The 144,179-nt window shown below is 42.9% G+C and overlaps 1 protein-coding gene and 1 pseudogene across 5 annotated transcripts; one reads left to right on the top strand and one right to left on the bottom strand.

Moving 5' to 3' along the window:
- Positions 1-70,086: 70,086 nt before the first annotated feature.
- On the bottom strand, positions 70,087-74,480 carry LOC147448670 (uncharacterized; annotated as a pseudogene).
- A 698-nt stretch (positions 74,481-75,178) lies between these two features.
- LOC147448669 (uncharacterized) lies at positions 75,179-128,268 on the top strand. 5 transcript variants are annotated; one of them, XM_086521209.1, is made up of 5 exons: positions 75,179-75,414; positions 75,567-75,758; positions 127,117-127,244; positions 127,319-127,466; positions 127,564-128,268. In XM_086521209.1, exons 2-5 carry the CDS (start codon positions 75,572-75,574, stop codon positions 127,659-127,661), a joined length of 561 nt encoding a protein of 186 aa, XP_086377335.1. In that variant the 5' UTR covers positions 75,179-75,414; positions 75,567-75,571; the 3' UTR covers positions 127,662-128,268. The 5 variants fall into 5 exon arrangements, with proteins under 5 accessions (XP_086377335.1, XP_086377332.1, XP_086377331.1 ...); XM_086521206.1 differs by having other exon boundaries at positions 75,272-75,458; XM_086521205.1 differs by having other exon boundaries at positions 75,272-75,758; positions 127,564-127,695; positions 127,865-128,268.
- Positions 128,269-144,179: the final 15,911 nt, after the last annotated feature.

The following is a 144,179-nucleotide window of genomic DNA, read 5'->3' as shown; positions in this document are numbered from 1 at the left end:
TTTTTGGATCATGTACTCGAATTTGTAGGTTTCAAGCTTTTTGTTTGGTGGCTCTTGCTCTTTTACTTTCTATTTATGTTTTCTTCAGTATAGGGCTATATATATACATTCCCTAAGATTGGAAGATTGAGAGGTCGGGGAGAAAGGTTAAGAGGGGAGAAAATGAATGATGGATGTCAGCAAACACTCCCCCCTTTCTTAGGTGGATCATACCGTTTGGAACGATGTCGTCACCTTTTGAAACCAATTGTTCCAAGTTGTAATGGGTGAAGACTTTGACCAATAGTTTTTCACCACCCTATGCGTTTCATCTAGCAAGGGTGGTGAGGTACTCTCCCATGATTTTACTTGAAAAGTTTTTTTAGGTGATGAATTTATAATGGGAGGTGCTATTCTTTCCTTGTTTTTTTGTACAATTTTGGTGGTAGGTGGAAGTTGTGAAGGAGTTTGTGTTTCTGTAGAAGAACTACATGAAGAGCAAGAAGCTTCATTTGTTTTTTTAATGTTTGAGCCAAGCAATACAAGTCGTTCTCGCTTGGGTACCCAAACTAGCTCCGGATCAGGTGTATAGTATTTTGTGATCTTTCCCTTCCCACGGTCTTCAATCGGCTTTATCATTACAGGATTTGACTCACATGGGTCTATAGGTGACAGGTAAGAACACAATTTACGTTTAGGCACCCAGATTTGATCATTCCCTTTACAGTAGCCTTGGGCTTTGAATAGTCATTTAGGAATCCAATGCAATGTTTTCTTATAATTCTTGGAGCGAGTGGGGTGTCTCTTACGAGGCTTTTGTTTTTTAGCGTAAAAAATGGTCGCTAAAGAAGCTTTAGGGACCTATTTGTATGCTTTCTTTGTTATATTACGATGAGTCTTGTGTGTCTCATGCTTTGTTTTAGCTATAGAAGTTGAAGCTCTAGTGTGTGTGTGTGTGTGTGTGTGTGTGTGTGTTTGAAGAGAGAGAGAGAGAGAGAGAGAGAGAGAGAGAGAGAGAGAGAGAGAGAGAGTATACATGGTAGACTTGCACACTTTTGTAAATATAAGTAAATGGATCGAGAGGTAGTGGGGAGGAGTAGGTTGGGCTATAGTTACAGATGGTTCAACCTCTTAGACATGCAATGTTTTGGGTTGTATTTCTTCAAGAAGTGATATCTCAGCGCGACGAATTTGGTTGAGTGGCAGAGTTGGTTCTTGTGTTGTGACACTCCTAGTCCCCCAATCAATAGTGCATTTGGTCGCTAACATCCACTTGCATCCTAGGTTTATATTGCCTTCCATAGTTTCAACAGGCATGACCAAAAAGTCTTGAGCTACGACCCAGTTGCCATAACTGAGAGAAGTGTGCCAAGTTTTAAAAACAATAGTTTTTTTCTTTCGATATGCTTGACTTGGATCGTACTTCTAGATAGAGATGGATTTCTTAACTGACACCACACTCTATATGATAGCAAATTATATTTAGTTTATCTGTCCAATAAGGCATTATATAGCACTTTTCCATAGGTGCTATTTAACTCAATAGGGTATCGTAGAGGTGTATCAGAGTCCAACCAATCATCCTCTGTTTCAACTTGAAATGCATGTGTAACTTCAAGGTCGGCCTCTTGTTGGCGTCTAATATGTTGATGTCTCTCCTTAGCCTCAGCTTGAGCTTGTATCTTTTTCAATTCTGCTTGTGCCTTGGATACCTCTTTTTTATGGATGGCACGTAGCTCCTCTTGGCTTAAAGGATCATAGTATCTTTTAAATTTACTTCCATTGAGGAATCCGATGGTTTCAACTCCATCAAGAGTTTCCACATGAATGGTACCTTGTGGGGTGATTCTCCATATATGGTCCTTTTACATAAGGACTTTATCCCCAACCTTGATATCCTTGTTTTTTAAATAACGTCAAACCATTTCTTTCTCCTATCTTTCTCCACAAGTTCATTTTGTGCAGCCAATTGTCTTTCTTCATCTAACCTCTCAAGGATATATAAACACTCAACAAAAGTGTTACTATCCCAACCTTCTTGTGAAGCTACCCGCAAACTAGGAATTACAAACTCCCATGGCATAACTACTTCTTGTCCATATACCATCTTGAATAGTGTACAATTAATAGCCACTTTGTAATTCCAACAACAACAGTCGGTCCAAGGAGAAGGGAGTTTACAAAGGTCAAAACAAACTCTCTCCTGAAGAGCTTGAAGCTTTTCGCAAGGACCATAAATGTTTTAAGTGTGGGGAGCAAGGACATCGCTATCGTTCTTGCCCCAAGAGAAATGCTTACAATGAGACTCCTAGAGCTTCCACCATCAAAGCTCCAAAAGAGGATGCTCATTGCAAAGGATCACCTCTCTCCTATGCTTGGGGAAAGGTAAGGGAGCTTGATGCCTTCATCTTGTTTGACCCTAGCTCTACTCACAACTTCATATCACGGAGTTGGCCACCAAGTTGGGCATTCAAGCTTTTGAGATGGGAGATAGTGTAACGGCCAACACTGCTTTCAAGGGATAGCAAGCCTCCGATACTCCCTTGATTGGGAAGTTGAGGCTTTGTGTCATAAGCTATGTCGACAAAGAAGTTCATAGGCCATTTCCATTACATCATTTAATTGACGACTTGCAAAGCTAATGGGGTAGTCCAATTTATGTTCTCCTGGTTGAGCTAGAACACACCCAATAGAAAAGTTTGATGCATCAATATGCACATGAAAAATTACATTCCAATCGGACACTCGTAGGATGGGAGCACTTGTCAAGGCCTTTTTTAATAACTCATAAGCATGGTCTGTTAGGAAATAAGACGTAGCTAAATAGATAATTGAGTAGATTACTTAATGGAGAGAGACAGATTTATATACACGAGATTATAGAGTAGAGAGAGAGAGAGAGAGAGAGTACACACGATATACGTGGTTCACCCAATGTGGGCTACGTCCACGGGAAAGCAGCCACTCAATGGCTTTAGTACTTCAAAACATGAAGTAGTTTACAAAGGGATTATACCCTTAATGGAGCTCCCGCCTTGCTTCACTCTCACCACCTCACACTCACCTTGTTGCATCAACTTCACACTATGAAATGTGTGTAGAAATGGCCTCCTTTTATAGGCCAAAAGGGCTGTCCTCTCTTATGAGAGACAGCCATGTGTAGCCGCCCTTGTGCGAATAAGTCCAAATCGGACCCTCCAATCCGCCCATGTGTGGCCGCCCTCGAGAAGACAAGTCCGCTTTTGAATTCGGCCACCGGCCATTGACTTCCGACCATCGGCCACCGGCCATTGACTTCCGACCACCGGCCATCGGCCATTGACTACCGGCCACCAGCCAACCAACCGGTTGTTTTTCGACCACTTTTCGGCCGTCGGCCGACCATAATATTCCGGCGAAAAAGAATATTCCGGCGAAAAAAAAAGTCTCGGGGGTCGGGGGCCTCCGCCCCCGAGGCCTTCAAAGTTGCCCCTGATTCTTGTCTGTGAAATTTTTGGTTTCCGGTGAGTGATTTTCCTTCACGCACCATGGCTTCTCCTCATAATGGGGGCTTACAAATGTGCGCTTTTACCACAGAAAATTACAAGGGTAAATCAGGCTCCATACTTAACATGGTCACACTCCGCAGTCCAATGAAACTCAATAAGAAGCTTGTACAATGGGCAAGTTATCTTGGCAAAGTTTAAAATAACCATTGGTAATAACCAACATGGCCCATGAACCTTTGAACTCCTTTATAGTTTTTAGGTGGTGGCAAATTGGAAATGGCTTCAATTTTTCTCTCATCTATGGAAATCCCATTTTTGGACTTTATATGCCTCAAAATGACTCCATGTTTAGCCCAAAATTGGCATTTGAAAGGGTTTAATGAGATGCGATACTATCTGCACTTTTCAAACACTTTTCGTAAACATGATAGATGTTCTTTCCAAGAAGAATAAACACAAAAGGTCATCTAAGAAAGCTTCGCAAAACTCACTCAAATATTCCCTAAAAGCAGTGTTTATCAATCTTTAAAAGGTAGCAGGGACATTGGTTAAGCCAAAAGCCATAACATGAAATGCAAACACTCCAAATTTGGTTATAAAAGCAGTTTTAGCTTGGTCCTCTAGTGCAATTTTGATTTGATTGTAGCTAGAGTACCCAACTAAAAAGCTATAAGTTTCCTTCCTTGCAACACTTTCAAGCACATGTTTGAATATGGCAAGGGGTAATGGTCTCTCCTAGTGGCGGCATTGACCCTCGGGGGATTCACCATGGAAAACTTACCACACCACGCAAGTGTAGGGGAGGGGGGGTTTTTAATAAGTTACATAAGTGTATAAGTTAGCGGTAGGCCCCCCAATAATTTATCTCCCAAGATTAAAAATAAAGGAGGGGGGTATCATATTTATTGGGGGGGGGGGAGTGAGAAAAGGGAAAAACTAGAGGAAATTTTTATGTTTCAAAATCATGGCTTCCTAAAAGAGTCTACTCTCAAACTTGTGAGTCAACAGCTACAAAGATACATGCAAGAACTAACACTTCTTTGTATCAATTGCTTATTTTGTAATTATAGTTCATTTGTTGAGGGATGAAAGCTATAAAGAGTTTGTATAAATGCAAATTTACACGAAGAATCTACCAAAACTTTATAACCATGTTTTTGAGTAATTTAGATGGGTTAGAATTGGACGAGTAGCCAGAGTGCAGGCTGATCGGGCATATAGTTTGAAAGTCAAACTAAGACACATTGAGGGTACATCTAGTTATCAATAGAAGTGGTTCCTTAGTACGTTACCAGTCACTATGATACATACTCTTTGACTAGTTTTACTCAATTAGATCATGTGAAACCTAAATTTTATATGTAAGATAGGGGTATGATATTTTTTTCATTTATTGTCGTATAAGCATAGAAAGGGGGGTCATATTTCCTAATATGAATCGTATATAGGGGTTATATCAAAGTTGAGCGCTTGCAGGTGGCATCCCGTTTTATAGATAGAGTGAATCCCTCGGGCATTGACCTTCTTGAGATCCACACACACTTTGAGTTTTCCATTCTTTTTTGGCACAATAACTATTGGAGACACCCATTCTGAGTGCTCAATACGGTATATGAATCCGCATTTGACAAGCTTTTCAATCTCTTCTTGAACAATCTTTGCATACTTAGGATTCATTGGGTAGGGTCGTTGCTAGATTGGTTTACCCATGCTATTCATGAGAATTGTGTGTTGCACCACGGAAGGTGGAACACCTCTCATATCATGATATGTCCAAGAAAACATGTCCTTGAATTCCTTGAGAAGCTCCTTAAGTACAATTCCTCAGTCTCTGTCAGATCTTGGGCAATGAAAACAGGTTTGGACTCCTCACCTAGATTTGTTAACTCTATTTCCTTACCTATCACTCGACCATCATAGATTCCATTACTTCCATTGATAGGTGTTATTTGTGCCTTTGTATAGACAACCTTATGCTCCTCCGTGGTGTAGGATTTGAAATGCTCAAGTGCAGGATGTAAATGTGTGGGGTCTTGTTGTTCTATGGACTGTGATTTCTCTTCTTCTTCCTTTTTTTGTTGAGCTAGCTCTCGATTTTTTCGTCTCCTTACGGTACAGCTCAACTTTGGCTTCTCTGTAGCCTCTAATTGTAAAATTTCAATGGGTTGTGGGCTGCACCACATGATGCTTTGAAGGTATTCACACCAATTATTTACCAACTTTCTATGAGCATCACATGCCCCCATATAATTGAGACATTCTGTGGTAGATTTGTTTTTGTTTATCCTAGCACATACATTGGCTCGATATTGTCGCCTCTTATATTCCTTACTCCTCTTGACTAATTTTTTACTATGGCCGATCTCTACTGCAGGTTCTCTAAATAAATTGCTACTTGTGTCCTCTTCATGATAGATTGTCATCTAGGGTACCACTGGGCCTTGAATGGTTTGTCCCACATTTGCACCAATATTTAACTCAAAATTTTTTTGTCCTCAAAGTCAATTTCAAGTGATGATTCCAACTCCGAATTGTGTGGGCTATAGTGTTTTGAGACGCTACTGGTTCCAATGTCAGTCAAGCATTCATCAGGTAGGTCATCAGAAGCTATATGCATTGCTCCTATCAAATTTAAGGGTACAAGTTGTGGCATTTTATCCCCCTTAGGTGTTACCCAGGTCGTCCCCCTATTTCCCCAAGTTTTTATGGTTGCTGCTAGGTGGACCCAATCCACATTATCAGACTCAATCATCCCATGTAGAACGTCCTATAAGGGGAACCTTTCCCAACATTAATGTCCTTTTTACACGTGTAACAATACTTCAATGGGGCCGAGTGAATTGTGGTGTCAGATCTATCATCAAATATAAATCTGTTTCCTAGAGGATATGCTCAACTAGTTACAAGATCTCAAATGACAGAGTCTTGGAACTGCAAGTAGACATGGTTTTTAGACCAGTCATGTACCATTTTTGCTTCCTTCATGAAAGGATATCCTAAGATCATCTCAAATGACATAGTGTGCTTGGAAAAATCCATAACAATGAAGGTATGCCTTATTTTGTGTCCAAAGACCTTGATCTTGAGATCTTCTAGTATCCTAATAGGTTTAACAATAGTCCCATTGGCCATCTTGTTAACCTTCACGGCTCACAGACACCCTATTACCTACGACGGACGTTGTAACCTACGGTGGACATTGTATTATTTATTTGGTAGAGTCAGGTACCGGGCTTGTCGGTCCAATAGGAAAAGGGTAAGAGTGATCGCCGATGAGAGGCGCACTCTAACTGGAACATTCAAGGGATTAGTTGACTAAGCATGGGCGCCCAAGTGTGAATGGGGCGAGTGTGCGCTCCTTGCCGCACTGTCGAAGCAAGGGCCTTGCCTAACACTCCCATCTCACATGTGGTTTTAGGAGCACATACACCCATTATACCTGCTCAAATAGGATATTTGGCAGCATTTGCTCAAACTATCGGTCGCTCTATTGCAAAAAACATGCGTAGTGCACCTGATAGAGAGCCTAGGAGCAAGGCAGTTCAAGTAGCTAAGCTCACATAGAAATTCAGTGGAGACGGAGATGCTAGAAAGCATATGGAAGTCTTTGAACATGTGTGCGATTCCTTGGAAGAGCACAATGAGCTACATAAGTGTAAGGCTTTGAGTTTGACCCTAAGCGGAAAGGCTGGAGATTGGTATAGAACCTTAAGAGTAGAAGAGAAAACGATCTACTCTACTCTTAGGAGACTGTTCTTAAAAGAATACATACGAGAGGGAGTACTTTGGAGTGTAGCCTCTCAGCTCCAGAAAGCCCAACGAGAAGAAGGTGAATCCATGAGAGACTTCATTAGTCACCTAAAGAATTTGAATTCTCGATGCAATCCAAACGAGCGATTCAACAACAACCAATTGCTCGATAGATTCATTAGGGGACTATGACATGAAAGTATCTATAATGGCCTAGTCATTAGAGGTATCACTACTTGGGAAGCAGTCACCATGAATGCAATCCAATTGGAGGATAATTTAATGATTGCAGGAGAAAGAGTGTCTACCGAGCCGAAGTCTAGTAGCTCGCAAGCATCAGGGCATGAGCCAATGAAGATAAAGCCAATCGTGAAAGAGCAAACGATATCTGAGATGACTTTGGCAGATCTCACCAAGGCCATCCAAGAAAGCCTTAGGGGTAATCGTGCTCCACAAAACACTCATATGTATCCAAGAAGGGAGCAACAATGGTGCTCAATTTGCTTGGGCCCACATACTACGAGTGAATGCCCTACTTTCAGAGTAAAGTTTAACGGGACTTGTAACGCGTGTGGTAGGTATGGCCATCAAGCGAACGATTGCCTAATGCTTAAACGCATCATGGAAAATAGACCGCCTATAGCTTGGGAAGACTCACCTCGAGTTCCTGCATTGATGCCTACCCCACCCATGGAGCAACAATTGCCATTACAGCACATGGTCCCTAGAACCCAAAATGTGGTCCAAACCACACCGTTGCCATCTCCAGTGCTAGGACCGCAACCCCCTCATCCAAGAGTTACACCTATGAACCAAATAGGTTGCGAGTCATCTAGTACTTATGTAGATTGCGAAGAGGACATAGACTCTAGTATCACCTATGGAGTCGACATGCTTGAGGAGTGTCCCATGTACTATATGGAAGACCATTGGGGACAAATCAAACCGGTATATCAAGCTACTACGCTAGCAGCAAGAGGCCAAAACATTAATAGTTTTGCCAGGAGACCACCTCTTCAGTGCTACGAATGTGGTGGACCACATCGAGTAGCTGAGTGCCCCATTAGAATGCAAAAGAATGCTGCACTAATGCAAACAAGTCAAGGGAGTGCATTGGCAATGCCAATACTCATTTGTAATCGTTGTGGCATAGATCATTTGATCGCACAGTGTCCTAACAATCCAAACGCACCGAAAATCACACCATTGAACATAATAGAGATTGTTGATGGGACACCACCAACTATAAACATAGCACCAGTGAATGCACTTACACGATCAATGCTCCAAAAGCAAAATTACATCCTCGAAGAGAGAGATTGTTGAGCCAGCAGAGGATCACACCCACATTTTTGCTCACACTCATCATTTTGTAACCATTGATTGTAATAAATGTCTTTCCGACATTAATTTTGATTTGAGCCATTCATTAAGTAACGGGACTCAATTGAGTTTCCAGCTTGTAATCCCGAAGTAATTTCACTTGCTGATGTAATTAGTTAGAGATGTTCTCACCTCCAAGGCTGAGGTATATAAGCCAAAGTTTTTGTAACCTAAGGGGATTCAGATTATTAATCAAAGTGAGTTTTTGAGCGCCGTGACTGTGTCTGAGAGAGAGTGAGAGAGAGAGAGAGTCTTATCTACTTGCTACGCGAGCTACGGAGCTGCCATTGGAGAAGCGACACCGCCATTGTGTTAGCAACGGCGAGAGCTACGCACAGATACCAAGAGTGCGCGCTATCGGCTTCTATGTGTGGTAAGTTCCTACGAGCTTCGGCGTGAGTTTTCTTCCAACTCGTGTGTCGGAATGGAGTGTGCAGCATATCTATAGAACCACAACGAGTAGAGCTACACATTGGTACCATCGGGGTCAAGTTTTGATCACCTGTATTTTTCGGCCTGTCTTCATACGCGTTTGCCGCACGGAGTGGTTATAGGTTGATTTTGCAGTTCAAGTCTTTAGGGTGTTGTTCTTACCTAGTGTATAGACTTCACCTTGGAATGCCAGTCAGTGTGTGTTCCCTTCAGTCCACAGGTTACGATCAGGTGCGCCTCCTCCTGCGAAACAGTTATTTCTGTTTCTGGAAAAACGGTTTGTAAGTAAGGCTAAATAAATTGAGATCGTTGATCTCCCCTTTCAAGATTGAAGTAAATCAATGTCAGTTAATGGTGCCAAAACACTTCGCATAAGATCATGGAAGTGTATTAAATCAAAGGATGCTAGCTAAGCCATCTGCTATAAGAATAATTGGGAAAAGTTTGAACTGAGAGATTGGCTAAGAAGAAATAACTCGACTTAGTCTCATGCTTCTGCAATAGTACCTATTATGATCAGTAGACGCTTTACGCCCAATCATTCCGGATAACGCTTGCATCCCCTGTCTTACTTCTCTTGTATTGGCTTGACCGCTTGGGCGATGGTAGAGGAGATCCAGAATTGGCCTAAAGCCGACCCGGCTTAGCAGAATTCCTTCCAAAGGTACCGTCGATGCAACTGACAACGACTGCACGGAAACTCGTGCCTTAAATGAATAACTGCGAGCAGTAACGCCACAAAGGTTATGCAAGGGTCGCTGGGCTTCCCCCGCTAGGGTTCCCCTGGCTGAGCCAGCTGCCCTTTTCGAAGAGAGATACGTCCCCGCCCCTTACATACGAGAAGGTGGTTGGCAAGTCCATGAGTTTTTCAGAAGCTTTCCTAAGTGCTTCGTCCAAGACATTTGGTAAACAGTCTTGTTGTCTCTTTGCAAGCAAGCCCATTTAATTGTAACAATTTAACGGATAAGCGCTATATCTTTTATTAGTACAATGCATCTACATTCAACGTAATGGTAGGATTAACGAGGCGCTGGCATTCATAAGGGTCAGTTTGCTTGCTGTTTTAGAAACGAAAAAGTTTTCTTGTCGAAGCGGCGTTGGTCTGTCCGCTGATTTAGGCCCCTTTTCTTCTGCGACACTAACAGCACCCTATGCTTACATGGTTCTTGAAGCGAAAGGTAGGCAGGTATTACGAGTCCTCTGTCCCACACATCTATCTAGGAGCGTAATGGTAGAAGCCTGCCTGACTGTAACATAATACCGGGTGGAAGATACATGATTTACCCCCCAAGCCCCCTGTTACTTTGTCGCCTGTGCGCCTCAACTTTCTTGTATTGCAACTTTCTTACCGTCAAAGAACTAAATATGTTTCCAATACCTATACCTACTGTTGCGATGATTTCTTTTGCATTATTTAGATTCCTTGAGTTTAAGATCGATTCAATGATTCTAGATTCTGTTTCGTATAGCATTCGTTCGTAGTAAGGATTTCAGTCACTTGCGTATTTTAGAACTTAGATTTGATTTCCTTAGTAGTGATTGTCATTAGAAGGTAGAGTAGGTGATTTGACACCCACCTAGTTGTTTCCATGCGCTTGCGGGTCAAACTCCGTCCTCGTCTGACAAATTCTGTTGTTGGTTGAGTTCTCGCTATTTAGCTTCCGCTAGCGGCGTAACTGCCTTAACATTTGGTGCCGCTGCCGGGAACGAGAGCCCTAAGTAGGTGACCTTAGACTAATCCTACGAGGTGAGTCATATAAACTACTTTGTATACTTTAGTTAGAAAAGATCTAGGAGTGGTGGACTCCGAAGATCTCGAGAGATACTAGGAAGTGGGGTATTCCTGGGTCTTCCGTGTTGACAGTATTTTTAGTTTAGCTTAGATTTGTTTGTTGTTTTGTTGGTTTTGAGTAATTGTTGATAGAAGAAGAATTTGCTAGTCCGTGAGTGGCAGTGGATCTCTTTAAAATCACAATTACCAAACCCATTTTATGATAAGGAATAGCTTAGGTAGGACTTCATTTGATCTTGATCTGGAGCTAGTAATCATTGGAGTATTTGCTTGATATGGTTGATTGCATGTTAGATCACTAAACCGTCGAGTTAGTAGTGAAACTTGCAATAAACAAAAGTCAGAGAAATTTTCTGTGTATCTGGGAGTTGCTGAGCACTTGAGAAAGCTTTAGGAAGGATTTTGTGCCAAAAAACTGGAAATCTGCAACTTTAGACATCATACGCGTATGATGTCTAAATGACCAAACAGAGACCAAAACAGAAATTTTGACTTTACCAGAGTGTTCAAAAGGGGAGTTATACCCTAATTTCAACTTCAAACAAGAGCATTAACACTCAAAGAAACCCAAAAAGACAAGTTGGAGTCCAAGAAACGCAAAGAATAGGAAATTTTGGATTCAGATCTTGTTTTTACATTCAAACCTGACAAAAACACTTGAAACTCAATTATAAACATTGGAGAAGGCTTAAAACCAAGAATAGTTAAAATCTGGGACAAAAGACATCATATGCGTATAATGTCTTTTAGCACATCCACTACTTATTTTTGATATCTGACCTGACAAGATTGTTACAAACACTGTAGAAAGCAAAAATATCAAGTCTTGACCCAAATTGATGAAAAAGACATCATACGCGTATGATGTCTTTGACCTAATTTTAGACATATTTTGATACTTTGCCAACACAGATCCATTGTAATAGCTGTCTAGAGGTTATATTTCAAGTTTCATCCCATTTGGATCACAATTGACCCAAAACAAGTCAAAAGCGGAAAATTGCCAAGAAAAGCCTAAATTAGCCATAACTTGCTCAAACAGAGTTCAAACTGAATTTTGTGAGTGGACAGAGCATAAGGGGGCTACTGAGAGTGAGCATAACCAAAATAGTCCAAATCTGTGAAAAAAGACATCATACGCGTATAATGTCTTTTTCAGCATAACTGCAACAAAATTCTCACTTGATGAAACAAAAGTTGTCCAACTGACAAGATTAAACAATTGACCAAGTATCAATCAGTTTGGATCAATTCTGACCACAAAAACTTGGGAAAACAAATTGCCGAGACGGAGAAGTTAAAGTCCTTTAGGGGAATTGATGAATTTGAGATCAGGCAGGAATCTCCAGAATAACCAACCAAAACAAGGGGAACAAGCAAGTGTCATATCAACCGAGGGAAGTGTAAACCAAAGTTGGGTGCAACCATTAGAGCCGATCTTTGAAGGAAGTGTTTCTGATACTTCTTCGGAGAGATCTTACGAGATTTTCACCGAACACTTGAAACACTTGAACCTGAACAACAGAGAAAATATGGCAGCAGGATCATCAAACCCTTCCGCCACAATGAAGCTATTGTTCATAAAATACCAGTACGGCAATGAGCAAGGTGCCGAGATCTACAAAGATGGAATGGACCGCTATGGTATAAAGATAGAAGAGAGACCTAGTGAGTTCAAGGACTTAGTGCCTGTGAGCTATAGCGGAGATAGATATCTAGATGACGAGGGTACCATGTACTTGGTAGTCCTAAACCCTAACATTGTGGACAAGTGGGGATTGATGGGCACCAAAGCCAAAGTAGATGAAGAACTTGAGGAGAAAGCACCAATAATGAACTTACCTGATGCGAGGTTAAGAAGAGAGAATGAAACTACAAGGATCGACACTGATAACATCTATGTGGGGCTATACAAATATAATAATGGGGAGCAAGATCTCTATTATAGATGTGAAGAACCCTACACCGGAGAGTTGACAGACCAAAAAAGACTTTATGTCTTTACCTACACAGAGGGATCGGAAGTGAAAATTGCCGCTTACGACAAGTATGGGAGGCAATACTCAACAATGGGCAAGAAAGAATTAGAAGGATATACATACTTTGGGGGACCACTACATCAGTATTATGTTACTTCTAGCTCACAAAGACCAGCACCAACAAATGGAGTGCGAAACCCAATGACGACAGGAGGACAAAGAACTCAGGCTGCTGACTCTTTCAGTCAACCTCAGTACTCGAAGCCCGGACCAATGGGATCACTACATTCCAGAGAGTCAATGGATACGAATCGAGGTAGTGCAGTTCCAATCCCCACGTATACCACTCCAGGTCCAAGGTTCTAAGCGGAACCATCACAATTACCTCCTAGTAGTAGATTCAGAGCAGGGGAACCGACAAGGGTAACCCATGAAGTCCATGATGCTAGAGAAAGCTTTAGCCGGGACACAAGAGCAATGAGATTGGTAGCAGACCATAGACGTATGAGACCATCTCAAGTAGCCAAGTGTATGCCAAAGAAGTATGGTGGTTCAGGAGATCCTATGCACATGTGTCACTCTTTAAGCAAGTCTTAAGAGCTGAGGAGATAACCGATTTCCATACACAATACGAGGGATTTGGTCTTACTCTGGAAGGTACGGCATTGACATGGTTTCAACCACTGAACATTGGGGGATTCCATGACATTGACCATTTGCTAAGAGAGTTTGCTGAGGAATTCTCAAAACGAGGGATTAAGCACAATACGGTCTCACAAATAGATGCTTTTAAACAGAGAGAACACAAAAAAGTGAAGGAAGCTTCACTTCGATTCAAACAATACATTGAGAGATGTCCAGTACGTGAACGACCACAAGATGCAGACTATCTGTTCTCTTTATTGAGGGACTGAGAAACGACACTCTCAAGAAGGACTTGCACTTGAAATCTTGTACAAGTTTCGAGCAAGTAACGAGAGAAGCATTGTACTTAGTGGATAACTGTACGGTTTATGGAGAGGTGTCAGCGGATACAGATTTTGTATCCAGTAGCTCTTCCTCCGTAGTGAGCGAGACTACCACTAAAAAGAATGTTCAAACAACAACCATGCCAAATTTAGAGCAAATGATAGAAGAGGCTCTAAAAAGGATGGCACCATACCAAAAACCATTGCCAAAACCACTGAAATGGTGTGCTATTGAACAAAAATGGACAAACCATCCAACAGAGGAGTGCTATTACAACAAAGGGTATGTAAGGGAGCGTCAGTATGCACCTCCTGCTCAATTAGCACCACCTCAAGTACATCCAGTACCTCGATACCCAACGGGAAATGTACCAGGACCTATGGGGATAGAAAGGCCACAACCAGTATTGGGACAACAACAGTCAGAGAAACAAATGGAAAGCTAGAAAAGCACGCATGAAGTTGAGAAAAGAACGTGAAGACGCTATTCTAGCTGAGGAACTAAAGCGAACTAAAGATAGATTAGAAAAACTTGAGAGTCAAAACGAGAAACGAGAGATGAGCCCGGAAAGAATGAAACAAAAGAGTATTAAAGAAACAACGAGCTTAAGCTCAGGCGGATCAGTGCTAGTTGACAAAGTACACGAACCATTGGACGCACTGATGAGAGCTTACGAAGCTAGGTTAAAGAACAACCAAACACAAGAACAGAGATGGATGACATACCCAAACGCGGAACTGGAAAAGCAGAGACTTGAAATGTGCCAGAGAATGATCGAGACTACACAAGCCTTATTAGAACCACCAAGAGAAACAATGAATTGTGGAACGGAAAACCCAATTCAGCAAGAGACTATCATTTCACGGGTAGCTGAAAAGACTCCCAGTGCACAAAAGCCTGAAAATACACACAAGGATGACCGCATAGTATTGAACACAACCGATCAGGAGATAGAGAGTTTTCATCCAGTCATACAGAGGTCTTACGGAAGAGATGAGGATTACAATGAATTTTGGAAACAAGTGAGAGAGGCAAACTTTGCAAACGAGCTAAGTTGCCAAGCTAATCAGACAAATTGGGAAAAGGACATCAGGAATCCTCCCATAGTGGAATTTGAGGCAGGATCTCAAGTGGACTTGGATCTGCAATCTTACTGGGGAGATGGGGGCTCTGTTAGAACAATGGAGAGCAAACCTCACTCACTGAATACCTTACCTTCATACTTAGGAGAGTATGAATCAAAATCCGAGATTAGAGCACTTCCCTCACGAAGAATCTCATCAGAAAAAATCATGGACTCACAAGGATTGATAGAGATCTTGTCAACACCAGTGACATGCACTATCACTCTAGCTCAGCTTTTGAGGCTAAGACCACATATGTGGACCACTGTAGGAAAATGCTTGGAGAAATTTGGGATAAAAGACCCAACATCGAGACTGCAAGAGGGTATACAAGAGCTGAGCAAACCACAAAAGAACGCTAAGCCTGTACCCTTAAACAAGGTCGAAGAGTATTGCGAAGGTGAAGAGGGGAATACAACCTTACCAGTTGAATTCCAAGGAGTGAACACGATGGCAATACTAGACAGCGGAGCTGGGGTAGCCATTGCTACAAAAGAAATCTGGAAAAAATGGGGGAAACCAGCAATAAGGAAGACTAGGTTGAAACTCCAATTAGCAGATGGACACATGGAGAAACCTATGGGGTTATTAGAGAAAGTCTTAGTAACTTCTTGCGGCATTGAATACGAACATACTTTTGCTATTGTCGATTTTGGCAAGGAGAATAACTATGATATCATACTGGGAAGACCATTCATGAGACAGTTGAAAATGGTTCAGGATTGGGGCTACGATCACATATACCTGAGAAATATGGAAACCACTACACGTGTGAACCTGAAAGACCATAGCTACAAAGATGTGAACCGAACACCGATAGAGGAGTTTGATTCAGCTACTTTGGCGGGATCCGAATTTCCAGCTTGGTTAGGTAAGCCCAAGGAGTTATGGATGTGTGGAGCCTCGAAATGTGGAAGTTTGAGGCGAGAAGAATATGTTTTAGAAAGGGCTATCGAAGACGAAACTTATATAGGAGAACCCTTTCCAGAGGACACGCTTGAACCATTAGAATGGACACACATTCTAGCAACCCTAGATGTTTGTGCAATTCCGGATGGTCCCACAACGAAATTTTGCGACAAGGACGGGTATGACGTGGTTCCTTACTTTATGCTGAGAACTACACTCGAAAAAGAAACTGATAGAATAGATGACATGGAAAAGCTAGACGAGCTTCGCCTAAAAGCAGTAGCTTCTATCTACGCTCAAAAAAGGCGAAAAAATGAATTTTTTGATAAGCATGTGCGGACTAAAGAGTTTAAGGTTGGGGACTATGTCATAGTTTACACTTTGAAACAACATGCTAAGAAGATTAAAAAGCGAGGGATGGGACCTCTGGTGATTAAAGATCTATCACCAAGTGGAGCCGTCAAGCTTGCTACATTAGACGGAGAAGAAATGCCCAATTGGATTAGTGGATGCAGAGTGAAAAAGTATCTTTTGCCGCTAACCCAAGACATGCTTCTCAAAATACATCAAGAAAAGCTGCGTGTCCAAAAAAAGAAAAAGATTGTGGAGGAAGCGCAAGCCGAGGCGAAGGAAAGAATGGAGAAAAGAAGACTACTGCGTCAGAAACACCGCAATGAAGGAGCAATACGAATAAACGTAGTCAGTATAACAGAAATGGATAATGACAAAGAAGAACCCATCATTGAATGCAAAGTAGGAACCAACCAAATCAAAGCTAGAGCACTATTGGATTCAGGAGCTCAAACTAACCTACTTTCACTCAATTTGTATAGACAACTGACAAATGACACTAAATTACAAACTGCCAAGCAAGAGTTAAAGAGTTACTCTGAGAATTCAATCAAAACTGTCGGATGCACAGTTTTACATATACAGATCAACCAGTATGTGTATCCTCATATGTTTTACGTGGTTGAAGACCAAGCTACACAACATCCATAATTGCTAGGACAACCATGGCAGAAGCAATACAATGCAATGATTGACTCGAATTATAAATCAGTGCTTATCAAATACGAAGGTGAAAGTCAATCAGTTAAGTTCACCAAAGAAGCAGAGCCAACTCCAAAGGAAGAATCCAAGAACAAAGGTAAACAACAACCAGAGAAAAAGAAGAAGCAATGGCAACCAAAAGTTTCTATACAACTGGATTGCTCTTCGACGAGGAACTCTCAACATTGGATAAGGAAGACAAGCAATAATATAACACCTCAACCTTGGGAAAAAACGGAGTCAAAGTTGGTATGGAGACCAAAAAAGGTTGTGCCAGATAACACAAAGGTGGAAAACAGAGTCTTCAATACCAGACAACAGAGTGATTCCAGACAATCAAGGACAGTGAAACAGATCTGGATTCCAAAGAAGTTCATGACGGCACAAAGCTATAGCAAGCAAATTTGGATCCCAAGGATTTGTAAACAGGAACTCCCTTCAATACAATCCACGGAAACTCCTAGGTATTTCAAGGCGAGGAAATCAACACAAAGAACAAAGCAGGTTTGGATGGCAAAGAGTTTGTGGCAAGCACAAGCGAAGCAGAAGCAGATTTGGATTGTGCAAAAGAACAACGAGGTAAAGAAGAATCCATCTAATGATTCTACTACTGCAGTGCCAAAACCAACCCAAAACCCGACCACCAATCCTTCAATCAAACAAAGAGCAGCTTTATTGGAAAGACTGTTGTATCATCACTCTACAATTGCAGTGGGAACTTATGACCAAAACAACTACAATGCTTCGCCCATAGACAATTCATAGTTGTCCAGGAGGACTCAGACTAGGAGGGGGGGAGGTATACAGGTATACAGGAGCTACAAAGCAGCTATAAGCGACAAAAACAAAGAAAAACAAAAATTATATTACAAGGGCAGTGTTTTACATGATTTTGCAATTTTTATGTTTGATTGCAGATATTGATAATATTTATGCCCTTATATACCTTGTTTTGCAACAAGAAGAGATCAAATGATGAATTTGGGTCTCTAGACGTGTAAATATCACTAAATAAGAGTGTGTTTGGAGCTAAAAAGTGGAAAAAAGTGGTAATCCAAGTCCAAAAATCACAAATAAGTGTATATTCATATACACAGGGTTACCAGCTATTTATTGTGTATGTTTGGAATTTTCTGGCTTCAATTTGCTATTTTTCTTTTTTTTTATGATTTTCTTAATAAAAGTAAAAGAAAAATAAAAAAGCAGGTGAAACGAGATCAGAAAAAAGAAAAGAATAGATGGTGATGATCCTAATGACAAGGGCAACCCATGGTAAAAATTGAGTACAATTCGGGAAAAGTTGCGGGAAGCCCGAAATGACAGAATTTTGTCAAAGTGGACAGATTTCTCAGAAACAGGTCAAACGAAGTCCAAATTGAGAAATTTCAAATCCTAAAGTGCATTTCACGACGAGATAGGAGCACATGTCAAATTTGGTAAGAAGTGATCCGAGAAGTCCGAAGTTAAGTATTTTTCACATCACTTTCAAGCTCCTTTCCACTATTACCTTCTTGGAGAGAGCAAAGAGCACACAGGAGCATCCAACCTTCTACAGCCTTCTACGACTGCTACGAGAGCTCAGAGGACACCAGACATGAGAGGTAGACTCTTTGCCATAAGCTTTTGATGCTTATCGTTAACTTTTATCGCGAAAACTGACCAAAACCAAGAAACAAGAGCAGACGGGGAATGGGGAAGAATGCTAGGTAGTGGCACAACCGCCTAACCAAACCTTGCAAGAATTTATAGGTGGGTTACCCTAGTATAGAAGATGGGTTTCTAACACTCAAAGCTCGAGAAAGAACGACTGGAAAAACCCTAGGTCAACAGAGCCAGCAAGAGGCAGACAGGAAAAAATTATCGAAACGACACGAAACTTCACAGGAAGTTCAACCACATCAAGGACAATGCAACCATAGAGTATCTCCAGGTTTGGACCACCAAAAGTAGGTCGGAACAACCGATTCGGCTGCGGACACACAAAGCGTCGTTTTGGCATAACGGCTGAAATTGACGATCGAATGAAATGAAACTTCACAAGCAGCTTCAAATATACATGGATGACTTATATTTGCAAGCAAAACCCAAAAGAAAGCTGATTCACTTACCGATGGTGAAAAAGAAGCTTTCGGGCAACCAAATGGAGAAAGATGGAGAACGGGGAGCCAAAGTCAAGTTCAACCAAATAGATGGCTTCACAACATATCCAATGAGCTGGAAATGCAACTCTCGAGAAGAAAAGTTGAAGAAATTCAACCCCACGGCAAAGAGACGACTTCGGAGACTGAAATGCCTATAAGGGGGATTTTTAGCTAAACTGATGACTTTTTAAGTTGAAAACTAGTTAGCAGGGCTTAGGGCACTAGCACAAAGCATTCTTTGCACAAAAAGACCAACATTTCAAGAAAAGACATCATACGCGTATGATGTCTCACAGCATGAATTTCACATCCATTTCAACATTTGAGTGCATAGCCTCATTCCACATGTTAATCACATCCTATGAACCAAGTATCATGAGAATTGGAGTTAGAAAACCCAAGGAAAACCAAAAAGATGCAAATTAGGCCATAAAATTGGTTTTTGGTCCTAATTTTGTCAAAATAACTCCAAACTCAATGAAACTTTGTAGGATTGTTGATTAACACATCTACAAGCTATCTGGAACCAAAAAGCACCATTTTGACACAAAAGACATCATATGCGTATGATGTCTATTTGCATTTACAGAGCCAAAACTGTTCATTTGTCATCATACATCCATTATATATATCTAATACATGCTACATATGAAATTTGGAACCATTTGGTCAAGTGGATCACCCCATTAGCCCAATTGAGGGAAAATCCTTCACTTAAAGCCTATTTTTGGCCCAAATCCAACATACTCAAGTCCAAACCAAGATTTGAGTAGAAACAGCCCTTCACTAGTACATGGGGAGTCCACAGAAACAATCCCATGCAAAATTGATGAAAAAGACATCATACGCGTATGATGTCTCCAGAGCCATTCTTAGCCCAAAATCTATCCAAACTTCATAAATCCACTGAATAAGCCTATCTAAAGCCAAATCCAAGCTTATAGAGAAATTTGGTCCAAAAATACACTAAAAGACATCATACGCGTATGATGTCTCACTATGTGATTTTGGCACCTCAGGGCTTCAACCACCAAACATAAGTGATCTACATGCCATTTGAAAGTGAACCACCAAGTTTTATCCAAGTTGGATCATAAAATCCAAATCCCTTTCAAAATTTTGCCAAGAGCCAGAAATGGACTAAACTGGCCAAAACTTGACCAAATGGTATCCAAACTCAAATCCAAGCATATGATAATCATGTATACACTATCAGCTACAAGCACAACCAATATGAAGTCATTTTGACACAAAAGACATCATACGCGTATGATGTCTCCAGCATGATTTTGAGCCCATTTTGCATATTTTTTCACCTACCTTGCATCCTTAGGCCCTGGATAGCTCATGTTTCAATTTTCAAATCATTTGAATAGTTAAAAGCTTCATTTCGGCTTTTAGTACTAAAAAGACGCTAACTTCTGAAATTGGAGTTACAGGATCCATGGATTCCGCCAAGTCATCGGCAACGAAGAGAAAAAGACCGACAATCAAAGATGCTCTTGCAGAAGCGGAACCCTTTGACATTCCAGCAGAAACCCTCAAGCCAACCAAAACTTGGGTGGAGGAAGCAGTATTGGAGAAAGAGGGAATAAAGATCTACCAGGGGACTTTCAGAGATCCTCAAGGGCAAGCGGTGGATGTACCGATGATCCCACAGGAATTGGTAGATTATAGCAGGTCAAAAGACATCAGCAGGTACCTGGAAAGGGCAGACTTGCACAGTTTCTTCACCTCGAGACCATCAGGTGTGGATACAAGAAGAGTGTACGAGTTGGCAACATCCATTCAGAAGGATGGAAAAGCCACATTGACAGCCATGGATGGAGAGAAAGTAGAAGTACAAATCACTCCACAGCTCATTGCAGACGCATTGAAGCTGCACAACAAAGGGAGCTTGGTCAGGGAAAGAAGGGAGGCCATAGAGGTCTATGGGCCCAAGAAGCAAAATGCAACCTATGGAGATATGGCGGACCCAAGAGCGGCAACCCTTTGCCGACTGTACAACCAGTTTCTCCATGTTTGCAGTAAGAGACCGCAAAAGTATACGACACCACCCCATGCCATTGCGACCACCATCACATGGGCATTAAAGAGCAATATGCCAAAAGAGGTGAATTACGCTCAACACATCCACGAGCAAGTAATTGCCATGCACAACGAGAAGCCAAAGTACATAGGAGGAGCGGAAATTCTGACAAGAATAGCTTATGAAGCTATTGGAGCTAGAGATCAGTGGCCAAAGGTTCCCTCCCAGAATGAGTGGCTTAGAGAAGCCGACGAGGAGGAAGAACAGCCCGAAGTATCCAAGAGGGCATCCACAAGAGCACGCCAGAAACTAGAAGTAGTTTTAGAACCTGCAGAGGATGTGGACGAGCCGCTTAAGAAGAAAGTAAAGAAGAAGGTTGCTCCCAAGCAAACCAAAAGTCAGAAAGCGGCAAGAATGGAAAGACTAGTGGAGCAGTTTAGAGCAGAAAGAGCTCTAAAGGGTGACTTTGAAGAAAAGTGGGTGCTAGACCCCACTAAAGTCGGAACTAGCTCAGCCAGGCCACATATTGATCAATACGATCAATATATTAAAGCTTATGAGGAGTCAGAGGCTATTCTGGAGCAACAACCTGTCGAGCCATACACTGAAGAGGAGGTACAACAATTAAAAGCTGAGCTGAAAAAAGACGACAAGGGGAAAAGGAAAGTAGATGAGTCTACTAAGCCTCAAGAGATAGACGGGCAAGCCGACAAAGGGAAAGCCAAGGAAGCTGAAGACAGATATCCCTCTATGAATGATGTACCAAGCCCGAAGAAGACGGAAAAAATTATGGTGGAGACCACAGTAGAGGTGGACACAGAGGATTTGGAAAAGCCACAGGCCGAGACCAAAGAAAAGAAGATAGATCCAGTTCAGCAAAAGAGAAATGATTATGAGGATCTGGTAGCTATAGGTTACACTGAAGAAGAGGCCCTTGAGGCAGTTTATGGGATCACACTACAAAAACAAGATGAACGGAGAGGGACGGAGGAAAAGACAGAGAGTAAAAAAGAAAGTGAAGAGAAACTGGATGAATCGAACATACTAGAAGAGCCAAAACCAATGGAGGTGGTGGCAGAAAGAGCTTTAGAGTTGACAGATGAAGATGAAAAAGACATGCACATGGTGCATGAACTGCTCAGCAAGATAAAAGAAAGATCCAAGGCAAAGGAAGTAGAGATGGAGACAGCCAAACAAAGGGAAGCGGAGTTGCAGAGGAAATTAGAGAATGCTATGACTGAATCTGAAAGTCATAAAGCATCACTCTATGACGCGGAAAATGAGAGAGACGGCTTGATACTCCAGCTAGCCGAGGCTTCAAGAGTTGTAACAAGTGCACAGGAAGCAAGGGAGCGGATAGAGGATGACTTGGAGGCGGCTAAGGATGAGCTCATTGAGCTAAGGGAGAGAGTCGAGCTTCAAGAAAGAACAATCACTAGACTCAGGACTACCCCTAGAGCTAGTAGAGCAGGAACCGGACAAGAGGGAGTTATCATACCAGCTTTGGAAGACCAGGTCCGAAGCTTACCAAGAGAGCTGAGATTAGAGCAAGTGCAAAGGTTGCACATTGCGGAGGGATCATTGGCCGCAGAGGAGAGGCTCACATTAGAAAATCAAACACTACGGACAGAGAATGAGGCTCTCCGCAAACAGCTCCAAGATCTACAAGAGCAACAAAGAAGAGAGACAGAGACACCACACGAAGAATCAGGTGGAGCAGCCATAGAGCTACCAGAAACTGGAGAGGCAACCACAATTGAAGATCCAGCCCCAGCTCAAGAGGTGGTCTCGACTTCAGGAATCTCTGAAGAAGAAGAATAAAGGCTCCATGACCAAATAGAAAAGTCATCAGAGGAGAGTGCCAAGGCGGAAATGGAATGGGAGAGGAGACTCCTAATCTCCATTAGACTTCAGGGACTAGACACAAAAGTGCTCCATGAACAGTGGATGCAACCCAGCGTGCCTTTCCCTTTGATGAAATTTGAAGTGCGAAAGACGAAAAAGAGAATAGAGGAGGAGCAGTATGTCGCTCTTTATGAGGGCGACATCACAAAGGAGGAACAATCAAAGAAGATAGTAGATTCACAACCTAAATGGAGGAAAGGTTGGCTGAACAAATACCCAACCTACCTCATCTACTTGGTGGAGGCACCAAAGGAGATTCGGGAGGATGCAACCTTCTGCCCAGTGCCAAGAGTCAGACACTAGAAAGAGCATGGCAGGATTACAGAAAAGAAGCCAAATTGGCGTAATTACCCCAGGATGCCAGGACCAAAGACAGGAGAGAGAATAGGTAAAGCCTACATGGTGAAAACCCTAACGGGCACCATCAAGCTCTTTACTGGCTCTCCTGACCTTTCGTGTCAGATGCTGAAGAAAATCTGCAGGACTCTCTTAGCTTGCATTGAAGTGTTCGCGCCAGAAAAATCCACGACCTCGAGTCTGCTATCGACGGCCGACACAGTGACTGATATGATGTACGATCTTTCATTGCAGCCTTCTCCAAAAGTGTTACACCTCCTATACCAAAGGATTATGTTTTTGCCTAGCTTCCACATGCAAACATTCGAAGAAGCTTTCTACACCGGCTTTTTCACCCACGAAAGCAAAATATTCGGCCCAACCTTGACCATCGGCAACCTACAATACGAATCACATTTGCAGATGCTCAAGACGACAAGACTTTATTGACCAAGCATAAAAGTCATGTCAGGGACAACATGAACGCGGAGGGGGGGAGTGTTGAGCCAGCAGAGGATCACACCCACATTTTTGCTCACACTCATCATTTTGTAACCATTGATTGTAATAAATGTCTTTCCGACATTAATTTTGATTTGAGCCATTCATTAAGTAACGGGACTCAATTGAGTTTCCAGCTTGTAATCCCGAAGTAATTTCACTTGCTGATGTAATTAGTTAGAGATGTTCTCACCTCCAAGGCTGAGGTATATAAGCCAAAGTTTTTGTAACCTAAGGGGATTCAGATTATTAATCAAAGTGAGTTTTTGAGCGCCGTGACTGTGTCTGAGAGAGAGTGAGAGTGAGAGAGAGTCTTATCTACTTGCTACGCGAGCTACGGAGCCGCCATTGGAGAAGCGACACCGCCATTGTGTTAGCAACGGCGAGAGCTACGCACAGATACCAAGAGTGCGCGCTATCGGCTTCTATGTGTGGTATGTTCCTACGAGCTTCGGTGTGAGTTTTCTTCCAACTCGTGTGTCGGAATGGAGTGTGCAGCATATCTATAGAACCACAACGAGTAGAGCTACACATTGGTACCATCGGGGTCAAGTTTCGATCACCTGTATTTTTTGGCCTGTCTTCATACGCGTTTGCCGCACGGAGTGGTTATAGGTTGATTTTGCAGTTCAAGTCTTTAGGGTGTTGTTCTTACCTAGTGTATAGACTTCTCCTTGAGTTTGAGATCGATTCAATGATTCTAGATCCTGTTTCGTATAGCATTCGTTCGTAGTAAGGAATTCAGTCACTTGCGTATTTTAGAACTTAGATTTGATTTCCTTAGTAGTGATTGTCATTAGAAGGTCGAGTAGGTGATTTGACACCCACCTAGTTGTTTCCATGCGCCTGCGGGTCAAGCTCCGTCCTCGTCTGACAAATTCTGTTGTTGGTTGAGTTCTCGCTATATAGCTTCCGCTAGCGGCGTAACCGCCTTAACAGAGATGTTGCATCCATTGGCCAAGCGAGAAAGAAGAAAACACGAAGAAAGAAATGCCTTAATGCTTCTAGCTCAAAACCTAGTTCAAAGACTAACATAGGGACAGGAGAGGATCCTGTGTATATGAATGACCTTGAGGATGACTCAGATTCGATAGAGACCACGGAGACCAAAACTGTTACTACAAAGGAAAAAGCCAGTGAGGAGGATCACGAGAGGGAATAACGATGAACACCAAAAGAGTATTCAAAGTTAAACCACCCAGTTGCGAACCCCCAAGCTAAGCCACGAGAGACAAAAAATGAGGATTGCAAGAGAAAGATTGGAACCTATCCAAACCCAACAGTGGAAATTGAACGAGTCCAACAACTGAGGGGTTTGGTGGAAGAAACTTAACGAACTTTAGAACCTGAATCCAAACATATCCAGATGTCGGACATAGTGTTTCCCACACAAGTTCAACCTCACAAGAACTATAGGCCGTTAGCTATACCCAGTATCATTCGGGAAGAGAGTGAGGGTAGGACATTTGAAAGTGGACACACACCTTTCCTACTAGAGAGAATGTTTGGTGAGGGAATGCCCGACCCCCTTGAGGAAGTGGAGATTCCATCTTCACCATTCTCTTGTCAGGGTCCTACGTCCCACAAAATTCCATTAAATGTTGCCAAATTGATGGATTTCATGTCTTCAGAAGTTAGAACCACCATCATGTCCAAACTATATAAAGACCCCGAGCTAGTCTCAGCTCTTTGAGCCTTCCTCGATGGAGAATTACAGGCCGGATTACCACAGTTTGCACATATGAACAAACCTGACTCGGTAATGAATGATGAGGAACATTTAGCACCACCATCTGACCTAGCGGGACATGAATCTGTAATTGAAGTACCCGTTAACAAGTTGGGGCAATACTTTGAAGGTGATGAATCTAATGCTGCTCTACCAATCACTACTAAAGGATTAACTGTAAAGGGGGTCCCTGACGGTGGTGCGGGAGTCAGCATGGTGACAAAGAGTTGTTGGGAGTCTATGGGGCGACCTCACCTTGAAGCCACAAGCGTAGTGGTAAAAATGGCTAATGGATCTATTGTTACGCCTATTGGAATGCTAAAGGATCTCAGGATCAAGGTCTTGGGACACAAGGTAAGGCAGACTTTCATTGTTATGGATTTTTCCAAGCATCCTATGTCATTTGAGATGATCTTAGGGCGTCCATTCATGAGGGAAGCAAAAATGGTGCATGACTGGTCCAAAAACCACGTCTACTTACAGTTCCAAGACTCTGTCATTCGAGTTGATCTTTTAAGTGGTCGAACGCATCCTCTAGGAAATAACTTCATCATTGATAATCGATTAGACACAACAATTCACTCAGATCCATTACAATATTGTTACACGTGTAACGAAGACACGGATATTGGGGAGAACTTTCCTTATATGGATATCCTACCCGGAATGGCTGAGTCAGACAATGTCGATTGGGTACACCTAGCGGCAACTATAGATACATGGGGAGCTAGAGGAACAACCTGGGTAACACCAGATGGCGAAGAGATACCACACATTGCACCAGTAAACATGTTAGGTGTAGCGCATGTAACATCCGATGATAAGAAAGAGGCACACCTATCTGAGAGTGAAACCGATGATTCCTCAAAGGCTTCAGGCCAAGTATAGAAACTGAACACTCAAGGCCTAGTACGACCATCTATGGGAATTTATATGAGAGTGAAGAAGATACAAGCGAAGACCTATCAGGCGAGTCGAGTTCAAACATTTACCAAAATCAAAACCTTAACAAGAAACAAAGGTCATATAAGAGACGACGATATCGAGCAAATGTGAGAGCTAGGATAAACAAGGAAAGTTCTACTGCAGAATGGCTTAGCTATCTAGGGGCATGTGATGCTCATCGAAAGCTAGTAGACAATTGGGGTGAACATCTCCAGAGTGTCATGTGGTGCAGTCCGCGACCCATTGACCTCGCTCAATTGGAGGTTACAGAGCCGAAATTGAGTCGAACTATAAGAAGACGTCAAAACCGAGAGTTAGCTCAACAACAAAAGGAGGCAGAACTAAAAGAAAGGTCTCTGTCAGGACAAGAGCCTGCTGACTTACATACGGCTCCTGAACATTTTAAATCTTATACCACGGGGGAGCGAAAGGTTGTGTATTGCAAAGCCCAATGAATACCTACCAATGGAAGCAGTGGAGTCTATGATGGTCCAGCGGTAGTTAAAGAGATAGAATTAGCAGAACCAGGTGAGGAGTCTAAACCAGTCTTTATTGCTCAAGACCTTACCGAAATTGAAGAGGCTGTACTTAAGGAGCTCCTCAAGGAATACAAGGATATCTTTGCTTGGACATATCATGACATGAAGGGCGTTCCACCTTCTGTGGTGCAACATATAATTCCCATGATCAACACTGCTAAACCCGTCCAGTAACGACCCTATCCAATGAATCCTAAGTACGCCAAAATTGTACAAGAGGAGATTGAAAAACTTATCCAATGTGGATTCATATACCCTATTGAGCACTCAGAATGGGTTTCTCCAATAGTCATTGTGCCAAAAAAGAATGGGAAACTAAGAGTGTGCGTGGACCTCAAGAAAGTTAATGCAGCCACTAGGAGAGATCATTATCCCTTTCCATATTCAGAACATGTGCTTGAAAGAGTTGCGGGCAAGGAAGCTTATAGCTTTTTAGATGGGTACTCTGGTTACAATCAAATCACAATTGCATTAGAGGACCAAGCTAAAACTGCTTTTATCACAGAGTTTGGAGTGTTTGCATTTCGTGTTATGGCTTTTGGCTTAACAAATGCCCCTGCTACATTCCAACGATTAATAAACACTGCGTTTAAAGAATTTCTAAGGGAGTTTTGTGAAGCTTTCCTAGACGACCTTTGTGTTTATTCTTCTTGGGAGAAGCATTTGTTATATCTAGGAAAAATATTTGAAAGGTGCAGATTTTATCGCATCTCATTGAACCCTTTCAAATGCCAATTTTGGGTTAAGCATGGAGTCATTCTAGGGCATATAGTGTCCAAGAACGGGATATCCACAGATGAGAGTAAGATTAAAGCCATTGCCGATTTGCCACCACCTACGAACTATAAAGGAGTTCAAAGATTTATGGGCCATGTTGGTTATTATCAAAGGTTTATTTTAAACTTTACCGAGATAGCGCGTCCATTGTACAAGCTTCTTATCGAGTTTCACTGGACGAAAGAATGTCATCAATCTTATGAGTTATTAAAGAAGGCCCTAACAAGTGCTCCAATCCTGCGAACACCTAATTGGAATGTACCTTTTCATGTGCATATTGATGCATCAAATTTTGCTATTGGGTGTGTTCTAACTCAACCATGAGAACATAAATTGGACTACCCTATTAGCTTTGCAAGTCGCCAATTAAATGATGCCGAGATGAACTACACTACTACAGAGCGCGAATATATTTGGTGAACAAGCCATGTTCCACAGGTCGAATTACACGATGGTTGTTAATTCTTCTTGAGTTTGACTTCACCGTTGTTGTGAGGCCTGGGAGGAAACTTGTCATGGCGGATCATTTATCTCGTATCCCTAATGGCGAAGCTCCTACGGGGGTTGATGATGAATTTCCTGATACTCCTTTGTTCATTGTTGAGACAATGCCTGAATGGAGTGAAAAGATTGTTAACTTCTTAGTTAATGGTTTTCCACCCAAAGAACTGCGAAAAGATATAGCTCAAAAATAGTCAAGGAATGCAAACCCTATTGCTTACTGGCTGGAACTCTCTATAAGAGAGGAAAAGATGATGTTCTTAGACGCTGTGCCCGTGAGGATGAGTATTTATATATTCTACAAGAGGCACACATGGGCGTAGCTGGTGGTCACTTTTCAGGAAAGTTGACTGCCCGAAAGATCTTACAGTCAGGCTATTGGTGGCCCACTCTGTTTAAGGATGCATCACTTTTTGCAAAGGGATGTGATGAATGCCAATGCTTCAACAAGCCACAAAGAAGGGATAGGATGCCTCTACATCCCATCAAGGTAACCCAACCATTTGAAAAGTGGGGCTTATACTTTGTAGGACCGATTAGTCCGGCTGCACGTAACACGCAATCACGATATATCATTGTGGCTACCGACTATGTAACCAAATGGGCTGAAGCAAAAGCAACACGAAAGGCGGATGCAAAAACAACAGCTAAGTTCCTCTTTGAGAACATTATCACACGTTTTGGATGCCCCTTTGAACTTGTGAGTGACAATGGAACTCATTTTATTAATGAAGTAATAAAAGAACTCACATCAAACTTCATGATATCTCACCACAAGTCTACACCCTATTATCCCCAAGCAAATGGCCAAGCTGAGAGTACCAACAAAACTCTCATCTCCATTTTGACAAAGACAGTTGAGGCTAATCGCACTGATTGGGGCCTAAATCTTACATCAGCTTTATGGGCTTATCGTACTGCGTATAAAGTTGCTATTAATTGCACACCGTTTAAGATGGTGTATGGCCAAGAAGCAGTTATGCCATGGGAGTTTGTCATTCCTAGTCTTCGAGTAGCTTCTCAAGAAGGTTGAGATGGTAACCCCTTAGTTGAGCGATTATATATCCTGGAAAGGCTAGATGAAGAGAGGCAATTAGCTGTGCGAAATGCTCTAGTGGAGAAGGATAGGAGAAAGAAGTGGTTTGATAGCTATTTAAAGGATAAAGACATCAAGGTTGGTGATAAAGTTCTTATGTACGGGGTACGTAATGAAAAGAAGAAATTGAAATACGTTGGTAAGGGACAATATCGAGTGTGTGAAATTACCCCGCAAGGTACCATTCGAGTGGAGACTCTAGATGGAGTTGAAACCATTGGATTCCTTAATGGGAGTAAATTCAAAAGATATTATGATCCTCTAAGCCAGGAAGAGTTGCAAGCTATCCATCAAAAGAAGGCTGCCAAGGAACAAGCAGCGCTTAGAAAAATCCAAGCAAGAGTTGAGGCTCGAGAACGACAACAATGTCTTAGACGCCAACGAGAGGCTAATCTGGGAATCACGCAAGCATATTTCGAGGACATAGATGATGACTCATTAGAATCAGAGCCACCCCTACGATACCCAATTGAGCTAAATAGCCCCTATGGGAAAGTACTATACAATGCCTTATTAGATACGGGAGCTAAACACAATTTGTTATCCTATGGAGTTTGGTGTCAATTAGGGAAACCGACCCTATCCCCGAGTACGATGAAAGTCAAGGGCATTAATAAAAAGAAAACTGCTATTCTTGGAGTCCTTCAGCCCCTGTTGTCTATGACAATGGAAGCATAGTGAAGAGGTTTCTAGTCATGCCCGCGGGACCTATGGAAGGCAACGTAAACCTGGGATGCACGTGGATGTTAGCAACCAAATGCACTATTGATTGGGATATTGGTAGTGTCACGACGCGACCACCGACTCTTACCCCTATCATTCAAGCAAAGTCACCTACGTTGAAAACTCTAGCAAAGTTGAAGGATAGCCAACATTCACAAGCCAAGGTGGTTAACTCGTCTTTGCCGGCTACCCATGAACCTAGCACTTCAACACTTGTAGTTGCAGCAAGCAGTAATATTGCAATTACTCAACTTGCACGACCTAAGAGTACATATCAATGGGTCCCCAAGGCCTTACTTCCAACTACCTCAACCCTCCCATCCATTTCAAGAAAAAATTTCCCTGGAGAACCAAGAGCGCGCTCTAGGAGATTCAAGACCAAATCACGATGGATTCCAAAACGACTATTAGAAGCCCAAGGCTACTATGATGGAAATGAGCAAATTTGGGTACCTAAACGTAAAATGTGTCCTTCCCTATCGACAACAAACCCATATGATTCAAACAGTGTAACGCTAAAGCCAATGGCAGACCGTGGGAAGGGAAAGATCACAGAATGCTACACACCTAATCCAGAGCTAGTTTGGGCTCCAAGGAAAAACCAATTGATTCCACCTAGCTCAGGAAGGGGGGAGTTCCATGAAGCTTCTAGCTCCTCATGTAATTCATCCATAGAGGTAAAAGCTTCTACACAGCCTCCATCTATAGTAGTAGACCTCCATGAAGCTACAAAAGAATCCACACCTCCCAGTGTTCAAGAATCACCTGATGAACCACTTCAAGTTCGATCCTCGGAGAGTACCTTACCACCCTTGCAACTTGATGAGACACTTAGGGTAATAGAAAACTACTGGCAAAAATCCTTACCTATTACCAACTGGAACAATTGGTTTCAAAAGGTGATGAGCTCATTTCAAACGGTATGATCTACCCAAGGGAGGGGGGAGTGTTTGTTGACATCCATTATTCACTTGCTTCCCTCTCAACCTTTCTCCCTAACCTCTTAATCTCCAATCTTAGGGAATGCATATATAAAGCCTTATACTCACAAAAACAAGATAAAAAAGTAAAAGAGCAAGAGCCATAACACAAAATTATAAAAACAAATTATGCACAAGAACACGACCCTTGTAATATTTGCACTCTAACCATCATCTATTTGCATGTACAGATATGGCTAGTACGCTAGAGTCATCTACTCCTGCCTTGGGTGAGAGGTACCCTCGGTACTTTTCACAAATATTTCACATGGTCTTTCCAGTGCTTGCATGTGAATGGGATTTGATAGGTACGCTAGCATGTGAGAGGAATTTTGAGGAGTTAGAATGGCTGGTACGTCTCTTGACCACGTCTGATCCATACTTAGTAGAGAGTGTTTCTCCCATTGCACAAGACTACCCTTTTGACCAAGATGACTATAGGCGTCTAGTGACCTTCTTAGTAAACATGGGCACCTATGATGAAGAAGAAAATTTACAGGACTACACGGATGGCACATATGGTCTCATGGATGATGACTTTGTTTATCTCGACGACGAGGATAGGGGTTTAGCCTTAGGGTTTCCCCCCAACCTCTACAATATCCTATTCCCTTGACTCTCTAGGGGGAGTGCAACTAATTAGGTTAGGGTTCCTTATGTTTTTTGTTGTGTTCGATAATAAGTGTTGGTACCTTTTCCCACTAATGTGCCTCCTGGAGGTATTCCTTTTTTTCCCTAGTGTGTACAGGAGCGTGTTGCTATTGAGAGGATTTGGACCTTCATGGAACCTTTCTCTCGTTCACACTTCAGATCAAGCGCCACCATCAACACAAACAGGTGTTTGTTGGTCATTAGCATTGTCCCTTATCTTTTTTGCATCTATGATTGTCCGCTTTGATTGTGATTGGTAGCATAATATCCAGCACATTTGCTTAGTATCAAACATTTAAGTCAATGTCTTTTTTGTCATAATCCCTTGTCTAGGATTAAACATCAAGTAATTCCGACTAAGCTAGTTTGACCAAGTTAGGTGTTAGAGATATTCTCTTAATACCATGGGAAATGCCTTCCTAATAATTAATGGTTACTTAGGTTCTTAATCCGATTTAGGTAGCATTGTGTGAAATGTACTAGGGCTTTCTAGTGGGCTTGACCCTATTGACCTTTAGCTTAAGTATTATAAAGGGAGTTTACTAGTGTGATGAGCCTGGGGAGGTGTATCAGTGTTATATGACCCCCCAAAGTTACAAAATTAAAATGATGAAAATGAACAAACAAAAAATCAAAGTGCCACATTGTAAAATCTTAAGCTGGAAGAGAAATCTCAGCTTGATTGGGTACTTCACTCACATGTATCGCCTATGGTACTAGAGCCCTAGAGGTTCCCCGTATGGGCGCTTTTTCTTGAAAAGCAAAAAACCCAAGGCATACAAAATAAGCACACACATCAAAATTGAATCATCGTGAAAAGAATTTGGGGGGTCAAATTAAAAGTAATCAGTCAGGTGATGATTTCATGAGAAATTCCTTTTATGATAGCTTAACTACAAGGTCATCTAGATATAGCCTTTAGTCAGCCCTCGAACATGAATACTTGGCTCTCGCAATTAAACAACTTAATTGACCACAGAAAATTAAGAAGCTTACCTATGGTATTAATATTCGATCTCTAGTGCCTTTCGACCGTCAAATTAGCGACCCCAGACTTGTTTAATTTTTTACCTTTACATCTATTTATGCATTTGATTACATTGCAATTTAATGTTCATTGCTGACAAATTGTTTGAAATTCTTTTACCAATCAATTTGTCTACCTAAAACTGCATATGCTTTTTAATCACTTATGAGAATGCAATTACTATGCCAATGTTGTTTGATTTTGTAGTGACTGAAGAAGGCTAAGGACATTCATCTCAAATGCTCTTCCACCTCGACGAACGAGCTTCAACTCAATAGCTTCCGAGGACGGAATCTACATCAGGAAGGGGGGCATGTTAACCCTCACGGCTCACGGACACCCCATCACCTACGTCGGACGTGTATTATGTATTTGGTAGAGTCAGGTACCGGGCTTGTCGGACCAATAGGAAAAGGGTAAGAGTGATCGCCGATGAGAGGCGCACTGTAACTGGGACATTCAAGGGATTAGTTGGCTAAGCATGGGCGCCCAAGTGTGAATGGGGTGAGCTCATATAAAAGCCAACTAAACCTAAAATTCATTCATTCTCTCATTTGTGCAATAGAAGAGTGCTCTTGCTCCATCTCCATCTCCATCTTCTTCTTCTTCACCTCCTTGTGTGTGTGTGTGTGTATGAGAGAGAGAGAGAGAGAGAGAGAGAGAGAGAGAGAGAGCGATGGAGCATTGCGGCGGCACGACGGCGGTGAAGCGGTTGAGCGCGACGTAGCGGCGTCTCCTTCTTCTTCGCGGCGAGGAATCCTCCACGGCAGGAGCATAGAGCGGTGAGTGACACACCATTGCCCTCTTTTGAGCGTACTAATTAAGCTAGTTGTGTGCTTGGAGCCGTCTGTGGCTTGCACAGGGTTAGGCCAGGCCCTTGCTTCGACAGTGCGGCAAGGATCGCACATTAGTGGGAAAAGGTAACAACACTTATTGAACACAACAAAAAACATAAAGAACCCTAACCTAATTAATTGCACTCCCCCTAGAGAGTCAAGGGAATAGGATATTGTAGAGGTTGGGGGGAAACCCTAAGGCTAAACCCCTATCCTCGTCGTCGAGATAAACAAAGTCATCATCCATGAGACCATATGTCCCATCCGTATAGTCGTGTAAATTTTCTTCTTCATCATAGGTGCCCATGTTTACTAAGAAGGTCACTAGATGCCTATAGTCATCTTGGTCAAAAGGGTAGGCTTGTCCAATGGGAGAAACGCTCTCTACTAAGTATGGATCAGACGTGGTCAAGAGACGTACCAGCCATTCTAACTCCTCAAAATTCCTCTCACATGCTAGCTTACCTATCAAATCCCATTCACATGCAAGCACTGGAAAGACCATGTGAAATATTTGTGAAAAGTAACGAGGGTACCTCTCACCCAAGGCAGGAGTGGATGACTCTAGCGTACTAGCCATATCTGTACACGCAAATAGATGATGGTTAGAGTGCAAATATTACAAGGGTCGTGTTCTTGTGCATAATTTGTTTTGATGATTTTGTGTTATGGCTCTTGCTCTTTTACTTTTTTATCTTGTTTTTGTGAGTATAAGGCTTTATATATACATTCCCTAAGATTGGAGATTAAGAGGTCAGGGAGAAAGGTTTAGAGGGAAGCAAGTGAATAATGCATGTCAACAAACACTCCCCCCTCCCTTGGGTAGATCATACCATTTGAAATGTGCTCGTCACCCTTTGAAACCAATTGTTCCAGTTGGTAATAGGTGAGGATTTTTGCCAGTAGTTTTCTATTGCCCTAGGTGCCTCGTCAAGTTGCAAGGGTGGTAAGGTACTCTCCGAGGATCGAACTTGAAGTGGTTCATCAGGTGATTCTTGAACACTGGGAGGTGTGGATTCTTTTGTAGCTTCATGGAGGTCCACTACTATAGATGGAGGCTGTGTAGAAGCTTTTACCTCTATGGATGAATTACATGAGGAGCTAGAAGCTTCATGGAACTCCCCCCTTCCTGAGCTAGGTGGAATAAAATTGTTTTGCCTTGGAGCCCAAACTAGCTCTGGATTAGGTGTGTAGCATTCTGTGATGTTTCCCTTCCCACGGTCTACCATTGGCTTTAGCGTTACACTGTTTGACTCATATGGGTTTGTTGTCGATAGGGAAGGACACATTTTACGTTTAGGTACCCAAATTTGCTCATTTCCATCATAGTAGCCTTGGGCTTCTAATAGTCGTTTTGGAATCCATCGTGATTTGGTCTTGAATCTCCTAGAGCGCGCTCTTGGTTCTCCAGGGAAATTTTATCTTGAAATGGATGGGAGGGTTGAGGTAGTTGGAAGTAAGGCCTTGGGGACCCATTGATATGTACTCTTAGGTCGTGCAGGTTGAGTACTTGCAATATTACTCCTTGCTACAACTACAAGTGTTGAAGTGCTAGGTTCATGGGTAGTCGGCGAAGACGAGTTAACCACCTTGGCTTGTGAATGTTGGCTATCCTTCAACTTGCTAGAGTTTGCAACGTAGGTGACTTTGCTTGAATGATAGGGGTAAGAGTCGGTGGTCGCGTCATGACACTACCAATATCCCAATCAATAGTGCATTTGGTTGCCAACATCCACGTGCGTCCCAGGTTTACGTTGCTGTGCGCTCCTTGCCGCACTGTCGAAGCAAGGGACTTGCCGATACACCGTGTGCGAGCCACAAATGGCTCCAAGCACACAACAAGACTAATCTAGTAAGCTCAAGAGAGCAAAGGGTGTGTCACTCACCACTCTACGCTCGCCTTCGTGGTGGATTCCTCGCCGCGATGAAGAAGAAGCTGCAGTCGTGCCGTGCTCAACCGCTTCGCCGTCATCGTGCCTTCGTAATGCTCGATCACACACACACTCTCCCTCTCTCTCTCTCTCTCTCACATACACACACACACACACACACACACACACACAGACAAGGAGGTGAAGAAGAAGAAGATGGAGATGGAGATGGAGCAAGAGCACTCTTCTATTGCACAAATGAGAGAATGAATGAATTTTAGGTTTAGTTGGCTTTTATATGAGCTCACCCCATTCACACTTGGGCGCCCATGCTTAGCCAACTAATCCCTTGAATGTCCCAGTTAGAGTGCGCCTCTTATCGGCGATCACTCTTACCCTTTTCCTATTGGTCCGACAAGCCTGGTACCTGACTCTACCAAATACATAATACACGTCCGTCGTAGGTGATGGGGTGTCCGTGAGCCGTGAGGGTTAACATGCCCCCCTTCCTGATGTAGATTCCGTTCTCGGAAGCTATTGAGTTGAAGCTCGTTCGTCGAGGTGGAAGAGCATTTGAAATGAATGTCCTTAGCCTTCTTCAGTCACTGCAAAATCAAACAACATTAGCACAGTAATTGCATTCTCATAAGTGATTAAAAATCATATGCAGTTTTAGGTAGACAAATTGATTGGTAAAAGAATTTCAAACAATTTGTCAGCAATGAATATTAAATTGCAATGTAATCAAATGCATAAACAAATGTAAAGGTAAAATATTAAACAAGTCTGGGGTCGCTAATTTGACGGTCGAAAGGCACTAGAGATCGAATATTAATACCATGGGTAAGCTTCTTAATTTTCTGTGGTGAATTAAGTTGTTTAATCGCGAGAGCCAATTATTCATGTTCGAGGGTTGACTAGAGGCTATATCTAGAAGACCTTGTAGTTAAGCTACCATAAAAGGAATTTCTCATGAAATCATCGCGTGACTAATTACTTTTTCTTTGACCCCCCAAGTCTTTTCACAGTGATTCAATTTTGATGTGTCTGCTTATTTTGTATGCCTTGGGTTTTTTGCTTTTCAAGTAAAAGCGCCCATACTAGGAACCTCTAGGGTTCTAGTACCATAGGCAATACATGTGAGTGAAGTACCAAATGAAGCTGAGATTTCTCTTCCAGCTTAAGATTTTACAGTGTGGCACTTTGATTTTTTGTTTGTTCATTTTCAGCATTTTAATTTTGTAACTTTGGGGGGTCATATAACACTGATACACCTCCCCAGGCTCATCACACTAGTAAACTCCCTTTATAATACTTAAGCTAAAGGTCAATAGGGTCAAGCCCACTAGAAAGCCCTAGTACATTTCACACAATGCTACCTAAATCGGATTAAGAACCTAAGTAACCATTAATTATTAGGAAGGCATTTCCCATGGTATTAAGAGAATATCTCTAACACCTAACTTGGTCAAACTAGCTTAGTCGGAATTACTTGATGTTTAATCCTAGACAAGGGATTATGACAAAAAAGACATTGACTTAAATGTTTGATACTAAGCAAATGTGCTGGATATTATGCTACCAATCACAATCAAAGCGGACAATCATAGATGCAAAAAAGATAAGGGACAATGCTAATGACCAACAAACACCTGTTTGTGTTGATGGTGGCGCTTGATCTGAAGTGTGAACGAGAGAAAGGTTCCATGAAGGTCCAAATCCTCTCAATAGCAACACGCTCCTGTACACACTAGGGAAAAAAAGGAATACCTCCAGGAGGCACATTAGTGGGAAAAGGTACCAACACTTATTGAACACAACAAAAAACATAAGGAATTCTAACCTAATTATTTGCACTCCCCCTAGAGAGTCAAGGGAATAGGATATTGTAGAGGTTGGGGGGAAACCCTAAGGCTAAACCCCTATCCTTGTCGTCGAGATAAACAAAGTCATCATCCATGAGACCATATGTGCCATCCGTGTAGTCGTGTAAATTTTCTTCTTCATCATAGGTGCCCATGTTTACTAAGAACATCACTAGACGCCTATAGTCATCTTGGTCAAAAGGGTAGGGTTGTGCAATGGGAGAAATGCTCTCTACTAAATATGGATCAAACGTGGTCAAGAGACGTATCAGCCATTCTAACTCCTCAAAATTCCTCTCACATGCTAGCGTACCTATCAAATCCCATTCACATGCAAGCACTGGAAAGACCATGTGAAATATTTGTGAAAAGTAACGAGGATACCTCTCACCCAAGGCAGGAGTGGATGACTCTAGCGTACTAGCCATATCTGTACATGCAAATAGATGATAGTTAGAGTGCAAATATTACAAGGGTCGTGTTCTTGTGCATAATTTGGTTTTATGATTTTGTGTTACGGCTCTTGCTCTTTTTCTTTTTTATCTTGTTTTTGTGAGTATAAGGCTTTATATATACACTCCCTAAGATTGGAGATTAAGGGGTCAGGGAGAAAGGTTGAGAGGGAAGCAAGTGAATAATGGATGTCCACAAACACTCCCCCCTTCGTTGGGTAGATCATACAGTTTGAAATGATGTCGTGACCCTTTGAAACCAATTGTTCCAGTTGGTAATACGTGAGGATTTTTGCCAGTAGTTTTCTATTACCCTAGGTGCCTCGTCAAGTTGTAAGGGTGGTAAGGTACTCTCCCAGGATCGAACTTGAAGTGGTTCATCAGGTGATTCTTGAACACTAGGAGGTGTGGATTCTTTTGTAGCTTCATGGAGGTCCACTACTATAGATGGAGGCTGTGTAGAAGCTTTTACCTCTATGGATGTATTACATGAGGAGCTAGAAGCTTCATGGAACTCCCCCCTTCCTGAGCTAGGTGGCATAAATTGGTTTTGCCTTGGAGCCCAAACTAGCTCTTGACTAGGTGTGTAGCAGTCTGTGATCTTTCCCTTCCCACGGTCTGCCATTGGCTTTAGCGTTACACTGTTTGACTCATATGGGTTTGTTGTCGATAGGGAAGGATACATTTTACGTTTAGGTACCCAAATTTGCTCATTTCCATCATAGTAACCTTGGGCTTCTAATAGTTGTTTTGGAATCCATCGTGATTTGGTCTTGACTCTCCTAGGGCGCGCTCTTGGTTTTCGCGGGAAATTTTATCTTGGAATGGATGGGAGGGTTGAGGTAGTTGGAAGTAAGGCCTTGGGGACCCATTGATATGTACTCTTAGGTCGTGCAGGTTGAGTACTTGCAATATTACTGCTTGTTGCAACTACAAGTGTTGAAGTGCTAGATTCATGGGTAGCCGGCAAAGACGAATTAACCACCTTGGCTTGTGAATGTTGGCTCTCCTTCAACTTTGCTAGAGTTTGCAACGTAGGTGACTTTGCTTGAATGATAGGGGTAAGAGTCGGTGGTCCCAATTAATAGTGCATTTGGTTGCCAACATCCACGTGCGTCCCAGGTTTACGTTGCCTTCCACAGCTCGTGCGGGCATGACTAGAAACCTCTGCACTATGCTTCCATTGTCATAGACAACAGGGGTCTGAAGGACTCTAAGAAAAGCAGTTTTCTTTTTATTAATGCCCATGACTTGCATCGTACTCGGGGATAGGGTCGGTTTCCCTAATTGACACCAAACTCCATAGGATAACAAATTGTGTTTAGCTCTGGTATCTAATAAGGCATTGTATAGTACTTTCCCATAGGGGCTATTTAGCTCCATTGGGTATCGTAGGGGGGCTCAGATTATAATGAGTCATCATCTATGTCCTCGAAAAATGCTTGCGTGATTCCCAGATTAGCCTCTCGTTGGCGTCTAAGACGTTGTTGTCGTTCTCGAACCTCAACTCTTTCTTGGATTTTTTTAAGCTCTGCTTGTTCCTTGGCAGCCTTCTTTTGATGGATGGCTTGCAACTCTTCCTGGCTTAGAGGATCATAATATCTTTTGAATTTACTCCCATTAAGGAATCCAATGGTTTCAACTCCATCTAGAGTCTCCACACGAATGGTACATTGCGGGGTAATTTCACACAGTCGATATGGTCCCTTACCAACGTATTTCAATTTCTTCTTTTCATTACGTACCCCGTACATAAGAACTTTATCACCAACCTTGATGTCTTTATCCTTTAAATGGCTATCAAACCACTTCTTTCTCCTATCCTTCTCCACTAGAGCATTTCCCACAGCTAATTGCCTCTCTTCATCTAGCCTTTCCAGGATATATAATCGCTCAACTAAGGGGTTACCATCTCAACCTACTTGAGAAGCTACTCGAAGACTAGGAATGACAAACTCCCATGGCATAACTGCTTCTTGGCCATACACCATTTTAAACGGTGTGCAATTAATAGCAACTTTATACGCAGTACGATAAGCCCATAAAGCTGATGTAAGCTTTAGGCCCCAATCAGTTCGATTAGCCTCAACTGTCTTTGTCAAAATGGAGATGAGAGTTTTGTTGGTACTCTCAGCTTGGCCATTTGCTTGGGGATAATAGGGTGTAGACTTATGGTGAGATATCATGAAGTTTGATGTGAGTTCTTTTATTACTTCATTTATAAAATGAGTTCCATTGTCACTCACAAGTTCAAAGGGGCATCCAAAACGTGTGATAATGTTCTCAAAGAGGAACTTAGCTGTTGTTTTTGCATCCGCCTTTCGTGTTGCTTTTGCTTCAGCCCATTTGGTTACATAGTCGGTAGCCACAATGATATATCGTGATTGCGTGTTACGTGCAGCCGGACTAATCGGTCCTACAAAGTCTAAGCCCCACTTTTCAAATGGTTGGGTTACCTTGATGGGATGTAGAGGCATCCTATCCCTTCTTTGTGGCTTGTTGAAGCGTTGGCATTCATCACATCCATTTGCAAAAAGTGATGCATCCTTAAACAGAGTGGGCCACCAATAGCCTGACTGTAAGATCTTTCGGGCAGTCAACTTTCCTGAAAAGTGACCACCAGCTACACCCATGTGTGCCTCTTGTAGAATATATAAATACTCATCCTCACGGGCACAGCGTCTAAGAACATCATCTTTTCCTCTCTTATAGAGAGTTCCAGCCAGTAAGCAATAGGGTTTGCATTCCTTGACTATTTTTGAGCTATATCTTTTCGCAGTTCTTTGGGTGGAAAACCATTAACTAAGAAGTTAACAATCTTTTCACTCCATTCAGGCATTGTCTCAACAATGAACAAAGGAGTATCAGGAAATTCATCATCAACCCCCATAGGAGCTTCGCCATTAGGGATACGAGATAAATGATCCGCCATGACATGTTTCCTCCCAGGCCTCACAACAACGGTGAAGTCAAACTCAAGAAGAATTAACAACCATCGTGTAATTCGACCTGTGAAACACGGCTTGTTTACCAAATATAGCAATGCTTGATGATCAACATAAAACACAAACTTGGTAGCAAGAAGGTAATAGTGAAATTTCTTTACTGCGTAAATCATAGCTAGACCTTCGCGCTCTGTAGTAGTGTAGTTCATCTCGGCATCATTTAATTTGCGACTTGCAAAGCTAATAGGGTAGTCCAATTTATGTTCTCCTGGTTGAGTTAAAACACACCCAATAGCAAAATTTGATGCATCAAAATGCAAATGAAAAGGTACATTCCAATCAGGTGTTCGCAGGATTGGAGCACTTGTTAGGGCCTTCTTTAATAACTCATAAGATTGATGACATTCTTTCGTCCAGTGAAACTCGATAAGAAGCTTGTACAATGGACGCGCTATCTCGACAAAGTTTAAAATAAACCTTTGATAATAACCAACATGGCCCATAAATCTTTGAACTCCTTTATAGTTCGTAGGTGGTGGCAAATCGGCAATGGCTTTAATCTTACTCTCATCTGTGGATATCCCGTTCTTGGACACTATATGCCCTAGAATGACTCCATGCTTAACCCAAAATTGGCATTTGAAAGGGTTCAATGAGATGCGATAAAATCTGCACCTTTCAAATATTTTTCCTAGATATAACAAATGCTTCTCCCAAGAAGAATAAACACAAAGGTCGTCTAGGAAAGCTTCACAAAACTCCCTTAGAAATTCTTTAAACGCAGTGTTTATTAATCGTTGGAATGTAGCAGGGGCATTTGTTAAGCCAAAAGCCATAACAAGAAATGCAAACACTCCAAACTCTGTGATAAAAGCAGTTTTAGCTTGGTCCTCTAATGCAATTGTGATTTGATTGTAACCAGAGTACCCATCTAAAAAGCTATAAGCTTCCTTGCCCGCAACTCTTTCAAGCACATGTTCTGAATATGGAAAGGGATAATGATCTCTCCTAGTGGCTGCATTAACTTTCTTGAGGTCCACGCACACTCTTAGTTTCCCATTCTTTTTTGGCACAATGACTATTGGATAAACCCATTCTGAGTGCTCAATAGGGTATATGAATCCACATTGGATAAGTTTTTCAATCTCCTCTTGTACAATTTTGGCGTACTTAGGATTCATTGGATAGGGTCGTTGCTGGACGGGTTTAGCAGTGTTGATCATGGGAATTGTATGTTGCACCACAGAAGGTGGAACGCCCTTCATGTCATGATATGTCCAAGCAAAGATATCCTTGTATTCCTTGAGGATATCCTTAAGTACAGTCTCTTCAGTTTCGGTAAGGTCTTGAGCAATAAAGACTGGTTTAGACTCCTCACCTGGTTCTGCTAATTCTATCTCTTTAACTACCGCTGGACCATCATAGACTCCACTGCTTTCATTGGTAGGTATTCGTTGGGCCTTGGCATACACAACCTTTCGCTACCCCGTGGTATAAGATTTAAAATGTTCAGGAGCCGTATGTAAGTCAACAAGCTCTTGTCCTGACGGAGACATTTCTTTTAGTTCTGCCTCCTTTTGTTGTAACCTCCAATTGAGCGAAGTCAATGGGTCGCGGGCAGCACCACATGACACTCTGGAGATGTTCACCCCAATTGTCTACTAGCTTTCGATGAGCATCACATGCCCCCAGATAAGTAAGCCATTCTGCAGTAGATCTTTCCTTGTTTATCCTAGCTCTCACATTTGCTTGATATCGTCGTCTCTTATATGACCTTTGTTTCTTGTTAAGGTTTTGATTTTGGTAAATGTTTGAACTCGACTCGCTTGATAGGTCTTCGCTTGTATCTTCTTCACTCTCATATAAATTACCATAGATGGTCGTACTAGACCTTGAGTGTTCAGTTTCTATACTTGGCTCACTTGATGTTTCCTCAGGTTCTGAATCCATTTCTCCTTGAGATTCTGTTTCTGATGTGTTTTGGCCTGAAACCTTTGAGGAATCATCGGTTTCACTCTCAGGTAGGTTTGCCTCTTTCTTATCATCGGATGTTACATGCGCTACACCTAACATGTTTACTGGTGCAATGTGTGGTATCTCTTCCCCATCTGGTGTTACCCAGATTGTTTCTCTAGCTCCCCATGTATCTATAGTTTCCGCTAGGTGCACCCAATCGACATTGTCTGACTCAGCCATTTCGGGTAGGATATCCATATAAGGAGAGTTCTCCCCAATATCCGTGTCTTCGTTACAAGTGTAACAATACTGTAATGGAGCTGAGTGAATTGTTGTGTCTGATAGATTATCAATGATGAATTTATTTCCTAGAGGATGCGTTCGACCACTTAAAAGATCAACTCGAATGACAGAGTCTTGGAACTGTAAGTAGACGTAGTTTTTGGACCAGTCATGCACCATTTTTGCTTCCCTCATGAACGGACGCCCTAAGATCATCTCAAATGACATAGGATGCTTGGAAAAATCCATAACAATGAAAGTTTGCCTTACCTTGTGTCCCAAGACCTTGATTCTGAGATCCTTTAGCATTCCAATAGGCGTAACAATAGATCCATTAGCCATTTTCCCCACTACGCCTATGGCTTCAAGGTGAGGTCGCCCTATAGACTCCCAACAACTCTTTGTCACCATGCTGACTCCCGCACCACCGTCAAGGACCCCCTTTACAGTTAATCCTTTAGTAGTGATTGGTAGAGTAGCATTAGATTCTGCCCCAACTTGTTAACGGGTACTTCAATTACAGATTCATGTCCCGCTCGGTCAGATGGTGGTGCTAAATGTTCCTCATCATTCATTACCGAGTCAGGTTTGTTCATATGTGCAAACTGTGGTAATCCGGCCTGTAATTCTCCATTGAGGAAGGCTCGAAGAGCTGAGACTAGCTCGGGGTCTTTATATAGTTTGGACATGATGGTGGTTCTAACTTCTGAAGACATGAAATCCAACAATTTGGCAACATTTAATGGCATCTTGTGGGACGTAGGACCCTGACAAGAGAATGGTGAAGATGGAATCTCCACTTCCTCAAGGGGGTCGGGTATTCCCTCACCAAACATTCTCTCTAGTAGGAAAGGTGTGTGTCCACTTTCAAATGTCCTACCCTCACTCTCTTCCCGAATGATACTGGGTATAGCTAACGGCCTGTAGTTCTTGTGAGGGGCAACTTGTGTGGGAAACACTGTGTCCGACATCTGGATATGTTTGGGTTCAAGTTCTAATGTTCGTTGAGTTTCTTCCACCAAACCCCTCAGTTGTTGGACTCGTTCAATTTCCACTGTTGGGTTTGGATAGGTTCCAATCTTTCTCTTGCAATCCTCATTTTTCGTCTCTCGTGGCTTATCTTGGGGATTCGCAACTGGGTGGTTTAACTTTGAATACTCTTTTGGTGCTCGTCGTAATTCCCTCTCGTGATCCTCCTCACTGGCTTCTTCCTTTGTAGTAATAGTTTTGGTCTCCGTGGTCTCTATCGAATCTGAGTCATCCTCAGGGTCATTCATATACACGGGATCCTCTCATGTCCCTATGTTAGTCTTTGAACTAGGTTTTGAGCTAGAAGCATTAAGGGATTTCTTTCTTCGTGTTTTCTTCTTTCTCGCTCGGCCAATGGATGCAGCATCTCTCTCTTCGAGGATGAAATTTTGCTTTTGGAGCATCGACCGTGTGAGTGCATTCACTGGTGCTATTTTTATAGTTGGTGGTGTCCCATCAACAATCTCTATTATGTTCAATGGTGTGATTGTCGGTGCGTTTGGATTGTTAGGACACTTGCGATCAAATGATCTATGCCACAACGATTACAAGTGAGTATTGGCATTGCCAATGGATTCCCTTGACTTGTTTGCATTAGTGCAGCATTCTTTTGCATTATAATGGGGCACTCAGCTACTCGATGTGGTCCACCACATTCGTAGCACTAAAGAGGTGGTCTCCTGGCAAAACTATTAATGTTTTGGCCTCTTGCTGCTAGCGCTGTAGCTTGATATACCGGTTTGATTTGTCCCCAATGGTCTTCCATATAGTACATGGGACACTCCTCAAGCATGTCGACTCCATAGGTGATACTAGAGTCTATGTCCTCTTCGCAATCTACATAAGTACTAGATGACTCGCAACCTATTTGGTTCATAGGTGTAACTCTTGGCTGAGGGGGTTGCGGTCCTAGCACTAGAGGTGGCAACGGTGTGGTTTGGACCACATTTTGGGTTCTAGGGACCATGTGCTATAATGGCAGCTGTTGCTCCATGGATGGGGTAGGAATCAATGCAGGAACTCGAGGTGAGTCTGCCCAAGCTATAGGCGATCTATTTTCCATGATGCGTTTAAGCATTAGGCAATCCTTCGCTTGATGGTCATACCTACCACACGCGTTACAAGTCCCGTTAAACTTTACTCTGAAAGTAGGGCATTCACTTGTAGTATGTGGGCCCAAGCAAATTGAGCACCATTGTTGCTCCCTTCTTGGATACATATGAGTGTTTTGTGGAGCACGATTACCCCTAAGGCTTTCTTGGATGGCCTTTGTGAGATCTGCCAAAGTCATCTCAGATATCATTTGCTCTTTCACGATTGGCTTTATCTTCATTGGCTCATACCCTGATGCTTGCGAGCTACTAGACTTCGGCTCGGCAGACACTCTTTCTCCTGCAATCATCAAATTATCCTCCAATTGAATTGCATTCATGGTGACTGCTTCCCAAGTAGTGATACCTCTAATGACTAGGCCATTATAAATACTTTCATGTCGTAGTCCCCTAATGAATCTATCGAGAAATTGGTTGTTGTTGAATCGCTCGTTTGGATTGCATCGAGAATTCAAATTCTTTAGGCGACTAATGAAGTCTCTCACGGATTCACCTTCTTCGCGTTGGGCTTTCTGGAGCTGAGAGGCTACACCCCAAAGTACTCCCTCTCGTATTTATTCTTTTAAGAACAGTCTCCTAAGAGTAGAGTAGATCGTTTTCTCTTCTACTCTTAAGGTTCTATACCAATCTCTAGCCTTTCCGCTTAGGGTCAAACTCAAAGCCTTACACTTATGTAGCTCATTGTGCTCTTCCAAGGAATCGCACACATGTTCAAAGACTTCCATATGCTTTCTAGCATCTCCGTCTCCACTGAATTTCTGTGTGAGCTTAGCTACTTGAACTGCCTTGCTCCTAGGCTCTCTATCAGGTGCACTACGCATGTTTTCCACAATAGAGCGACCGATAGTTTGAGCAAATGCTGCCAAATCTCCTATTTGAGCAGGTATAATGGGTGTATGTGCTCCTGGAACCACATGTGAGATGGGAGTTGGCCTTGGCCTTGGCATACGCGTGGCTCTTGGGTCCCAAATTTCCTATGGTGGTGTACCAGACAGTGGTCCAAAGTTTACAGGCGTGGCCCTAGGCATAGGGGGTGCCTGATATGGCATGTTATTATTAAATGGCATGGCTCCACTTGTATAAGAGCTTGGATAATGCCATTGTGGATTGTAAGCTCTTGGAATAATTGGAGGTGTAGGAGCTACATGAGGCTGAGGTACGACAGGTGCACATGATTGATACATATATGTAGGTATAGTTGGGGGCACTGTGCTACTAGGCATCGGCGCAGTGTTAACAAATGAACTCCATGGTGTACTTCTTATCATGCTCACCACTGGGATATGCATGGTAGCCGTAGTGTCATTAATAGAAAGATGAGCTAGATCTGGGAAGGTAAAGCTGCCACTTGTGGGCTCAGATTGTACTGAGGCTCCTGGCGAAACAACATATGGAGGATCAATGGGGCTCACTGAGGGAGTCTCCATTTGTGATAGGGTTGGTTGGTTGGCCTTTCCCGTATCCAAGAATCTCATTAGGCCTGTTGAAGGCATGTTGATCCCTGTGTTCTGTCTTTCTAACTCGACAATCCTATGGAGGACATCACAGACTTTCTGTTGTTGCTCATCTATGCTAGTAGCACCCGATGTGGATTGTAGAACATCTAACCAACCCACATGATAGGTGTGTCCTGTGTACCGATCAGTTAAAGCTTCTGCTTGTAGGTCATACTCCCAATTTTCGTTTAGGAATATCCCATCTAGGCCTGGCGTGCTGGAGGTTTCCCTTGAAGTGGAAGCATTATTGCTCCCCATAGCTTGCCCCTCCGTGACTGCCACCTTGGGAGCACTCGGTTGCTCGGCTGGCATGATTGTTGTCATAGGAGCCTTTGCTTTCAGGGCTCGACTTTGTTCTAGCCTTCGTAGGTTCTGCTTGCATATAGCGTTCGATCTCTTGTACTTCGACAAGACTCCTACCATCGGGTAGTAAAACCTCAGAGGGAGATAGTCCTAAAGGATCAGGAGGTGCAGTGGATGGAACATTCACATGCACACTCTCAAGAAGCATAGGGTCCATTTTAGGCATGAATGACGAATTTACTTCCCCACTCCCTTCATTTATTTCATTAACCGCATGTTCTGAGCGAGTAGCTCTACTAAGGGTCTCTTTTAAGCGGCTAAACATGCTGGACCCGGGCCGTGGGCCCATGGCATGCATGTCTTGACTTGAACTATCAGGGTTTGGTGTAGGATACCCCTCCATGACTTCGTAGTCAAAGGAAGAATCACTAGACGCGATATGAGGATCTTGGGTCGCGCTACCTTGAGTCCCGGCCGAAGGTCCAGAACCTAGGGTGGAGGAATAATGGGTGCCCGCGTAAATGGAGGCACTACCAATATGCTCGTGCTCTAACACTCGTCCAGAGAGTAGGTTCATATGACTTGGATCCCCTAGAAGTGTCAGTGAGGGCCCGTGAAGGCTGCTCACCTAGTAATTTTGGGTGTTTTGCAACCCAAGTCTTTTCTTATTTATTTATTTTTTGATTTTTTGGTCAAACTCAACCGCTTCGCCGCCGTCGTGCCTTCGTAATGCTCGATCGCACACACACTCTCCCTCTCTCTCTCTCTCTCTCACACATACACACACACACACAAGGAGGTGAAGAAGAAGAAGATGGAGATGGAGATGGAGCAAGGGCACTCTTCTATTGCAAAAATGAGAGAATGAGTGAATTTTAGGTTTAGTTGGCTTTTATATGAGCTCACTCCATTCACACTTGGGCGCCCATGCTTAGCCAACTAATCCCTTGAATGTCCCAGTTAGAGTGCGCCTCTCATCGGCGATCACTCTTACCCTTTTCCTATTGGTCCGACAAGCTCGGTACCTGAGTCTACCAAATACATAATACACGTCCGTCGTAGGTGATGGGGTGTCCGTGAGCTGTGAGGGTTAACACTTGCCTTCCATAGCTCCCGCGGGCATGACTAGAAACCTCTGCACTATGCTTCCATTGTCATAGACAACAGGGGCTGAAGGACTCCAAGAATAGCAGTTTTCTTTTTATTAATGCCCTTGACTTGCATCGTACTCAGGGATAGGGTCGGTTTCCCTAATTGACACCAAACTCCATAGGATAACAAATTGTGTTTAGCTCCCGTATCTAATAAGGCATTGTATAGTGCTTTCCCATAGGGGCTATTTAGCTCAATTGGGTATCGTAGGGGTGGCTCAGATTCTAATGAGTCATCATCTGTGTCCTCGAAAAATGCTTGCATGATTCCCAAATTAGCCTCTCGTTGGCGTCTAAGACGTTGTTGTTCTCGAGACTCAACTCTTGCTTGGATTTTTCTAAGCTCTGCTTGTTCCTTGCCAGCCTTCTTTTGATGGATAGCTTGCAGCTCTTTCAATGGTTTCAACTCCATCTAGAGCCTCCACACGAATTGTACCTTGCCGGGTAATTTCACACACTCGATATGGTCCCTTACCAGCGTATTTCAATTTCTTCTTTTCATTACGTACCCCGTACATAAGAACTTTATCACCAACCTTGATGTCTTTATCCTTTAAATGGCTATCAAACCACTTCTTTCTCCTATCCTTCTCCACTAGAGCATTTCGCACAGCTAATTGCCTCTCTTCATCTAGCCTTTCCAGGATATATAATCGCTCAACTAAGGGGTTACCATCCCAACCGTCTTGAGAAGCTACTCGAAGACTAGGAATGACAAACTCCCATGGCATAACTGCTTCTTGGCCATACACCATCTTAAACGGTGTGCAATTAATAGCAACTTTATACGTAGTACGATAAGCCCATAAAGCTGATGTAAGCTTTAGGCCCCAATCAGTGCGATTAGCCTCAACTGTCTTTGTCAAAATGGAGATGAGAGTTTTGTTGGTAATCTCAGCTTGGCCATTTGCTTGGGGATAATAGGCTGTAGACTTGTGGTGAGATATCATGAAGTTTGATGTGAGTTCTTTTATTACTTCATTTATAAAATGAGTTCCATTGTCACTCACAAGTTCAAAGGGGCATCCAAAACGTGTGATAATGTTCTCAAAGAGGAACTTAGCTGTTGTTTTTGCATCCGCCTTTCGTGTTGCTTTTGCTTCAGCCCATTTGGTTACATAGTCGGTAGCCACAATGATATATCGTGATTGCGTGTTACGTGTAGCCGGACTAATCGGTCCTACAAAGTCTAAGCCCCACTTTTCAAATGGTTGGGTTACCTTGATGGGATGTAGAGGCATCCTATCCCTTCTTTGTGGCTTGTTGAAGCGTTGGCATTCATCACATCCCTTTGCAAAAAGTGATGCATCCTTAAACAGAGTGGGCCACCAATAGCCTGACTGTCAGATCTTTCGGGCAGTCAACTTTCCTGAAAAGTGACCACCAGCTACGCCCATGTGTGCCTCTTGTAGAATATATAAATACTCATCCTCGCGGGCACAGCGTCTAAGAACATCATCTTTTCCTCTCTTATAGAGAGTTCCAGCCTTGATTAATTTTCGAGCTATATCTTTTCGCAGCTCTTTGGGTGGAAAACCATTAACTAACAAGTTAACAATCTTTTCACTCCATTCAGGCATTGTCTCAACAATGAACAAAGGAGTATCAGGAAATTCATCATCAACCCCCGTAGGAGCTTCGCCATTAGGGATACGAGATAAATGATCCGCCATGACATGTTTTCTCCCAGGCCTCACAACAACGGTGAAGTCAAACTCAAGAAGAATTAACAACCATCGTGTAATTCGACCTGTGGAACACGGCTTGTTTACCAAATATAGCAATGCTTGGTGATCAACATAAAACACAAACTTGGTAGCAAGAAGGTAATAGCGAAATTTCTTTACTGCGTAAATCATAGCTAGACCTTCGCGCTCTGTAGTAGTGTAGTTCATCTCGGCATCATTTAATTTGCGACTTGCAAAGCTAATAGGGTAGTCCAATTTATGTTCTCCTGGTTGAGTTAGAACACACCCAATAGCAAAATTTGATGCATCAATATGCACATGAAAAGGTACATTCCAATCAGGTGTTCGCAGGATTGGAGCACTTGTTAGGGCCTTCTTTAATAACTCATAAGATTGATGACATTCTTCCGTCCAGTGAAACTCGATAAGAAGCTTGTACAATGGACGCGCTATCTCGGCAAAGTTTAAAATAAACCTTCGATAATAACCAACATGGCCCATAAATCTTTGAACTCCTTTATAGTTCGTAGGTGGTGGCAAATCGGCAATGGCTTTAATCTTACTCTCATCTGTGGATATCCCGTTCTTGGACACTATATGCCCTAGAATGACTCCATGCTTAACCCAAAATTGGCATTTGAAAGGGTTCAATGAGATGCGATAAAATCTGCACCTTTCAAATATTTTTCCTAGATATAACAAATGCTTCTCCCAAGAAGAATAAACACAAAGGTCGTCTAGGAAAGCTTCACAAAACTCCCTTAGAAATTCTTTAAACGCAGTGTTTATTAATCGTTGGAATGTAGCAGGGGCATTTGTTAAGCCAAAAACCATAACACAAAATGCAAACACTCCAAACTCTGTGATAAAAGCAGTTTTAGCTTGGTCCTCTAATGCAATTGTGATTTGATTGTAACTAGAGTGTGAAGGGAATCCTTGATGGTGGCACTGGGGTTAGCATTGTAACTAAAAATTGATGGAATCTATGGGAAGACCTCACCTTGGGACTACAAACATAGTGTTAAGGATGTGTGCGCGTATGTCGGACTTGTCAATGCAAGGAACTTGCTGATACACCGCGTGTGAGCCACAAATGGCTCCGAGCACACAACAAGCCTAAACTAGTAAGCTCAAAGAAGGCGATGGTGTGTCACTCACCGCTCTGCGCTTGCGTCGTGGAGGATTCCTTGCCGCGAGGAAGAAGGAGCCGCCGCTTCGCTGCGCTCAACCGCTTCGCCGCCGCCGTGCGCCTCTCCCTAACATAGTGATAATGCACCTCAATGTGTGTGTGCTCCTTGCCGCACTGTCGAAGCAAGGGACTTGCCAATACACCGTGTGCGAGCCACAAACGGCTCCAAGCACACAACAAGCCTAAACTAGCAAGCTCAAGAGAACAAAGGGTGTGTCACTCACCGCTCTACGCTCGCCTTCGTGGTGGATTCCTCGCCGCGATGAAGAAGAAGCTGCAGTCGTGCCTCGCTGCCGCCGTGCCTTCGTAATGCTCGATCGCACACACACTCTCCCTCTCTCTCTCTCTCTCTCTCTCACACACACACACACACACAAGGAGGTGAAGAAGAAGAAGATGGAGATGGAGATGGAGCAATAGCACTCTTCAATTGCACAAATGAGAGAATGAGTAAAAATTAGGTTTAGTTGGCTTTTATAGGAGGTCACCCCATTCACACTTGGGTGCCCATGCTTAGCCAACTAACCCCTTGAATGTCCAAGTTAAAGTGCGCCTCTCATCGGCGATCACTCTACCTTTCCCTATTGGTCCGACAAGCCCGGTACCTGACTCTAAATAATACAACGTTTATAGATCATAGGGTGTCCGTGTGTCGTGAGGGTTAACATGCCCCCCTTCCTGATGTAGATTCCATCCTCGGAAGCTATTAAGTTGAAGCTGGGTCGTCGAGGTGGAAGAGCATTTGAGATGAATGTCCTTAGCCTTCTTCAGTCACTGCAAAATCAAACAACATTGGCACAGTAATTGCAATTTCCTAAAAAGCATATGCAGTTTTAGGTAGACACATTGATTGGTCAAAGAATTTCAAACAATTTGGTAGCAATGAACATTAAATTGCAATGTAATCAAATGCATAAACAGATGTAAAGGTAGAAAATTAAACAAGTCTGGGGTCGCTAATTTGACGATCGAAAAGCACTAGAGATCGAATATTAATACCATGGGTAAGCTTCTTAATTTTCTGTGGTCAATTAAGTTGTTTAATCGCGAGAGCCAAGTATTCATGTTCGAGGGCTGACTAGAGGCTATATCTAGAAAACCTTGTAGTTAAGCTACCATAAAAGGAATTTCTCATGAAATCATCGCCTGACTGATTACTTTTTCTTTGACCCCCCAAAGTCTTTTCACATTGATTCAATTATGATGTGTGTGCTTATTTTGTATGCCTTGGGTTTTTTGCTTTTCAAGGAAAAGCGCCCACACTGGGAACCTCTAGGGCTCTAGTACCATAGGCGATACATGTGAGTGAAGTACCAATTTAAGCCAGGATTTCTCTTCCAGCGTAAGATTTTACATTGTGGCACTTTGATTTTTTGCTTGTTCATTTTCAGCATTTTAATTTTGTAACTTTGGGAGGTCATATAACACTGTTACATTCCCCAGGCTCATCACATTAGTAAACTCCCTTTATAATACTTAAGCTAAAGGTCACTAGTGTTAAGCCCACTAGAAAGCCCTAGTACATTTCATACAATGCTGCTTAAATCGGATGAAGAACCTAAGTAACCATTGCTTATTAGGAAGGCATTCCCCATGGTATTAAGAGAAGATTTCTAATACCTAGCTTGGTCAAACTAGCTTAGTCGGACTGCTTGATTTTTACACCTAAACAAGTGATTATGACAAAACATTACATTGAATTAAATGTTTGATACTAAGCCAATGCGCTGAATATTATGCTACCAATCACAATCAAAGCAGACAATCATAGATGCAAAAAGATAACGGCAATGCTAATGGACAAGAAACACCTGTTTGTGTTGATGGTCGTGCTTGATTTGAAGGTTCCATGAAGGTCCAAATCCTATCAATAGCAACACGCTCCTGTACACACTAGGAAACAAAAGGAATACCTCCAGGAGGCACATCAGTGGGAAAAATTAAAACTCCTAAAAAACAAACTCAAAACACAATCTAGACCCCTAACCTACCTATCTGTCACCCCTTTTAGAATCAAGGAAAGGATATTATATAAACCGGGTGGCCACCCTAAGGCTAGGCCTCTATCCTCATCATCTAGATAAATAAAATCGTTGTCCGTGAGGCCATAGTCTTCCTCGGTCTCTATTAGGTCCTCTTCATCATCCTCTTGTGCAAGCATGCTAATCAAGAACCTCGTGATGCGTGGATACTCATCTTGTGCAAAAGAATAAGCATGTGCCATTGGAGACACATTCGCTACTGGGTAGGGATCACTAGTTAGCCATAGACGTATCAGCCATTCTAACTCCTCAAAATTTCTCTCACATGCAAGGCTCTCTATCAAATCCCATTCGCAAGAAAGTATAGGGTAGCATACGTAGAACACTTGTTGAAAAGACAAGGGGTACCTTTCATCAAAAATAGAAGTGCATGCCTCTGGTGAAGTAGCCATTTCTGACAAGACAGATAGATTTGGTTAGGCCTTTAAAACATAAGAGTTGTTTTTGTGTGTTGCTTGAGTTGACACGGTGAATTTGGACTTATATGTAAGATCTGATAGGGTGCTCTCTCATTGCTAGGCGCTCTTGCTCTTTACTATTTTTGTTTTTTTGTGAGTATAAGGCTATATATATACATTCCCTAAGATCGGAGATTGAGAGGTCAGGGAAAAAGGTTGAGAGGGAAACAAATGAATGATGACTGTCAGCAAACACTCCCCCCTTCCTTCGGTAGATCATACCGTTTGAAATGAGCTTGTCACCCTTTCAAACCAATTGTTCCAGTTGGTAATAGGTGAGGATTTTAACCAATAGTTTTCGACCTCCCTATGTGTTTCATCTAGTTGCAAGGGTGGTAAGGTACTCTCCCATGATTTTATTTGCAACGTTGTTGTAGGTGGTGAACTTACCCCGGAAGGTGCAAACTCTTTCGTGCTTGGATGGATATGTACAGTGGTAGGTGGAGGTTGTGTCGAAGCTTCTATTTGCGTATAGGAACTACATGAAGAGCAAGAAGCTTCATTTGATTTCCCTGTTCCTGAGCTAGGTGGAGCAAATCGTTCTTTCTTTGGTACCCAAACTAGCTCTAGAACGGGTGTGTAACATTCCATGATTTTTTCCTTTCCGCGATTTTCAATTTGTTTTGGAGCCACAGGATTGGGTTTACATGGGCCAGGTGACAGGTAAGAGCACAATCTACGTTTTGGCACCCAGATTTGATCATTTCCTTGATAGTAGCCTTGGGCTTCCAATAGTCGTTTAGGGATCCATCGCAACGTTTCTTTACATTTCTTGGAGTGAGTGGTACGGTTCTTACTAGGTTTCCGTTTTTTTGCATCAGCTATGCTCACTACAGAGGTTTTAGGGACCCACTTGTATGTTTTCTCTGTTATATTAGGATGGTTCTTGTGTGTCTCAAGCTTTCTTTCAACTACATCAGTTGAAGCTCTAGAGAGTTGGGCTATGGGGACGTATGGTTCAACCTCCTGGACATGCAATGTCTTGGGTTTTATTTCCTTGGGCAATATCTCAGGGACTATGGCTTGAGTGGTAGGGCTAAGAGTTGGTTTTTGCGTTGTAACACCCCCAGTCCCCCAATCAATAGTGCATTTGGTGGCTATCATCCACGTGCGGCCTAGGTTTATATTACCCTCCATAGTTCCAGTAGGCATGACCAAAAAGTCTTGAGCTACAACCCCATGGTCATAACTGACAGAAGTGTGCCAGATTCCAAAAACCGTAGTTTTTTTCTTGTTGACACCCTTGACTTGGATAATACTCTCAGATAGAGGTGGATTCCCTAACTGAAACCACACCCCATAGGATAGCAGATTGTATTTAGCACCCGTGTCCAATAAGGCGTTATATAGCACTTTTCCATAGGCACTATTTAACTCAATGGGGTATCGTAGAGGTGTGTCAGAGTCCAACCCATCCTCTTCGATTTCCATGTGGAATGCATTTGTGACCCCAAGGTTAGCCTCTCGTTTTTGCCTTATACGTTGTTGTCGCTCCTTAGCCTCAGCTTGAGCTTGTATCTTGTTTAACTCGGTTTGTGCTTTGGCGGCCTTTTTTTGATGAATGGCCCGTAGTTCTTCTTGGCTTAAAGGATCATAATATCTTTTGAATTTACTCCCATTGAGGAATCCAATGGTTTCAACTCCATCAAGAGTTTCCACACGAAGGGTACCTTGTGGGGTAATTTCACATACTCTATATGGTCCTTTACCAGCATATTTCAACTTTTTCTTCTCTTTACGTACTCCATACATAAGGACTTTATCACCAACTTTGATGTCCTTGTCCTTCACATGGCGATCAAACCACTTCTTTCTCCTATCCTTTTCCACAAGAGCATTTTGCACAGCCAACTGTCTCTCTTCGTCTAGTTTTTCTAAGATAAACAAACGCTCGGTTAAGGGGTTACCATTCCATCCTTCTTGCGAAGCTACCCTAAGACTAGGAATGACAAACTCCCAAGGCATAACCGCTTCTTGGCCGTATACCATTTTGAATGGCGTACAATTAATAGCCACTTTATAAGCAGTACGATAAGCCCATAGAGCAGATGTCAACTTCAAATCCCAATCAGTGCGATGAGCTTCTACCGTCTTGGTTAAAATAGAGATTAGAGTCTTGTTGGTGCTCTCGGCTTGTCCATTAGCTTGCGGGTAATAAGGTGTAGACTTATGGTGGGATATCATGAAGGTCGTGGTAAGCTCTCTTATTACCTCATTTATAAAATGGGTACCATTATCACTAACAATTTCAAAAGGGCAACCAAATCTTGTGATAATGTTCTCAAAAAGAAACTTAGTTGTTGTCCTCGCGTCAGCTTTTTGTGAAGCCTTAGCTTCAGCCCACTTTGTTACATAGTTCGTAGCAACTAGAATATATCGAGATTGAGTGTTGCGAGCTGCGGGACTAATTGGACCTACAAAGTCTAAGCCCCATTTTTCAAATGGTTGGGTTACTTTAATAGGATGTAAGGGCATTCTGTCCTTGTGCTGTGTGGTCTTGTAACATTGGCACTCATCACACCCTTTTGTAAAAAGTGATGCATCCTTAAATAAAGTTGGCCACCAATAGCCTGATTGCAGCACCTTTCTAGCAGTCAGGTCCCCTGAAAAATGTCCTCCTGCTATGCCCATATGTGCTTCTTGCAAGATATACAAATATTCATCCTCGCGGGCACAACGCCTAAGAATATCGTCCTTGCCTAATCTATACAGGGTTCCGGCAATCAAACAATAGGGTTCACATTCTTTTACTAGCCTTCGAGCGATATCCTTACGAAGTTCCTTGGGTGGAAAACCATTAACTAAAAAGTTAACAATGTTCTCACTCCATTCAGGCATAGTCTCAACTATGAATAGGGAAGTATCGGGTAATTCATCATCAACTCCTGTAGGGGCTTCACCATTGGGTATGCGAGACAAATGATCAGCCATGACGTGCCTTTTACCGGGTCTCACTACAATCGTGAAATCAAACTCCAGAAGAATTAACAACCATCGTGTGATTCTTCCTGTGGAGCATGGCTTGTTTACCAGATACAGCAACGCTTGATGATCCACATAAAATACAAACTTGTTTGCCAGAAGGTAGTAGCGAAATTTCTTTACTGCATAAACCATTGCCAAACCTTCTCGCTCTGTAGTGGTGTAGTTCCTTTCAGCATCGTTCAATTGACGGCTTGCAAAGCTAATGGGATAGTCCAATTTATGTTCTCCTGGTTGAGTGAGAACACACCCAATAGCAAAGTTTGATGCATCAATATGCACATGGAAAATGACATCCCAGTTAGGTGTCCTTAAAATCGGAGCACTTGCTAGTGTTTTCTTCAATTGTTCATAGGCCTGGTCACACTCTTCAGTCCATTTAAATTCAATGAGAAGCTTGTACAAAGGACGTGCTATCTCAGCGAAAAATAAAATAAACCGTCGATAATAACCCACGTGTCCCATGAACCTTTGAACTCCCTTGTAATTGGTTGGTGGTGGTAACTCTAGAATCACTTTAATTTTGCTCTCATCGGTTGAGATACCATTCTTGGATACTATATGCCCTAAAATAACTCCATGCTTGACCCAAAATTGGCATTTGAACGGGTTCAATGAGATACGATATAACCTACATTTTTCAAACACCTTCCGCAAACATGATAAATGTTATTTCCAAGAAGAGTAAACACAAAGGTCATCTAAGAAAGCTTCACAAAACTCTCTCAAATATTCTTTAAAAGCAGTGTTTATTAATCGTTGGAATGTAGCAGGGGCATTTGTTAAGCCAAAAGCCATCACAGGAAATGCAAACACGCCAAATTCTGTGATGAAGGTAGTTTTAGCTTGGTCCTCTAGCGCTATCGTGATTTGGTTGTAGCCTGAGTACCCATCTAGAAAGCTATAAGCTTCCTTGCCTGCAACTCTTTCGAGTACATGTTCGGAATATGGTAGGGGGTAATGGTCTCTTCTAGTAGCTGCATTAACTTTTTTGAGGTCCACGCACACCCTGAGTTTCCCATTCTTTTTTGGCACGATAACTATTGGCGACACCCATTCAGAGTGTTCAATAGGATATATGAACCCACATTTGATAAGCTTTTCTAGTTCTTCTTGAATGATCTTTGCGTACTTAGGATTCATCGGGTAGGGTCTTTGTTGTACGGGCTTCGCAGTGCTAATCATAGGGATTGTATGTTGGACCACAGAAGGCGGAACAACTTTCATATCATGGTATGTCCAAGCGAATACGTCCTTGAATTCCTTGAGAAGCTCTTTGAGGACCGCCTCTTCAACTTCTGTGAGGTCTTGGGCAATAAAAACAGGTTTTGATTCTTCACCGGGGTCAGCTAATTCTATTTCTTTAACTATTGCCGGACCATCATAGATTCCATTATTCCCATCGATAGGTATTCTTTGGTCTTTTGTGTACACAACCTTTGCTTCCCCTGTGGTGTAAGATTTGAAATGTTCTGGTGCAGGATGCAAGTCTGTGGATTCTGGTTGTGCGTTGGTTTGTGCTTCCATTTCTGCTTTCTTGTGTTGTCGAGCTAACTCTTGGTTTTGACGCCTCCTTGCAGTGCGGCTCAACTTTGGCTTGTCTATGATCTCTAATTGGGCTATGTCATGGGGTCGTGGTCTACACCACATAACATTTTGGAGATATTCACCCCAATTGTCTACCAATTTTCGATGAGCATCACATGCTCCTATATAACTGAGCCATTCTGCTGAGGATCTCTTCTTGTTTATCCTAGCACGTACATTGGCTCGATATCGACGCCTCTTAAGGTTTTTCTTTTTCTTATTTGAGACCTGCTTTTGATTTGCATTTAGATCCGGCTCACTAAAGGAGTCCTCATTGGTGTCCTCTTCACTCTCGGAGGAGCTATCATCGGTTGATGTGCTCGGTCCTTCCGAATGTTTTGACTCTGAACTTGCTCCACTCTCTAATTCATGAGATTCAGAATCCGTTTCACGCTGGGAGTCAGTGTCCAAGTCGTGTTGGTCAAAGTCTTCTATTGAGCTATCGGTGTCACTGTCAGATTGGTCCACAATTGCCTTGCCCTTAGAAGATGCATGTATGGCACTTATCATGTTCAGAGGTGCAATTTGTGGTACCTCTTCCCCCTTTGGTGTGACCCAAGTGGTTCCTCTATTTCCCCAGGTATCTATGGTTGCAGCTAGGTGTACCCAATCCACATTGTCCGACTCAGTCATCCCAGGTAGGATATCCATATAAGGAGAATCTTGGCCAATGTCTGTATCCTTCTTACAAGTGTAACAATATTGTAGTGGGGCCGAGTGAACTGTGGTGTCAGAGCGATGATCAATAATGGTTTTACTCCCTAAGGGGTGTACCTTACCAGTCACCAAATCCACTCTAAGGACAGAGTCTTGGAATTGCAAATAGACATGATTTTTAGACCAATCGTGAACCATTTGTGCTTCCCTCATGAATGGTCGTCCTAAAATCATTTCATATGACATAAGGTGTTTAGAGAAATCCATTACAATGAACGTATGTCGTACCTTGTGTCCTAGAACTTTGATCTTAAGATCCTTGGGCATCCCCATAGGTTTGGCTATGGTACCATTTGCCATCTTTACCACAATGTTAGTAACACTGAGGCGGGGTTTTCCCATGGATTCCCAACAATCTTTTGTAACGATGCTAACTCCCGCACCACCATCAAGAATTCCCTTTATAGTTAATCCCTTGGTAGTGATGGGTAGGGTCGCATTAGACTCGTCGCCTTCAAAATACTGCCCTAATTCGTTAATGGGTACCTCGATCACAGACTCGTGTCCATCTAAGTCAAGTGATTGCACATGATTTTCCTCATCAATCATAATCGAGTCAGGCCTATTTGGTTGCGCAAACTGCGGTAATCCCGTTCGTAGCTCTCCGTTAAGGAATGCTCGAAGTGCAAGGAATAACTCAGGATCTCCATACAGCTTTGCTATGATCGTGGTTCGGACCTCAGAAGACATGAAGTCCACTAGTTTGGCAACATTCATTGGCGTTTTGCAGGGTGTAGGTCCTTGACTAGGAACTGGTGAGGATGGAATCTCATATTCCTCAATGGGATCAGGTATTCCTTCGTTAAACATCCTTCCCAACAAGAAGGGTGTATGCTCACTTTCTGATGTCCCGTCCTCACTCCCTTCTTGGATGATACTAGATATGGCTAACGGTCTATGGTTCATGTGGGGTGGATGAACTTGCGTGGGAAACACTGTGTCATGAATTTTGATATGCATGGGTTCTGGTTCTAGTTTCCTTTGAGTCTCCTCCACTAAACCTCTTAGATGTTTCACCTACTTAATCTCGTCTACAGGGTTTGGGTACGTCCCAATCTTCTTTTTACGATTCTTCCCTTTTTGCCCCTGCGGTTTATCTTGGGGGTCTTGGATTGGATTTGGAAACACTTGTGGTGTTTTCAGAGGCTCTTTATGGTTTTCTCTTATTCGGTTTTCATTTGGTTCCATGTTACGGTTTTCTTTGTCGGTCTTTCCCTTTGTGGTATTGGTTCTAGTCTCCATTTTCTCGACTGAATCTGAATCATCCTCGAGGTCATTCATATACACGGGGTCATCTCCTGTTCCTATGTTTGTTTTGGAACTTGGCTTTGAATTTTCCGTATTCTGCGACTTCTTCCTTCGTGTCTTCTTTTTCTTTGCTTGGATAACTGACGCGGTATCTCTCTCTTCGAGGATATGTCCTGGCCCTTGAAGCATGGACCGTGTAATCGCATAAGCGGGTGCGACGGGTGGCATTGGCGATGTCACACTAGCAATTTCGACCAAATTTAGGGGTGTGATTTTAGGCGCATTTGGGTTATAGGGACATTGGGCAATCAAGTGATCTATGCCACAACGATTACATGTGAGTATTGGCATTGCAGACGTGCTCCCTTGATTCATTTGCATCTGTGCAGCATTCTTTTGCAGCCTAATAGGGCACTCCGCTACTCGATGTGGTCCACCACACTCGTAGCATTGAAGAGGTGGCCTCCTAGCCTGGGTGTTGATATTTTGACCTCTGGATGCGAGAGCAGCAGCTTGATAAACCGGCTTGACTTGTCCCCAACAATCTTCCATGTAGTATATAGGACACTCTTCCAATGTATCAAGTCCGTAGGCAATACTAGTGTCTATTTCCTCCTCACAGCCATCTGCATAAGCATTAGATGGCTTGCAACCCACTTGGTTCATAGGGGCGACTCTTGGATGCGGGGGCTGCGGTCCTAGCACAGGAGGTGGTAGCGGTGTAGCTTGTACAACATTTTGAGGTCTAGGGACCATGTGTTGTGGTAGTTGCTCAACAGGTGGAGTAGGCATCAATACAGGAGCTCGAGGCGCATCCGTCCAGGCTACAGGTGGTCTATTTGCCATCATACGTTTGATCATTAAACAATCCTTAGCTTGGTGACCATACCTACCACATGCGTTGCAAGTTCCATTAAATTTTACTCTAAACGTAGGGCACTCACTAGTGCTATGTGGACCTAAGCAAATGGAACACCATTGTTGCTCCATTCTTGGATACATGTGACTATTTTGAGGGGGTCGATTATCCTTAAGAGACTCTTGGATTGCCTTGGTGAGGTCTGTCAAGAATGTTTCAAATACCTTTGGCTCATTGGCAATGGGCTTTGCAGTCATGGGTTCATACTCAATGGCTTGTGAGCTAGTGGATCTCGTGTCAGTAGACACCCTCATGCCTGCTATCATCAAGTTGTCCTCTAATTGGATTGCATTGGCAGTGACATCTTTCCAGGTTGTGATACCTCTAATCACTAGTCCATTATAGATTCCTTCATTCCTCAACCCTCGAATGAATCGATCAAGCAGTTGGTTATTGTTGAAGCGCTCATTTACAGGGCAGTGAGAGTTTAAGTGCTTTAGACGACTAATGAAGTCCCTTACTGACTCTCCTTCCTTACGTTCGGCCTTCTGTAGCTGAGATGCTACACCCCAAAGCACACCTTCTCGTATGTACTCCTTTAGAAACAACCTTCGAAGGGTAGGGTAGATTGTTTTCTCGTCCACCCTTAGGGTTCTATACCAATCTCCAGCCTTCCCACTTAATGTCAAGCTTAAGGCATTGCACTTATGTAGTTCATTGCGTTCCCCTAAGGAATCACATACTTGTTCAAACACTTCAATGTGTTTCCTAGCATCTTCGTCCCCATTGAATTTTTGCGTGAGTTTGACAATTTGTACTGCCTTACTTCTAGGCTCTCTATCAGATGCATGACGCATATTTTCCGCGATAGATCGACCTATGGTTTGAGCAAACGCTGCCAAGTCACCTATGTGAGGAGGTAGGGTCGGTGGAGGTACTCTTGGAATCATATGTGGGAGAGGGACGGGTGCCGGTCTTGGCATATGTGTGGATGATGCAGGATATGGAACATAACCGGGCATAGGTCCACTCGGATAAGGGCTAGGGAGCGGCACTGGAGGAGCATAAGCAAGTGGTACTATTGGAGGTGTGGGGGCCATGTGTGCATAAGGGGCTAGAGGCACATATGGTCGAGGCCCCATATTAGGTACTACGACACTAGGTAGTGGCACTACGCTAACCGTAGATGTCATCGGTACATTCTCTGTCAGGCTTATCCCTGGAGTGAGCACTGTGTTTTCCTTAATAGAGGGTTGAGCCAAGTTAGGGAAGCTAAAGTTTTCGCTCGGAGGCTCAGATTGCATAGAGACCCCAGGTGAAATGACGTAAGATGGGTCCATGGGGCTCATTAGAGGAGTCTCCATTTGTGATAGAGTAGGCTGTTGAGCCTTGCTCGTATCCAGAAATCTCATGGGGCCAGTTGAGAGTATATTTACCCCTCGGTTTTGCCTTTCGGATTGAATAATGCCATGGATAACATTACAGATCATTTTCTGTTGATCTTCGATGCTCGTGGCACTAGAGGTGGATTGTACAATCTCTATCCATCCTACATGGTAGGCGTGGCCAGAGTGTAGATCCGTCAACACCTCAGTGTGGAGGTCGTATGTCCAATGATCATTAATGAACAATCCTTCTAGAGTCGACGTGTTAACGGTTTCTTGTGAGGTAGAAGCAATGTTGCTCCCCGTGGTTTTACTTGTCACCAACGGTACTCTAGAGGGAACTTCTGAAGGAGGCAGCTCAACAGGGCCTTCTTGGTAAGAAGTTGGCAGGATATCCACATGGACACTCTTTGGGGGTGTGGGATCCACGTGCGATGTGAAAGGAGAGTCCACTTCCCCACCCCCTTCGTGTGCTTCATTTGCATCAGGTTCCGAGCGAGTAGCTCTACCTAATGTTTCCATGAAACGGCTAAACATACTAGTACTAGGCTGTGGAGCTTCGGGAGGTGCATGGCCTTCTCTCTCAGTGTTTTGGGTAGGGTATGCTTCCATGATTTCTGAGTCGGAGAAGGAATCACTAGCGGCTATTTTAGGGTCTTGGGTGGTGCTACCTTGTGTCCCCGCTGAGGGTCTAGAGCCTATCGTGGATGGGTAATGGGTGTCCGTATGAACAGAGGCACCCTCAATATGCTCGTGTTCTAGCACCCGCCCAGAGCGTAAGTGCATGTGCTTTTGATACCCTAAGGTGTCAAAAAGCTGCTCTAGGAGGCCTTGTGACTAGTTTTTAGCGTGTTTTTTGTTTGTTTTTTTGCTAGATTTTTTAGAGCGTGTCGTGGAATGGGCCGTGTGATAGCTCGAAACGAGCGTATCGGTCAGAGGGTCGTGCTGTGCTTTACAGCCCTCCGTTTGGTCACTCTATGCCCTCGGAATCCCTAAAACTGTCAATTTCCAGTAGGGAACTAGGCCCAAACTAGAAAGTCTAAGGGTGCAAGTGGGAAGAGAAAGGAGGAGAGTGGAGGACTTGTCCCACATGCTCTCATTCTCTCTTGAGGGAGTAGGGTATATATATAAGAGTGAGTCCAGTATATATCATAAGATTGAGGACTGAGGCTTGGGCTTGGGCTTGGGCTTGGGCTTGGGCTTGGGAAAACGATCCCGATCTACCTTTTATACAAACCAACCTGTCCGTTTTAAGAGTCACGTTTTTTATTTTCGAAAAATTTAGCCGACCGCTCGCTCGCGTTTTTATTTTTCGAATTTTTTTTTATTGTTTTTTTTTTAAATTAAATTTTTTTTCCAGAAATTATTTTTTTTTCTTTTTTCAACAAAAAACTTTTTTTTTTTTTAATGCAGAAAATACAGAAATTGAAAACGCAAAAATTGAAAATGCAGAAAATTGAAAAAACGCAGAAATGCAGAAAATTGCAGAAATTGAAAACGCCGAAATTGAAAATGCAGAAATGCAGAAAATTGAAAAAACGCAGAAATGCAGAAAATCGTAGAAATTGAAAACGCCGAACTTGAAAATGCAGAAATTGAAAAAACGCAGACAATAGCAGAAATTGAAACTTGACAGCAAATGCAGAAAACGCAAAAAAACAGAATTCTCCACACACTCCTTCCCTGCCTTTCCTATGATAGAAATTGCACCACAAGGAAGCGTAAAGTGCTAACCGAGCTTAGTGTAGGGCATATCCCCGGCAACGGCGCCAAAAATGTGCGCTCCTTGCCGCACTGTCGAAGCAAGGGACTTGCCAATACACCGTGTGCGAGCCACAAACGGCTCCAAGCACACAACAAGCCTAAACTAGCAAGCTCAAGAGAACAAAGGGTGTGTCACTCACCGCTCTACGCTCGCCTTCGTGGTGGATTCCTCGCCGCGATGAAGAAGAAGCTGCAGTCGTGCCGCGCTCAACCGCCTCGCCGCCGCCGTGCCTTCGTAATGCTCGATCGCACACACACTCTCCCTCTCTCTCTCTCTCTCACACACACACACACACACACAAGGAGGTGAAGAAGAAGAAGATGGAGATGGAGATGGAGCAAGAGCACTCTTCAATTGCACAAATGAGAGAATGAGTAAAAATTAGGTTTAGTTGGCTTTTATAGGAGCTCACCCCATTCACACTTGGGCGCCCATGCTTAGCCAACTAACCCCTTGAATGTCCAAGTTAAAGTGCGCCTCTCATCGGCGATCACTCTACCTTTCCCTATTGGTCCGACAAGCCCGGTACCTGACTCTAAATAATACAACGTTTATAGATCATAGGGTGTCCGTGTGCCGTGAGGGTTAACAATGTGCTTTGTGCGAGCATGAAAAATTGGGTTCCTCGCAACTGCCAATGCGCTCTGACTGTCAGTGTAGATAGTGTTGGCAGTGTCTTGTCCAACACCCAAATCAGCCATAAGGCATGTGAGCCATACACACTCAACCGTAGCTGTGAAGACTGCCCCGTACTCTGCCTCACCACTCGAAGTGGCCACAGTAGGTTGCTTCTTGCTCAACCATGATATACATGAACTGCCAAGCATGAAACAAAAACCACTTGTGGACACTCGCGTGTCAAAACAACCAGCCCAATCTGAGTCCGAAAAAGCATGTAAGTCTAGCGGCAATGATCCCCGCTTGGGATAAAACAAGCCAAGATGTAAAGTGCCACTAAGGTAGCGGAAAATCCTCTTGACAGCCTGCCAATGCTTAGACCTAGGGCTATGCATAAATCTGCGGACCTGTGAGACTGCGAACTGAATATCCGGTCTCGTGTTACATACATAAATGAGGCAGCCAACAGCAGTTTGGTAAAGAGTGACATAAGCAGGATCGCCAGCATCATGTAGACTCAACTTCAAACTTGTTTCCTTGGGAGTGGCAATAGGTTTGCAATCCTCAAGTCCAAACTTACATAGCAATGTCTCTTTGTAGCTTTTCTGACACAAGGCAATACCACCATCACACTGCTTAAACTGTATACCCAAATAATGATGCAACAACCCTAAATCTTTCATCTTGAAAGTAGCATTCAAATCAACCTTAAATTCAGCAATATGTCTCTCATTTGGTCCAGTGATCAGCAAATCATCGACATAAAGAACCACAATGAGAAGTACATCACCCTCTCGCTTTACATACAATGTGCTTTCTGTTGGACTGTTACGAAAGCCTCGTTTGACCAAATGAGTGTCGGCTTTCTCATACCAAGCACGAGGAGATTGCTTCAACCCATACAAAGCCTTCTTACATCTGCACACTTTGTCCTCTTGTCCTTTTATGACAAAACCGCGAGGCTGCGTTACATAAACTTCCTCAAATATGTCACCATTCAAGAAAGCAGTAACAATGTCTGATTGATGTACATCCCAACCAAAATGAGCTGCCAATGCACATAGAAAACGCACAGTAGTCATACGACAAGTTGGAGCAAAAGTTTCTTCATAATCTATGCCTTTTTGCTGTGCATAACCCTTTGCAACAAGTCGAGCCTTATGGCGATCGATCTCACCATCCGGCTTGCGTTTCAACTCGTAAATCACTTCGTACCAATGGCCTTTTTGCCAGGCAAATCACATAAAGTCCATGTGTCATTTTCTATAAGTGCATCATATTTTGATTGCATGGCAGCCATCCAATTTTCTGAATTCTGTGCTTCATCAAAAGACAAAGATCCTCAACATCATGTAAGCTAGACACAGCTAAAGTATAACAATCTGATGCATAAGATGCATGGTGAGAGCGTGAACGAGTACGACTAGACAAAGGTGCATCCAATTTACTGTCATGCAAAGTGTGCACCAGCCATTTTGGCATACCTCTAGCCTGCTCATTTTCAGCCCTTTCCTCATCAAGTACAATCATGTACATCTGTATCAGTAATAGGCTGATCTGTAACATTTTCAGAAACCCCCATGGGATGTACATTTGCCTCATTGTAACTTACATTCGTATTTCCACCACTGAAAAGAGGCAACAAAGTGTCATAAATGTCCTGTGAGCTTACATTACTGTCTCTAGTACATGACAACAAGGGCTAAATAGAATCTTCCACAAACACTACATCCCGTGAAACCAGAATACGTTTTGTTTGTGGATGATACAACCTATAACCTTTGCTTTCAACACTATAACCAACAAAAATACATTTGACAGCCTTATCATCCAATTTCTGTGTTGTGTTTGTGGCACCAAAGCATATGCCAAACAACCAAAAACGCGCATGTGCTCAATAGAAGGCTTTCTATCATGCCATGCTTCATATGGAGTAATAGACTGCAACGATTATGTAGGACACTTGTTTAGTACATAAGTGGCACACATTGATGGCCTCAAGCCAAAAAGAATGTGGCAAAGCTTTACTTTTGACCATACATCGTGCCATTTCCGTAAGTGACCTATTTTTCCTCTCAGCAACACCATTTTGCTGAGGTTTATAAGGCACTATACATTGGTGTTTTATCCCACGACTAGCCAGAAATGCATTGAAGTCATGAGACATATACTCCCCCCCTCGATCGGAACGGAGGGTGCCCATAGTATATTTTGAGACATTTTCAGCCATAGCCAGAAATTGTTTGAAGCACATAAAAACTTCTGGCTTCTCTTTAAGCAGAAATACCCATGCATGCATGGAGTAATCATCAATGAAAGTCACGAAGTAAAGGTAATTGCCCAAAGATGGAGTTTGCATGGGCCCACAAACATCACTATGCAAGCTGCAACCTGCATGTGGCCCGAACTGAACCATCCTTTGGAAACTTAGAACGTTGCATCTTACCCAAAATACAGCCTTCACAAACGTGTTTGACATGTGCTTCAAGAGGAGGCAAAGAAGCAACGATATCAGATTTCTACAAACGCAACAAACTGACAAAATTCAAATGACCAAAACGTGCATGCCAAAGTTTTGCATCTGAAATAGCCCTTAAATCTGCAATTGCATTTGCAAAATTTTGTCCACACTTGTCATACAAAGTGATCTTATACAGCCCACGGCACAAAAGCCCAGATGCAATGATTTCATCACCAAAACTGAGATCATGAACTGTACATCTGTCATCCACAAATTTGACTACAAGTCCAAGTCTAACAAGTGCAGATATAGACAAAAGATTCTTCTTGATCCCAGGTATATAAAGTGCATCAACAAGTGTGAAAGAATTGCCAATAGCAGCAGTAAGCACAATATTTCCAACTTCCTGAACTGGATAAGAGGCATTGTTGGCACAAGGGACAGAATTCCCATGAGGGACAGACTCGAGAGAGGTGAACAATTCACGATGTGAGGTAATGTGCTTTGTAGCACCACTGTCGAAATACCACACATGTGAATCTGCAGCACAACTGACAAGCATGCATCATGAACATCAAGATTGTAAGTGCACTCTACACTTAAAGCCCATTCTGCATCGACATCAGCATCACAGTCTCCTTTAACAGAAGACTCAACAATGGTTGCATTTGTAGTGGAACCAGCATTTGCAGTGGACACTGCTTCATCAAGTGATCATTAGCTTTACAATAATGGCAACGCATCTTCTTTTTGCCCTTATCACCCGAATTGCTAGACGAAGTGCTGCTAGTAGAAGCATTAGGAACAAAAGTTTTGCCACTCGCAACAAAATCATAAGAAGTGGATGCATTGCTGTTACCACGCTTTCTTTGAGAAGCAATAAAAGCATGTTCAACTGCACGTTGCCTAGTCCTGTTTTTTCTGGAAAGTGACTCTTGCAGCAGCAATGTGCATAATGCCATCAAACTTGACAACTTATGGATTTCCTTGGGTCATAAGTCTCCAAGTACTAGCAAAAGTCTGGTAAGAATTTGGTAAGGCATCAAGAATAGTCTACACAAGGGAACTGTCTGAAATGACTTCACCTGCAGAAATAAGTTGCTCATTGATATCCTTGACACTAGCAAGGAAAGTGTCCATATCATCTTCCTCATGCATAATCTTCGACTGCAGCTCTTTACGCAGCAAAGCAATTTTAGCCTCATTGCGGCTTGCATAAAGACCAGCCAAAATATCATAAGCCTGTTTTGCAGATTTTGTTCAACGGATGTGAGGAACAATGGTGCGCTTCACAGACAATGCAATCAATACATGAGCCTGCGCATCCTTTACATCCCAACGAGCTTGTTTTGCCATAGGCAAAACAACTCTAATAGCAGCAATCCTTGCAATAAGACCTGCAACATCCTCAACATCACCTATATCCTCAGAACCGGGACGTATATCAATGCCCTGCACAATATTCTAGACGCCCTTTGACACAAGAACATGTTGCATCATATAAGCCCACATAGGGTAATTGTCCCCATCCAATCTGTCCTCAGCAGCAAACATCTTAAAGACATCTGTGTTGTTGTCAGCCATGGTAAATGCTGCACCTGATGTGAAAACTGCCCGAAAATAGGAGAAACGGAGCGGGAATAACACGTGCTATATAGCACAAACCATAGAAGACTGTAAGGCACCTGTTATGCAAAAAACAACAGTGACAGAAATTCTGCACAAAATGACAAAATTGCCTGTGCAGAGTTACCTGTAGTGGAAACGGAGGCCGAAATGAGCCCGAATAAAAAATCTGAGCAAACTGAGCTCTGTGAGCTCACCCAAAAAATTTATCAACCTGTGAACACTTGCCAAACCTCACTATAATCGGAGAAAGTGAGCAGGCGTGTTCTGGAGCAGCTGGCGATTAAGCCCGGGAGGACGTAACCTGCTCTAATACCAATTGTTGGAATTAGGGTTGCAGAGAAATGCACACAACTTGGAGAAGACGAAGGAAGCTCAAGGCACACAATAGAGAGTGTGTTACTTAGTGTGCAATGGAAAGATTGATAGCCCTAGAGTGATGGGCGTATATACAATGCTTAGGGGAAAAACCCTCCTAAAGAGGGAAAAAGTGCCCCCGTGGTCCTAGTGTGTTCACACACATCACTACCACATGTATATGGTAACACTTGTATATTTTGCAACCAGCTCTTGACTCTGCCTAAGGGCCACAACCAGCCTCTAGTTCTCTGTCAAGAGGTTTTGGATCTCTTGATGATGAGTAGCTTTCCTGGGAGCGGCGCTGCAATTGACAACTGATCATGGGCAAGAGCTTGTCAACGAGGCAGATCAATGGGTTCCACATCATCAAATCCACTCAGCCGATAGTTGGGTATCAATGGAGCATTGAGTGCGCCATAGTAGCTGGTGCCATGTGGTCACAACCTATACACAACCTCCATGCTGGACGAGGCAGCCAGCTACATCGCTTCTCTTAAACATGAGGTAGATGTTCTCTCCCATGGATGCAATAGGCTTTGATCTGACGCCAGCTGGCTATTGGACTACTAGTGAGTGAGCATGGCCTTTGAGCCATGGAGAGACTGGTGGAGAGTCAAGAGTATTTGTCCTCTCTAATCTATGGAAGGTCCCATGTTGTAGGGTGTCCAATGTTCGTTCACACACACACACACACACACACAAAGTTCCCATTTGAATGTAAAAGAATGAGCTTATCTAACTGGCTCCAACCATCTTTATTCCACGAGCTAATACAACAACAAGATTGTTCCACATGACACCTTCATTTTCAAAGCTTTCAATCTTCACTCACCTCCCCTTGGTTGGTCCCCTAAAATGTGTGGATGTTTTGACCTTCGCCAAGCTTTTGTTGAAAGCTTGCAACATCTTTGCAATTGTATTTGCCATCAAATCAAGCTTCAATAAAGGTGTTTCCTAAAATTTCCAATCATTTGGCTAACAATATACATTCTTTGATTCAAACCTAGCATGAGTTTTAGCTAGTACTCTAATCTCGTCCACCATCGCTTTGCACATTTTGGCCTTCTAGGTGCCATACAAGTAGTAGACAATATTCATGGTAACCTCTATACATCGATCCATGTCCAGCTCCATCCCTTCTGATATCTCAAAAATGAAGCTACCTTCGAAATCTGTTCAATGTTGATTAAGAAACTTTTTGTAGAGCCATGCATGCCTATGTCAGGTAATAGTAGATACTTTAGACATGTTAGTACGTGATAGAGATGATTATTAAAGTGCAGTATTAGCTATTAGTACGTGTTAGAGATGATTATCAAAGCACAATATTAGCTAGATAGAATTAGAAATAGTCTTTCATAGCACAATACTTGGTTAGGTTGAGAGCCATAGACTCTAGCCCTCATGGCTATGAAAAAAAACCTTTTTCCAAGCATAGTTTTTAGTTACCTCTAGCATAGTGTTTTAGCTGAGGTTTAAGAGCAAAACACGTCTTTAGCTCTCATGGTTCTGGAGGGAATTGAAAAACTAGCATTGAAAGAGTTTATTTTAATGCTTGTTGCTATGTTCCCGAGGCTAATAATAGCATACTTTCCATGCCAAGAATAACTTATATATTAATTTATCAATATATTGGGAAAATCAATGAGAGATATAAGCTTGGGTTATTTATATTTATTTTTTGTTCCATATGAAGGAAAATAACACCTATTTGTGCAAAAAAGAGGAAATTTTCCACATGAGAGGAGGAGGACGAGTCCACGACTTCTATCTCCATCCGGTTTTTCGCCGTGAGAGTAGCCGTTGAAAGAAATTGTCAATTGACAACTCCAAGATCGTTTGCTCTTCTGATGATTTGCTAGGTGTCCGTACCACTTTAGGTTTACACCTATGTATTGGCGATAATTTAGAATGAACGAGTATTGTAGCAAATCTATGAAGGATGTAGTGAGTGTGTGCCAATTGTTTAGGTTTGCGTGAATATTGGTGCTACAAGAAAATTTGGTTGGGCTCAAAAATATCAAAGGCGTGTTTCCCATCATTGATAGCGAGTTGCTTACGCCCTCCTTACGCCAGGGAGTAATGCGCAAAAAAATTGGGCAAATTATGTGAGAGTGTGTGAGCGCAACGGTCTCATAGTGCTGCAACACTAGTGTTCTTAAATAGCAACATGTTTGTGTGTGTTTATGTGTGTGTGTGTGTGTGTGTGTGTGTGTGTTTTAGGGACAAAAAAATAATGTGTGTGCGAGTGTGTACATAGCAACGCCAAATTCCGTTTTGCTAAAAGACATGCTAGTCCGTTTCTAAAGCAGCAAGCACGGAAGGGCTACTGTAGGGAGTGTGTGTGTGTGTGTGTGTGTAAGATGTCGTTTTCCCTCACGACCTCATTCTGTACACGCAACTCCTGACAACTGAGGTTGCAGACCCACCCAAAATGGTATTGCAAAGATAAAAATAAAGAATTTTTATAAGTCTTTTTTGACCATCCATTCCACAATTGGATGAATATACAAGGCAAAGTCGTATTATCCCTATTTAGTGAAAAAAACCGACTCAAAATACTCCTAGACTTTTAGGTAAAAGTTTGAAGCTTTTGTTGGTACTACACTTCTATAAAAATCTCGATATATGTTGAAAAATTGTTCGGGATTTTACAATTTTAGTTGGTCAAACTCCACTTGACCCCTGTTAAAGCATAAATCCAAGGGGGATTTAGGATTTTTTGATAATAAAGAAAAGTAATGAACGTGACCATAGTAATGTATGGTCCTAGGAGTTAATACCATTTTATGTCAATGACCAATGTGTGTGTGTGTGTGTGTGAGTGTGAGTCCAAACTCAATCCAAACTACATCCAAGGTGAAAAAAAAGGCCGGAGAAATTCTTGAAGTTTTCTTTGTTTTCAGTTCAAGTTTTTGAAGTTTTTACTGTAACATACCAAGACGTGTCTCTCTCTCGGTTTTCTTAAAGGCAAGTTCCATAACAACCAATGTTTGACCCTGGCTAGAATATAGTTTCAAGGTGGGTTTTGAGTTGTTGGTATTAAAGAGAGGTTTAAAATGTAACTTAGCAGGTAAGGTCCTATATTTCAACTCCTCAATTCATTGTCCAAAACAATGTATGGCAATAGGAGTTAATATTCTGTCAATTATCAATGTGTGTGTGTGTGTGTGAGAGAGAGAGAGAGAGAGAGAGAGAGAGAGAGAGAGAGAGAGAGAGAGAGAGAAAGAAAGAGTTCCCGTTTGAATGTAAAAGAATGAGCTTATCTAACTGGCTCTAACCACCTTTACTCCATGAGCTAGTACAACAACAAGATTGTTCCACATCACACCTTCATTTCCAGAGCTTGCAATCTTCAGTCACCTCCCCTTCGTTGGTCCCCTATAATGTGTGGATGTTTTAATCTTCGTCATAAGCTTTTGTTCAAAACTCGCAACGTCTTTGCAATTGTATCCACCACCAAGTCAAGTTTCAATAAAGGTTTTTTCCAAATTTCCAATCATTTGGCTAGCAATATACATTCTTTGATTCCTAGCATGAGTTTTGGGTAGTACTCTGATCTAGTCCACCAATGCTTTGTACATTTCAGCCTTCTAGGTGCCATACATATAGACAAATTCATGGTAACCTCTACACATCGATCCAAGATCCAAGTCCAGCTCCATCCCTTTTGATATCTCAAAAATGAAGCTACCTTCCTTGATCACATCCACATCTATCACATATTTCAGATGCTTGCTCGTGGAGCTCCTCAAATCAATGTCCATTTCTCGTTGGCCATGTTTTCTAGGATAGTGCCTCTTTCTAATTGATAAACCAAGCGGCACCTGTTCTCCTACCGTCACAAAAACATTTATGCACTCTTCAAAGTTCCAATCATCATCACCATATACATAACACAGATCAGGAGGATCATCCCATCTGATTTCCCTAAAACGGGAACTACTATGTGTCCTTGTAGAAATCCTTGATTGAATGATGTCTCGTGCAATTGCACACAAATGGTATTCCTTGTATCTTATGGTATTATAACCTCCTCTACCCTCCTCTCAATTTTTCTTTGGACACATTTCCTCAAATAAGGAGATGCTGAAAATGCACCCACCACCATCAACACACGGATCCCTTTTATGTGCTTGTCTATTAAGCTAATCACTTTCTCAACCTTAGGGTGAAAGGTGCCCATAATCTCCCAATCTTCCAGTCTCAATTCATCATAACAATCAATCCCAAGGATTTGGCCATATTTCTCCCAAGCTTTGCTCAACTTTCTGGGAAGTAAGAGTTGTCGAAAGAATTCCTCGCCATTGAACCCCCCTTAAATTCCCTGCCACCACTCATAAATCTTGAGGACTACAAATGTATTAGTTTGTTGGCAAATGTCTAGAAAACAACGTATTTTCTAACAAAGATGTTGAAAAGATTTGGCATCTACAAAAGTACCACCTTCGATCTCACCATAGCTGCCCACAACCTCATCAACCCTCATGATCTCAAGATCATCGTCAATATCAATAGTGCCACAACATACATCTACAACTAAAATCTTGTTGCTGCGCACCAAGAAGCCCTTGGGTTTATGTTGGAAATATATGCATGCAACCTCTGGCTCCAAAATGATATCAAGGGGGAATGGATTGGCATAGACACATGTGCAAAGGCAAGCCACACATTTCACCATGTCGGCCTTTTCTGCACACACCGTCATTATCTCCTTTCCTCTCTCGTTCTATATAGCTGGAACCGTTAGACACATTGCACATTCTCCATGCTAAATTGCTTACCATAATTGACTTTCAGCTTTGATATGATGAAACTGGAAAGGCAACATTGATAGTCCACCACGAGATGCTCAACTGTGAGTCCACCGGGGAGATTGGGTGCAATCTGGTCAGCATATGGGGCCAACAAGAGCTTGAACTTGGTGGCAAAGATATACATTTCTCTACAAACTGTAGAGGCATCACCAAGACATCAGAATGTTAGATGATTCCACTATGTGGATGATAAAGGGGAGTGAATCCGGAACACAGAGGAGCAACAGATGCAGAGGTTGAACGGGCCCTAGGTTTGGTTGCAGAGTGTGTGGTCTGTGTGTAGCATAGAAGCCCGTATTGACCCAAATAAAGGAGCTGGAAAGGAAGGTCAGACGCACTAGAGGGGCAATAGAAGAGGCTGGTCTATGTTTAGCAATAGGGTGTGGTGTGGGCTCTACAAGTAGAAGGCCACTCATACGCCTTAAAAACGTTGTCTGGCTATGAGGGATGGCATAAGCGAAGCTAGAGGATGTCCTCTCAACATGCTGAATGTTTGGAAGAATATATAGTATATAGTATTTAGAATAGCTTTAAAAAGCCTTGAAAATGTGCAGAAGATTGGATAGGCTAGGTATCATGACTCACGAGCAGTCAGTGCCAATTAATGCATACCCCTCAGACCGGGTTCAGAAGACCCGTCATTGCCGACAACAGTGCACAATCAGACATGTAGCCGATGAACAGCTCGCACCTAAATTCTAGTGTTCAGACGACACGAAATCTCGACCAACCTTGCGTGCCAATGCACGTCAAAACACAGGGTGTTTTCTTCCGAGCCCCCCCCCCCCCCCAACCAATATGTGCTCCACCTCTACGCCATAAGCCTACGCATGTAGAGAGTGGCCCAAGTCCAAATACCTCCTCCTCCCATCAATCTACTAAAGGGTGTACAAAACCATCCAGGAAGAAATTCTTACACTTGGGTGGCGAGGATGTGCAAGAGATCGCACCAACAACTCCATCAAAGAAGGTAAGGGTGTCCACGAAGAAGGGCATTGTGGAGCTTGAAGATGATGAAGACAACATGCAAAAATCAAAAGGGTAAATGGAAGGACATTTGAGTTGACCAGCTTATCCATGTGAGGGGTGTTCAACAATCCTCAAAAGCAAGGGATCACGCAAAAAGGAGCATTAAATGAATAAGTATGCCCACCCTTTGTAACTATGCCGATTTTGGGATAGTTGCGAAGTTCAAGGCTTAACTAAGGGCAATTTTGCATGGGGTGACGTTGACTGGCGGGGGTGGGAGAGATTCACACGCTGCTTATTTAAGGGGCAGCGTTGAACGAAGATTGGCCAAGCTCCACTTCGCCAAAAACGATAGAGTTGGCACTCCAAGGCGTCGTTCACGGGTGGTGCACTAAACCAGAGCGTGTGGGCCACCCCAAGACTCAAGTTTTTTGCTCGAGAAAGTCCTCTGGTGGACCGGGCACTGGTTGCTGCCTGCAGGCAATCTACAAGCGGTCAACACGACATGTGGCAGGCGTCATAGCCCATGCGAAAGCTCAGCTATCTCCAAGCAGTGTTCAGTGCGGGGGTGGGACTGGGGTAGAGGCGGCAGAGGTGCCACTGCAACGTGTGGATCTGCTCTAAGCCTTGCCTGACCATGCAAGAGGATTAGTTATTCATTTAAAGCTCTGTTTGGGCATAGTTGGCTTATTTATCTATACCTGATTAACTAAGCCTCGCGGGACCATAGCCTAACACCCGGTTTTCGAATCTGGTAAGGTAACATGATGGGCGGGGGCAGCAGCGGCAGCAGCTCAAGGCCCTGGTCGTCTGCAACCTCCATCACCGCCTCTGCCAAGCGTATACAAAAAGAGCTGGCCGAGATCAGCATGGACCCCCCTGCCAACTGCTCCGCGGGGCCCAAGGGCGACAATCTTTATGAATGGGTTTCCACCATCACAGGTCCTTCCGGTATTTTCTGATCCAATACCCTCTCTCTCTCTCTCTCTCTCCCCCTGTCTGGTGTTTCTGTCCTTTGTAATGGTGAGCTTTGATTGTATTTTTACTGGTAGATTGGTAGAGTAGCTAATCTTCTCCTACACACTCACACCCACCCACCATACAACTTGCTATACACCCTGAAAACAGACACGTACTTTGCCCGCTCTAGTACCTCAGCAGTATTATTTTGTGCAAACTTGAACCTAGTGGTTTCGTACGGTCCCATACGTTTTGTACACGTACGACGATGTGCGGTACTAAACGAACTAAAAAAAATTAAGATTTATGACGACATTACTTACGTTCATAATAAAAAAACAAATAATTCTTAAGTCTAAGGCCTAGGCCCTTGCATTATGTAGTATGTACTATGTAGCTAAGAGAGAGAGAGAGAGAGAGAGAGAGAGAGAGAGAGATGAATTATGAGAGCTTCAATGGGAGCTCGAGAGGGAGAGACCCATGGGACAGAAGAGGGAGAGGCAAGACTCTAGTCTCTAGAGCTTGTCACTTGAGAGCTAGAACATGGGAGCATTGAGAGCTTGTAAGTGTTGGAGAACAAGATAGAGAGGCATTGCTTAAATAGGAAGAGGCTAGAGCATGAGAGAGGGGAGCATGGATGATGACTCTTGAAAGTTGATGAGAGAGGGAGAGCATGGGCGAGAGGGAGAGCATGAGAGAAGTGGCAAATTGCAATGTCACGGTGCTATTTTGACAGTAAACCTATGTCAACATGCTATTTTGATCAGGTAGGTCATAGTTGAACACCCTCACTTGCACAGTATAATCACTTAAGCATATAGGTATAGGTAGGCCAAATGGCTAAAAACGTATAAAAGAGTCACTTGGCCTTCGATAAATCAGAACCCTGTACTCGCGGGGGGATCTATCGCCCACAAAACCTCAGCACCTAGTGTTTCCATCGCCAAACCTGTCTCAAGTGAGAAAATCCTCTCACTTATAAATCCAATAATTCATTTAGAATTATTTTTCCTTTAGATAAAGCTAATTTAGCAACGGACATCTTCTTCATATTCTTCCGTTATCAAGGTAGAAGTAAAAACTCTCTTGAATTTTATCCTCTTAGGTTTTTCTCTCCACAATAACAGAGTAGACCACCATGTTTGTGCGCTTCCTTTTAAGTAAGATACTACCCTTCGTACCTTGGAGCGTTCCAAGACACGACCTCTTGAGAAGGCGATGTCAAACTGTTGAATGAATTCAAGGGCTCGATGGCTGTCCTCGTATCCTGAAAACGTGTCAAGACTTGACTGCTTGACCCCAATCCTTGAACTCCTTGGTCTTCTTGTTCTTTTTCTCACTATTTGAACTGTCACCAGATGATGAGGTCTTCTTCTTTGAACTGCTAGATGACTCCGTGTGCCTTCTAGACTTTTTCAAAAATCTACTTTGCGTACTTTTTTGGCTTTTCCCCCGCTTCTTCCACTTTTTCTCATCCTCACAGAAACTAGAGGACGAGGACGACGAATTGTCTGAACTCTTCGAAGACCAAGAAAAATCTAGGTCATCCTCGAAACGAACATGCTTCTTGGATTTGCTCACCACCTCGAAAGTCGATTTCGAGCCCAGTTAACCGGGGAACTCCACTGATTTCTTCTTCTTCCGAGAGCGCTTTAAGCTACTTGTTTGTCTTCTATTCAACAGCTTCGTCAAACTCTTTCTACGAGTACAATTTTTGCTTTTTTGCACCTGGCTTTGCTTTCTGTTTCATTACCGACTTGACAGGAAGATGGATGCCCTCTCACTATTTGGAGGGAACCTTGTCAAGTGGGTAATTCTTCAGGTGATTCACATATTTTGGGTCTTTGGAGTACTCGATCAGTCTTTTCATACACGTGTCAACCTACAATTGACGGTTGTACTTTGCTCTGTAGAGTTTCCTCGTTTGAATTTGCCAAAATCTCTGTTGGTTTCTTATGTGCTCACGCTGGGACTTGGCTATTGTTCATCTCTCCGTAGACTAACCGTCGAAGGGATGTCGTCTGTTGGATTCTTGGCAAGAACCCATTTGTGTTGCAGAAGGGATTGGATCCTTCGTAGAAGAAGAATTGTTATGAGCTCTGATACCATTGTTACAGGCTTGGACACTCCAAGCGAGAAATCAATAGCAAGACACAAAATTTGCAAATAACTGAACTTGACTAGAGAGAGAGAGAGAGAGAGAGAGAGAGAGAGAGAGAGAGAGAGAGAGAGAGAGAGAGAGAGGCTCTCCATGCTGATAACAATCTGCTCATACAAGTGACCAAGGGTGGTTCGGCATAGAATTGACATGCCAATGGATAGACCCGAGGACACACGCAACTGCGACTGCTACTGACACTGCCAACTGCTCCTGTTCACGAGACCACTGTCACGGCCATAGCATGGGCTGGGCTCCCCGACATGGATCTACCTCGTGGCAAAGGAAGAACTGGAGAGAGAGACGAAGGCCTCAAGGCTGCCTATGTGGTTGCCCTCTAGAGAAAGTAGGGATCTCTGCTCTCCTCTACATCTGACTGCTATGCCCACCGAATGGGCTGCCCTGAGGAGAAGTGTGGAAGGGAATATTTGCTGCCCATCGCCGTGGAAGAAAAGCCTGCAAGTGCTGCCCATCACCATCGCCAGTGCTCCACAAGGCTGACCATGGAAACGCTGGGGAAGAGACCCCCTCTGGCTGAAAACGCCTGGCACGACAGCAAAAAAGCAAGGGTCTAGAGCTGCCCAAAAACGCTAGGCAGCACCTCCTCATGCCTATGGCGGTTGGCCTCCAAACTGCCCAATGGGACACCCCATGGAGGGCGCTCCCTCTAGGGCTGATCTGTATGTATTCATCCGGCCTATATAGGACACAAGCCTGGCTGCCCAACCCAGATAGCCAGCCCCACGACCTGGTAAATCCCATAAATGGGGGGGAAATAGGAGAAAAGGGGCAGGGAGATCTGGCAGGGCAATGAACTGCAAGGGAAAGAGTGGTATAGGGCAGAAGGAGCCTATGTAACCATGGAACAAAGCCAAAACCCGAGCTAAACACGGCTGGACATGACATGACATGAGAGAACAACCTCACACTGGCCGGGCACAGCCACAAAACAACCCTCACTCCCTAATCTGCTCCTGGGAGATAACGGAGCTACCACCGGACATGAATATGAACTCTAACAGGCACCACTTGCCAACAAAAAAGAACAGACTGAACAAACTTTTAGGCACTTCAAAACAACTAAACTGAAAGAGAGAGACTCCACACAAGACACAGAGTGGTGTAGTTCCATCCTCAGAGTGCATTGGGCCCAAACTGTGACGCCCCTTTCGGTATTTATTTATATTGCTTCAACGAGGTACACAATGTGTGACTCTGCTCTGCATTTCTCGCGGGTAGCATGCCATAGAGTGAGCCCTTAGTACATTAAGGCCCTTGGCCATCCAAAAGTAGTTACATGAAAAGCATCAAGTCTAAAAGAATATGGTCCTAAAAGCTAGCACCCGGAGGGTTGTTCGTACAATGTTACCATGTCAACAACAATCAACACAATTGGTGGAAGGTCGGTACAACTACCACATCATCATCTCTATGCAAGTTGGTGTGTGTGTGTGTGGTCTTTTGTTTTATTTTTAGGGGTTTACGCCCCTCGGCCAGTTCCATAAGTTGTTGGGGGTTAGGATTTTTAATTCTAACCCAATTTGTTATTTTGGTCCACTCGGCGAGAATCTTTAAGTTGGTAAGGACTTCTTTTCTGCTTCGGCTTCTGCTTGGTTTAGGCCCCTCGGCCGGGATCTGGAGGTGGGCTAGGGTCTTCAATGGCTTGACAAGTTAGCAATTTGTGACATTCCCCCTTCTTGAAAGAAAAGTAATCGTCCGTGATTATATTTGCAAAACAACTTAAGTTATATAAAAAATATCCGAGGGTCATTCTGAGGGTCAATCCCAAGGGTCATTCAATTTTCTCATTCGATATCGGACCTCTTGATATTCTGGTATAGCAAAACTAGCCATCACACCCAGACCGCGTTGATCTTGTGAAGGGTGCCTTGATGCACTAAAGTTACAATATGAAGGTCGGCTTCGTTCTTCAGTGACTTGACACGTCAGCAGTTTGTGATAGATACAATGATCCTAACTGTTGAGATGCTGACCAAACTTGATGCAGGTGCTTGGTATTGATGATACCCTGTCACAAGACGGGCACCACGTGCCAACGGAAAAGAACAGACTGAACAACTTTGAGCACTTCAAATAACAACTGAGCAGAAAGAGATGCATGACACGAAGGGGGAGTGGCGGAGTTCCATCCCGAGAGAGCACTGGCCCCAAACCTTGGCGTCCCTATTGGTATTTCTATATATTACTTGAACTCGCTACAATGTTGGTACTCACGCTGTCACAAACTGGAGCGTACACGAATGATCAACAAGATGAAAATAAATAATTTTTCAACTATACAGAGTTGAGGGAGAAGTTCGACACAATATTTGGGACCAGAAGATGGGCTGATCCTCCCCCCTTAGAGAGAATCCTTTATTAGGGAGAATCTTTTTACAAGCACAAGAACTGGAGAAAACCCCTCCGTTCTATTCTCAGACTCTATGGTCGTTCCTTCCCGTGAGGGAGATCCGAGAGACGAGCTCTCAATTCTTTTTCCGTGTGTACTCGGAGTCAAGGCTCCGCATACAATTTCCGAATCCCGTTCCCGGAATTCCCAAGCGTAGGCCGAGGCCTTCCCGCTTCTCCTTTGCGATGAAGTACCTGCAAAGACACAAACACGGGACAACAATTCGTATGGCGAATCCCCAATTGATACTTGTCGCTCTTTGCGCGGGAAAAGTGACCTCCGTGCTTCATAGTCTCGCGATCTCTTGCATCTTTTGGCTGCAGAGTCTCCTCTTGCTGGCGCTGGCAACTCCTCCTTTGAGAGAGGGCGTGTGATCTGGCCGCGATAGGAATAGCTGAGCACTGGCTGCCCTCGTAGAGATCGTTGGCGTTTTTTTTTCTTTGCTTTTGCTAGAAAGAGGGAGAGAGAGAGCGCTGGTTGGTCTTTGTTGCTTTATTTTCCAGGTGGCTGCCCACTTATAAAATGGGCGGCCGGCGTATTTTAAAAATGGTATGAATCTGCCCAAAAACTCAATAAAACCTTGTAAGTTAAAAACAATGCTTTCACAGCACTTCCCAGGCGTCCCTGGATGCAACCACATGCACAAATGCAATGCAGACATAGATTCCTCGCGGGAAAGCGTCTGCTCTTCCCGAAAAACACGTTAAAATATTCTGCTTTTTAAGAAAAGCTTCTCAAAACCCATCTTTATTCTTGTGCTTGCGTCTTTACGCGTATTCCTTTTTCGAGTTCGGGTTTCCTGCTAGACCAACGAAATATTTCCTTTCCGATGCTCCTGCCACCCCATCACGTGATGCATTAGGAATATTCGTTTCCCGGTCTCTCCTATCGAACTAACGGTACAACCCCTTCATGATGCTTAATGTCATCCATCATATGACGCATCAGAGTTGTCCGTTCCTGATGGCTTTAAATAATTCCAGTAGATCTACAGTCCCTAACCTTTCGATTCAAGTGCACATATTTAAATATCCTAGTTTAAAAAAAAGAAATTACTTGAGAAAATAAGAAAATAGTCCATTTAGCAACATCAACTGTAGTGCTTGTACATATCCTTCCAGTTTCGTGGGATAGAGTGCTAATTTTTGCTCGGTTGTCCCTTGAGCATCCAAAGTGTACATATCCTTCCAGTTTCGTGGGATAGAGTGCTAATTCCTGCTCGGTTGTACCTTGAGCATCCAAAGTGTAATCTTTCTAGACTTAAGTGTCTGGTCCTGATGATGGATGGTCTGCAATATCTCTTTTGTAGTTAGAGTGTAGGTCCTCAACAATGATTGTTGACTCCACCATCTTCTGAAGGGTATTATGAGGATACACCTCACGCTCTTTCGAAGCTGTAGTAGGAGACCGGCTTCGATTTTACATCTTTTCCTCATAAAAAATCTTCATGAAAGGAGTAACCTTTAGAAGAACCGACCAATACTTGTCTACATAACTGGTGACTTTCTCATGTTCTCTCTAGGCGAGCCAATCCCATTCCTTTTGGATGTCCTTCTCAAAATCAGGCGGAAGTTCATAAAATTCAGCGTTCAAATGAGTCCACGTTTTGGCTTCAGAGCCTTACAGAATCTTGGATAACCACCAGTTGCTTGCCGTCTCCTTGAGATACATCCCAACATGACACAACTTGGATTTTTCCGTGAAGTTTTCATTAGCGAAAGAAACTTCAAACTGCTTGATAAACTGCTTTAGAGATATCTCTCCGTCCAGTATAGTTGTCAAACTTGACATCCTTGTCGCCAGAGTTGAAAATCCTCATGTGGCGATGAGACTTGCGACTATCCTTCTTGAATCTGGGCTTTTCTTTAGTTTTACGTAGGGCAGTAGTAGTGGTGGCTTTTTTCTTCTTAGGAGAAGATTTAGATATTGTGTGAGAAGTGGAAGTAGTATAATCAAGAGAGTAAGATGGAGAAGAGATAGAGACATCCTTGCTTTCATCCAGCAGAGAGAGAGTTTCTTTTCCCGGCCTTTGCTCTTTGTAGGCCGTTTGTTCCAATTCGAAGATCCCTTGTGCGTATCGGCACCATCCTCAGCATGTTCCTCCTGCAGTTTTTTACCACCCGTAGTATTTTCTTGATGCCCACCGACATCTGTTCCTTGCGCGTTCTTAAGTCCGTCCAAAATCTTCTCGACATCTGGCAACGTGAGAAGTTGTTGTAATTCCGCAAGCTGAGCTCGCACTTGCTGAAGTTCTTCTTCGGCGCTTCTCCCTTGGCCTGCCATGGTTCTTCCCGTTCGTTCCCGGAATCGTCCTCCTTTGCAGAGAAAGAGAGGAATTTGAGCTCTGATACCACAGTGACAAACGAGAGCGCACACGAATGATCAACAAGATGAAAATAAATAATCTTTCAACTAAACAGAGTTGGGGGAGAAGTTCGACACAGTATTTGGGACCAGAAGATGGGCCTGTTCCCCCCCCCTTAAAGAGAATCCTTTATTAGGGAGAATCTTTTTACAAGCACAAGAATTGGAGAAAACCCCTCCGTTCTATTCTCAGACTCTAAGGTCGTTCCTTCCCGTGAGGGAGATCTGAGAGACGAGTTCTCAATCCTTTTTCTTTGTGTACTCGGAGCCAAGGCTCCGCAGACAATTTCCAAATCTCGTTCCCGGAATTCCCAAGCGTAGGCCGAGTCCTTCCCGCTTCTCCTTGGCGATGAAGTACCTGCAAAGACACATAAACACGGGACAACAATTCGTATGGCGAATCCACAATTGATACCTGCCGCTCTTTGCGCGGGAAAAGCGACCTCCATGCTTCGTAGTCTCGTGATCTCTTGCGTCTTTTGGTGGCAAAGTCTCCTCTTGCTGGCGTTGGCAACTTCTCCTCTGAGAGAGGGTGTGTGATTTGGCCACAGTAGGAATAGTTGAGCGCTGGCTACCCGCGTAGAGATTGTTGGCTTTTTTTTTTCTTTGCTTTTGCTAGAAAGAGGGAGAGAGAAAGCGTTGGCTGGTTTTTGCTGCTTTATTTTCCAGGTGGCTGCCCACTTATTAAGTGGGAGGCCGGCGTATTTTAAAAATAGTCTGAATTTGCCCAAAAACTCAATAAAACCTTATAAGTTAAAAACAATGCTTTCACAACACTTCCCAGGCGTCCCTGGATGCAGCCACATGCACAAATGCAATGCAGACATATATTCCTCGCGGGAAAGTGTCTGCTCTTCTCAGAAAACACGTTCGAATATTCCGCTCTTTAAGAAAAGCTTCTCAGAACCAATCTTTATTCTTGTGCTTGCGACTTTACGCGTATTCCATTTTCCAAATCGGGTTTCTTGCTAGACCAATGAAATATTCCCTTTCCGATGCTCCCGTCATCCCATCACGTGACGCATCAAGAATATTCGTTTCTCGGTCTCTCCTACCGAACTAACGGCACAACCTCTTCGCGATGCTTAATGTCATCCATCATTTGATGCATCAGAGTAGTCCTTTCCTGATGGCTTTAAATAATTCCAGTAGACCTACAGTTCCTAACCTTTCGGTTCAAGTGGACATATTTAAATATCCTAATTTCAATAAAAAGAAATTACTCGATAAAATAAGAAAATAATCCATTTAGCAACACATGCTCTGTACCTTCACTCGGAAGAGTGCCAAAGACTGAGCCCCTTGCACATATTTTGAAGGCCCTTGCCCTATCAAAAGCGGATCACATGAAAAGCTACAAACTCAAAAGCAACTAGTCCGAAAGCTGGCAGGGCAAAAGCAAGAAATCCGTACAGTTGTCACGTCAGCATTTGTAGCGTAAAACCGAAAGTCCGTATAGGTTGCCACATCAGCAGGTCAGTGCAAATTTCGGGCTGTCTGTACAAGCCTACCACATCATCAGCTTGCTTTGCATGTGGGTTCTGCTTTATTTTATTTCTTTAGGTTACTTGGGCCCCATCCAACGGGCAAGACTCTGTAATTTGGTAAAACTTCTTCTGTTGCTTCTGCTTCTTCTATTGCTTCTTCTTAGCCCCCTCAACCGGGATTTGCAACTCGGCTCCCTTCTTTAGTGGCTTGACATGTCAGCAGTTTGTGACATCCCCCCTTCTTGAAAGAAAGTAATCGTCTGCGATTACAACATATCTGCAAAACAACTCAAGTTAGCTCAAAAATTTTCGAGGGTCATTCCGAGGGACATTCCAATGGACAATCAGTTCTTATTCCAAACTTTAGCTCTTGATTTCCTGGGTCGTTCGCTTTTCAGAAGAATCTCATCCATTAAAGAGTCTCATTCCAGATTGGAGCTCTTGATTTCCTGGGTCGTTGGCTTCCCAGAAGTATCTCATCCTATATGGAGTCTCATTCCATATTGGAGCTCTTGATTTCCTCGGTTGTTGGCTTCCCAAAAGAATCTCATCCAATAAGGAATATTCAGTGGTTGGCACATCACAATGCAACACAAATGCTCACATATGCATGTTACAAGACATAGAAACATAAAGCCGTCGATGAACACTCCTACCGCAAATAACCATCTTGGTTCGGGCCATGAGCTGTTCAACGACTCCCTCATCACTCCTTCCGCAAATAACCTAAATAGGTCCGGGCCATGAGATATAGAGGCCTTTTACAACCAAACGCCCCCCAGACCATAGCGTGTTGTTTGGAGGTGTTGAGAGTAACCACTGCTCAAGACTTCTTAATACTCCCCCCGTAAATAGCTGTTAGGTGCAGCGGAATGAATGTTGTTTTTTTCTCAAGATTAGTGATCTATATTTGCTCAAGGTTCCTTTTTTGTTCTTATGGAAGGGAGAGCCTTGCGTCCTTATGGAGAGTGCTATGATCACGAACAAAGTGACTGGATATTGTGCGTGCAAGTGTATGAGACTGAGAGAAAGAGAGAAGAGAGATACGACACTCGAGAGGTTGTAAAACCCTCCTCCGAAGGCCCCACTCTCGTCGGCGAGAGTGGTCTACTTTTGATTGCACAAAGGTGTACAATGATGATGCATGGACTGATGCAATTTGTGACTATGTCGATGACGACGGTGATGACTTTATGGCTGAAGTTGATGTTCTTCTATCTGTTGTCCACAAAGGGGGTAATGGCTAAGAATCTGAGACCACTTTGGGGTGCTGAAAATGACTGTTTTGCTGCTGTTCTTGTCACCAACGTGTGACTACGATCTATCCTTTTTGTTGATTTCTTTCTTATTATTTATTTACTTTCACTTTTTGGAAACACCCCTCGGGAAATCTAACTGCCCTGCATTGCATAGCTAGTGTGGAGCTGTCCAGAGGGAGTCTAGGCCTGAGGGCAAGAGAGCACTAAGGTTGGACAAGGACTATGGTTAGCCAAAGTGGGGTCATTGACTAACCAAACTGGAATCCTTTGCTACAGATGCTACATTTCAATTCTGGGTGTGGCTGCAGTGTACAAAGGGGGTCAGATGATCTAGAAAGATACAATGGCAGCATCTCCTAAAATTTAGGGAAGTGCTATTTTGGGACCTGAAAATGTGTTTGCGTCATTACCTCCGGAATGACAAGGGGAACATTTTCTTACTCTGCCGTGAAGTCAACTACCCTGAAAATGTGTTTGCGTCATTACCTCCGGAATGACAAGGGGAACATTTTCTTACTCTGCTGTGAAGTCAACTGGGCAACCGGTTGGGAGATTTTTAGGCGGCAACCCCGAAACGGGAAATAGGCTATAAATGTGCCAAGTGGCACATTTTTGTGCACTTTCCTCATGCATGAAGGAGTGGCGCTGAATTTGAAGGGAGGAGGGGCTCATTTGCAGATTTTGTCACAGGTTAAGAGCTATGAAGTGCTTACTTTCCCTCCTATGTACAGTGCGGTGCCAGGAGTGATGCCCTGCACGCTACGCACTGCCCTCTCTCTCCCCTATGGCAGTATGTTATGCCCCTCTAGTGGGCTTTTCAATTGACCAATGTACAGTTGTGTGGGTTCATGCGCGATCGCCGAGGCAAGAGCCTCTTGCACAGGTACTGGATTAGCTAGCGGCTAATCCCCTACAGGTACAGGTGAATTCGGAGAGGTTTCACGCTAGAAATCTCGTCTGATTCAAAGCGCAAGTAGCCCTACCGGTGCGGGAGCTCGAGGACTTGCTACAGATGCGACCGGCACGTGAAACGGAGCCCGAAACAGTAAATTACAGCATGTTGTGTATTTTTGCAGGTTTAGGGTTTTGTCGCTAAACGGTCCCTAATACCCCCAGGAGGTTCGGGGACGCGAGGGGACCGTTGTCCAGGTGATCTGGCGCATTTTTGGGGCTGAAAACAGAGAATTGAGCGTGCTGCAGATCCTCGCCAGGTTTTGCAAAGTGCCCGTATGCGTCGGGAAAGTCATTCAATGCGTGCGAATACTGACTGTGAAGGGTCCTAGTACAGTTATGTTGCCGAAATCGGGCCGGAGCAGTTGAAATTCAGCCAAGCTTGTGCGAAGTTAGGGGCCAATCTGGTGTCGGTCTACTCATACAGGTGCAATCTAGCAGCCTATATCCCTCTCCCCTTTGTTGTGTCTTGAAAGTACAGGTAAAGTGGGCGACAAATTAAATGGGTGAAAGCAAATAAGGTTTAAGTCTAAAGTCTACCGCCCTTTTTGAAAGTACAGGCCGGTTCCATGGTTCCATCGCCGGGATTAAATCACTTTTTCCCATAGAAGTGAGCCTTGGTTAGTTTGGGCTTGAAGACACAGGGGACTATAGACCAGACACAGGAAATTGCAATTATGGCTGACAGACCAGATGATGTGACTGAAGAGGTTTCCTCCTCACACGGTCAACAGACACATGAAGTGGGTGAGTCCTCAAGACCACCACAGACGGATGATGATATATTCAGGACCCAATTGGCTACTGCTGTGGTGTCACAAGTAATGCAGAACCCGAGGTTTTTAGCCTTTCTGCAACCTTCTCTTTCGTCTCAGCAAGTTGGGTCACTGGATCATATTCAAAAGCCTGTTAAGGCTCGAGCACAGGTGATTCATACTGCAGAGTCAATGGAAACACTTGTACACTTGACGGAGAACATGCAGTCTCCACAACCTATGCCTAAGGTGCAAGAACGGGTGGCTGAGATGCCAGTCTTTCAAGCTGTACGAGTTCAGCCAGCCACTTTTCAGCAGCCTATAGCTGGTTCTAATGGGCAGGGAAGCAACCTACAGGCTATGCAACAGGTCTTCCCACCACTTTCAGTACACCCTTGCTATTTTGGAGGTGGATTGGTATTCCAGAGCATGGCTTGTCATGCACCTGGAGATCAATATTACACGCCAGGAACAGTGTTCAGGGGTGCTCAAACGATGATGCCTAACCCCATGTATGGTGTCACGGGCATGCTACCAGGGTTTCAAAGCACTCAGGGCCAATTTGAGATGCCACCGGCAAATTTTGGTATGGCTGGAATTACAAATCAGCAGCCAAATATGGCATTTCCAGGTCAACTTAATTGCGGTCAGGGAACACAAATGAACCCTAACAGTGTTCCCATGTTTCAGTCACTTCCATATGACAACTTAACGCCGCTGGAGAGGCCAACTCCGTACAAAGAAGGTGGCAAAGGTGTGACATTCACGACCTTTACAGGGTTTGATGACAGGAAGAAGGCTCTCTCATTCCTCCAGCAGTTTGACAAAGCCTATGCAGGGGGAAACTTTACAGAGGCTTCAAAGGTCCGCAAGGCAGCCTGTTTCTTGACAGGGAATGCGGGACAATGGTGGACAACTTTATTGCTTCAAGGGCAAGCTCCGTCCACATGGATTTACCTCAAGCATATTTTTGCAGCAGCATGGTTATCTGATGACTTTGGAGCAGATGTCATGACAAAATGGCACCAGCTTAATGCTGCCACTTGCAAGAATCTGGATGACTACAATTGGAAGTTTTGGAAAGCTCTACTTCCATTAACTTCCTATAGGTTTGTGCCATTGACAAAACAGATTGAAAAATACTGTTGTGGCTTGCCCAAAGGATTGAGAAAGTACTGCACGAAGACCAAAGTCACTACTTTGACGCAGCTCATCGAGGTAGCAAACACTGGAAATGGTTTGCTCAAGGGAGAAGATTGTGAATTCAATATTGGCGGCAAGGAAGGATCAACCAAGAAAAATTTAGCTAAAAAGCACGTTCCCAATGAGGTTCCTAAAGGGACTCAGGAGCCGGCCAACGCAGGGAAAGGCAAAGCTACCGCTGAATCAGAAAAGGGACCAGCAAAGAAATGGAAAAGATGTTTTCCTCGCAAGTCAGAAGAGCAAAAGAAGGTCCTGAGGTTAGAAAACAAATGCTCATGTGTGAGCAGCCTGGCACATTGCTTACAATTGTCCTACAAAGAAAAGGCCAGCTGATTCTGAAGACAAGGAGGACAAGAAAGGAAAGAAGCCCATGGCTGGTCTAATGCCAGATATGGTGGGAGACAAGCCAAATTCAGATGCAAGTGAGCTTTGCAAAGCATGGGGCAAGTCAGGGATCAAACAGTGCTTATCTTCTCTGATCCAGGTGCCAAAGCCAACTTCATTTCCCGAGAATTGGCTTCAAAGATGGGAATCAGACCTGAAGAGATGGGGTATACAGCAGAGGCAGGTTTGGCATGTCCTGGCCATACAGAGGCTGTGACACCCATCATTGGAAAGTTGCGCCTACATTTCCAGTCCTATGTAGATGCTGAAGAATTTTACATCATGCCACTGGACAGATTTGATGTGTTGTTAGGTATTCCTTGGTTATTTCGTGTACAAGGAATCATGGATGCCTACAATAAAAAGATCACTGTACAGAGCAGGGGAAAGACTCACAGTATGGATGTAAAGCTTAAAGGGGAGTCTATTCCCACTGCATCAGCTTCTGCTATTACTTCTGTAATGAAAAAGCATCTTTCTGCGTACTTGGTTTTTGCACGTGAAGTGTCAGATTGTGATGAATCGAATTTATCTGTGTTAGATAAAGAAAGGTCAATGTTTTTTTACAACAGTATAGTGACTGTTTTTCCGATTCATTACTGTCTAAATTACCGCCAGAGAGACCCGAGGACCATGCGATAGATTTGGTGCCAGGCAGTAGCCCACCAAATAAGCCTCCGTACAGGGTTAGTGCGGCTCAGCAGAAAGAGATAATGGGCCAAGTACACGAGCTGTTAGAAAAGGGGCTGATTCAGCCCAGTTCATCACCATTCCGTTCTCCAGTGTTGTTAGTACAGAAAAAGGATGGCTCATGGCGTATGTGCATCGACTACCGTGCACTGAACAAGAATACCATCAAGAATAGGTTCGAATTGATGATATTCTGGACAAATTAGAAGGAGCAGCTATGTTTAGCAGGATAGATCTAAAGAGTGGGTACCATCAGATCCGCATTAGATCAGAGGATGTGCACAAGACTGCTTTTAGAACAACGTTTGGCCTGTACGAATTTTTAGTGATGCTCTTTGGTCTCACAAATGCTCTTGCTACGTTCAGTAGGATGATGGACAGAATTTTCCGTCCACACCAGCAGTTTGGTTGTACATTCTTTGATGACATGATAGTCTACTCAAAGAATGAAGACGAGCATAGGCATCAGTTGGCCATTGTGTTCGAAGAGCTACGCAGTCATAGGTTGCTCATCAATGCAAAGAAAAGTGAGTTTTTTCTGGAAGAGATTCACTTTCTGGGACACATTGTCTCAAAGGATGGTGTCAGAATGGATCCTGCAAAAGTTGAAGCGATCAAGTCATGGCCAAATTTGAAGACGGTGCACGATGTCCGAAGTTTCTTGGGACTATGCTCCTATTACAGAAGATTTATCCGAAATTTCGCTGAGATTGCTTCACCTTTAAATGCTCTTTAAAAGAAGGCAGTCACCTTTAGATGGACACAGAAAGAGATTTCGCCTTTTAATCTCTTGAAGGAAAAGATGACTTCAGATCCAGTCATTGTGTTGCCAAATCTTAGGAAGTCATTTGTGGTCCAGTGTGACGCCTGTGGTAGTAGCATTGGTGCAGTGCTAATGCAAGATGGCAGGGTAGTAGCCTATGAGAGTAGAATCTTGCAAGGGCCAGAAAAGACTATGCAAGTCTATGAAAAAGAACTGCAGGCCGTGATTCATGCGTTCTTAAGTTGAAAACACTACCTGCTAGGTGCAGACTTTGTTGTCCAAACGGACCATTGGACCTTGCGATACTTCTTGACACAGGCAAAGTCATCTGAGAAGCATATGCGATGGGCAAATATCTTGTCTATGTTCCACTTTCAGATTGTGCATGTGGAAGGCAAGAAGAACGTTGTGGCTGATGCCTTGTCAAGGAAGCCACAAATTTCAGCTGTATCAATTTCTTATCATCATGAACTTGATGATATGAGGGAACAGTATGCAAATGTTGAAGATTTTGCAAGGGTCTTCGAGCAACTAATGGATGGACAACGTCATGAACACTATCTTCTCAAAGATGGGTTCATGATGATGCATGGCAGATTGTGTGTCACAAAGCCATTGCGACGCAAAGTTATGGAAGAGAGTCATGTCCCACCGTATGCAGGACATCGTGGTATCGATGCTACAGTTAAAGCGGTTGAGACATTCTTCTATTGGCCTACATTGAGAAGAGATGTGGATGCCTTGTGCGAGAATGCCTAATTTGCCAGAAGGTCAAGTTTGACAGGCAAAAGGCACCAGGGTTATTGTAACCACTACCTATTCCAGATAAACCATGGGAAAGTATTGCTATGGATTTTATCTTTGATCTTCCGAGAATGCAGACAGGGAATGATGGTATTTCGACCATCATTGCAGATTCAGCAAGCAGGCTCATTTTGTTCCTGTCAGGAAGAAGATAAAGCCAGATCAGATGGCACGCTTGTTTATAACCAATATTTTCAAGTATCATGGCATGCCACAGTCGATTGTTAGCGACCGTGATCCACACATGACAAGTTTGTTCTGGAGAGGCTTGTTTGAGAATATGGGCACAACGCTCAAATTCTCTTCGTCATTTCATCCTCAAACAGATGGGTATGTCACTCGCGTGTGACTACTATCTATCCTTTTTGTTGATTTTTTTCTTATTATTTATTTACTTTCACTTTTTGGAAACACTCCTCGGGAAATCTAACTGCCTTGCATTGCATAGCTAGTGTGGAACTATCCAAAGGGAGTCCAGGCTTGAGGGCAAGAGAGCTCTAAGGTTGGACAAGGACTATGGTTAGCCAAAGTGGGGTCATTGACTAGCCAAACTGGAATCCTTTGCTACAGTTGCTACATTTCAATTCTGGGTGTGGCTGCAGTGTACAAAGGGGGTCAGATGACCTAGAAAGATACAATGGCAGCATCTCCTCAAATTTAGGGAAGTGCTATTTTGGGACCTGAAAATGTGTTTGCGTCATTACCTCCGGAATGACAAGGGGAACATTTTCTTACTCTGCCGTGAAGTCAACTGGGCAACCGGTTGGGAGATTTTTAGGCGGCAACCCCGAAACGGGAAATAGGCTGTAAATGTGCCAAGTGGCACATTTCTTTGCACTTTCCTCATGCATGAAGAAGTGGCGCTGAATTTGAAGGGAGGAGGGGCTCATTTGCAGATCTTGTCACATGTTAAGAGCTATGGAGTGCTTACTTTCCCTCCTATGTATAGTGCGGTGCCAGGAGTGATGCCCTGTACGCTACGCACTGCCCTCCCTCTCCCTTATGGCAGTATGTTATGCCCCTGTAGTGGGCTTTTCAATTGACCAATGTATAGTTGTGTGGGTTCATACGTGATTGCCGAGGCAAGAGCCTGTTGCACAGGTACTGGATTAGCTAGCGGCTAATCCCCCGCAGGTACAGGTGAATTCGGAGAGGTTTCACGCCAGAAATCTCGTCCGATTCAAAGGGCAAGTAGCCCTACAGGTGCGGGAGCTCGAGGACTTGCTACGGATGCGACCGGCACGCGAAACGGAGCCCCAAACAGTAAATTACAGCCTGCTGTGTATTTTTGCAGGTTTAGGGTTTTGGCCCTAAACGGTCCCTAATACCCCCAGGAGGTTCGGGGACGCGAGGGGACCGCTGTGCAGGTGATCTGGCGCATTTTTGTGGCTGAAAACAGAGAATTCAGTATGCTGCAGATTCTCGCCAGGTTTTGCAAAGTGCCCGTATGCGTCGGGAAAGTCATTCAATCCGTGGGAATACTGACTGTGAAGGGTCCTAGTATAGTTATGTTGCCGAAATCGGGCCGGAACAGTTGAAATTCAGCCAAGCTTGTGTGGGGCAGCTTGTAGGGAACCACAGCGTTTATTCCCTCTTTTAAACAATAAAGAAATACCGAATGGGGCGCCTAAGTTAGGGGCCAATCTGGTGTCGGTCTACTCATACAGGTGCAATCTAGCAGCCTGTATCCCTCTCCCCTTTGTTGTGTCTTGAAAGTACAGGTAAAGTGGGCGACAAATTAAATGGGTGAAAGCAAATAAGGTTTAAGTCTAAAGTCTACCGCCCTTTTTGAAAGTACAGTCCGGTTCTTGTGGCTGAAAAAACCATGTTGTGGCTGCGTTTTGAGGGCTGATCTTCCTGATCAAAACCGCTACTGTCTGCAGTGGCCTAGGGCTGAAAACATACACTGTTTTACCTGCTGAAAATGACTGAGGCAGCTGTGTTTTTAGGGCTGAAAACGCTGATGTGAAAAACGCTGGGACCTGCAGCTTGGATGGCGATCACAAACGCTAGAGGATAGGGATCTGCTGCGGTCAAGGACTGCTAAAAACGCCAGGCAGAGGTGGAGTCTGGCGATGGCAAAAACGCTAGGGTTGGGAGGATTGCCGGCGGTAAGGTGCTTGATGGGGGTTCCTGTTGAGAAGGTGCCTGTTGAGCGGGAAGCTCCTGCTGCCTCTTCTGCCAAAAAGTGCTAACTTGGGTTTGCTTATATATTAACTTAGCAAAATTGCCCTACCTACTTTTGTTGGGAAGTCACTTAAAAATAATAAGTGAAAATTACCAAAAATATGGAAAATAGGCTAAATACACTTGAAAATTTCCCTGACTGAATTTGATGGATTTTGAAGGGAATACTGATGATCATGCTGTGTGCAACCGGAGGATATGCATCTACACTAAGTGACTGGGCATGCACGGTCTACGAATAGACTCACAAAAGTGCCAGATCACTTCTAAACTAGACTTGACTAGACTAACTGAACCTTGATCATACTGTAGCTTGTCCACGGATACATAGGGTTGGATGTGTCATGTGACATCCCCTCTTTTTCAAAGTGAGGTACTGGTACCGAACTGTATGGCGTCGAGGGAGATCGCCAACAGCATCCGGAATCCTGGAAGGGACTCTTCGCCGGCCCACTCTGATGTGTGGGTCGTGCGGTACTTGAACTTCATAAAGGTCTGCAACGCTTGCTTCTTTGGGCCGCGCCGAAAGCGACACAAAGTCTTGTGTGGCTCCTTCGATGCTTCAACTTTGTCGAGAGTCATGCTTCTTTCTTCTTCAAGAATCTCCATGGTTGAAAATTCCTGAAACCACTTCCAACACAAAACCATGAACATACCCATTCCATGTAAAGTGAAGAGAAAAAATCTTGTCTTCTCTAAAGACTGTGTATACAATGTAGATGAACATAGAGACGGAGTGACAAACCGTTCATCAAACACATGCAAACAATGAGATCGAATCTTTCTCGTATGATCTAGAGCAATCAACTGTGGCAAAACACAATGGAAATGCCCATGCTTGGTGCTCATACTGTCATGTGCTCTTTCTACAATTGTGTCATGCCAAGGAAGAGACATGGAATGTGACTTCCTTACATACATACTTTTCAGTTTTTCATGAAAAATCCGCATACATACGTGCTCTTCCATGAGAGAAACGTGCTCAACATACAATATGTCATGCCTAGGAAAAGGGATCACATAACGATGTTGACTAAAATACAGGAAACGATCACGAATGAAACACTCGAACAATGCGTGCGTATCAATCATGCGAACACATAATACTTCCTGTGAGGGTTCTTTGGACCTAGGCTCAAGAGCCAAGATCAGTTCTTCGGGATCTATTGAATCTTCTTGTGGGGAATCTGTGGACCTCGACTCGAAAGCCAAGATCGATTCTTCGTGATTGATCGAATCTGCAACGAGGTTAGCTTCGCTAGAAAAAGCATCAACTGAACATCATCCTTGTGAACAATCACATCATCTTCATGCAACTCATCATGCTTGTGAGAAATCACAGCTTGATCATGCAAAACATCATGCTCGTGAGAAATCACATCTTGATCATGCAAATCATCATACTTGTCTTTGTCATCCAAATCATCATGCTTCTCATAATCATGCAAATTCTTTGTGTCATGCTGTGGAGAAAATGAGACTGAGAGAGTCTCCTTATCCCGAATCCTTTCAATCTTGTCTTGCATATTAGCAATGAGAGATGGAGAATGAGCAATGTCCTCTCCATGAATGACAATAGGAGAATCACTGTCGGTATTGAGAGTTATAGTGTTAGCCGAAAAATCCATGAGAGCGTCATTATCACGAAACCATCGAATGCCCAAAATCATATCACATCCTGAGAGAGGAGAAACAACAAATCTTCTAGTGAAAGTAGTCTGTTGAATTGCAAACAACACATCAAGACACTCCTCCGTGATGAGAGCGTCCATACCGGGACGAAAGCCAGAGACCTCGATAGGAGATCTCGGACTAACTTCGAGGCGGGCTCTCTCAACAAGAGAGGAACTGATCACATCATGCATGTTAGGAATTGGATCGTGCTAGCTATGGTGGATGAAAGAGAAACATGGTGCAAGTGTGTGAGTGTGTGTAAGCAAAGTTATCACTCAAGTGAATTAGGTTCTAAGATAGGATTAGCTTGGACTCATAAACACAATCTTGAGTATTGACTTAGCTTAGCACAAGCTCATCATAGACAAGCATGTAGTGCAAAATGAAGTTGTTGTTTATTGATTCAAGAAATGAGCTTTAAGTAGCTCTACAGCCTTGCTCCACAGTATGTGGGATAAATCCACTCTCCTCTCCTTGACTCACACCTTAGGACAAAGCTCACACTTTACAATCCTCCCCTTGAGGTTTGGACTAAGACAAGATACTGAAGATGCACGATCCACACAGGCTAACAAAGTCCACATAGGATGGTGATATCCACACAGGAAAATAAAGTCCACAAAGGATGGTGATATCCACACAGGATGGTAAAATCCACACAAGAAAGATCCACAAAGGATAGTGATGTCCACACAGGATGATAAGCTGGTATCCACACAGGAAAAAGTCCTCCCCTACAAGTAGAGAGTCTGCATCTTCAAAATGGATCTTCCCAAATGCTACCTTCGCCTTCGTCCTTTTTGTCTTCTACTATGTGAGCTGATCCTCTGTCAGGTCTCTTGCTTTCGTTGCTTCTGCTGTTGCTTCTACTGCTGCTGCTTTCTCCACTGCTACTGCCTCCACTTGAGTAGCACCGAGAAGGAGGGTGTCCCTTCCTACCACATTTGTTGCAAGGTTTGTTTGTGTAGCAGTCTTTCACTACGTGTCCCATTCTTCCACATTCATAACACTTTCGTCCGTTTGTCGATGTTGATGGCGAAGATCTTCCCCTTGAAGATGTTGCGATGAAAACTCCTCTTGATGGGGTAAGTGAACCTCTTTGCTTTCTTTCTTCTGCTTGGACTGAGCTGATGACATCTTGGAATGGTGGTGCTGGTTCTTTTTCTTCAAGAATTGTGACTAAGTGGTCATAAGAAGGTGGAAGTGCACTTAAAAGTATGGCCACTTTGTCATCTTCTGGTACTTCAACTTGGATGTAAGTGAGCTGTGTGACAATGCTCTTAAGCCTGTTCACTAGGCTAGCAATATCCTCCCCTTCAATCATAGTCACTTTGTAAAGTTGTCTTTTAAGACTAACTTTGCTTCTTTTGGCCCTAGCTCCAAAATTACTTTCTAGGACATGCCAGGCCTCATGTGCATGCTTACATTCATCTATGAAATGCACATAGTTATCATGCAAAGAAGTGATGATAATTCCCAATGCTTGTTCGTCTTTGGCCAAATTTTGTGCGCTTACTATGAGTGTAGATGCCCTAGTGTGCTCTCCATCGGGTTCGGCTTGTTGCTCGAGGGCAGTGCTAATGACAGACCTCAAACATTTTTTCATAAGGTAGCCTCTTAACTTCGTTTGCCAAGTGTGAAATCCCTTCCCATTGAATTTCTCTATTCCCTTGTCCCCCATTTGTGCCAATAGAGGGGTCTTAGCTTAGGAGACTCTCCTAGCCAGTGTCTGCCTCTTTACACGGTACACAATTGATGATAGAAAAATTTAATTTGCAAAATTGTGCTTGGTTGCAATAATTTTAAGGGTTCATTGTAGGAGAGAGAGAGAGAGAGAGAGAGAGAGAGAGAGAGAGATCCCCTTTTTAGTGAAGCTCCTCTTCACCGTCGCGTCGGTGAAGCCCCTCTTCACAGGGAGGTAATGCTCCTTTGGATGCTTGGTGATGCTTTGAAGAATTTTGATGAAGCCTTTTGAAATTGGCCTTTGGTTGCTTTATTTCTTCCACTCGGAGTTCTTTGATGCCTTTGAGGCTTTGAAAGTTTTCAGTTGCGTTGTTGCAGTTTGGTGGGAGCAGGGCCTTGAGCAAGCTTTGGGCCTCTTGGAGGTGCTCGGCAGCAGGCTGTGGGAAAGGGGGCTTAAAAAAGCCTTAGGAGTTTTGCGCGCGGGAAACGGGGCCAGTGAAGCCCTCGAGGCACTTGAGGCTCGCTGTGGGAAGGGGGGTCCCGTAGGGGCGGACCCGAAAGCTTTTGAGAAAGGGATTAAGCTCTCGGGGGAAGTCCGTGGCCGGACGGCGGGAGCAGCGATGGCGTCCAATCTGGTGGGCAAGAGCGTCGGCATAGGCATGAGCGAACGGAACAAGCTTGACTGATTGGCGAGGGTTCGGACCCGAATTTGGATTTCAAACGGATTCACCGCCTGGCTGAAGTCCGCCTTGGGCGCCCAATTGGGGTGGCCCTTTGCCTTAAAAAGAATTCAATCCTCCTCAAGATAGGAGGTTCCCACGACCTCTTTGGCAGGTCTGTTTTCTCAAGATAAAAGAGGAAAATTCCTCTTTGGCATTAAATGCACCACACACACATACACACACACACTAAACAAAGCTGATGAGAGTTTTTTTTGCAGAAAATCTAGAGGGTGTTCAAGAGGAAATTAATCAAGCTCTAGAATGTGCGTATGAAGTGCGATTTGAGCATGGAAATAGTCGGTAGAGAGCTCTTGAGACAGGCTATGCACACACACCAATGGTGAATGCCAATTTTGCTAAAATGAGGAGCAGATTTTAAATGCAAAATGCAAGTTTCTAATGACAAATTAATGAAATCTTACGCTAATTAATCTTCCAATAAGCCAGTGAGTAGTGGCTCAAGAGTCTTTAGCTCAAGAACATGCTCATGCTAGCCAATGGAATACTAATTAGGCATGCATTATGCAATAAAAGAGTAAACCTAATGAATCTATCTAATGATGATCAATGAATGCTAATTGTACTAACACACAAATGCATAACAACAATCCTAGCTAGCACACCATGGCTCTGATACCAAATGTTAGGAATTGGATCGTGCTAGCTATGGTGGATGAAAGAGAAACATGGTGCAAGTGTGTGAGTGTGTGTAAGCAAGGTTATCACTCAAGTGAATTAGGTTCCAAGATAGGATTAGCTTGGACTCATAAACACAATCTTGAGTATTGACTTAGCTTAGCACAAGCTCACCATAAACAAGCATGTAGTGCAAAATGAAGTTGTTTATTGATTCAAGAAATGAGCTTTAAGTAGCTCTACAGCCTTGCTCCACAGTATGTGGGATAAATCCACTCTCCTCTCCTTAGGACAAGGCTCACACTTTACAATGCATACTATCTGGGTCAAACAATAGGACAAAACGGTGCCCCGACGTACGACCATAACATTTAATGAGATAATCATCAATGGGAGGGTCTTGAGAAACTTGGGGCACACTCGTGTTATCCTTAATTGCATTGACAGAGGAAGTTGGTTCTGTGGGTTCTTTAGATTCATTCGATTCAAGCTTAGGACATGTTCTTTTTATGTGACCCTTAATGTGACAATGAAAACAACGACCTTCCTTAGAATAAGTGCTTTGCTCTTTCGATGTGATGTATCCTCCTACAATTCCTTCTGCTACCTTTTCATCTTGAGTAAGCTTAGGTTTAGCAATTGTGTTAGCTTTACCCTTAGATTCATTGGAAGAATTCTTTTCTGAGAGATTGTTGGAAGATTGGTTAGAAGAGTTACCATTCTTACCGTTCTTATCGTTCTGAGAAGTCTGCGAGGTACTGGTGGAAGTCTTGTTCTCCTTAGGCTTTCCCTTGTTGTGCTTCATCTTTTGTGCGAGAGCAATCGCTACCGCCTTGTTGAGATCGATTGGATCGAGAACCTCGACATCGTACTTGATATACTCGTCCAATCCAAAGAGAAAAGCCTCTTTGCGCTCATCATCCGATTTGCGTAATTGAGTACCTAGCTGCAAAACATGATTAGAAAAAGACATAACCGGCATACCATTTTGCTTGAGAGTGCGCCAATCGTCCTTCAATCGTGCAAGGTACTGAGGTGGCATAAACCGCGCCTTGAGCTTGTCTTGGAAATCAGCCCAATTGAAGGAAAGGGGTGTGAAGTTGTCGGCTTCCTCTAGGTGCGCGGCTAGCTGTGCCTCTTGCCATGCATGGTACCAATTAATGGCATCACCGGCAAGGTACATGGTGTCGTCAAAACTTTGCTATTGCCTGTCTTCTTAGTTGTCGCAAAATAAGCATTAAATTGATGCAACCAAGAATGAATAACCGTAGCATCCATCTTACCGTCATACTTATTGAAAGTCAACTTCTCTGTGACCGGGTTGTTGGAATCCGTATCGTGGCTTGCGTCACTTGATGAACTCCCACGATCTTTGGGTGGTTCGATTTTCGAGGCTAGCGCTCGTCGAAGCAATTCTTGAGTGCGTAGCTCTCTTTGAGCTTCACGCTCGGTCTCCAAAGCCAATCTTTGAGCCGCCTCGTCCGCCTTTCTTTGTTGTTTTCGTTCTTTGCCTGTGTCGCGCTCGCGTTCTAAAGCAAGGCGATTGTCTTCTTGTTGTGCGGCAAGTCTTGCGTTTCTTTCGTTGCGCTCATGGTCCTGAGCAAGGCGATTTGCTTCTTGTCTATCCATCATGGCCATCATCTGCTTGACCATTGCCTCCATAGGGTTTGGTACACTTGGTGGCGTAGATGGCGAAGGGGGAGGGTTGAAAAAATCTCCTGGTGGGGAAAAGTCTTCGTCGCCTCTCTCATGCTCATCACCTGTATGCGAAGTATCCATTCCGCTTCGGGTGACGACCATGCACTATGATCTTTGGTCCATAAGTTCACGAGGAACTTGTATTCTTGAGGTTCTTGGATCTTGAGGTTCTTGAGGTTTTCTTTCTCTTGCAAACCGTGTTGGAGAAGGATCTTCTCTTCACCCGAGTTCTACTCTTTGCCGCAGGCGCTGGCGGCCTTGCGCTCACACCAAGGTTGCTTTTTCCTACCTCACGTCGATTGGCCGGCCGCTAAGTGCACGGTCCACTCTCAATGAGTGAAAAGAGACACAAGGGGAGGCTGTACAAGCCCTTCTTTCTTGGAATTCGTGTCACTCTTCAACAAAACATGATTAGGAATCGACACGCCCAAGTGAACTTGGGTTTGTGCGACCGCAACAAGAAAAAAAAATTCTTGTGGTTCTTGTGGTTCTTTCCTCGAGTAATACAGAACACTTCCAAAGCTCTGATACCAATGTTAGGTGCAGCGGAATGAATGTTGTTTTTTTCTCAAGATTAGTGATCTATATTTGCTCAAGGTTCCTTTTTTGTTCTTATGGAAGGGAGAGGCTTCCGTCCTTATGGAGAGTGCTATGATCACGAACAAAGTGAGTGGATATTGTGCGTATAAGTGTATGAGACTGAGAGAAAGAGAGAAGAGAGATACGACACCCGAGAGGTTGTAAAACCCTCTTCCGAAGGCCCCACTCTCGTCGGCGAGTGGTCTACTTTTGATTGCACAAAGTGTTGGGGTATAAAGCCCAATGTGGTCGCCCAGATCAGTGGGCGGGCCGCCAGGTATGTACACATATTCTTTTGTTAAAACCTAATAAGAACTCACTATGCTCTACACATTACAGTAGAGCGAGTTCACCATATCGTCGTGCTCTTCTTCTCGCACTCTCTCTCGCGTCGCACTTCCGCTCGTACTCCTTCAACTGGTATCAGAGCTCAGATCGAAGCTCGAGGTAGCACTGCAGGAGGCTAGAGTCACCAGCTCAGATTGGAGTGAAATTCGACAGGCGAAGCCACGGCCCCAAATCTCGTGGGAAGACCCAAAGGGCTCGGTGTTGTCAGAATTTCATTCTCAGGTCATCTCAGCCACCGTTCGGCTTCGACAAAGGTCTGTGCAGGCCATTTTCGACTGCGTGGTCTCGACGGGTGTAGATCCGACTCTGCAAATTTGGGGTTTTCGGCCTACGACTGCAGGTGCTGAGGATATCGACACTCCCAGAGTGTTGATTTGTGGCTGTCTACACATCGAAGGACGGCTCATAGTTCTTGGAGGCGTGTCACATACGACACGGGCGCATCTACACACAGACTGTAGGCGACATCCACTAGTTCATCAGGTAGCTTGTGTTTGTTGCTTGATATTCCAGATTTCATCCTGACATTGCAGGTACTTCCACATGGGATGTATTGTCAGAGATGATGTATATCTGTTGAGGGTTTGCTGGCTGTGAGTCACGCAGCAAACAACCGCCGCAGCGGTTACAGCATACAGTGGGAAATTTGTGGATGTATGACTTTGTGGGAAGTCTATGTACTGTCAGATTTACTGCAGCCTTTGTTGAGGGTCGAGTGAGGTTTTATTGAGCTGGGGGATTCTCGAATGTTGAGATCCTTTTGGTGATACAGGTCTTGGAGCGATCCCTCGAGCACCCTTAGATAGGCAGCTAGGATGTATTGACTGTGAGTTAGACAGTTGGGATTGCATCTTTGCTTTACTGCCGTTGAGGCATTGTCGCAATCTATGCTTACAGGACAGTGACAGGACAGTCAGAGACAGTACAAGTGCAGGACAGGTTTACCCACAGCTTACAGTGTCAGAGAGAGTTTTTTTTGAGCTGTTTTTTGGTCTGTTTTTGAGTACACAAGAGCCATCTTACAAAGGAGACTCTGCCGAAATTTATGCAGAATTTGAAGCTTTCTTGGTTCATTTGACAGGTTGATATTGGTTCAGAGGTCAGTTTACAGGGGAAACTCTGCCGAATTTTTCCCAGGAAAGTAAACTACTGTGAAGCGTAGCTATGGCTGGATCACAGGACACTGCTCTTTACAATATCAAGAAGCTGGATGGAACCAATTTCCCATCATGGAAGAAGCAGATTTGGCACGTGTTGATACAAAAGAAGCAGATAAAACCTATAAAGCTCAAGGGGATAAAACCAGAAGATATGGACGAAGATGAATGGAGCGAAATGGATGAATTGGCACTTTCTACCATTATGCTAACTTTGATAGAAAGCGTTTACTTCAATGTAGCAGACGAGATGTCGGCTTATCAAGCGTGGTTAAAGCTGAGTGATCTTTATGAGAAGTAGAGTGCAGCTTCACAGGTATACTGGCTTAAGAAGCTTGTTGACTTGAAGATGAAAGAAGGGACCCCTATGTCCAATCATCTGAATGAATTCAACACAATCTATAGTCAGTTGTCAGCTCAAGGTGTCAAGTTTGATGAACCTGTTAGAGCTATGTTCCTGTAGATCACATTGCCGGAAAGTTGGGACACTTTTCGCACAGCTTTGAGTAATTCTGCACCTCCAGATGGTTTGAACATAGCAGGTGTAGAAGGAAGTCTGCTTATTGAAGAAACCAATAGAAAGACAATGGACAAAGGCAAAGGAACAACCTTAGCTGTCAGGGGAAGGACCAAAGAAAAGTACAAAGGTGGAAAGAGGAATCAGTCTCGTAGCAAGTCCCGCAGTGCTAAAGGCAAGAGTGACATAGAATGCTACCATTGTGGCAAGAAGGGTCACATGAAAAGAGACTGCAGAGAATGGAAAGCAGAAAAAGGCAAAGAGAAAGCTGAAGACCATGGTGAGAAGAACAAGTTCTCAGTGAAGATTCAAGAAATAAATGTGACAAACATTGTTGCAGAGGATGACAGTCTAGTGTCAGGAGACATCTACTTCTTGAAGAATACAATGGACTCAGCTCTTCTTACAGCATCTGATGGAAATGCACTGAGTGACTGGATTATAGACTCAGGGGCATCACTTCATGTGTCTCCAAACAAGGAGTGGTTTACTTCTTATGTGACCACTAAAGATCATGTTCGGCTAGGCAATGGGCAGACATGTGAGATCTTAGGTGTTGGAGATGTTCAATTGAAGTTTCAGAATGGCTCTTCTTTCACGCTGAGGAATGTGAGACATGTTCCCGCAATTACAAAGAGCTTGATCAGCACAGGTTTACTTGATGATGCTGGCTACGTCACCACTTTTGGACAGAACATGTGGAAGATATCCAAGGGTTCTATGACAGTAGCACATGGAGTAAAGTCTGGAGGACTTTACATGATTTATGTATCAAATGTCTCTAAAAATGTAATCAATGTAACCGAGTAGCCGAACGTTTCTTTGTGGCATAGCCGGTTAGGATATATGTCCAAGAAGGGAATGAAAATCTTGTCTCGTTCTGGTTATTTGCCTGGCTTTTCATTTAATGATTTTGAATTCTGTGAACATTGTCTGTATGGTAAGCAAACACAGCAGCCACATAAGCATAGAAGCAGTAGAAGAGATACACAGTTGGCACTTGTTCATAGTGATTTGTGTGGACCTATGCCTAACCTATCTCTAGGGGGAGCTTCTTACTTTATGACATTTATAGATGATTACTCGAGGAAAGTATGGGTTTACTTTCTCAAGCACAAGGATGAAGCGTTTAGTGTTTTCAAAACGTTTGTGACACTTGTGGAGAATCAGAGTGGCAAGAAGCTTAAATGCTTACGCACTGACAATGGTGGAGAGTATGTTTCAAAGGCCTTTCAGGACTTTTGTGAGTCAAAAGGTATAAAACGTGAACTTACTGCTCCTTACAATCCTCCTCAAAATGGTGTTGCTGAGAGGATGAATAGGACCATATAAGAGAAGGTCAGAAGTATGTTGTCTAATGCACAGCTGCCAAATGGGTTTTGGGCTGAAGCTGTATCAACAGCTGCTCATCTTGTAAATAGATCTCCTAGCAAGGTTTTGTAGAAGGATTCAGTGCCAGAGATGGTATGGTCAGGCAAAATGCCCTCATACAAGCATCTCAGAGTCTTTGGCTGTGAGGCATATACTCACGTTCCAAAAGAATTTAGGAACAAACTTGAGCCAAAGAGTAAAAAGTGCATCTTTCTAGGCTATGGTAATTCTGGTGAGATGGGGTACAGACTTTGGGATCCCGAATCCAGAAAGGTTGTCCGCAGCAATGATGTTCACTTTAATGAATCCAAATATCATTCTAAACCAGAGAGGGTTGAGGAGATTAGAAGAGTTGTCTTCCAAGAAGATGGACCTGCACGTGCAAGACAAAATGTCAGGGCTCAAGAGGAGCAAGGACAGGATAGAGTGGAACCACAGGTTGTGGCTGAGCCAGAGCCACCTATTGTGCGTAGATCTGGACGTGTCACGCGACCTCCTGATAGGTTTGTTCCATCTATGAACTATGTCATGTTGACTGATTGCAATGAGCCTTCATGTTACAAGGAAGCAGTGCAAATGAAGGACTCCGGGAATTGGCAATTGGCCATGCAGTCAGAGATGACAGCTCTGCATAAAAACAAGACATGGAAGCTAGTTAAATTACCACAGGGCAAAAAAGCTCTACCTTGTAAATGGGTTTACAGGTATAAGATCATCGCTCATGATAGTTAGCCAAAGTACAAAGCAAGGCTTGTTGCCAAGGGCTTTAAGCAAGAACAAGGCATTGACTTTGATGAAGTCTTCTCTCCGGTGGTCAAGATGACTACATTGAGATGCTTTCTTGCATTGGTTGCCATATTAGATTTGGTGTTGCACCAAATGGATGTCAAGACAGCGTTCTTGCATGGTGATTTAGATGTGGAAATTTACATGCAGCAGCCAGAACGGTTTGTTGAGAAAGGCAAGGAAGATTGGGTATGCCGGTTGTTAAAGAGTCTTTATGGCTTAAAACAATCACCGAGGGCATGGTACCATAAATTCCACAAGTTTATGCTTTCTCAAGGCTACAAACGTAGTGAGTTCGATCACTGTCTATATACAAAGAAGGCTAAGGATGGTAGTTGGCTGATCCTTATTTTGCATGTGGATGACATGTTGATTGGTGGAAAGCACTTGGAAGAAATTTCAGCTTTGAAGTCAAAGATGGCAAAATCGTTTGACATGAAAGACATGGGTGAGGCAAGTCATATACTTGGTATGCGCATTGAGAGAGACAGATCAAAGAAGTTGATTTGGTTATCTCAAACAGAGTATATTGACAAGGTTTTGCAGCGTTTCAATATGGAGAAGGGAAAGGCATTGAGTGTTCCATTGCCACCATATGTGAAACTTAGCAAACAAGATTGTCCTGTGTCTGAGGAAGAACAGGCTGAAATGGATAAGATTCCATATGCGTTTGCAGTGGGTAGTTTGATGTATGTAATGATTGCTACTCGCCTAGACATTGCATATGCAGTGGGAGTAGTAAGTCGATACATGTCAAACCCAGGCAAGAAACATTGGGAGGTAGTGAAAGGAATATTGAGATACCTGAAAGCTACAAAGAGTATGCGTATATGCTATGGGAGTCAGGAGCTAAGTGTAAAGGGTTTTATAGACTCAGATTATGCAGGTGACTTAGACAACCGAAGGTCTACGTCAGGGTATGTCTTTACATTGGCTGGTGGAGCAGTATCATGGCGTTCTAGATTACAAGATTGTGTTACTCAGTCTACTACAGAGGCTGAATATGTTGCAGCATCAAAGGCATGCAAAGAATCAATTTGGCTTAATCGACTAGTAACAGATTTGGGAATCAAAGAAGAGATGCCTGTGTTATATTGTGATAGTCAAAGTGCTATACAATTGGCTCACAATCCAGTTTATCACTCAAAGACAAAGCATGTAGATGTGAAGTATCATTTCATCAGGGAAATGCTCGAGGATAAGCAACTTCAGCTTGTCAAAGTTCACACCACAGAAAATCCTGCTGATCTACTTACAAAAGGACTTCCCTCAGAGAGCTTTGCGCATTTTCGCAAGCAGTTAGGTGTAGGGTAGTACATCACTTCTCTACATCTCTTGTATATTAGCTTGTATAGTAGCTTCTCTCACACTTAAAGTACCATATTGGACTTTAAGTGGGAGGTTGTTGGGGTATAAAGCCCAATGTGGTCGCCCAGGTAAGTGGGCAGGCCGCCAGGTACGTACACATATTCTTTTGTTAAAACCTAATAAGAACTCACTATGCTCTACACATTACAGTAGAGCGAGTTCACCATATCGTTGTGCTCTTCTTCTCGCACTCTCTCTGGCGTCGCACTTCCGCTCGTACTCCTTCACAAAGGTGTACAATGATGATGCATGGATTGATGCAATTCGTGACTATGTCGGTGACGACGGTGATGAATTTATGGCTGAAGTCGATGTTCTTCTATTTGCTGTCCACAAAGGGGGTAATGGCTGAGAATCTTGGACCACTTTGGGGTGCTGAAAATGACTGTTTTGCTGCTGTTCTTGTGGCTGAAAAATCCCTGTTGTGGCTGCGTTTTGAGGGCTGATCTTCCTGATCAAAACCGCTACTGTTTGCAGTGGCCTAGGGCTGAAAACATACACTGATTTACCTGCTGAAATTGACTGACGCAGCTGCGTTTTTAGGGCTGAAAAGGCTGATGTGAAAAACGCCGGGACCTGCAGCTTGGATGGCGATCACAAACGCTAGAGGATAGGGATCTGTTGCGGTCAAGGACTGCAAAAAACGCCAGGCAGAGGTGGAGTCTGGCGATGGCAAAAACGCTAGGGTTGGGAGGATTGTCGGCGGTAAGGTGCTTGATGGGGGTTCCTGCTGAGAAGGTGCCTGTTGAGTGGGAAGCTCTGTTGGAATTAGGGTTGCAGAGAAAAAAACATAGCTTGGAGAAGACGAAGGAAGCTCAAGGCACACAATAGAGAGTGTATTACTTAGTGTGCAATGGAAAGATAGATAGCCCTAAGAGTGATGGGCGTATATACAATGCTTGGGGGAAAAAACCTCCTAAAGAGGGAAAAAATGCCCCGGCGGTCCTAGTGTGTTTACACACATCACTACCACATGTATATGGTAACGGAATTAGGGTTGCAGAGAAACACACACAACTTGGAGAAGACGAAGGAAGCTCAAGGCACACAATAGAGAGTGTATTACTTAGTGTGCAATGGAAAGATAGATAGCCGTAGAGTGATGGGCGTATATACAATGCTCGGGGGAAAAAACCTCCTAAAGAGGGAAAAAATACCCCGGCGGTCCTAGTGTGTTCACACACATCACTACCACATGCATATGGTAACAAATCCCCCCTGGAGTGATGCGGTGAACGAGAGCTGGCACATGGGTAAAGGGAAGTGCCATGCCTTGAGGACATGATCAGTCCACAAAGGGGAGTAAGCCCAAAGCTTTGCGGAAAGCTTCAAGCTTCTCACGAGACAATGCCTTTGTGAAAAGATCTGCAAGGTTGTCCTGTGTTGGCACATAAGCCAAGCTCATCTCTCCTACAGAGAGCCTCTCCCTGACATAGTGGTAATGCACCTCAATGTGCTTTGTGCAAGCAAGAAAAACTGGGTTCCTCGCAACGGCCAATGCGCTCTGACTGTCAGTGTAGATAGTGTTGGCAGTGTCCTGTCCAACACTCAAATCAGCCATTAGCCGTCTTAGCCATACACACTGAACCGTAGCTGTGAAGACTGCCCTGTACTCAGCCTCACAACTCGAAGTGGCCACAGTAGGTTGCTTCTTGCTCAACCATGATATGCATGAACTGCCAAGCATGAAACAAAAACCACTTGTGGACACTCGTGTGTCAAAACAACCAGCCCAATCTGAGTCCGAAAAAGCATGTAAGTCTGGCGGCAATGATCCTCCCTTGGGATAAAACAAGCCAAGATGTGAAGTGCCACTAAGGTAGTGGAAAATCCTCTTGACAGCCTGCCAATGCTTAGACCCTGGGCTATGCATAAATCTGCTGACTTGTGAGTTGCAAACTGAATATGTGGCCTCGTGTTGCATACATAAATGAGGCAACCAACAGCAGTTTGGTAAAGAGTGACATCAGCAGGATCGCCAGCATCATGTAGACTCAACTTCAAACCCGTTTCCATGGCAGTGGCAATAGGTTTGCTGTGTAACTTTTCTGACACACCGCTTAAACTGTATACCCAAGTAATGATGCAACAGCCTTAAATCTTTATCTTGAAAGTAGCATTCAAATCAGCCTTAAATTCAGCAATATGTCTCTCATTTGGTCCAGTGATCAGCAAATCATCAACATAAAGAACCACAATGAGAAGTACTATCACCCTCACGCTTTACATACAATGTGCTTTTTGTTGGATTGTTAGAAAAGCCTCGTTTGACCAAATGAGTGTCAGCTTTCTCATACCAAGCACGAGGAGATTGCTTCAACCCATACAAAGCCTTCTTACATCTGCACACTTTGTCCTCTTGTCCTTTTATGACAAAACCGCGAGGCTGCGTTACATAAACTTCCTCAAATATGTCACCATTCAAGAAAGCAGTAACAATGTCTGATTGATGTACATCCCAACCAAAATGAGCTGCCAATGCGCATAGAAAACGCACAGTAGTCATACGACAAGTGGGAGAAAAAGTTTCTTCATAATCTATGCCTTTTTGTTGTGCTTAACCCTTTGCAACAAGTTGAGCCTTATGGCGATCAATCTCACCATCCGGCTTGCGTTTCATCTCATAAACCCACTTCGTACCAGTGGCCTTTTTGCCAGGAGGCAAATCACATAAAGTCCATGTGTCATTTTCTATGAGTGCATCATATTCTGATTGCATGGCAACCATCCAATTTTCTGAATTCTGTGCTTCATCAAAAGACAAAGATCCTCAACATCATGTAAGCTAGACATAGCTAAAGTATAACAATCTGATGCATAAGATGCATGGTGAGAGCGTGAACGAGTACGACTAGACAAAGGTGCATCCAATTTACTTTCATGCAAAGTGTGCACCAGCCATTTTGGCATACCTCTAGCCTGCTCATTTTCAGCCCTTTCCTCATCAAGTACATCATGTACATCTGCATCAGTAATAGGCTGATCTAGAACACTTTCAGAAACCCCCATAGGTTGTACATTTGCCTCATTGGAACTTACATTCGTATTTCCACCAGTGAAAAGAGGCAACAAAGTGTCATAAATGTCCTGTGAGCTTACATTACTGTCTCTAGTACATGACAGCAAGGGCTGAACAGAATCTTCCACAAACACTACACCTCGAGAAACCAGAATACGTTTTGTTTGGGGATGATACAACCTGTAACCTTTGCTTTCAGCACTATAACCAAGAAAAATACATTTGACAGTCTTATCATCCAATTTTCTGCGCTGCACTTGTGGCACCAAAGCATATGCCAAACAGCCAAAAACACGCATGTGCTCAATAGAAGGCTTTCTATCATGCCATGCTTCATATGGAGTAATAGACTGCAAAGCTTTCGGAGGACACCTGTTTAGTACATAAGTGGCACACATGATGGCCTCAAGCCAAAAAGAATGCGGTAAAGCTTGACTTTTTACCATACATCGTGCCATTTCCGTCAGTGACCTGTTTTTCCTATGAGCAACACCATTATGCTGAGGTGTATAAGGCAGTGTACATTGGTGTTTTATCCCACGACTAGCCAGAAATGCATTAAATTCATGAGACATATACTCCCCCTCTCGATCGGAACGGAGGGTGCCCATAGTACATTTCGAGACATATTCAGCCATAGCCAGAAATTGTTTGAAGCACATAAGAACTTCGGACTTCACTTCAAGCGGAAATACCCATGCATGCCTGGAGTAATCATCAATGAAAGTCACGAAGTACATGTAATTGCCCAAGGACGGATTTTGCATGGGCCCACAAACATCACTATGCACAAGCTGCAACCTGCATGTGGCCCGGATTGAACCATCCTTTGGAAACTTAGAACGCTGCATCTGTCACCAGCGTGTGACTACCATCTATCCTTTTTGTTGATCTCTTTCTTATTATTTATTTACTTTCACTTTTTGGAAACACCCCTCGGGAAATCTAACTGCCCTGCATTGCATAGCTAGTGTGGAACTGTCCAGGGGGAGTCCAGGCCTAAGGCCAAGAGAGCACTAAGGTTGGACAAAGACTATGGTGAGCCAAAGTGGGGTCATTGACTAGCCAAAGTGGAATCCTTTGCTACAGAGGCTACATTTCAGTTTTAGGTGTGGCTGCAGTGTACAAAGGGGGTCAGATGACCTAGAAAGATACAATGGCAGCATCTCCTAAAATTTAGGGAACTGCTATTTTGGGACCTAAAAATGTGTTTGCGTCATTACCTCCGGAATGACAAGGAGAACATTTTCTTACTCTGCTCGTAAAGTCAACTGGGCAACCGGTTGGGAGATTTTTAGGCGGCAACCCCGAAATGGGAAAATGCTTGTAAATGTGCCAAGTGGCACCTTCTGGTGCACTTTCCTCATGCAACAAGAAGTGGCACTGAATTTGAAGCTGGGAGAGGCTCATTTTCAGATTTTGTCACAGGTTAAGAGCTATGGAGTGCTTGCTTTCCCTCTTATGTACAGTGCGGTGCCAGGAGTGATGCCCTGCATGGTACGCACTGCCCTGTCTCTCCTCTATGGTAGTATGTTATGCCCCTCTAGTGGGCTTTTTATTTGACCAATGTACAGTTGTGTGGGTTCATGCGCGATTGCCGAGGCAAGAGCCTCTTGCACAGATACTGGATTAGCTAGCGGCTAATCCCTCGCAGGTACAGGTGAATTCGGAGAGGTTTCACTCCAGAAATCTCGTCCGATTCAAAGGGCAAGTAGCCCTACAGGTGCGGGAGCTCGAGGACTTGCCACGGATGCCACCGGCACGCGAAACGGAGCCCGAAACAGTAAATTACAGCTTGCTGTGTATTTTTGCAGGTATAGGGTTTTGGCCCTAGACGGTCCCTAATACCCCCAGGAGGTTCGGGGACGCGAGGGGATTGCTGTGCAGGTGATCTGGCGCATTTTCGGGGCTGAAAACAGAGAATTCAGCGTGCTACAGATTCTCGCCAGGTTTTGCAAAGTGCCCGTATGCGTCGGGAAAGTCAGTCAATGCGTGGGAATACTGACTGTGAAGGGTCCTAGTACAGTTATGCTGCCGAAATCGGGCCGGAACATTTGAAATTCAGCCAAGTTTGTGCGGGGCAGCTTGTAGGGAACCACAACGTTTATTCCCTCTTTTAAATAGGTTCCATTCCCGGGATTAAATCACTTTTTCCTATAGAAGTGAGCCTTGGTCAGGTTGGGCTTGAAGACACACGGGATCATAGACCAGACACAGGAAATTTCAATTATGGTTGACAGACCAGATGATGTGACTGAAGAGGTTTCCTCCTCACACGGTCAACAGACACATGAAGTGGGTGAGTCCTCAAGACCACCACAGACGGATAATGATATATTCAGGACCCAATTGGCTACTGCTGTGGTGTCACAAGTAATGCAGAACCCGAGGTTTTTAGCCTTTCTGCAACCTTCTCTTTCGTCTCAGCAAGTTGGGTCACTGGATCATATTCAAAAGCCTGTTAAGGCTCGAGCACAGGTGATTCATACTGCAGAGTCAATGGAAACACTTGTACACTTGACGGAGAACATGCAGTCTCCACAACCTATGCCTAAGGTGCAAGAACGGGTGGCTGAGATGCCAGTCTTTCAAGCTGTACGTGTTCAGCCAGCCACTTTTCAGCAGCCTATAGCTGGTTCTAATGGGCAGGGAAGCAACCTACAGGCTATGCAACAGGTCTTCCCACCACTTTCAGTACACCCTTGCTATTTTGGAGGTGGATCGGTATTCCAGAGCATGGCTGGTCATGCACCTGGAGATCAATATTACACGCCAGGAACAGTGTTCAGGGGTGCTCAAACGATGATGCCTAACCCCATGTATGGTGTCACGGGCATGCTACCAGGGTTTCAAAGCACTTAGGGCCAATTTGGGATGCCACAGGCAAATTTTGGTATGGCTGGAATTACAAATCAGCAGCCAAATATGGCATTTCCAGGTCAACTTAGTTGTGGTCAGGGAACACAAATGAACCCTAACAATGTTCCCATGTCTCAGTCACTTCCCTATGACAACTTAACGCCATTGGAGAGGCCAACTCCGTACAAAGAAGGTGGCAAAGGTGTGACATTCACGACCTTTACAGGGTTTGATGACAGGAAGAAGGCTCTCTCATTCCTCTAGCAGTTTGACAAGGCCTATGCAGGGGGAAACTTTACAGAGGCTTCAAAGGTCCGCAAGGCAGCCACTTTCTTGACAGGGAATGCGGGACAATGGTGGACAACTTTATTGCTTCAAGGGCAAGCTCCGTCCACATGGATTTACTTCAAGCAGATTTTTGCAGCATCATGGTTATCTGATGACTTTGGAGCAGATGTCATGACAAAATGGCACCAGCTTAATGTTGCCACTTGCAAGAATCTGGATGACTACAATTGGAAGTTTTGGAAAGCTCTACTGCCAATAACTTCCTATAGGTTTGTGCCATTGACAGAACAGATTGAAAAATACTGTTGTGGCCTACCCAAAGGATTGAGAAAGTACTGTACGAAGACTAAAGTCACTACTTTGACGCAGCTCATCGAGGTAGCAAACACTGGCAATGGTTTGCTCAAGGGAGAAGATTGTGAATTCAATACTGGCGTCAAGGAAGGATCAGCCAAGAAAAATTCAGCGCAAAAGTATGTTCCCAAGGAGGCTCCGAAAGTGACTCAGGAGCCAGCCAACGCAAGGAAAGACAAAGTTACGGCTGAATCAGAAAAGGGACCAGCGAAGAAATGGAAAAGACGTTTTCCTCGCAAGTCGGAAGAGCAAAAGAAGGTCCTAAGGTCAAAGAACAAATGCTTCATCTGTGAGCAGCCTGGCCACATTGCTTACAATTGTCCTACAAAGAAAAGGCCAGCTGATTTTGAAGACAAGGAGGACAAGAAAGGAAAGAAGCCCATGGCTGGTCTAGTGCCAGATATGGTGGGCGACAAGCCGAATTCAGATGCAAGTGAGCTTTGCAGAGCATGGGGAAAGGTCAGGGATCAAACAATGCTTATCTTCTTTGATCCAGGGGCCAAAGCCAACTTCATTTCCCCAGAATTGGCTTCAAAGTTGGGAATCAGACCTGAAGAGATGGGGTATACAGCAGAGGCAGGTTTGGCATGTCCTGGCCATACAGAGGCTGTGACACCCATCATTGGAAAGTTGCACCTACATATCCAGTCCTATGTAGATGCTGAAGAATTTTACATCATGCCACTGGACGGATGTGATGTGTTGTTAGGTATTCCTTGGTTGTTTCGTGTACAGGGAATCATGGATGCCTACAACAAAAAGATCACTGTACAGAGCAGGGGAAAGACTCACATTGTGGATGTAAAGCTTAAAGGGGAGTCTATTCCCACTGTATCACCTTCTGCTATTACTTCTGTAATGAAAAAGCATCTTTCTGCGTACTTGGTTTTTGCACGTGAAGTGTCAGGTTGTGAGGAATCAAATTTATCTGTGCTAGATATAGAAAGGTCAATGTTTTTACAACAGTATAGTGATTGTTTTTCCGATTCATTACCGTCTCAATTACCACTAGAGAGACCCGAGGACCATGCTATAGATTTGGTGCGGTAGTAGCCCACCAAATAAGCCTCCGTACAGGGTTAGTGTGGCTCAGCAGAAAGAGATAATGGGCCAAGTACAGGAGTTGTTAGAAAAGGGGCTGTTTCAGCCCAGTTCATCTCCATTCGGTTCTCCAGTGTTGTTGGTTCAGAAAAAGGATGGCTCATGGCGTATGTGCATCGACTACCGTGCACCGAACAAGAATACCATCAAGAATAGGTTCCCTATACCTAGAATTGATGATATTCTAGACAAATTAGAAGGAGCAGCTATGTTTAGCAGGATAGATCTAAAGAGTGGGTACCATCAGATCCGCATTAGATCAGATGATGTGCACAAGACTGCTTTTAGAACGACGTTTGGCCTTTCGAATTTTTAGTGATGCCCTTTGGTCTCACAAATGCTCCTGCTACGTTCAATAGGATGATGGACATGATACGTTCTTTGATGACATGATAGTCTACGTTCTTTGATGACATGATAGTCTACTCAAAGAATGAAGAGGAGCATAGGTATCACTTGGCCATTGTGTTTGAAGAGCTACGCAGTCATAGGTTGCTCATCAATGCAAAGAAAAGTGATTTTTTTCTGGAAGAGATTCATTTTTTCGGACACATTGTCTCAAAGGATGGTGTCAAAATGGATCTTGCAAAAGTTGAAGCGATCAAGTCATGGCCAAATTTGAAGACGGTGCACGATGTCCGAAGTTTCTTGGGACTATGCTCCTATTACAGAAGATTTATCCGAAATTTCGTTGAGATTGCTTCACCTTTACATGCTCTTTAAAAGAAGGCAGTCACCTTTAGATGGACACAGAAAGAGATTTCACCTTTTAATCTCTTGAAGGAAAAGATGACTTCAGATCCAGTCATTGTGTTGCCAGATCTTAGGAAGTCATTTGTGGTCCAGTGTGACGCCTGTGGTAGTAGCATTGGTGCAGTGCTAATGCAAGATGGTAGGGTAGTAGCCTATGAGAGCATAATTTTGCAAGGGCCAGAGATGACCATGCAGGTCTATGAGAAAGAGTTATTGGCTGTGATTCATGCTCTGTGAAGTTGGAAACACTACCTGCTAGGTGCAGATTTCGTTGTTCAAACGGACCATCAGACCTTGCGATACTTCTTGACACAGACAAAGTTATCTGAGTAGCATATGCGATGGGCAAATATCTTGTCCATGTTCCATTTTCAGATTGTGCATGTGGAAGGCAAGAAGAACGTTGTGGTTGATGCCTTGTCAAGGAAGCCACAAATTTCAGCTGTATCAATTCCTTATCATCATGAACTTGATGATATGAGAGAACAGTATGCAAATGATGAAGATTTTGCAAGGGTCTTCGAGCAACTAATGGATGGACAACGTCCTGAACACTATGTTCTCAAAGATGGGTTCATGATGATGCATGGCAGATTGTGTGTCACAAAGCCATTGCGACGCAAAGTTATAGAAGAGAGTCATGTCCCACCATATGCAAGGCATCGTGGTATCGATGCTACAGTTAGCGGTTGGGACATTCTTCTATTGGCCTACATTGAGAAGAGATGTGGATGCCTTTGTGCGAAAATGCCTAATTTGCTAGAATGACAGGCAAAAGGCACTTGGGTTATTGCAACCACTACCTATTCCAGATAAACCATGGGAAAGTATTGCTATGGATTTTATCCTTGATCTTCCGAGAACGCAGACATGAAACGATGGTATTTGGACCATCATTTGCAGATTCAGCAAAGAGGCTCATTTTATTCCTGTCAGGAAGAAGATAAAGCCAGATCAGATGGCACGCTTGTTTATGAGCAATATTTTCAAGTATCATGGCATGCCACAGTCGATTGTTAGCGACGGTGATCCACGCATGACAAGTTTGTTCTGGAGAGGCTTGTTTGAGAATATGGGCACAACGCTCAAATTCTCTTCGTCATTTCATCCTCAAACAGATGGGCAGTCAGAAGAGGCAAATTCTACTGTCCTAGATCTGCTGAAGTGCTATGTGTCAGAGCATAAAGGAAAGTGGGAGCAGTATTTGCCATTGGTGGAGTATGCATACAATAATACAGTGCATTCATCAACTGCCAAGGCACCTTTTGAGATAGTTGAAGGTGGCAAGAAAGTTCCTCTCATACTGCATACAAAGACAAGATATTTGAAGCAGATAAGTATGTTCAGGACATGGATGAAATGTACAAGAAGGTCAAAGTGGCCTTAGAAAAGACTCGGGCAAAGCAAAAGAAAGCAGCTGATCATCACCGTCGTGAAGTGGTATTTTCACTTGGTGAGTGGGTGCTTTTACGCTTTGAAAAGGCAAGGTTAAAGAAGATGAAGGGCAAGGAAAGACTGTTTCCAAAGCTCAGCATGCGTTACTATGGGCCTTTTCAAGTGTGCGACATAATCAGTGATGTTCCATATAGGCTGAAATTGCCTGACAGCTGGAAGATTCACAATGCGTTTCATGTGAGTCTTCTCAAACCCTATGTGGGTGAAGTGCTAGAAGATATGCCAGCTGAAGATTAGCCGAAAGTTGAGGAACTTGACGAGATCTTGGTCCCGGAACAGATTTTGGCACATAAGGAAAGAAAAGTGAAAGGCAAGGTTGTTAGGCGTTACTTGGTAAAGTTCAGAAACTATCCACCAATGGATGCTAAGTGGAGGGAAGAAGGTGAACTTGCAAAGTCACCAACTGTGTTATCACTTTACCTTGAAGCCTTCGATTTGCAACCTACCTTGACTCCTTGAGTTTCAAAGCTACATGGATTGTCAGTGTGACAATGGCTTCTGAAACAAATGATGTACATGGTATTTAAAGTAAGCTCAAATGAAATACCTGTTACATGAATGTTAGAGCTGTACAAATTGTCAGTTTGGCAATTGCTCTTATGGAATGTCCAAAACTATGGTTAGTGCTATAGAAGTGAGTATTTCTTGTCAGTTTGTCAAGGATACAGTAATGGCTTCTATTAAAGGGTACATGTGTAACTGCATTCTTGAAATGTCGGTTTGGGTATGCTCGAAAGTGTTACTGGGCCCAACGTGTACTATAAGACAATGGCAAAATGTGTAGCTACCATTTTGTCATTGGAAAGTTAGTGACTCAAAGCAATGGCAGAGTGCGAAGCTACCACTATGTCATTGGGACAAGGTTCACACGCAGGCAATACATGTGTCGACGAAGTGTTGAATACACCAGGGTTGACAATGAGCATGTATGTGTCGTACATGTGTCGACAGGTGTTGAATACATAAGTGTTGACTGTGAGCATGTACGACATAGATGCAAATGAGGACGTTTGAGATTTCAAGAGGGGGGTATGTCACCAGCGTGTGACTACTATCTATCCTTTTTGTTGATTTCTTTCTTATTATTTATTTACTTTCACTTTTTGGAAACACCCCTCGGGAAATCTAATCGCCCTGCATTGCATAGCTAGTGTGGAACTGTCCAGGGGGAGTCCAGGCCTGAGGCCAAGAGAGCACTAAGGTTGGACAAAGACTATGGTTAGCCAAAGTGGGGTCATTGACTAGCCAAAGTGGAATCCTTTGCTACAGAGGCTACATTTCAGTTTTGGGTGTGGCTGCAGTGTACAAAGGGGGTCAGATGACCTAGAAAGATACAATGGCAGCATCTCCTAAAATTTAGGGAACTCTTATTTTGGGACCTGAAAATGTGTTTGCGTCTTTACCTCCGGAATGACAAGGAGAACATTTTCTTACTCTGCCCGTGAAGTCAACTGGGCAACCGGTTGGGAGATTTTTAGGCGGCAACCCCGAAACGGGAAAATGCTTGTAAATGTGCCAAGTGGCACCTTTTGGTGCACTTTCCTCATGCAACAAGAAGTGGCGCTGAATTTGAACTGGGAGAGGCTCATTTTCAGATTTTGTCACAGGTTAAGAGCTATGGAGTGCTTGCTTTCCCTCTTATGTACAGTGCGGTGCCAGGAGTGATGCCCTGCACGCTACGCACTGCTCTCTCTCTCCTCTATGGCAGTATGTTATGCCCCTCTAGTGGGCTTTTCATTTGACCAATGTATAGTTGTGTGGGTTCATGTGCGATTGCCAAGGCAAGAGCCTCTTGCACAGGTACTAGATTAGCTAGGGGCTAATCCCCCGCAGGTACAGGTGAATTCGGAGAGGTTTCACTCCAGAAATCTCGTCCGATTCAAAGGGCAAGTAGCCCTACAGGTGCAGGAGCTCCAGGACTTGCTACGGATGCGACTGGCACGCGAAACGGAGCCCGAAAACAGTAAATTACAGCCTGCTGTGTATTTTTGCAGGTATAGGGTTTTGGCCCTAAACGGTCCCTAATACCCCCAGGAGGTTCGGGGACGCGAGGGGACCGCTGTGCAGGTGATCTGGCGCATTTTCGGGGCTGAAAACAGAGAATTCAGCGTGCTGCAGATTCTCACCAGGTTTTGCAAAGTGCCCGTATGCGTTGGGAAAGTCAGTCAATGCGTGGGAATACTGACTGTGAAGGGTCCTAGTACAGTTATGTTGGCGAAATCGGGCCGGAACAGTTGAAATTCAACCAAGTTTGTGCGGGGCAGCTTGTAGGGAACCACAACGTTTATTCCCTCTTTTAAATAATAAAGAAATACCGAAAGGGGCGCCTAAGTTAGGGGCCAATCTGGTGTCGGTCTACTCATACATGTGCAATCTAGCAGCTTGTATCCCTCTCCCCCTTTGTTGTGTCTTGAAAGTACAGGTAGAATAGACGACTAATAATGGGTGAAAGCTAAATCAAGGTTTGAAGTCAAGTCTACCGCCCTTTTTGGATTGTACAGGCCAGTTTCAACATCTTACCCAAAATACAGCCTTCACAAACATGTTTGACAGGTGCTTCAGGAGGTGGCAAAGAAGCAACCATATCAGATTTCTGCAAACGTAGCAAACTGGCAAAATTCAGATGGCCAAAACATGCCTGCTAAAGTTTTGCATATGAAATAGCCCTTGAATTTGCAATAGCATTTGCAAAATTTTGTCCACACTTATCATACAAAGTGAGCTTATACAGCCCACGGCACAAAAGGCCAGATGCAACAATTTCATCACCAAAACTGAGATCATGAAGTGTACATCTGTCATCCACAAATTTGACTACAAGTGCAAGTCTAGCAAGTGCGGATACAGACAAGAGATTCTTCTTGATCCCAGGTACATAAAGTGCATCAACAAGTGTGAAAGAACTGCCATTAGCAGCAGTAAGCACAATCTTTCCAACTCCCTGAACTGGATAAGAGGCATTGTTGGCACAAGCGACTGAATTCCCATGAGGGACAGACTCGAGAGAGGTAAACAATTCACGATGTGAGGTAATGTGCTTTGTAGCACCACTGTCGAAATACCACACATGTGAATCTGCAGCAACTGACAAGCATGCATCATGGACAACAGGATTGTAAGTGCACTCTGCGCTAAAAGCCCATTCTGCATCAACATCAGCATTACAGTCTCCTTTCACAGAAGACTCAACAATGGCTGCATTTGTAGTGGAACCAGCATTTGCAGTGGAACCACCCTCTTTCTTCTTAGCCTCTTTGGCCTTCAACTTAGGACACGACTTGATCAAGTGATCATTAGCTTTACAATAATGGCAACGCATCTTCTTTTTGCCCTTATCACCAGAATTGCCAGACGAAGTGCTGCCAGCAGAAGCATTAGGAACAGTATTTTTACCGCTCGCAGCAGAACCATAAGAAGTGGCTGCATTGCTGTTACCACGCTTTCTTTGAGAAGCAATAAAAGCCTGTTCAACTGCACGTTGCCTAGTCCCGTTTTTTCTGGAAAGTGACTCTTGCAACAGCAATGTGCATAATGCATCAAACTTCACAACTTCAGGATTTCCTTGGGTCATAAGTCTCCAAGTACTAGCAAAAGTCTGGAAAGGCATGAAGAACAGTCTGCACAAGGGAACTGTCTGAAATGACTTCACCTGCAGAAATAAGTTGCTCATTGATATCCTTGACACTAGCAAGGAAAGTGTCCATATCATCTTCCTCATGCATAATCTTCGACTACAGCTCTTTACGCAGCAAAGCAATTTTAGCCTCATTGCGACTTGCATAAAGACTAGCCAAAATATCCCAAGCCTGTTTTGCAGATTTTGCTGAACGGATGTGAGGAACAATGGTGCGCTTCACAGATAACGCAATCAATGCATGAGCCTACGCATCCTTAACATCCCAACGAGCTTGTTCTGCCGTAGGCAAAACAACTCTAACAGCAACAATCCTTGCAGCAAGACCTGCAACATCCTCAACATCGCCTACATCCTCAGAACCAGGACGTACATCAATGCCTTGCACAATGTTCCAGACGCCCTTTGACACAAGAACATGTTGCATCATATAAGCCCACATAGGGTAGTTGTCCCCATCCAACCTATCCTCAGTAGCAAACATCTTGAACACATCTGTGTTGTTGTTGTCAGCCATGGTAAATGCTACACCTGATGTGAAAACTGCCCGAAAATAGGAGAAACGGAGCGAGAACAACACGTGCTATATAGCACAAACCGCAAAAGACTATAGGGCACCTGTTTTGCAGAAAATGGCACTGACAAAAATTCTGCACAAAATGACGAAATTGTCTGTGCAGACCTGCTTGTAGTGGAAACGGAGACCGAAATGAGCCCAAATCGAAAATCTGAGCAGACCAAGCTCTTTGAGCTTACCCAAAGTATTTGTCAACCTGCGAATGCTCGCCAAAGCTCACTGAAATCGGAGAAAGTGAGCAGGCGTGTACTGGAGCAGCTGGCGACTAAGCCCGGGAGGACTCAACCTGCTCTGATACCAATTGTTGGAATTAGGGTTGCAGAGAAACACACACAGCTTGGAGAAGACGAAGGAAGCTCAAGGCACACAATAGAGAGTGTATTACGAAGGAAGCCCTAGAGTGATGGGCGTATATACAATGCTCGGGGGAGAAAACCTCCTAAAGAGGGAAAAAATGCCCCGGCGGTCCTAGTGTGTTCACACACATCACTACCACATGTATATGGTAACAAGCTCCTGTTGCCTCTTCTGCCAGAAAGTGCTAACTCAGGTTTGCTTATATATTAACTTAGCAAAATTGCCCTACCTACTTTTGTTGGGAAGTCACTTAAAAAGAATAAGTGAAAATTACCAAAAATAGGGAAAATAGGCTAAATGCATTGGAAAATTCCCCTGACTGAATCTGATGGATTCTGAAGGGAATACTGATGATCGTGCTGTGTGCAACCGGAGGATATGCATCTACACTAAGAAACTGGGCATGCACGGTCTACAAATATAGTTACAAAAGTGCCAGATCACCTCTAAACTAGACTTGACTGGACTGACTGAACCCTGATCATACTGTAGCTTGTCCACGGACACATAGGGTTGGATGTGTCACGTGACAATAGCCATCCAGTCCGGGCCATGAGTAAAAACACTTTTCAAACATTCAACCTCCCAAAAATAACTGCAAGGGTCCGATCGGGCCATGAGTATGAGCACTCTCAAACATCATTTCTCACTACTCCACTTGGGAGTAAATTCACCAATCGTTGAAACTAGTATTCAAACCAGAGTCAAACAATTCAAATCATCACCAAGACAGGTTTAAAACAGATACCATCCATTTCAAACAAATTTCAAACAATACTTCCTCAAACAGAGTTCAAAAGTATTAAAAGAACTAGATAATTCATTCAGGTTTTTGTTCGGACAATCGAACTTTGAGTACGACTGGCTTGTCCTTCTCCATCAAGGTAATGGTTCGGTTCAGGATGTGGAGAGCTGCATCATTCTTGTCGTGCCAAGGTATGCCCAAGATAACGTCCCAATTGCCCAACTTCATAATGTGGAAATTGGCTTTTCCGTGATATCCTTGTATGGTCACTGGAAGAGCACCATTAAAAGGTACCACTTACTGGGTCTGACTGATGGCTAATTCGGCTTCGATTTAGCCACCTTGTGGATCATAATCAAAGTCCATCTGCTTCAGGAATTGTGGATGGATGAAGTTTTTCGATAGCTCCCAGGTCAAAGAAAATCAGGGCTTTCAAGCCATTGACTTTGCCATATGCTCGACACAATTCATTTGTACTTTCAAGGCGTATGCCATAGTTGTCAGCCAATGGCCAGCTCATTTGGCCGGAGATAGTTTTGTCGACGGTTGGTGCGGGCGTCGGCTCTGCTGGTCTGTTAGTGCGTTGGGGACAACCAAAATAGTTATTTCCTGTTTGAAAGCATCCAAAGCATCGGTTTTCTTGTAATAAGGTGTCTCGTTGTGGAGGCGTCAAAGGAGGCCTTTGTGGGGCTCAGAAGGTCTATGTGCTCTTTGAGGACAATTATAAAAATTATGTCCTGATTGAAAACGTCCAAAACATCGGCCTTCTTGTAATAGAGTTTCTTGTTGTTGTAGCGTCAAACGAGGCCTTCATGTTGGTTTTTCACGAGAATCTTGGAAATTTGTTCGTTGTGGCCGAGGATTCCAATTATTTGTCAAGTGGTCTTCTATAGTAAACTGTAATCTTCCTTTCATAAGCTTGTATGTGACCGTAGCATGGTCCATGAGTTATTGCATAATAGATACGTGTTAGAGAGACAATATTCTTGTAATGGTGATGGCAATCCAATTGTATAGCACTCACATTGGTCCTACAAGGAGGTAAACAACTTGAAGAAAGACATTCGAAGAACCTTTGGTTGTAGTCTTCCATTGTTTCTATGGCAAGCATTTTCAAGTTTCCCCATTCTGACAGAATCTGTACCTCGAATAGGGAGGTCATGTAGCTTCATGCAAAGATAGTCTTGAATGCTTGCCAAGTCCTTGGAGCATGCGACTGGCTAGCAATTGAGCTCCACCATTGCGTAGCATTATCTTTGAGAAAGCTTGTGGCTTGAGAGGTCTTCGATTCTTCTTTGTCACGGGTACGAGCACCACGTGCCAATGGAAAAGAATAGATTGAACAACTTTAAGCACTTCAAATAACAACTGAACTAAAAGAGATGCACAACACACGAGACGGGGAGTGGCGGATTTTCACCCCAAGAGAGCACTAACCCCAATGCTGGCGCCCCTTTTGGTATTTCTTTATAGTACTTGAACTCAGTGCAATGTCGGTACTCCAAGCTCTGCACCTCCACATTGAAGCGTGCCAGAGAATGAACGAACCCTTGGCCTCTCAAAAGCAGTTACATGAAAAGCATCAAATTCTAAAAGCATATGGTTCCAAAAGTTGATGCCCAAAGTTTCCAGCGCGTTTGCGAAAATCCGTACAGTTGCCATGTCATCAGCGTAAAATGCGAAAACTGTACAGGTGCTACGTCAGCACAACCAATGAAAATTGCGGCGGATGTGCGTACAGTTGCCACGGGTCATCATTTGGTTTTACAGTTGGAGCGTGTATGTGTTGGTCCTGCTTTATGTAATCTCTTTAGGTCACTTGTGCCCCATCGGACGAGGTCCCGTAAGTTGGTGGGAACTCTTTTTCAAAAATAGCCTCTCGGCAAGACATTAGTTGGTAAAACTTCTTCTACTTCTTCTTCTTCTTCTTTTGCTGCTTCTTGGGGTTTAGTCTCCTTGGCCGGGATTTGCAGGTTGGCTCCGTTATTCAGTGGCTTGACATGTCAAGAGTTTGTGACATTCTTCCTATCTTTCACTCTAGAAAAAGTGAAAATTTTTATTGTCCCATTCTTGAAATCTTTTGGTTCATTTGGTGCACCCCGGATGTGGATAATAGGGACATTCATATGGACTCTATTGTTGAAATTAGGATATTTAAATGTGTACAATTGAACTGTAAAAGTTAGGAACTGTAGATCTACTGGAATTGATAAAAGCCATCAGAAACATACAATTCTGATGTGTCATATGATGGGTGACATTAAGCATCGTGTACCGTTGCTTTGGTGGAAGAGACCGGAAAGTGGGTATTACTGATGCGTCACATGATGGGTGACGGGAGCATCAGATAGGGAATATTCCATTTGTCTAGGAGGAAATCCGAACTGGATAAAGGAATACTCGTAAAGACGTAGACACAAGAATAAAGATGGGTTAAGAGAAGCTTTTCTAGAAAGGAGAATATTTTCAAGTGATTTCCGGGAAAGTAGATTCTTTCAAGCGAGGAATCTATGTATGCATTGCATATGTGCAAGAGGTTGCATCCAGGGACGTCTGGAAGTGTTGTGTATCATCCTTTCTTAGCTCGTTGAGTTTTTATTTAGTTTTTAACAGGTTTATTAATTTTTATTAAGTGATATTAAGTGGGCAGCCACTTAATAAAATTGAAGCAAGACGAATTATAAAAAAAAGGCTAGGGCTCCCATACGGCTGAAATCAGCGTGTGATCTCTCTCTCTCTCTCCCTCCTCTCTCCAAATCTGCCGCCAGCTCTCTCTCTCTCTCTCTCTCTCTCTCTCTCTCTCTCTCTCTCTCTCTCTCTCTCTCTCTCTCTCTCTCTCTCTCTCTCTTTTCTAACGCCCCCATCGTGTGCTAATGTTGTGGGAAGCTCCGCCTCTATTCTTGCTCGCTCTAGAGGCTTATAAAAGCAGCCAGTGCTTCTCTCTTTCCTCTCTGTCCTGCCAGCACTAGCGCAAAGGAGTCCATATCGTCGGGAATTTGCAAGTGATCGCGTGAAGTCATCGAGCGAAGGTTGCTTTTGCGCACTTGGAGTGATAGGTAAAGATTATGAATACGCTCTACAAGTTGTTTTGTGTTTGTGCTTTTTACAGGTATTCCATTACGGAGAAGGAGCAAGGTGGCCTCGGCCTACGCATGGGGATTCCAGAAATGGTCTGTGGAGTTTCATGCTCCGAGTACAGATGGAAAAAGAATTGAGAGCTCGTCTCTCGGAATTTCCCCCACGGGAAGGAAACGACCATCGAGTCTAAGATTTAGAACGGAGGGATTCTCCGATTCTTGTGCTTGTAAAAAAGATTCTCCCTAATAAAGATTCTCTCTAGGGGGGGACCATTTTCCTTGTCCCCAATACTGCATCAATCTTCTCCCACGTCTCTTTTGGTTGAAAATCTATTTATTTTCAGCTTATTAATTATTCTTGTGCGCTCTCGGTTATAACAGTGGTATTAGTCTTTAGAGCTCAGTCGCCTCTCTGTTTTTTGCAAAGGAGGATGATTCTGGGAAGGAATGAAAAGAACCATGACGAGTCATGGGAGAACGGTTGAAGACAAACTTAAGCAAGTACGAGTTCAACTCGCGAAATTGTAGTAGCTTCACATTGTCGGTTGTCTAGAAGGTTTTGGACGGAATCAAGAAGCCGCAAGGGACAACTGCCATGAAAATCTTGCCGGTCGTAACAACCCGCAGGAGGAAAACAAGGTGCCGAAGTGCACAAAGGATTTTTGGATTGGAACAAACGGCCTTCCAAGAGCAAGGGTCAAGAAAAAGAACTCTCTTTGCTGAATGAAAGCAAGGATGTCTCTATCTCTTCTCCATCATACTCTCCTGATTATACTATTGCTTCCACTTCTCATAGAGTATGTAAGCCTTCTTCAAAGAAGTGATTGCCTACTACTTCCCTATGCAATACTAAAGAGAAGCCCAAGTTCAAGAAGGATAACCGCAAGCATCACCACAAGATGCGGGTTTGCAAATCCGGTGACAAAGATGTCAAGTTTGACAGTCACATAAGATAGAGAGACATCTCCAAAGTAGCGTCTTGTATTTTTCCCATCCCTTCTGGTATTTTTCCTTGGGCATCTACTGCCTCTTCACCCTTTTTTTTCCCTATCTCCCCCATTTATTACTTGGTCGTGATGGCTGATTGGCTGGCCGACCTGACCCTTGTTGGGTATATAGGTGAGGGTAGCTGACACATGCGCACTTCACTTGCGCTATGTGGACAAGCTTCTGCTACAGTCTAGCGTCAGTCGTGGTCTAGCTTAGGATCTAGCCTGGCACCTTTGTGAGCCTCTAGCAAGACATGCATGTCTAGGCAGGTCATAGTTGCATACCCTCTCTTGCACAGTACCGCATTTCAGCATATGCACTTTACCGCGTGTGAACCACCTCTAGCATGATATTTTATTATTAGGTGACTTTCCAGCTTCCAAATCGTGGGGGGCTAAGTATGAGCTGCTCGACCCAGCTTTTTGCACCTATTTATGCATGCCTTGGGGCGCCAGTAGAGGGCAGAGGAGCAGAAGTAAGTGCCTCTCAAAAAGCACCAGCAGGACCAGCATTTTTGCACCAGAAAAATCCAGTGTTTCTCCCATCAATCACCAGCGTTTTCAGCCATGCCAGCAGCCCATCAGGGTTTATGGTCAGTTTTCAGCCTTTCATCATCGCCAGCAGTCCCCCCCATCGCAGCCTTCAGCCAATTAGCGCCACCAGCGATTTCAGTTTTCAGCCCACCGTCGTCCTTGGTAATAGCAGATCAGCTAGCAGCCTTGTCGTCGTTGTCGTAATACCAAGTATCTCCAGTAGTACTCATTAGTACCTCAGCAACACCGCAGTACAAGTACCCCTCATCATCGTCGTCGTCGTCATCGACGCAATACCCCAACATCTAGCACCCCTTGCGTTTTTGCTTGGCCTTTGCCTAGCTCAACGTAGGGATCACTAGGACCTCCGTGTCCTTAGCACCCAAGTACCTTCAATACTAATAATCCTAACCCCCAACAACTTATAGGAGCCGGCCAAGGGAGATGCTTTTAGACTTTAGTGCTTCTCATGTATAGCTTTTGATTTTGGCCAAGGGCCTTTAAATATGTAAACAGGGTCTTTCTCTGAGATTCTTTTCTACCTCAAGGGACCAAGAGGAGTAGAAACTGGAGGAAGAAAACTGTGTAAAAGGGAATTTGAGGAGGCAAAGATTCCATGGACATTGGTGGAACAGGAGGAACAGGTGGGAGAGATGGTGCAACAGATGGTTGAGGTTGAGAAGAAGGTACCGGCTGTGTAAAAGGGCATTTGAGGAGGCAAAGATTCCATGGACATTGGTGGAACAGGTGGGAGAGATGGCGCAACAGATGATTGAGGTTGAGAAGAAGGTACTGGCTGAGTAGAGCAGATCCCAAAAATCTATTATAGATATTTGAAATGCTCACCTCCACGTAAGGTGCATATTGCTCCAAAGTTATACTTCCACGTCAAACTATCTCTACATTGCCATGTCATCACAACCGTACAGTCCTGTGTTTTATGGGCAGGTAGGCCCAGAGATGTGTCTCCTAATCGGTCGCTTCCTTTGCTGTGCCTTCGGTGCGTCATCCAAGTGATGCCAATCTGGTAATCAGCAGCTTATCAAATCAAGAGGAGCCTCTTATCTCTGAGAAGTTACTTTGTGGTTTCAACTTAAATGTGCTGGGGTAAAAGAGTCCCTAGACTCTTGTATAATGTTTGGAAGTGTGATTGCTTTTTGCATGTTCTGTCACGTGTTTCTTCTGACCTCAGAAAGAAAAAAATGAGTAAGGGATGGGGGTGATGTTGGGCCCAGGGGATGGGAACTTTTCACAGATTTGGTTCAATTTGAGAGCAGACAGGTGGTTGCCATTTCTTTTGCTCTTTTTTATATACTAAGAGTGTCAACAAGCTTCTTAGATTGAAACTTTCAAACCTGGTCAATATTAGATGGGATGGTTTGTTGGGTGGAAAGTTTTTCTTTTGGTGTCGTCTCTCTCACATGCTACTCTTCATTAATTGACCTGGCAAGCTTTTTGTTGGAGAATGACTTGAAATGTTTCCCTCCTCAGAGAGGGACTACCACTTGCCAATTGTACATAATTGTCAGATGACATTTTAGAATATAGACTAGAGGGTGGATTCTAGCAGATAAGCAGGCTTGAGAATTGAATACGTTTTTTTCCCAGGCTGTGTACTCAAATGTACAGGTGTTATTGAACATTGAGGTTTAGGTATGTTGACATGTTTGGGGCCTGGGCTTATGACACAGAGTTCATGCTTGGTAGGCTCCCCTTACCATGGAGGCGTGTTCTTTTTGGACATCATATTCCCGAGCGACTACCCATTTAAACCACCTAAGGCAGGTCACTTTCTGATTTGACGTTTGCAGGAAAGTCTGTGGTTGCTTGAGGCTTTAAATGAAACTCTCCACAGGTGATGTTCAGGACTCGTATCTACCATTGCAATATCAGTGCCAATGGTCAGATTTGCCTTGATATTCTGAAGGACAACTGGAGCCCGGCTCTTACAATTTCGAATGTTTTGTTATCGATTTGCTCTTTAATGACGGATGCCAATCCTTGTAAGCTAAATGGATGTTTTATTGGCCTTCCCATGTTGAATGACATGATTGTTGATTGTACTCACAAATGGTAATTTCTTGAACGAGATGCTTGCAGATGATCCATTGGTTGGAAAAATTGCCCAGCAATATTTGACAGATCGAGCTGCCCATGATGAGAGTGCTGCTGAGTGGACTCGTCGGTTTGCAATGTAACTTAGTTAAACATACCACAAAATTACGACTCCAGGTTAGAACAGAAGATTTGGCTTTAACTTTAAAAGGTTACATTCCATCAGGCCTAAGAACCTGAGTGGAAATGCCAAGCATGTAATTTTAGTTTATGCAATTTTGAGGGTTCGCCTGGAAAGGATGTAATCTAGCTCACAAGCAAGTGCACCTTGTGTCTTCCTTAGCAGGATTGAAGTCCAGACTTGGTCAGTGAACAGTGAAGTGTAGCTGGAAACTTCTGTTTGGTTGGAATTGTTACTTTCATACCTTTGTTGCTATTGTGTTCAGCAAAAAGAGAGCTGACCAATGAAAACAATAGGGATTGAAGGGTCTCAATGATCATTTGGCTGTTAAAGTAGCCAAATTTTGTGGTTTGGTAGACAAGGTTGTCAAAAGTGCCTTTTGGTGGAAACTGTCAAAAGATTAGCCCCAAATCCTATAGTTTTATGGGTAAGGCATAACTGGCAACCCATCTACATTGACAAATTCTTGAAGGGCACAAAAGGTTTGGCAGGAAGGGTGTTTAGCATAGTGAAACAAAGCTCTTCATTGGAATGAAATAGTGATTTCAAATATAGATCTTTGAGTTGTATGTGAGATTTTCATTGCTAGCCAGATGCTAAATAAAAAGGAGATTCTGTTTAAGTTTACAGCTTCCTTAATATAAGAGTTAACACTAAATTTTGCATATGTAATACTAGTTTTGGCCTACCCCAAAATGAAGGCCTTCTTTGCTTGGAGTTCATTCAGAAGTTTTTTCGTCATAACTTTAGGATCTTTTACCTTATCTTACTTTTCAAGAATTATAAAGCTCTATAAAGGCATTCTTAAAATGATTTGCCTAGCTATATCTTGGAAATTTTCCAAAATTTGCTTAGTGCTCCTCTCAATTTGGGGATTTTTATTTTATCAATTGTATGAATTTTTTGTGACCCAGCCATTGGCCACTCTGGTTGGCTTATTTGCTTGTTCCTCGGTTGAAACCTTAAACAAAGTCTGTCACATTCATCGAATGGTTTAGATATCAACCTAGAGGCATACCTATCAATGAAATTCTGATCTTGTTTCTTTGATTCCTATTCAGACAAACAAAGTAGATATCTGATGCTTGAACTGATCATACTCTAAAAAGAAACTAGATTATGGGTGATGTGTAGGACATGTTCACTAAAATACTTACATTTAAGTGATCGGTTGAATAGGTACTTTCTGCCTGAATTGGGCTAGCAAAAAATAAGAAACAAATTAAACACTTTTCGTGATGCCAACCGATGTTCACACATCTTATCCTAGCTAGGTCCTGGTACAATTTCTGTTTACATGGGCTATCCTTTGTCCTCGTCATCATTTAGATCAATGATGGTATTATGAGACACTATATTTCTATGCTAGTGAAATTGATCCTAGTTGACTAGAGTAGTGGGGTTTCATTTTTGTACCAATTCCATGTTATTGAGTACTAGCCAAGTATTTTGCATATGCTCATACTACAGAATCGTAAACAATTGAACGACCCTTTTTTTGGCATGCTCTAAAAGGCCTCTAAAGAACAAGGGATTAAGGAGTTTGATCCCACAATGTGAAGTATTGGCTAATTGAAATTTTTCTTAATATTTTAATTTGTAAAACATCCCTTTCATTTAAGGGCCTCATATAGGGGCCTATCATTAAATTACTTTATAATTTCTTGTGCTTATTAGACTTACCTTCTCTTATGAAAGCATTAATTACTTTAGTTTGTCAATGGATCCCTTTATTTTCTTGCTTTTAATTTACTTTTTTTTTTCATTTATTGTTTTAGAATGCTAATGTGAGCCTTGCACCTTGTTTACGTAGGGTCTTTCTTAACATATAGGACATTTGTGACTACAAGTGTATGATGGACTAAACAATTTTACACCAAAACACAACAAAAATGACGTTGTAGGTGCTCATTCTGACCTACTCAACCATAACAAAAGGGTTCATCATAGGTTAGTTGGTGAGTCGCTTGAATAGTGTCCTCATGTTTGTGGTACACACACACACACATGCACACACTTGGTCACTATACATGGCATCTTGCCTAGACAGGACTTCACATTTGGCTTGAGAAGAGTGCTTATTTGTGCTTTCCTTGTGTTCTGTGGATAAACACCTTGTATAGTTACTTTGTACTCTCCTCTATAAGAGAGACCTGGCTTATGCTAGTCTTGTTGGAGCTAATGATTATATTGTTAGAAGGATGATTATTGAAATGCTACCTGTCACTTTTCGCAATAGTGAATCTAGAATTTTTTTAGATTCATCTAAACATTTTTTCCTCCATTGTGGCTTAATAGTGTGGATGGTACACATATACCCTCTGTTTGATACCTTGAGGATAGAGCGTGGGGGGGAATTGGCTTGTGTTGTGCTTAAATGTAAATTGATTTTGGACTCTTTTTAGATCCATCTAAAGCAAAGTTCATCCCTCCACTTGGAGCTTGGTGGTTGTACCCACACTCTTGGTTGCTAGACAGTGCTATGTTTGCTTCTTCTTGTTTTATTCTTCTGATGACCTTACTATATTTATGTTGCACTCTCCTCAATAGGAGAATCTAGCCGATGCATGATTAAGCTATTGATTACATTGTCGTACGGGTGATCTCCATGATTTTGGACTTGATACTTCCCTCAATAGGTAAATCTGGCTTATGCTATGCATATTATGATGAGGTTGGAGCTAGGAAGGGTGCCATCAAGGAGAAGAAGCCATGGCATGCAGGTGCAAGGCAAGGAGGAGGTTCCGCGAGAGAGAAACATTCGACAAACACCACGCTATATTGATTATATTAATGTTTGGAGCCTTACATATCAGAGATCTTTAGCCATGCAAAACTTCTAAAATAACTGGAGTGCATCTGCATGCTCCAAGAGAGTGTTCCCATGGGTTGACACCAAATTGAACAAGGGCTTGGAACCCCCCCGCCCCCAAGCCCAAGCTACATACATCTCATGATATCTTGAGTTTTTTGGTGTACTTGACAACCGTGAGTTTTAGGTTCTCTCACAACAAAGGATTTTGGTGTGTCCATAACTTGGTGCTACTGTTAGGCTACCGTCAAATGGAGTTTTTGGTTCACTGCCAAACCTTGGGTTTAAGGTGTATCCAATAACCTCACGAGAAGTGAAACAAAAAATAGGACTTGAACAAAAGCTGATATTTTTGGGAGGTCTTACCACTTATGTGTGGCAGTGTCTAACCCGCACAAATTTTTAGCATGGTAGTATCTGACATCTGATGAGAGAAAACAAGGCTTTTGGTATATAATTATGTGGACAATAGGTATAATCATAATAGACCTATGACAAGGAATAGAAAACGAACTGTTTGACATCTGCAAAAAAGATTTGTGGTTGCATTTGAGAATACTCATGTCAAAAATGCTTTGTAATTGTAAGAGCCTTTGGAGGCATGGTAGCCATAAATGCTCCAAATTTTGATTTTTTGAATCTTCAATCTTGAGAGAGATGGCGGTCCAACCCTTTGCAATGGTGAAGTTCAACTGGGTGAGGGAGGATCTTCTACTGCAAATTTCCTTTGGTTATCACCTTATCGCCACCACTTGAAGCATTTTGAAAAGCTACTTCTTGACCTTAATAACCTAGCTCTTCAGGTATGCATGGATTGCCGCCATCAAGTCTTGAGCTTTTCAATATGCTAGCAATTGATCCACTGTCTACTTGCCTTACTGCGTGCCTTTTGAGAAGCATGCAAAAATTACTAACATAAGTGCTTTCCTCGTCCTTCCTGGCTGGCTACATCAAGTAGCATTTTGAGATGCTTCAAAGTGCCCCTTGAAGTTGCCTTGGTTGTGAGGCGTTTTGAGAGGTTGTCTGCCCCTTGTAGACAACACCGTTTTGATATGCTGTGTTTGATAGACCACTGGTTGAGGTTGCGCAATAGCAACGTTTCAAGATACTCACGATTGGCAGAAGATGAGCTTGCCGTTGACTGTGTGTGCCCACTTCGCTACGTTGATCCGAGCTTTTGACAACGTTTTGAAATGCAAGTCGCAGAGATTTCTTGTTGTCGAGAGTACCTAGGGTTTTACTTGCGTTCTAGAACGCCCACAATTGCCTTTTGAGACATCCTTCTTCACCGCCTGTAGACATGTGGCCTAAAGCCAGATGCTCTGATACCAGTTGATGAGCCTGGAGCTAGGGAGGGAGCCATCGAGGAGAACAAGCCATGGCGTGCCGGTGCAAGGCAAGGAGGAGGTTATGCGAGAGAGAAAGATTCGACAGACTAAAAATAAAACACCACGCTATATAGATTGTATTAAATTTTGGAGCCTTACATATAAGAGATCTTTAGCCATGCAAAACTTCTAAATTGATTGGAGTGCATCTGCATGCTCCAAGAGAGTGTTCCCATGGGTTGACACCAAATTGAACAAGGGCTTGGAACCCCAACATATTAAAGGTGATAGTTTTAGTATCTTGTGGGTTTTTCCATAATCCTTTTCCATATAATGCCCTCAAGTTGTGAATATGGACCTTTCCTCTTCTCTATTCCATGTTATAATGGGGATGTTAGTCATTTTATCTCGTGAATAGTTAAGTGGGAACTTCGAGTAGTTTTAATACTCTCAACTTCCCAATGCCGGGTGCTTCCCCTACTCTACCCGAGATTTTGTTGCGATTTTGTGTGCTCTCTTAGGACCCCTTTACTTTCTGTCTGAACTCAAAGACATATCCTCTAGCATGATCCGTCAATGGGCTTCTCCCTTTGTTGCGCTGATACTATTCTTTTCCACTCAGTCTTGGCGTACCTAGGTGACGTCTTAACATGTACAGACAAGGAGCCCCTTGATTTTCCAATGAAGTACACATGTGCTGAATCAAGAGGTTCCTAATAAACTGGTTCAACCATTGTAGATTGTGGTTGATTATACCAATCTTCTTTTGTCACCATAGAAGATGAACTAGTTTCATTTTATGACATAACCAACACTTGATTCTTCACCTTGTTTTAGAACGCTAGAGTGAATCTTCACCTTATTTGTGTTTTGTGTGTGTGTGTGTGTGTGTGTGTGTGTGTGTGTGTGTGTGTTTTGCTATATTAAACTTAATACATATAAACAAAAGAACATAACATTGAAAAGACAAGTGGATTTAGATAAATGTACAAAGATTTGTACAAAAGTGACTCAGTCTTAAATTCATTTTTGTACAATATAATAAGAATGAGGAATCATTCCAATAATCCTATATAAAAGAAATAGAGATGGGAGGTCATCCAAGTTAGAATTAGCACGGACCTTCAAAGACGGACATTAGCTAAGCAAAAAAACTTTTAAATAAAGATAGCATTTTTACCTACATCCATATAAATGAGGCAATAGATTTGTTAGCTTTGAATACGTACTACAGGTATCCTTGTCCTACTTAAAAAAAAATAGCTTAAACTACTATCCAAAATAAATTTAGAGTAGATAATAGTGTAAAGCATGAGAAGGTCATTACCCCTTCTAATGTATGTGGCTCAATCCTAAGTACTTTTCTTTATTCAAAGTTAAAACGTATTTTCCAAATGGTATCCTCAGGATCAGAAGGCCATCACCCCTTCTAATTTAAGTGCCAAAAGATATATACACAATGTAATTTATTTAAAATTTAAATTTTTTGTTTATAAACTCCAAGCTAATTATATAATTATAAAATTCTTTTAAAAGTGATCTCAAATATGAAGTATCCAAGTTAAACCTTATTCTCCAAGAGATATCTTTCGGATTTTACCAAGCATAAGTAACCCTTTATTCAAACACTTTAACCACAAAGGCATCAAAAGGGCGATCACCCCTTTTGATGCAAGTGGCTTATCTTTAATATGAAAAAATGCATTTTATACAGTATGAATCAATCTTTTATACATTATGAATCAATCTTTTGATGCAAGTGGCTTATCTTTAATGTGAAAAAATGCATTTTATACAATATGAATCAATATTTTTTTTTAATCCTTTTATTTCAAGTGTGAAGAGTCCAAGTTAAGATATATTTTTCAAGAGTATCTATTAATTTCACTCCATCCAATGCTTTTAAGAAAACTATATTTTTACTTTTTTTTAATCAAAGTCATACACCATGGAAAAACAATGAAAAAGCTATCCAAATACCCAAACACATTCAGTAGTGATTGCATCAAGGACCAAAATTGGTTACATTGGGAATCATTAAACCACCTTAATATCAGTTTCAATGAGTCCTAAGTTAGAAAAAATCATATCAAAGCAAAAGCCACTTTGGTGTGTGCCCTTAACTTCTTTTTGAACTCATAACCAAAGAAAAATGTTTTTTTCTATGTTAAGCCAAAAAGAGACCACGTAATGTAAATACCCTAGTGCATGTGCTTAGCAATAGTCAAGAATATCATGCTAGATGAATATTTTATACTAGACAAAGCTAGCCAAATTCAATGAGACCCAAGCAAGCTCAATATCATAGTCTAAATGAGTAGTTTGATTCAAGACGTAATATATTTATACACCACTACAAGAAACATGGTCATAAACCACCCATCAAAAAAACATCAGAATCATTGAGTGAGGCCAAGATAAGGTAACTCAGCATGTGTTTACAAATTACAGTAAGCAAAACCATAAAGTCTAATGCAAGCAAGTCAAAAGAAATCCCAATTGAGGAGCGGTAAGGGCTCATGTACTCTCCTGTTGCTCTATGCATAGTACTCTTTTCATGCCTAGGACAAAAATCTTCTAGTATTTAATAGAACGTTTCCATTATTGGACTGGCTTCTGAACATGAGATCATTAGCAGAGGCAAATATGTAGATGCAAGAAAAGAAAATTGAGATCAAGCCAAGCTCAACATCACATATTTTTCCACAACAGTACCATACCAACAAGTAATCCACCTAAAGAATGGAATCCAAGCAATCAAGACAAATTCAACCCTTGATTTATTTTCTTGACATTTTTAATCAACTTATATTATGTGTTGGGCGTATTTTTCTGAAAGGGTTTTCTCTTTAGACATCTAGATAACTGTTGAATTATGATTTTTTAGATCCTCTTAGAACCACAAAAATTGCTACTTTTTTACAAGACTAGTGTTATTGACTCTGAGCATCACCATATGCTTTATCAAAAGACATTAGGATGAGAAATATCATAGAATAGGATGCAACCAACCATGTTATGTACGGTAAGGTCTAGTATACCAAAGCAAAGAGAGTTGAAGAAGAGTCCTTTTCCACTTTATTATAAGTCAAGCAAACAAAATGTTCAATAGTCATCAATTATGAATTCCAACAGCTACAGTGTTTTTCAGCCATCTCTAAGTTAAGGCTAAGTTAAAGCTAACAATGTAATGTCACAACAAAGAAAGCACAAAATTCCTCACATTCACATTCACAGAAGTTTTGCAAGGCAAAGTCGACAGAGTTGGGTAGTAAGCACATCGACCACTTTTTTCAAAATCAATATTTGCAAGGCTAAGTGTTTAGACGTCCTGTTTATAGTAATTTCTCTTAAGAAAGAAAAATAAAACTCGTGCAATATTTAGAACCTTATATCCTTTTACTTATCACGGCCGGATCACCAAGACAAATTTGTTTAGACGTGGTTTTGGGGCATTAGGTATACATATAAAAAATTATCGAAAGTTAACAGGTTATGGTTGCACTTCACACAAAAATTTTGGGCTCAGAATTTTGATTTGGGCTCATTTCGGCCTACATTTCCACTATAGGTGTACTACAAAGGCTTTTTTTATCATTTTGTGCAGAATTTTTGTCAGTGCCATTTTCTGCATAACAGGTCCTTACATTCTTCTACGGTTTGTGCTATATAGCACATGTTATTTTCACTTCATTTCTCCTCTTTCCGGGCAGTTTTCACATCAGGTGAAGGCACATTAGGCGATGTTGAGAATGTTGCAAGTCTTGTTGCAAGGATTGTTGCAGTTAGAGTTGTTTTGCCTACATCAAAAAGAGCTCGTTGAGATGTAAAAGATGCGCAAGCTCATGCATTGATTGCGTTGTCTGTGAAGCGCACTATTACTCCTCACATTTGTTCAAAAAAATCTAAAAAACAAGCCTGTGATATTCTAGCTGGTCTTTATGCAAGTCGCAATGAGGCTAAAATTGCATTGTTGCGTAAAGAGCTGGAGTCAAAGATTATGCATGAGAAAGATGATATGGACACTTTCCTTATTTCTGCAGGTGAAGTCATTTTAGATAGTTCCCTTGTGCAGACTATTCTTGATGCCTTTCCAGATTTCTACCAGATTTTTGCTAGTACTTGGAGAGTTATGACCCAAGGAAATCCTGAAGTTGTCAAGTTTGATGCATTATGCACATTGTTGTTGCAAGAGTCGCTTTCCAAAAAAAACAGGATTAGATAGCATGCAATTGAACAGGCCTTTATTGCTGCTCAAAGAAAAGGTGCTAACAGTAATGCAACCACTTCTCATGGTTCTTCTGCAAGTGAAATATCACATGTTTCTAATACTTCTGCTGGCAGCAATTCGTTTGGAAATTCTGGTGATAAGGGCACAAAGAAGATGCGTTGCCATTACTGTAAAGCTAATGATCACTTGATCAAACAGTGTCCTAAGTTGAAGGCCAAAGAGGCTAAGAAGAAAGAGGCTGGTTCCACTATTAATGTTAGTTCCACTACAAATGCAGCTATTGTTGAGTTTTCTATGAAAGGAGACTGTGATGTTGATGTTGATGCAGAATGGGTTTTTAGTGTAGAGTGCACTTATAATCCTGTTGTTCAAATGATGCATGCATGTCAGTTGCTGCAGATTCACATGTGTGGTATTTTGATAGTGGTGCTACAAAGCACATTACCTCACATCATGATTTGTTCACCTCTCTTGAGTCTGTCCCTCATGGAAATTCAGTCACTTGTGCCAACAATGCCTCTTAGCTCGTTCAGGGAGTTGAAAAGATTATGCTTACTGCTGCAAAGGACAGTTCTTTCACACTTGTTGATGCACTTTATGTACCTGGGATCAAGAAGAGTCTTTTGTCTGTACCTTACTAGACTCGGTCTTGTAGTCAAATTTGTGGATGACAGATGTACAGTACATGATCTCAATTTTGGTGATGAAATTGTTGCATCTGACATTGTATGCCATGGGCTGTATAAGCTCACTTTGTATGACAAGTGTGGGCAGAATTTTGCAAATGCAGTTGTGGATTCAAAGGCTATTCAGATGCAAAAATTTGGCATGCATGTTATGGTCATCTGAATCTTGCCAGTTTGCTACGTTTGCAGAAATCTGATATGGTTGCTTCTTTGCTATCTCTTGAAGCACCTGTCAAACATGTTTGTGAAGGCTATATTTTGGGTAAGATGCAACGTTCTAAGTTTCCACAGGATGGTTCAGTTAGGGCCACATCAAGGTTGCAACTTGTGCATAGTGATGTTTTTGGGCTCACGCAAACTCCGTTCTTGGGCAATTACCTTTACTTCGTGACTTTTATTGATAATTACTCTAGGCATGCATGGGTATATCCGCTTAAAAAGAAGTCGGAAGTATTTATGTGCTTCAAACAATTTCTAGCTATAGTTGAAAATGTCTCAAAATGTACTATGGGCACCCTCCATTCCGATCGAGGGGGGGAGTATATGTCTCATGAATTTAATGCATTTTTGGCTAGTCGTGGGATAAAACACCAATGTACAGTGCCTTATACACCTTAGCAAAATGGTGTTGCCGAGAGGAAAAACATGTCACTTACGAAAATGGTACAATGTATGGTCAAAAGTCAAGCTTTACCACATTTGTTTTGGCTTGAGGCCCTCATGTGTCCCACAACATACATGTCTACGAGCCACATGTTACCATATACATGTGGTAGTGATGTGTGTGAACACACTTAGGATTGTCGGGGCATTTTTTCCCTCACTAGGAGGTTTTTTCCCCCGTGCATTGTATATATGCCCATCACTCTAGCGCTAACTTATCTTTCCATTGCACACTAAGTAATATACTCTCTGTTGTGTGCCTTGTGCTTCCTTCGTCTTTTCCAAGCTGTGTGTGTTTTCTTGCAACCCTAATTCCAACAATTGGTATCAGAGCAGGTTGTGTCCTCCCGAACTTAGTCGCCAGCAGCTCCAACACACGCCTGCTCACTTTCTTCGATATCTGTGAGCTTTGGGGAGCGTTCGCTGGTTAATCATCACCAATAAGTCTTAATCTACGACCCTTCTGAGTATATGCAAAGCATCAACAATTTGACAATTATAAGATAATAATGAAAAAGAGCATGTAATTCCATAGAGACCATGGCAACAGAGTTGTTCAACCACAAAGATGGCACACCAACCATCACTCAACACACATTTTCTTAAACAACGTAACAAGTAATGCAAGGCTAAGTAAGGGATACAGAGAACCCTCACCTTTTGAATAGAAGATTGTAGCATCATGTAAGGATTCTAGTTGGGAGCCATCTTCTCAAGAAACGTCAACTTGTCTTGTGCATAGGGGAGGCCAGTCGGCACAGCAAAGGCATCTGAGCCGGCAGCAGGACCTTGTTGGAATTTTGAGACAATTCAATGGGATGGACCCAAAGGAGGATCTTAAATGAAAGGGCTTTTTACAAACTAAAATAGTAGCAGGCCTTCGTGACTCTTCACCTTGTTGTTGATGAATAATGATGTTTGTTACTCTATGACCAATGCCAGAAACTACTTGGTTACAAATCTTAGCTTTTGAAGGTTTTTTTTGTGTGATAGTGTTGATTACTTCGGTCTGCTTTGTATGGACAAGATTGAAATCAATTTTTGAGGCAAAGAGGGTTAACTATGTCTGTTGTACTCCGTGATTCTTTATAACTACTACAATGTGTGCCACGGATTGTGGGTGTCCATCTCCCAATGATGTTGGATTTCTTCCTCCTTTGGAAGAAATTTGAGCTAAGGTAAAGTTTTGGAATTCTACTTGTTGTAGGGTTTTGGAAAAATCTTTTGGGTTGTTTCTTTCGATAAACCATGGCTTAATTGTGGACACTTTGATGTTTTATAGTTTTGTTAGGATGCAATCCTTGAACCAATCAATAGTGTTTGATATAAAGGAAATGATATATATTGTTCACACTCTTGTATTTGCTGAATAAACAGAGCCAATACCTATTGAGTTGGGTATATTTTTATATTTTATGTGAGATTATCTCAACTAATCTATGATGTGTCTATTTCATGGACTATGCTTAAGTGAACACTTACTATTGGATTTATATGCCCTTAAATACATCCTTTTGCTAGCTTAGTTATTATATATACCACTAGGTGTAATGGGTTATTACTTGATCATTGAGATAGGAGGATTTGGATTATTAGTCCAATTTCATGTTCTCTAGAATCATAGCCAGTATGACTTAGTCTTTTTATCTTGCCTACTTACCTACAAGTGTGTTGGACTATACTAGAACCTACTTTGGGTACAAATCTGAGTCATACAAGGCTTTCTCAATTAAAAAAAGAAATGGTTACTGTGCCTTTGTTTTGGACTTTGCTCTAGAAATTTTTTAACTACATAGAGTAAATCAATTGCTAAAAATTCTCTTTTTTGTAGTGCACACGGTGCTTATGAAAAGTGCAAGGGAGAAAAAGAGCAGACACATAGTGGGTGTAATCCTTGCAACTCCTTATTCTAATGTATATCAATGAATAAGGTTAGCGGTTAGTTATGGGTTAGTAGTGGGTGTCTGGCTAGCTGGCCTAAAGGCCAACGTGGCCCAAATGAACTATGTACAACCTCTACAACCATGAAGCATTCTAGTGGCTTCACCCTACACCCATCATCTCGATGCAATGTGCAAACCGCTATGAGGCTAGGCTCTTCTTGAGAGCATTTGCAAGGTTGTCATCTGCATGGACCTTGACTATTTTGATGTGCTTGCTAGCCAATATATCCCATATCACATGATACCTGACCTCTATATGTTTTGACTTAGAGTGAAACACGGGATTCTTTGCTAATACAATAGCACTCTGACTATCACAATGTTGCATTGGAGTCTAATAAATGCCAAGATCTTCCACTAGACGAGCTAACCATACTTCTTGTTAACACCAAAAACTGCAACATACTCTGCCTCTTTGTTGGAAGACAAAGTGCAATCCTGGAAACATGATCTTCATGACATTGCTACTCCAACAAATAGGAATACATAGCCAGATGTGGATCTTTGACTATCCACACAACCCACATACTTTGCATCCATGTAACCCACTATGGATGCATCAATGTTCCTAAAGAATAAGCACTTGCTTGTTGTACCCTTAAGGTATCTGAGAATGTGCTTCAGTGCCTCCCTATGCTTTCTTCCAGGATTTTCTATAAATTGGCTAACCACTCCCACTGCAAATGCAATGTCCGGTCTTGTGGCTACCATGGCATACATAAGACTTCCTATTGATGAAATATAGGGTACATATATAATTTTTGCTTTCTTAGCATCAGATTTGGGAGCATCATTCTTGCTAAGTTTTGCATATTCATGCATTGGGGTACTCAATGTAGCCTTTGTCCCACTGCATACTGAAACATTGCAAGACCTTGTGGATATATGTTTTCTGAGATAACTTCAGTATTCCACATTTTCTATCCCTCTTGATACGCATACGCCCCAAAATTTGGCACCCCTTTTGATATTTATTTTTATATTAATGCTTGAGAAAAATACATGCTAACTGAATTCTTCAAGAAGGAAATCTCATCTTTTGGATTCTCAGTAACGAGCATGTCATTGACATAAAGTATCAATATGATAAGTGAACAATCATTCAACTTTTGGGTATACAAGCAATGATCTTCTTGGCTTTGTACATAACTTGTCAATTTTTTGGTACCACTACCTTGAGCCTTGCTATAGGGCATACAATGCCTTACACACTCTACACAACAGTTTTTCCCTCGTAAGCTTTTTAGGTTCAACTTCAAAACCCTCTAGTTGTTTCATGTAGACGTCTTCTTTTAGATCCCTATGAAGGAAAGCCGTCTTCACGTCCATCTGGACAAGTTCCATGTCCTCAATGGCTAAAAGTCCAAAAACAAGATGCAATGTTGTCATCTTGACTACATGAGATAAAATATCATCAAACTCCACGCTTTTCTTATACTTGAATCCCTTAGCAACCAATCTAGCTTTATACTTAGGATTGAGATCTTTTGCCATGAACATCTTCTTATACATCCATTTTTAAGGCAAGGCTTGTTTTTTGTCATCTGGCAACCCTGTCAGTTTCCAAATCTCATTTGCCATAATCGAACATCTGAATAGCCTCTTGGTAGTAGCCACGCTCTTCAGTGACCAACAAATAGTCTACCATGGCTGAAAATACTCCGGGACATAAAAGACTCGCATAGATCTCCTCATTGCCTAACTACTAGACTTTGCTCTCTTTGGAGCATTGCTAGTGATATGACATCACTATGCGAGCGAGATATTTGTTTGATCTCACTTGGGGCTTTGTCCTCAAATCTGACCTTGTGATACTCAACCTCTTTGAGAGTCCGTCTATGCATCTTTGACTCATTGAAGATAACTTGTGATTTGTGAATGACTTTTCTATATTTTGGGTGCCAAAGACGATAGCCCATCTCTCTATCTGCACCATATTCCCAATGAAGATGCATTTGTTTAATTGAGTATCTAACTCTTTAGGGACATATGAGAATGCTTCACATCCAAATACACATAATCTATCATAGTTTGGCTTCTTTCCATCCCATATCTCTTACAAAATCTTATAGTTCAATGGCATACTAGGTGATCGATTGATAATCTAAACTGCTATTATAATAGCCTCTCCCAAACATTATAGAGGTAAGTTTTCCATAGACAACATGGATATGAATCTCTCTTGGATTCTCCTATTCATACGCTCAAAAATGCCATTCTGAGTAGGTGTGTATGACGTAGTAAACTGATGTCTAATGTCTCTTTTGCTATAGGAATTCTGGAACTCAGTTGAGATGTACTCTCCCGTGTTGTCAATGCACAAAGCCTTTAACTTCTTGCCTAACTCGTTCTCTTCGATTGCAAGAAATTTCTAAACATAGCAAATCTTTGTCTTTTCTCTTCAAGAGGTAGACCCACACCTTCTGAGTAGAGTCATCTATGAATGTTAGGAAATATAATGTCCCCCCTAGAGATGTATGTGGTATAGGTCCACATAGATCAGTATGTACCAAGTGTAGAGGATTCCCTAAATTTTTGTTTAATGGCAAAATGGTAACTCCAGTTTGTTTGTCATAAATGCAATGCTTACACAAACTAAACTCAAAATAGACAGGTAAGTAGCCCAAATACTGAAGTTGTTTCATTCCTTATGAACTGATATGACCAAGCCGAATATACCACAACTTAGTAGAAGGCAGCTCGGCAACAAAAATGGAATTCTCTTTCATAATAAAAGAGACATACAAAGAGTACAATGAGCCATAATTTTGGCCTTTCAAGATGACCAATTTCCCCTTGTGAATCACCCAAGAGTCATTGCCAAAAATTGTAGGTAAGCCCAAATCATCAAGCTGACTTGCTGACACTAAGGTCTTAGTCAAATTTGGCACATTTTTGACACCTCAAAGCATAAATTTAGTGTTGTTATGCATGCATAAATTCACATCGTCAATGTCACAAATGATTTGAGTCACCAAGCTTGACCAAACCATGCATAGGAGCATAACTCAAAAACCATTCCCTATGGGGAGTATCATGGAAGCTGGAACTTGAGTCAATGATCCAGTTTTACACACGACACTCATTAAGAGCCAATTATGCATCTGGACTCAAGTTAGGAGTTACTATCAAGATATTTGATAGTTGTGGCACATCAAGAACAACCTGAGTTGGTGGAGACTCAACCACATTAAGCTCCTCAATCTTTGCATTGCTCTCAAGAGAGTTAGACTTGACGATGAATTTACCCTTTTCACATTGCAAAATGTGACAAAGTTTCTTCATATGGACTTTCTTGTGGTAATGATAACATTCCACATTGCATGGGTCACGTCCACGACTTTTACTACAAGGATTCTTGCGATCCTATGATCGACCCATGGCTACGACTATGACCTCTTTGTTTGAGATGACCATCACCAGTCATATATGCATCACCATGCCCATTAGTGTTAAGAGATTGATGTCTAATCTCTTCCCAAGATAAGCACTAGTAGCATTACTGCAAACAAGCTTACCCAATGGGGTCTAAGGGGGCCTCTTTATTTGCCATGGGATTAAAAAATGAGATTAAGGAATGGGCAAATCGGTGGATGCTACATGGATTGAATTGGTGAGTGGTCAAACTTGTACTCTTTTTTAAGAAATAAAAAAAATCTTATAAATTAAAAAAAACTACTTTTTCCTTAAAATTTGGGGTAAAAACTAATTCTTTCTCTCTCTAGTGGGCTGCCAATTTCTCCCTCCCTCTCTCCTAAAAGGGGGTTTCCTCCAAAAACATGCTAATCATTCCCTCTTTCTCTCTCTAAAAGGGGGTCCCTCCAAAAACATGTTAATCATTCCCTTCCTCTTTCTCTACTACACTATCTCTCACTTCTCTTTACTCCACCTTGCAAGTTGCATCTCTTTCCTCAATGTCACTTTCCCTCCCAAAAAGCTTTGTAGTAGTTTGAACCTCCTTTCCCTCCTCAAGCTTGATGCATTCTCCTCAAGATTACCTTCTACTGAAGCTCTGCATTGCTTTATGAAACTCACTGCACACCTCTACCTAAAGTTGAAGATCTGCAACATATCCTACTGCTAGATCTTCCCTTTTTCTTTCCTCAACCATATTCCTTCTCCTCTCCATTAATCTCTCTAGAGTGAATCTACTTCCCTATATAGCTTCTTTACATCATCTTCCTCATTTAGTCAACTTGCAGGTGAAACAACATAGCAGTAAGTGGCATTGACCATCTTTGTGTACCTTCTAATCTTGCTCTTTATGTAGCTAAGAACATAGATGTGCATAGATTAATCATAAGTTTTTGTGTGCAGGTTGTCCTACTATTCCCCATGGAATCATTAAGTACTCGATGAACTAGGAGTGTTATTGACTCTATTTCTTATACTAACGTACAAGAGTACATTGGATGTTGGGTGAAGATCGACTACAAATGATTGATGTAGGTGACAATACAACCTAGCTCAAGAGGTACACACAAGGTCTTAACAGAACACATAGCTTCTTGGGCACACCACTGAAAGGGAAGAATCATGGAGCTCAAGAAAACCTAAGATGATAAGCAGCTTGCAGAGCTGCATCAGGTGTATGTCGCTTCACAACTGAAGCTAGGGATAAGATTGGCTCCATCGAGGTTTCTTGCAAATTGTAATTTCACTCCTCTGTCAAGTTTCTAGATTGTCTATTTTGTATTTTCACCTTATAATTTCTTTTTAATGACTATAAGATTTCCATTACTTGGTTCATGCTTGCATATGCTTTCCCATCCGATTTTGTAGAGTGGGAGCCAATAGAGTCCTTCACAGGGACCTTT

Source organism: Adiantum capillus-veneris, chromosome 10 (assembly GCF_014529385.1).
Source record: "Adiantum capillus-veneris isolate H3 chromosome 10, ASM1452938v2, whole genome shotgun sequence".
Taxonomy (NCBI): Eukaryota; Viridiplantae; Streptophyta; class Polypodiopsida; order Polypodiales; family Pteridaceae; genus Adiantum; species Adiantum capillus-veneris.
This window is presented reverse-complemented; position numbering and strand designations above follow the sequence as displayed.

Excerpts from the sequence above, each read along its gene's own strand:
- LOC147448669 (XM_086521209.1), top strand. The coding sequence starts at position 75,572 with ATGATGGGCGGGGGCAGCAGCGGCAGCAGCTCAAGGCCCTGGTCGTCT. Across the intron at positions 127,245-127,318 it reads ACCCATTTAAACCACCTAAG|GTGATGTTCAGGACTCGTAT; the intron begins GCAGGTCACTTT and ends AACTCTCCACAG. Across the intron at positions 127,467-127,563 it reads AATGACGGATGCCAATCCTT|ATGATCCATTGGTTGGAAAA; the intron begins GTAAGCTAAATG and ends AGATGCTTGCAG.